This window comes from Opisthocomus hoazin, chromosome 9 (genome assembly GCF_030867145.1).
Source record: "Opisthocomus hoazin isolate bOpiHoa1 chromosome 9, bOpiHoa1.hap1, whole genome shotgun sequence".
NCBI classification, from domain to species: Eukaryota; Metazoa; Chordata; class Aves; order Opisthocomiformes; family Opisthocomidae; genus Opisthocomus; species Opisthocomus hoazin.
Genome location: NC_134422.1, coordinates 36207851 through 36352029, shown reverse-complemented (window position 1 = coordinate 36352029; position 144179 = coordinate 36207851). Strand labels below are relative to the sequence as shown.

Here is a 144179-nt window from a genome sequence, read left to right as displayed (position 1 = left end):
TAAACAAACAGAAGCCTTCCTATGCAGGATTCCTAATGAGAAGGAAATTACGGAGGCATCTTCTTCTGCCATCTGACTCCACTGAAGATCAAGTAGGGGCTCACTTTAATGCAGTAGCAGACCCCAAAACAGACCATGCTGGCCAGATGGGATCTGTATGACCTTTGGCATTCTCAGTTTACAGATACACTGTTATAGCCGCGTGTTAAACCCTCTCCGTTTCTACAGCCAGAACAAGTCACACTAAAATGACAAGGCATATTCACAAAGGTCTCTTAGGCTAACAGGGACAGGCTGACGACTCCTGTAGCTGCGCACAGGTTTGCAGGACTGCATGTCCAGCAGAGCCCTGCAGATGCACCTGCAAAGCCCCGCACCCAAAGTCACGCAGAACCACAAGCAGGTACAACTCCATTTTTTCCACATGCCCACAGTCACCAAGGACTTACTAGGAACCAGCTGCAGATGTCAGAGAAACAGGAAAGGAGTTCAGAGGGAAAACAAGTGCAAATACTTAAACCAAAACAAACTACATTATCTCATGCAAAGAATAGCTCCATTTGCTGACACAGGAATCCAGTTAAAAAAATCTCCCTGGAGAAAGCGTAAGACTAATTGCAGCCCAGTATTTCAGTCTCTTGAACGCAGCCCTGAGGCTGGACCTCGCCACGGAAGCATCAGCAAAAGATGATGCTTTAACAGTGTCTACCACAGGAAAAAAAAACCCAAACAAACAATAACGCAACAAACCCTCAGATCTTCAGCTAGAAACAGAATATTAGATGGCAACAGAGCTCTCTCATCTTCAGTCTCTGTAAAAATCAAAATGAGAAAGAATACATCCAACCTCATGGCAACCTGTAAAGTTGGATGCTCACGAACATGAAGCAAAAATTTAGAGCTAACTCAGAAGCTGAACCTCTAATTTTCCACAGTTTTAATTGGTTTCAGTGCTGAAAGAAATACTTCCGTAAACGTGAAGTGAACCCGGCAGCTGCAGAGGAATAGCAAAGAAGCACACAGAAATTCTAGAGAGAGGCCTTTAAACCACAAGATTAAGCTTTGGACACTTGAATTGGTTTCAGTGAAAAAACAGTAATGAAATTTTATGCCTCCTTTACAGCCACAATAGGACTGGTTGAATTTGAGCAACCTTCAGTGAAAAACATACATACACCAAATCTCTTTTTTTGCCTTTAAAAAGGAAAAAGCTTTCTACTTTAAAAATGAGGCAGGGAGAAGTTGAAGAGAAACTGTAAAAAAATGCCCCTTTTTTTCTTTTTTAAAATCAAAGGGGTTTTTCCTCCCTTGAGGCATCAGAAAGTAAAGATAATCCTGAAAAAGCTGAATGAAGCAAAAGTTTTGTGGAGGTTCACATGTGGATTTGACCTAGATACGGTTGAATTTCTTGTGATTAATTCATAGGATATAATTTTATACTGAGTGCTCAAACTCTAGCTCTAAAACAAACTGGACAGAGTCTTATCATGCTGTCATACTCCTTGATAGATCACTAAATACCTAAGTATTTTAATTATTTGAAACAGACCAGGATTCATTATTTTCCCTCTGAATCCTGCTAGGAAGCTGTGTTTTCTTTCACGCCCTGCAATCTGCATTAGACTGTAAAGGGACTGGGATACTAAAGGAATGTTAAACCCTTTGCCAATATGTGAAAATCTGTGGGAGGCAGCCAGGTGCTTATGCCTACACTGCATGTTCCACTCCACCTGAAAGATTGTTGAAAGCTCTTCTAGCTAAAAAAGCAGGTGAATAGGGATTTTTTTAATTTATTTATTTTTTAAAAAAGCACAGGTGAATAGTGGTATTGCTTCTTCAGTTTCAGACCTTTAGGTTTTGCTTGTCCCAAGGCAGGATGTCAAAGTCTTAAAAACTGCAAAAGATCACAGAGTCCTGAAGCAGTGTTATTCTTCCGCTTCTGCTCCCATCCACAGCTGGGTTTCTCATTCTCAACCGGCTTCTTCTAGTCTGTCACCCTTTTCCTATGCCACCTCAGATGCCCCACCGGACCTTCCACCCACGAGAAGGCAGCTCCTGGGTGTCCCTCTCCTGGCCTGATCCTACCTTGGCTCACTGGTAAATGGAAGTTACAGCATTTAAGTGACCATGTAATGTCAGGTACCCTATTAATGACATCTGTTGGCATGTGCACCCATACAGGACATGTCCCAGTACCTGAATTTGTTTGGCTCCTAAAGGGCCTACACAAAATTGCATAGCCAGCTTCTCTTCCAACAGGACCAGCAGCAGGCCAAAGATAAACATTTACAATAGATATAGTAGGAAAGAAGTGAAGTAGTTTTTCTTAGAAAAATTGAGCCTCCTTAGACATATTAATTTCCTACAAGACACAGTCTCCAAGATCTGAAAGTGGGGAAAATGCTCTGCCCTTCCCCATAGGTCCCTGGGTGCTATGTTCTCACCACACTTAAGGCAACAATCTCACTGAATTAGATGAAACATTATAAATTATAACATCTCTGCCAGGGAACAGCTAATCTGGAAAGCTGGTTTGAAGATTAAACCCCCTGCTCCAGCTTGACAGATGTGAGCATCGAATCACACTGATTCTCAACCCTACTTGAGCTGGCTGCTAAGGTTTCCTTCATCTTCACCAATTAAACTTTCCCAGCTCACCTTTTCTCTTTTGATTGTTTCATGAATATGCTCCTGGTTACCTGAGTAGCCAGGGCTAGTTTACAATGTTTTGCAGATTCCTGCAAGCAATTAATCCACTGATGCCAGCCTGAACAATCAGGAGAGCCAAAGCCTGGACAGCCCTGTGTTACAGACTCAGCCAGTTCCCTGCAGCAACTCACAGGCTCCACTGCTCGTCCTCCAAGCACGCTCGCTTACTCAGATCACTGAACCTGACAGCAAGGAAACAACCCTCTATCAAAGCACTGTCTGAAAGGGGATCTCCCCTGATGCATCGGTTCTTCTGGCAGCCTTTAGTTTGGTAAAGCTCAAAGTTTTCCTTGCTATCTCAGCCATTTCAGTGAGCTGGGCCACTTGCACTGGTCCTAGCAGAAGCAGAAAAAACCCAAACCAAACAAAAATGCCCAAAATGAGAGATGCTAGATTCATAAGCATCTCTTTCTTCTCCCCCCAGTGTCCCAAAACTCCCTTTCTGAATGCAGACTTTTTTTCTCCTGGTGGCCACAATGACACTACTTCGGTACAACGAGAAATAGGGCATGCAACTTCATCTTGCTGATACCACTTGACCGGTGAAGCTGTAGACAGAGCTCATCCCTAATCTTCGAGTGGGAGGCAGGAGGGGAAAAAGTCCCACAAAAATCGATTTTATGTTAATCACCGTTAGTCTCACCCTCTGAGTTTGCACATATCTGCCTGATCTCAGTGCAATCTCACATGGTCCTATCTGCTCTGCCAACATAGACCCCAAGTCTTCTCTGTTGCATTTCAAAGCCCAGAGATTATTTTATTCGCTCTATGAAGTGTGAGCCAAACAAGGGAAATCCAAACTTTTACATGTTGAAGCAGTAACCCCGAGCTCTCCACTGACCCACAAGCTTTCCACCAGTGTTTGAGTCTGCCTTTTGCAAGACGCTGCATGGGGATCTCCTCAGAAAACACAGTGTAAGGAGTTTAACAAAATTTCTGATGATTGTCTGCTGGCTTACAGAATGCCATTCCAGAATGTCAAGCTGCCTGTAGAAAGACTTGAACACCAGAACATTTGCAAATTTATTTCAAAATTCCTCTTTCCCAGCCCAACAGTTTTCTTATGGTCATCTCTGGGGTACAGATAAAGGTTGCTTTGGAGAGAATGTGGCATCATAGCAGCAGGCAAGGTACAAGGATACCTATGCAGATACTTATAATATCTCCCAGGTGCTTTGCAGAACCAACTAGTACTGCTTAACAGCAACACGACCACCACCTTTGGCCACTTCTTCAGCTGTTGTCACTGAAAAAACAAGACAGGACTCATTGCTACCACTGTCTAAAGGTTGCCAGTTTTCCTATAATATGGCCCATGTATTTGGTCAGCCTCAAGGAGAAGTTCCTGAGTAAGAAATGCCAAAAAAAGTCCATGAGACCAGGGAAGATTTTGTCCCACAGTTATTGGCTTCAAGTACCAAGGCACTCATTGCACGTCACAGCAGAAAGAGGTGGGGTGATGTTCTCCGCTGCTGACTCCAGCACAGGAGGTGGTATTTCCTCATATGTGCTGCCTTCTGCACTGCTTGGCTTTCCCTCTTCAGGTAAAGAGCCTGGTATCTCTGTGGCTATCTCCCCCAGGGCTCTAATGGTGAAGGTTCTTCAAAACTACTGTCGCCCTTTCCATGGGGAACTCAAAGGCTTTCTAATCCTCCTAGCCCACCACGTGCACTGCTATCTAGCTGGGAAAGTTATGTCTCCAGGCAAGCCACAGCAAAGGCCTATAGATATTTCTTCCAGGAGGGAGGAAAGCAATGCGAGTGGGACACTGATATCAAACAAGACAGCCAGCTCACATAGGCATCTGTATCCGTTTCTTGCTTTAGGTATTCACCTGATACAAATTTGTCTTGCCCTACAAACAGCATTTTAGATAGAATAGAGGATAAAGTTTTTCTTCTTACTACTTTGTACCCAGAAGGCCAAAATCAACATATCCCCAAAAACAGACTGGGATAGATACTAAACAGCTGAAGAATGTACTTGCCCCCTAGGCTATATATGTCTAAATGACATTTGATTTTACTAATGGCAGACTCATTAGTATTTAGAAAAGCCAGTGTGGAACATGAGCATATTTTGAACAGAATCAGCAGTGTGGTAGCCAAAGTTCATTAATTATGAATTTTATCAACTGCTTATTAAAATTTCTTCTGCTAGCACAGTGTAATTGCCTGAAAAAGTGATGCTTTTGACTGAAGAAATACCATGCTACAAAATAACCCATATCCTTCCTTTTCCATTAGATATCCCATATTTATTCCAGAAGAATTACGATACTGGGAGAATCCCTGAGGTTCTTTAAGCATCTTATCAGCATAATCTTTGCAACAAGAAGAACACGATTTGGCAAAAGATGAATGTGGAGCACCAGACTAAGCTTTTCTGGCAGCACAGTAACTGCAGCACAGACGTGCCGCATGCAGACACTGCAGAGAGCCGAGGCCTCAGCAGGCTGCTCGGCGTGGTGATGTAGCCCTGCTCTCCATCAAGAAACCTGTCACTGAGCCTTCTCAGATTTGAAGCAAGAGGGATATTTCCAATTATTCTGCCACAGATGGGCTTTGATACAAGGACTATACGGAATATCCCCCTATATTCCCCTGGGGTATGGACAGTGAGTTACCCACCACCAAAACATAACATTACACTCGCTCTTAAGACTCCTGTTTAAATGCTGAACTAACAGAAAACATCAACAGATAACTCTGCAGGGCACAGGCACCATTTAAAGTTAGAATTATTTATATACACTGATTTTAATCAGCCAGCAAACCCGCTCTGCTTAATTTCATTTTACATACACGTACAGAGGCATACATATACACCTAGGCTTACCTTTACAAAAGAAGGTCAGTGTTTTGGCAGAGATGAAGACAATCATCCTCAACAGAACAGCATTTCTACATTTTCGTACTTCGTGAACATGCAAGTACAGCACTTAAAAACACCTGTAGCCCTTGGATAATTTTATTTGAAGATGTTGCCATCCATTTTAACCAGCACCTAGAAATTCTGCACTAAAGCTATTTCATCATTAGCTTGTTCCTTACAAGTAGAGTGCTACAACTAGCACCTGTGGCTGATGAGCTCAGCTGTGCCCTGCAGTGGGTACACTGGAGACCACTGGGACTTTCACAGAGGCCGCCCTGCAGCCCCCGGGAGCCAGCACACCCGCACCCGGTACAAATCACTTATCACAAAGGGATCAATAAAGGATTCATCTGTATTCAAAGAGCAACTGTTAGGCTAAAACAAACTACTTCCACCTCGGAAGTAATATAAGCTATGAAGTGTTATCCCAACAGGTGCTAGTGAATTAAAGCTAACCTGAGAAACAACGATGTGGGAGTCCTGGAGGAGTGGGCTAAGATCTTCATTGTCCACTTATGGTTTTAACACCAGGAAAGCTCTAAGTGCCCAGCTGATGCGATAGCACTGTTTAGATTAGGCAACGGAGACGATGACCTTCACAGTTACATTTCTGTGAGACAGAGACACTGAAACTGTGCTGTGAGATCTGACTTGCCTCCTGTGTTACGTTGATGAAAGCACTAACACAGCTGATTATTAGTGAGACCTCAGTCAGGTATGTTAATGACTATGTAAAGGCTTTCTGTTAATCAGTTGTCAACGAACAATGATATTTCTAGTATCATTTCCAGATGCAAAGCTGTTAAAGAATATTTTCACGTATGATCTGCATTACATTTCCTCCTAATCAAGTTCCCAATGATATTTTGATTTGGATTAAAGGAGATACAGGAGCATTCCTCAAGCTGAAATACATCCATCGCTCTCCTTAAGTAGAGCCCCTTCAAATAAAAGACGTTTAAATGGCATGAGATTCTGGCCACGAGGACACACATCTTGCCCCTACATGGGAGAGAAGTGCGGTGGGGAGTCAAATTTGCGCTGCCTGTTCAGTGTCACTGTGGAGAGCTATGGTAGTCCTTGTCTGGTGAGAGCATAAGACATAAAATCTGCTAAGATGAGATAGATTCACGAAATACCACCAAGCTACAAATAATGGCAGGTTCATACTTGAAGAGAGCGACTGCAGAATGGGCAACCATCTGTGCTTGGCTACGAATACCCAGCCTGCCAAAGACTGTGATTAGTGCTGTCCGGACAGATCTTCTCTTGTCTGCTGTCAGCAGCACTGTCTGTTCCAGAGCCTGCCCATGGCATTAACAGATGTCCCTAGCAGTTCAAAAGCTTGCACGAAGCTCCATGTTTGCATTTCAATTTCCATGGTGTAGGCTGTATCACTGGAAGATGTAGGAAGGGTTCATTAAAAAAAAATATATTTAAAAATCGTCTTCCTAGTATTTTAATAAATAAGTTAAAAATGTCCACTTGGCAGCTTCTCTACACTGGGGGAAACCTCAGCAGAGTTACCACCAGGAGGGACACTGAAGAAAACAGCACTGAAAGACAGGCACGGCCAGAGCCGAGCTGTCAACTTGAAGCAAGGATCTGACATGCGTTGGATCCTCCCTCACAGATAGTTCTCAGCAGTGCTCCCTACTGCTCTTTTGGTAAGATTACAAGGGTTGTGCCTCTAATTTTCCATCTAGGAAAATTTTCCATCTGCACTTATTCCTATAAGGTACCGTACATCCCATTGGCATTGCTGTTAAAATATAGGAAGCATCCTGAAAAATCTCCCAGAATATATTTTTGTAATTACAGTGCTTTCAATCAGTGCTTTTCAATTTGTTGACACAGCACTGTATTTGTTGACACAGCTTCAAACCCAGCCAGGTTAGGTGGTTTGTTCAAGCCCATATATCAAACCAGTGATGGGCAGAAGTAAGGTTCAGCTATGCTCACCACTTGCACTTTTCCGGTGAGAATCTTGCAACCCCACAAATAAACAAAAAAGACAACAAAGAAAAAAATCCACCACCAAGCAAACAGTTGAGTAGGAAATAAATAGTCCAGAAGCACAGCAATAGCTTATACATATTTGAAATACCCTACAGTTAGAGGGTCTAAGCTGAATGAACAGGTCTGGGTAAGACCTTGGGGGAGCACTCTCAGCTGTGTTGGCTCAGAGGAGCAATCATCACAGAAGCGTGACATCAAACCTTCATATGAAAGCCTCTACAAAGCCACTGATAGCTGTCAAGTTTGAAAGAAAGCAGCAGGAAAACCAGGGGCAAGCTAGAGCTGACGTAAAAGTTGAGAGTTCCTGGAAAGTATTTTGTTAATGGGCAAAATAATTAACTTACAGTGCAATTGGTTGTTGCTGCTAATTAATAAGTAGTATACTTAATATAAAGCTCTAATCTGAGTAGCAAGTCAGAGAACTAAACAAGCATTTGGCAAGTAGAAAACCATCTCTAGCTACATGCACTACAGAGGGGTCATTCTCCAGGTACACAGGTAGGTGGCCACATTAATCTCATCTCACCCAGCTCCTCAGGAGATAATACCTTTTCGATGCTAAATTAGTTTGAAAGGGTACAAAGAGCGCCAGGGATGCTGAGTTTTGCTCCTTCTTAGCTATGTCTCTCAAAAACCTGCTGCAAACCATATCAAAGCCTTGGTTATTGTCTGCCAAAACACCCACAGGACGCACAAAATATCTTCCCACCATTTGCAAGATACCACACTAGAAGACAACTGTAGGAGGCAAAGGTCTCAATATTGAATGAAACGAAGGAAAGAACAAGGTCTCCAAAACTCTTACAGTAAACTGTGAGAAAGGCTGGAGTAGGCACATAGTCCAGAGGTGAGCGAGTGCTTTTCCTACATAGGAATGAAGGATTGTGCACCATGAGTTGACTTTGTTCAGTGCTCTTTGGGGATTCATGCCTTAAGCATGCAACTCCCACTGGTATTTATTACAGCCTACACAAGGTGACAAGAGCATATAGCATCCTTCCTGCTTGCAAGTTGCTCTTGGAAAAACCGCACTGCCTGCACGACCTTAAAGATAGGCACAGCAGCTTTGCAAAGCAAGCTTAATCTTAAAAAAAAATAAATCATAAAAACAGGTTGATGTCTCAGGCAGATTTTACAACCTGTCATGTAGAAGTAGCCCCAGCATGTCAAAGATGACTTCAAGGTTCCTTGCAGGGTGCTTGGCATTCAGGTCCTGCTGAATCCAAGTTCCCACAATTACTGCTGCAAGGAAAGCTTTTGAAATCCCTGGCCAAGCACGTTTTATCACCTTGGCTGAAAAGTGACAGGCAGCAAAGCTGACCCTGATTTCGGAATAACTATTCGAGTTTGAAGAGCAAAACTTTAGGGTAGCTTTTTTCCCACTTTACTGTGACTTACTGGAAAATCAGCATTCAGTCAACATAACCCAAAATATAGAGTTTACATGTGACACAAAGTGGTTTGCTTTCAGAAAGCCGAAGCAGAACAGGGACTGTAAGTGTAACAGGATATTTGACAGTCATTCCTCAACACCATTTGAAGATAAAAGTAATGATAGATATTACAGCTTGTTAGAGCTTGGCTTGTCTTGCCTTCACAGTCAGACATAAGCCAGGAATATCAGCACAAGGTGGTGCTGGGTTTGTCCGTGGGAATCAGCATCTCTTCCACCACAACAGCATTACTGACCTGCATTCAGAAGTCCTAGCATTTCTTGGTTTGTATACAGGAAAACAAGTTTGGTTTTGCAGAGGTGAATTTTAACTGGTACATAGCTGGGTGGTAAAAACACTTCCAGACACCAAGCTAATTAAAGGCTGAGGCAAGAATTACCTGAAACTTATGTAAGAATGTTCATTCTCCACGTAATCTCCACACTTTACAGAAAGGCTCCTGCCAGGTGGACAGGGAACTCTGGCTAAGTAGTTTCCCCTACCTCTCAACATAACTAAACTGAACAGAGGGGCTGTAAATGCAAGTGATATCTTGCCCCATTTAACAGCCACTCATGTTGGCCTTATCAGGAGATGACTGAAGGCAAAGAGCGATGACTCAGATTTTGTGGGTTTGCTTGCTTTTTTAAGGACACAACTGATTCATACTACAAGATAAAAATTTATCTTGGGGCAGAAAAATTCGGAAGGTTCCTGAAGACAGACAACATATAAACGTGATAGCTCTAGTTGTATTTTTGCATTGAGCCCAACTCTGTCCCAGCCATTTACTGATGTCACACCATTTACCGCGGCCTCTGTCATCCACCCTCAAAAGTTTGAGATATGACCACTACTTAAACAGACTGTTAATGATGTGAAGAGTTTGGAGAAAATTAACTACTGCGGGAAGTTGCAGGGGACCGTACTAGGTCAGACTGGAGACCCACCCATTGCTGTGCACATTTGGTGTGAAAAGACTAGAGACAGGAGAAGCTGTTACTGTGCAGTTGGAGACCAGCAACTGATGCTTACTGCCATCTGCCACTGACTCTCACCGAGATGGCGAGCAGCAGTTTTCCAAGCGCTGGGCTTCCACACCATCCCCAAACCCACATCCCACACCCACGTGCAACCAAGGTCAGTAGACACCCTACGCATAGCCCAGCTCCTCCTGTGAGCACAGCAAACCCTTTCTCAGCTCATAGCCTGGTAAGAAGCAAATGTTGGAGACACTGACTCCTAGCAGCCCTGGTTGGCAACGCAGCAGTAAATGCCGTCGTTCACACTGTTACAATTACCGTCTGTCATTGACAGTTAAAGGAAGGAGGAGGGGAAGAGGGGTTCTTTATCTGCTCTTCTGATTCAAGCAATCAACAAAATTTCCGCTTTCATGCAGAGACTGTTCAGCTTTCACATCTGATGAATGCAGGGAAAGATACAAATACACATTTAAGCTCATCCGCTTCTCAAGTTTCTGAGCGATGGGTCAAATGCTAGTGTCTGCTGAAGTCATTGTCAGGGTAAAGAAACAGGAACCATATCTGGATGGACAGGAGTGGCAACATGGCAGCAGCCATTGTTCCTGCTGTGGAAAGAGCATTGATTGCTCCAGGGGAGCAGCCTGGACCTTCACCTTTCCACCCCATGTCCTTGTATCAAGGTTAGGATCAAAGCCATTTTAAGGAGCCAACACAGCTCCACCTGTCCTCTCCCTCTGCCCCCTTCCAAGCACGGGTCTTGCTCTCTAACAGGCCTCCTGTTTAACAAGCTGCTCTTCCATTCAAGCTGAATAATTTAAAATTAGAGAACACAAACAGCAGCAAACACACATATGCGAGGTAGGATACTCACTTCAAGCCTTTCTAACTCAGCACAGGCTTTGCAAGCGTGCTCAAAAGAAAAGGTGAAACTATCACCTCACATCAACTTTCACCTGCTTCCCATACCCGCTCAGTGGGCGGCTCTGGATCAGTGGCATTCTTCATGCCGCATTAATTTCAGCATCTCATTAGCTTATTCGTTTCCGCTTTCTGCATTTTAGTTGAATGCCAGTGATATGGAGTGTTCACATTTACATTTGGCATGACTAAAGGGTATTCTCATTTTCATTCTCCACATTCCTCCAACTGCTGGCTTCACCTTCTCTCGTCTGACTCTGCCCCTACTGTCTGAACACCAGGAGCCCCCAGGGGAACCGCCAATTCACAGCAGCTGTTACCATCCTCCTAACACATTAGCAGGGAGCATTTTCCTACAGAAACCCTAAGAAATCTCCTTCATCACAGCTGGTGCAAAGTGGAAGTGTCAAGTTTCCACATGGAAAAGAAAAAAAAGAAAAGAACTTGAAGAGTATCGGATCTGATATTGGCTCAGTCAGATGTTTTGAGGTCAAGATTAAACTAAAGTGCCTCCAAAAATAGAAGGACTGGTTTTAAAAGAGCTCTCAGAAAGATTTTTCAAAGGTGGGAAAATTGTCAGAAAACAAGATTGCAAATGGGCACTATTGGTGGTGTTTTTCTCACTGGACACCTGCTGTTTCCTCGAAATAAGCTAGGAACCAGAAGAGTTTAAGGAATCTGCCTTACCGTAAGAAAAGTACCTATACATTCACATCGATAGACCAAATAAAAATGTTTACTGTGGATTGTAGAACAACCTAGATAAGGCTAGATACATCAATAGCAATGCAGCATAAGAGATAACAGGCACAAGTGGAAATTGTGTTATACACTTGCAAAGATTCCAGCCAGATAGTCAGGGGTTTGAGGAATTCTTCTCTGAGATTTAGAAACTAGCTCACAGAGGCGATCTCAGAACAATTACAGAAGAGAAAATCTGCATAAACAGGAGCTGAACATCCATTCCACAGCAAAGGTCCTTTTTCATTATCTTCTGGCAGGCAGAAAGCATCTCGAGCTCTGAGACAGAGGTACACTTGCATCACTGTTCAGAGTTCATCATCTTTTGTGCTCTGGCTATGAAAACTCCCAGCGGATTTTGCCTCCAGTACTTTCCTGGTATTCTACTCCCCGTTATTTCAGCAGTACTACTGTCAAATTGAGCACTCTACAGTCTCCTCCAAACACCATCAAGATGGAATTACAAATTGTTTTTTTCTCCTATCTAATGTGCTTTTGAAACATTTGTGCAATATGAGATGCTTGTATTGCATACGCCTGTTTTTTGTGCTATAGGTTTTCTGATTTTAAATCAGGGCACTGTGGTTATTTTAGATGTTTAGAAATCCTTTGGAAAAGGAACCTCAGCCAGTTCTGACTGCCATATCCAAAAAACTCCTTCCAAACAAAAAGCTAGGTCTGTATCCAAGATATTGCAGACTGTGTTCTTAAAACACAATTTCCTGAGAAAACGTGGCTGATGGCTCATCAGGGAAAACAAAACCAGGAGAAGAGTAAAAAGATTCTTTGCTCCAGATACCCAGCTGAAGCACTGGCAAGTTCCAGAGAGTTGGAGTTTTGCTCAATGAGCCATCCAGCTCAACTCGGTATGAAGTGACGTGGGGGCATTTATCACAAATGATGAAATGGGCCCAGATTTTTCTGTTCTGGAACAAGATCTCAGCTGCCTGGACTGAAGAAGCAGCTCTTACAGCTCAGGCCCGTAAGCAGCTGTTACTGCTGTAGTACCTGCCAGGAAAGAACAGAAGTGGGAGGACTGCAGACTTGAGTTTGCTTCAGCTACGCTAGCCTGACTGAGCTAAAAAAAGCCTATTTTTACGAGCATGGAGAACACTGCTGCCCACCCCACAGGAAAATCAACCCTTGCAGTCTACCCCCAGCCCTGCTTTTGGTTGCTGAGTGAGCCAAGAAGCTAGAACTTCTGCAGTGGCTTTAGGTTAAGTGCCAAAATCATGAATGCAGTTATGCAAATACTAAAATAACATAAACTTGAAGTGACAACCTATTAAACTGTCTTTAATTCTTGGTATTGTAAAGGATTTATTAAACACTACATTGCAAGGCCAGAGCAGGGAAATAAGAATTTTTAATAACTTGGCAATCTCACTACAGTTCAGTTAGGACAGTTGCCAGCTGAACCCCAAATAGTTCACAAGAGAAGGTCAATATTATTTCTTGCATGGGACTTGGAAAGTAAATCCCTGTCCTGGGTTTGGCCAGGACAGGGTTAATTTTCACCAGACTCCAGGGTGACGACCAGACTCCAGCCGGGGGGTGGGGGCTGACCCTACCTGGCCAAACAGAGCCTGGTATTCCATACCATGTGACGTCACGCTGGGTTCCGGTGGGGGGGCGGTGCAGTGGGAACGGACTTGCGGCTCGCGGTGGGGGGCGGGGCGCGGCGCCGGTCCTGTTCGGGAGAGCGGCTGTCTGGGTCGTGCGGTTCGTTGTTGTGTTTTCTCCTTATCTGTATCATTGTTGTTCCTGTTCCCTTTGTTTGCTGTTCTGTCAAACTGCCCTAATCCCGACCCACCAGTTTCTGCCTCTTTCTTTCCATTCTCCTCCGCACGCCGGCGGGGGGAGGGGCGGCCGCGTGGCGCTTTTGTTGCCGGCGGCAGCCGAAACCAAGACAATCCCTAAGGACAAATTCATTTGCCCACAGTCCAAATTTCTGAAGTCTCAGACTGTGTTCTCCGCTGTTGTATCTGCTCTATTGCCTCTGCCCAGTACCAAGGAGATGCTGGGCGCGGAGAGCGCAACGGTAAAAGCACATTGCCTGGATCAACAAAGCAACAGAGGCTGATGTGCAGAAACACTTCAGGAAGGCTGAGAGGCCACCACTGATGCAGGTGCATCTTGCACTGAAATGACTATTGCAGATACGGTGTTTGGGTGTGACAAGGCACTTTACCGACTGCCGGACACAACTGAACCATCGGCAAAGCTGTTGATGCCTCTGAGACAACATATTTAAGAAATGTCAGAGAGCAGTGAGGAAAAAAAGCATGTGAACACCAGGGCAATATATATGGATGGGAAAGAGGTGCAGCCTATGGAGACACCTCAGGGGAGCAAGTGTTTACCTGCAGACGGTGGAAAGGACCATGGTGGAGCGGATGTCCACACTGCAGCCCGTGGAGGACGCCCATGCCAGAGCAGCTGGATATTTTCTGAAGGAACTGAAGCCCATGGAGAGCCCATGCAGAGGCAAGCTTATCTGAAGGACAATAGTCTGTGGAAAGGACTGACTCAGGAGCAGGGGAAAAGTGTGAGAAGGAAGGAGAGACGGAGAAGCAGAGAGGATCTGTTACGGGCTGACCGCAACCATCCCCAACCCCTCAGGGGACAGGAGAGGTAGAGGACTTGAGAATGTAGGAGTGAAGTTGAGCTTGAAAAAAGAGGGTGGGGAGAAGGTATTGTTTTAATTTTTGTCTTTGTTTCTTGCAATTTAAATCTATTTTAATTGGCAATAAACTCTTTTCCCTCAAGGCGAGTCTGTTTTGCCCATGACAGTAACTGGTAAATGATCTCCCTGTCTTTATCTTGACCCATGAGCTTTTCCTTCTTATTCTCTCCCCCTGTCTTGCTGAGGAGGAGCACTGAAGACAGCACCCGGGAGGCCATCTGGCAGTTGGCCAAGGTCAACCCACCATGTGTGGAGAGAAAGGGACCTCTTGACCAAAATACTGCTTTCAGAGGTAGGCCTGCTTTTGGCTTGGAGTTCAGTTTTTGTCTGCCCTATCTTCTCCCCCACCCCTACATATTATTTCACGTAAGGTGAAAGCAATGATAGTTGATTTGTTAAGTCTTGAGATACTCTTCTGACATTTGCACATTGCCTTCTACCTGGGAATCTGCAGGCAGCAGAACTGGCTTGTTCGCTGCCACTTTCAGGGGAGCAGTCATCACTGTCTTTCACTTAAATGAAGAGAAGACAAGGTGCAGCATGCTGCATTGAAGATACTTTTCACTTGGAAAAGCTTTCTTTTTTTTTATAAGAAAGTATATGCTTATTGTGAGAGCAAGCAGCTGATGAAACCACCCTGTCAGTCTCTTGCAGTATGCCATTTCATTTTGCTCTGCACGATTTTCTTCTTCTAACTATATTTTTTAAAATTATAATTTTTTTTTCATCCTTCACTTTAGTCAAAGAAACATCAAATTGCAAGTACAGTCTGACTTCTGAAACCGAATTCAGCAACTGCCAGGATTCCCAGTGCCCTGAGACATGTGTGTCATATCCAGCAAAATGAAAGCACAGACAGGGAAAAGAGCATGAAGAACAGCTGAGCGTGACCCTCTGTATTTCCAGCATCCCAATGAGCCTGCAAGATGTGCCCTCACAGAAGCCGGGGAATGGTTGCAGATGAGTCTGAGAACAATAATTTGGGCTATTATTAAGGCTTCTCAGCTCTCAAGACCTGGAAGAAAAGCAGTCCTGGAGAAAGAAAGATGGCTTCCTTCTGCCACAAAACCTTTACTAGTACCGTCCGGGAAGACATCACTGCACTTGGCTTTTGTACAGCACTTTTTTCTCTCTCTGTCTCATGATGATGATATATCTTAGAGGTCTTTGGACTCAAGGGCTTTCCAGCCTAATCAGCAGGGCAAGACATCAATCCAACATTAGATGGCTGGTGTTGATGACATGGCATTTGGTAACTTTCCATGCCCTGGAGGTTTCAATTGAAGGCAATTACCTGGCTATTTCAGCAACGGACACCTTTGCAGGAGAGGAAAGACTGCAGGGTCTGGCTTTCCAGAGGACAGAAGGAAGTCACACAACCCCTCTACAGCATCAAGGACAGCACAGATTATTTGGAGTGATCACACAGAGATCTCATTTCTGCTTCCTTGTTATAATCCCTGCATTTAAAAAAGATTTAGATTGTGTATATGGAAAAAAACTTGACATTTGGATGTGTGCCTCTTGATGTTCAGCCAAAAAGAGGAATAGCTGCAGTGCCCCCCAGCATTTAACCATGCCGTAGCCCAAGTGCACAGCAGCAATCAGAGCAAATTTCCTCAGAGGCAAACCGCTGTGGGTAATTGTTCACAAAAGTCCCATGGAGTTTTGTAAAGGAGCCACCCAAACAGCCTTGTTGTCAGCAGGAGCAAGAGATGGGAAAGGCTCTTGTGTAAGACCTCAATGGTTTCATAAGAGGTCTTTATCTCCTGATGTCAGTGCCTTGGATAAGGTCAGCCAAATTCAATGGCTCATGACTTTGTGCTCACCAAATTAACCAGTACCTGAAACCCACCTCAGCATTTAAACAGTGATGTCACCCATCTAAGCCTTTGAAAGAGCACATGCTCTCCAAAACGCAGTCTTGCTGTTAAGAAGAAGAAAAGAATGAGCAAAGGACAGACATACAGAAACTGTTTTGGTTTCGATTTGTTGTTTGTTTGTTTTTTTCACTCTTTTCTCCAAGTCAGACGAGAGCTTACATCCAGCCTAGTGAGTAACCAACATTACAAGCTTTCCACCTGCATAGTTACGAAAGATTAAGCATACCCATACATTTCTGTAGCACAGCTACCCAGGACTAAATTCAGGACTGCTTAAAAATCTGACATGTAATCTTTGACAAGCCATTCCATGTAAGTTTATTGCCCTTGGGAAATAAACACCCTTCATACAGAGCTGTTTTTACCTGTGAAGCTCTTGGAGACAGTACAGGGCTACTGCCTCTTTATTTAGCAGCAAAAGCAGGAACAGAGCCCAGACCTGTGTTGCTCAGAACACCACGTCAGCTACCAGGCCACACTGAAGTCGTCACTCATGTCAGAAAGGAAAAAGTGAAGAAATCTGTCATTTCTGTACTGTATGGTTTCTATACAACAGTGTCCTCCTAATCAACGACAGCTGAAGAACTGCAGAGCAAAGAGGGAGAAGAAAATCTTGTAGATATTAAAGACAGCCACATTTCTATCTATAAACACATGTATGTGTATGTGTGTACGTGCACGAACATATTTAGTCTCCAGCCCTCCCAGTCAGTTGCCATTACATGGACTGAAGGGGCTGCAAATTCTGGGAGAAACGGCATCTTCCTGGTGCAGCTTTTGCTATAAGCTTGTGCAGCAGGAGGCAGCCACTTGTTAGGACATTTTAGCTGTGGAAAGCCAACACCTGTGTCTGCAGCTCTGGAAATACAGAAGTCATCCAATGGGCCCAAAGAGACTGGTTCTTCGAGCTACCTCCTAATGAGTAAGAGTTTGATTGGCAGTATTTTGCACTGTAAACATTTGGATTAGAGCAACAGTGTTGTATTTGTGTTTTTAACTGGCAAAAAAAATCCCTTGAGGGCATAGTTATGTGATTCCAAAGAATGAATCTATTAATCTAAAGGCAGATGCAATGAGTTCCCACAAGTCACTCTCCAAGATCTGAAATCTTCCCTCTCCAAGAAGGTGGCAGGGGGTGTAAACACAAATTGATCTCTTATTCAGACTACACTGACAGAGCTATCAGCATGACAGATTAGCTGTTATTTGAACAACTCATACCAACATAGTTCTTTCCTGAAATCAGTACCTGCCAGGAAAAAGCAGAATTAGACCTGAACCCCCAAGGCTGCTACAGCCCCTATCCAGGAAGCCCAGGAGACCCAACATACACAAAAATCTTGCTCTGCCCAGGTGTTCCGTGGATGACAGCAAAGGTAAGAGCAAATACCAACACATAAAATCAAATGTCTTCATTTTGAGCCACCTGATCAGAGAAAGGATAGCTGTGTAGATGGTTAATCCCATAACCAACTGATTAGTCAAGCCACAGAATAGAGTAGTAAGCAAGGGGCATATTTTAGACCCCGTGGGGTGCAATAAAACTACCGTGAGGTTTTCTTGAGGGATCTACTTGCCTTCTGGGAGACAGTGCTCTTGCACTCTTTCCTCTACACCATTCACACACACCTGGCTCCTCTCAGTTTCTGTCTTTGGGATCCAAACAGTAATGCAATCCCGTGATAGGCTAATCACACCGTTTCATTAATCATTTATTTCATCAATCATTTTGAGCTATTTCCCTAGGGCCACCCAGCCTTGCCTACAGCTGCCAAATTTCAGGCTCGTTTCATCTCTAACCTAGTTTCAGAGCTGCCTTGTCTCCCTGCCTTTCATGTTTTCAGCTCACATTTTACCTGCACATTTGAACTGGCTGTCCCTGATCACTGAAGAGCAGAATGAGGGGGGAGAAAAGAGTGGAGCCAGACTTTTATTACTGTTTTTGCTAAACCCGGTGTCTTGGAACCAGATGGTGGCTGACTTGTTTATTTCTACTCTAAAAGTGGAGTCAAAAGAGCAAGTAACCACAAACTGGGCAGTACTCCACGCTAGCAAGTATCTACCGGTCCGTAATAATTGCAAAGCATTTGTTCACTGTATCTTCATGCAGCAGCCTGTCCTGTGGTTGCGTTATATGGGATTAGTGCAAGGCAAACTGGCAAAGACTGTTGGCCCACGCTAGGCTCAGCCATTCAGAACATCATTTACCAGCCCTCTAATGAGTAGCTGCAATATTTTTTAACACATTAGGGACTGGGGAGGTGTATTTTCAGGACATCAGTGGCACAGAAGTCACATCATAGACTGCACTCGGGGACAGCAGGTAAGAGAAAAGACGTTTCGAGAAGCACAAGAGAAAGTGTTTACGAGGCTTTCAGCTTAGCCTTTACTAAACTCTGCTATATGTCATGGGCTGATAAAGTTTCCCGCTCTTGGCAAATCGCACACATGGGCAAAGAAAGCCTTCATGCCTCCTTTTAGTTGGGAACTGAAAAGCAGCTCTTCTGTGCAAACACAGATCCTTCTCTCGAGAAGGAAAGAGGAGGCACAAGCACAAGAAACCCCTTTTGCCAAGTAGACCCTTGGCTCCAACAGCTCCTAGCTGGAACAAGCCCACTCCCTTCCACCACTGCAAATACCAGGGCTGTATAAAGGGTGACCAATCTGACAGTGCTCAGGGTTGGAAGGAAAAACACTAACACCAGGTCTCACAGATGCCTTGTCCTTAGATTAATAGTCCTAGCATCAAGTACCAGAGACAAAGAGATATTTTTAAAACCCAGACCCGAATCTTGCAATTTCTCTGGTTGCTCAGAGGTGTGCGTGGCAGAGATCACACTCCACTTCTACAAGCCAGCCTTTCGGGCACATTGGCTTTTGAAGGCCCTGCAAGGCCAAGCCCAGAGCCCTGTGGTATTATCAGAGCATGGGTACAAACGCAAAACAGAAGGAGTCTCCTGCATCACCAGCAGCGCTTGCATTCAAACCGTGGCAGACTCCAGCCTACCAGCATGTCCCTGCAGAACTCCAGCCCTCTGCTCCAAGTTGCTCCTCTCCAGCGAGCCAACACCGCAAATGTCAGTCTATGGCAGGCATGGTCACCATGGTGGCTTTTGTTTCATCCTGTTCCAGCGAAAGAACTAAATCTGTGACCCTCTTTAAACCATGGGTGAACAGCAACACCACCCAACCATTTCCTTCTGCTCTTTCCCCAGACGCGCCCTCCTCAGCAGGTATATTTTCAAGCTTTGGCAGGTAAGCTTTCTGGAGAAAAGGCTGTGTTCTGGTTCACCAGACACATTGCAAATGCACAGAGCCTTTGAAACAGGCAGGCTTCAAATGCTGCTCCTGTTCTTCTGACAGTCTTTCGCAATGCAATAACCTCATTGATCTGAAACATTTTCTTTCTGCTAGGAAAGATGGTGCGGGGCCTGAGTTATATTTTGCTACTGCCTGTTCCAGAAAATTCAACATAAGGACCTGTGAATCCTTTAAAAGCATTTAGGAGCTCAAGAAGCTGATAACAATTCCATGGATGAGTGTTTATTTCAGCTCTTTCCAAGATGATAAAAAGTTTGCAATTAATAAAACAACAGTTTGTAACCAGCTTGGAAAACCAAACAAAGTCAAAGGCTCTTGGAATCAGTTCTAGCATTTCCCATGCTCAGTGCTTCTTCCCCTCAAAATACTCTGCAAGACCATTCCACTAAGCACAAGAAATACAAATTATTACCTAGTTGCCCCTGTGTCAGAGACCGTCTCAGGATTTTCTGGGACACGTACAGAAAAAATGATTGCACCTTCGCTGCCCCACCCCAGTAACCCCCAGGTGTCATGTAGCCCTCTTCTTGAAGCATGACGCTTGTAAGGGCATCACCAGAACTATTCACTGCAGTCTCAGAGGTTGTCTGCAACAATCAGCTCTGCTTCAGCTGCACTTGTCAAGTGCCCTCCACTCACTTTGTAATTTTGCCCATGCCATTTTTTGAGCTGTGACACTTCTTCACCTTGTATCATGCCTATTTCACTTCTCTAATATTCTCTTTAGGGAGGCCTGTCAGAAGGCTTTTGGGAAGTCTAGATCAGGCTTCTACTTTCCTGATGCATTCCAAACACTTCTGAGCTTTCCTCTGCAGAACAGCACTGGCAGACTTCACTACATTGCTATACTCCAGGTATACTTTCAAGATAATTTCAATTTATGTGCTTGGTGTCAACGTGAGGCTTACTGCTTTGATTTCCAGGTTTAAATGTTTCTGGGATCCATTCTTCTGCATAGTACCTCTTTTTGATGAGATTATGGGCTTTTTTTCATTTAAATCAACAGCCTTCAATTTGGGAGGCTGTTATTTTCTTTGCCAATATTCATTCCAGATTGGGAGGCTCAGCCAGCAACAGCACCTCCCCACTGCTCAGAAAAACACTGAGTCTCCAAAAGCACATATGATTATTTTGAAGTTGTCATTAATCATGGCCTGTAATCCCTGGGATCCTGCCAGGCTCTGTGGTTTTGCTGGTGGTCTCCCTCTTCAACTCCAAGTCTCACAGATTGCTAATGCTCTAAACCAGTTTGGAGGCCAAGAAGAAATCCCAGTTTCCTTCCTGGGCTCCTTTTCTTCCAGGTTAACCTCCCCCAACTTAATCTGCAATGAACATTTAGACCACTTCCAGGAGCCTGACGTCTTTGAAAGTGTTAAGACCCACGTTTTAAGCTTCACTTTCTAACACAGGTCTAACACTGGTTTTCTAGCACAGACTCCCTGCTTGTCACAGGGAAAAAGAAATACCCAGAGACACATCATCACCACCTTTTCAGAATCCTTCACCACATGGAGGATTGCCAAGCATGCTGTCGGCCATTGGATGTTACCTGGATTGAAGCTGTGGGAGAACGCTGCTGGTCTTTGCAACAAGTGCCACACATGTTAACAGTCGAGGCAGATATGCACGAATGGATCAGGCTTCAGTATCAGTCTGAGAAACAAACAGTACTTGGAAGATGGGGAGGGGCACATGCCTATGTACTCCATGGTCAATGAATTTGATAGGTCCCCAAGCATTTTAGTGCTCAAGGAGTTAAATAGGATTAGAGCAACAAACTGAGAAAAAAAGATATAAAAGTGTTCTCCTAAAGTCATGAGCACCACGGCCTCTCGGTGAAGGATTGACTTCCATTTTGCTGCTTCTTCATGCTAGGAAATGTATTTTCTTTGGCTGATGCTGCTAAAGATTCAGACTTAACAGCTCGGTCAGGAAGTAGTAACAAAGTCAGGACTGGACTCATGTCCTGCGAAGATCACTGATGGTAAGTTCTTGTTTCACCAAGAAAGTGACACACAGACAGTATGAAGAAAACCCAACGTAGGTGGGGAAGGAACATCCCATTCTGGGAAGAGAAGAACCAGCTAAGGCCAGGACAAGTCCATTCAACAAGTTACTCAACATAGTGCTTCCTTCCTGGAGACATGTTTTGAGCCACCCTTGACTGAGGCCATCAGCCAACAAGGCGTGCAAGAACATCGTAAAGGAGAATGGGATTTCTCTGCCAATGCTGCATGAAGAAAACTACATGAACACATCACCTTGGCCAAGAGCCAGCTGGGAGACCTTCTAGGGACATCCCATGGCAACTCTGACTACTGAACCACCAAACCCCACCAGCAATATGCACAGGTGCTCATTCAAGAAAACTGGATTGAGGTTCCAGTGATCTGCTGGTGCTCTGTTTTCTGTAGGGAGTCCTACTGCACCTTGAGACCGAGGCAACAATTTGTCCTGGGAAGAGGTGGGAAAAAAGAATATTTCAAAGTCAGCAGAAGATCTGAAAGGAGAAAACACAGTGGCAGCTGTGAAGTAAGTGTCAGACAGCAGCAAATTTCTTGCTGGTTGTGCGAGCATTAATTAGTGCACCTAATCTTTAAAGCCATTGTGATGCCCTTGCTAAGGTTAACCAGCTGCAGTGAATGTGCTGAGCTCCTGAAGAAGGGAGAGCTGGGAGCTAGAAGCAGGGGTGAAAGGAACAGGTAGAAAATTTCAGCTATACCTGGGCTAACAAGCCCTCTCTACAACCAGCATTTGTCTAGCTTTCCTTTTACCAAAGGCACCTTACAGCCTGTACTTCAAGGCAAGGGATGTCTAGTAAATTTGATTAAAAGCCATTTTATCAAGAAGACTAGGTTTGTCATGCAGAAGAGAGAAAACTCTACTGTCTCTAAGCATAAAAAGCAAAACCATCTTTGTGCCTAGAACAGAATTTAAGCTCTGGACTCCCACGTGCAAGACAAGCACTCTAACCTGGCCAGGATTTTTTTATCTAGTCATTTTTCCTCCTCATCCCTTGTTCTCTTCACCATTTAAACAAAGAGATCCTCCTTCCCCAAAGGTCATTTTATCACACAGCAGGGCAGAAATCAGAAGGAAAAAAAAAAAATCAGCATAATTGAAAAACTGGGATGGTGTCCCCCCTGTGCCAGCCTTGCATTTATTCAATTCTGACACCTAGTGGGCATCACCACCAGTGGGAAGTAGGAGCAGAAGTGGTGAGCCACGCTCACCAACAGCCCTAGCAGTCATGCTGATGCTCAGCGTTAGCTACTGACTAATTCTGCCATGAGGGATGTGCTCCGTCATTAGCACAGCTGTGTCTCCTTCAACCCTCCCAAGCCACCGTGTTGGGCTTACACATGCAGACATACTGACAACTGCACTTTCTACAGTAGAGTCAAGACTAGAAAATTCTCAGGTCCTGATCCCAACGTCTCACGACTCTGAATTAGGAGACGGGCTTGGCAATTAAGGCCTATCCTTCATTTCAGAGAGATCATCCAGGGGTCAGTCTGGTTTTGTCACCCACCTGAGATTAGGTTGCTGACAGGAGAGCGTATGCCAGGAAATCTCCACATTCCTTCAGGATGAGCAATAACCTTTTTTCTAACATGGGCTAGGCTCCATCCAGCTTTCAGTTGGAATAATCCCTGCCCCTTGAGAAAATTTTTAGACTATTTTCACGTAGCACTGAACCCCTTGTAGTTTCTGGTAATTTTACCCATTCCCAGTGGGAACAGAATCTCTCTGGGGCTACCAACGCAGCAGCACACTGCCCATAGTGGCACAAACCATACCAGTGTCAAGCACTATATGCAGCAATTATCACTGAGCATCTATGGCGCGATGGCAAAGAGAGGGTGTGGGAAACAAAATGCTGTGGCACCCTGATCCCAAATACTGCCGTCTTTCCCCAAGTGTTGACAGAATGGCAAGAGGGGAACTGAGCCCAGTTTTTCTCCAACACCACTGTAAAGTGTTGTCCTTGATTCATAGCACACCATGGGAATTCCTGCTCAGATACTGTCAGCACATAAAGTGTTGGGGTGTACCAAAAAAAAAAGAGAAAATTCCTATAAAAGGACTCATCCTGCCATGAATGCAGGTTTTACTACTTTGTCACTGAGAGTAAAAAGTCAGCAGTTTCTTTCCTTCCTCAGGGACAAACTCAGGTGCTGGAGGTCCGCGTAAGACACGCTTGCTGTGGGCAGGGACAGATCTCCTTACACTGCCCCAGCCACAGCAGGCAGTCGCGGTTGCTCCTACTCATTCCCCAAATTATTTTGTGAGTCCAAAATATCCTAAGTCCTCACTTCTTTCCTCATCCTACAACTGCTGCACATGCTCTGCATTGAAAGGGTGACTAAATTTTTGCCTTGTGGTGAGTCAAGGCTCAAAGGAACTGCCTCAAAGTCCCCATACGGAGCAAGCCCCCATGTAACACCTCATGGTTTTGCCGTCTCCTTTCAGACATAGCTCCCTTTTTTGCAGTCTCAGAGTTCCTGAACAACAAGTCTACAACAGGAGACTTTCTACTCTGCACCTTCCTTCCACTGCGAGTAGCGTAGTGATGAAAGCTCCCTCCCTGACCCTCTGCTGCTGCTTAAATCTTCACTCCCCAAGGAAAATCCAACAACAAAATTAGTGGTCTGCTTACATAGAGCCTGCCTCCTCCTTGGTCTACTTTGCTCTGCATCTTGCTCTTTGCAGCGTTCCCCCTTTCTGTGCTAAGCGCAGAATGCTGATGTCCCTTGTACAACACAGAAGAAAGGTGGTAGGTTACCTAATGAACTCCAGCGTAACACCCTGGTTATTGCTTAGCAAAGCTACTGTGAGTAATAGCTTGCAGAGGGTGGCCATGGAGCACACAGCATGCAAATGGAGCAGGCAAACTATTTCTTGGTGCAGAAGTGCAGAAAGGGCTTGATGATGAAGTTCTCCATTTGAGCGTGCTCCCTCCAAGGGAGGTGGTTTTGGAGCCTACCAGTAGTACTTTGAGGCTGGGAGTCCACAAGTGTGAGGACGTGGCTGAACACAAACAGAACCAGGACCCTGGTAGGAATTCAGGCTTCAGTCACAGCAAGGAGAGATTTGCTGTTGGATGTGGTTGTGATATTTCAGACCAAACTCGCAGACATGGGAGTTCCATCTGTAGCAACTATCATTGGTACGTTGGAGAAACAAACGCGTGAGTCAGCTATCTGAGACCACGAAAGAAGTGAGTAATGCAGACAAAGAAAATATTACTCCCTAGTGCCAGATAAACATCTGCACAGCAGATGCCACATCAGCTTCTAGATGCAAAGATATTTGCATACAGGCAGCAATGAGCTGAAAATACCTGTAATCCATCTTACTGGGGAAAATAAAAAATGTTTTCTTCGGGTTTTTTTAGAGAAGTGCACATATGATTAGCATACAGGTGTCCCATGTATACTGGAGTGGGCTGGTCGTCCATTGCTTTCCTTGCGTCTATCAAAAGGAGACGTCACAGCCCATGCATGCACTACAAGGGTGCTTGCCTGCAGACAAGCTCCCGCCCTCATTCCCAAGGACAGGACTGCAAAGTCCTGCCTTCTGAGAAGTTTTTGCTTGTGGGACACCTGTGTTAGCAATGCTAAGAGATCATAAGACCTTTTCTATACAAGGGTCACATCTGGAGGTCAGGGGCAACCTCAGTTTTCATTCTTTAACAGAAGTAAGATTTTTTAGCTCAGACAATAACTGTGTATATATAATAGTCAAAATATCCACATGTTGCTAGTGACAATGTACTGGCAGTGCATCCCATGAGTGGTAGAAATCACTGTGGGGACAGATCCCTGCCACTGAACTTCCGTCTGAAACGGGCAAATTAATGATGCTGAAAGTAGCTTCCTGAAGGAAAGGGTGCTCCACGCTTGTTTGCTTACAGATGGTTATTTCCCCAAACACACTGAACCTGAAAAAGCAAGGGACAGGCTCTGTTCATCCTTCCAGCATCAGCTCGCCAGCCCTTAGCTCAGACACAAGTTTTCTGCTCCAGGTCCTGTTAGACCCACTATCAAACTCAGTAGTCTCTTCTGTCTCTTTTCTCTGACGTACAGAGCCATGAGATAAGGATTTTGTAGCAAACATACTCCCCTCCTATTCCACTGATGCAGAGGCCTGCCACTACTCTCAGTCAGCAAAATATGACTGCTTTTAGGACAAGAGAACTGTCTGTTGGGAACTGGGAAAAGCAGGAGTGAAACAGGGAAGCGTACAAGCACAGCTGAAGCTGGCTCGTGTCCATCTGCTTCTTTCCTTCCAATAAAGTCAGGTCTTAGAAGAACAGCCCAGGAAGTTCTTCTGCTCACTCATGCCGTTGTCTAGGACAGGAAGACATACATGCCTACATGAGAAGACAAAGGCCACAATCACTTCAGCTCAGGAGTTTCAGAAAGCAGCTAAGTGGTTTCTTTCCACCAGCTTTTAAATGAAGAGTCATGGTTCTACCTAAAATCAGCATAAAGGTGGGAAGCCACCCCTACTAGGAAGAAGATTCTCAGCAAAAACAATTCAGCAGAGTCATTTCTCTGCTGCAGCAGAGAAATAGATTACACAAGGACTCTGGAGCTCTGTATTCACAACAAAGGAAGTGATGACGTTCCCTGTCCTGTTGACACAAGCAAAGCAAAACCACCACGAGAAAGAAAACCAGAAAGAAAACCAGCCCTTCCTCTGCTGGGCCTCTGCTCTACACCTTATCAGCACCTTCCACGCCCTTCTGATGCTGCAGGTAATCATTGAGGGCTCCTCTGTTGTCATTTTTATCAGACAGAAATCTCAACAATCAGGTTACCTTGCTGCAATCAGTAAGGAAAAGTAGCTGAGAGCCAAACAGGATGGGAGAGTTGCTTTAGAGAGAAAAATCAGTTGATTTTGAAAGGAAGAACAGTTGCAGAACTGATAAGGAGCCAAGGATCAATTCTGCAGCTCCCATGACTGCCACTTACGGAGTGATAATAAGTCAGTAAGAGCCAGCTGAGTACTAGGGAGTGCAACAGCAAAACTGCAAACCAAGCCAGTGGCGCTGTGCGATGGGAGTGAACGGGGATGGAAATAGATCTGAAAACTCAGCTGATACTTTTTCCTAAAGGAGACAGCTTTGTTATGTCCGCGTGTTTTAAAGATTTCTTCGGCACAAAATGGCACTGTTGCATTCCGCCAGATATCCAAGTAATTTTACCTTTTCTGTCTCAGAAAATTCACCTACTGTTTTGATCCAGTTTGGCACAGAGCCACCATGAACATGATAGAAAACACCTATCCGTCTCTCCAGTGCTCAGGCGACAGGCACCTCCCCCAGAGGCCTCTTCCCTCCTGTACCAGAAAAATGGACCTGGAAACAGAGAAGGAAAAACGTAGAGAAAGACAGGGAGAAAAGTACATGCGGTCCCATAACCGCAAACTCCTCACCTGGTTTATTTCCATTGCAGCCAGGAGCAGCGGAAAGCCATGCTTCACAGAGGGCTTGGCGAGAGGAAAACTGCTTCGCTGGGTTCTTGCCGTCAGGCAACACGCAGGGAATCAAACCGCCCAAGCAGGTCAGCTGCAACAAGAGTCTCTGCTGCGCACTTTGAAGCGGGGTCTGCAGCTCGGTGGGGAGAGAGTCCCCGCACCACGGGGCTGCTCAGTCCTTGCAATCCTGCTGGTCGAGGCGCCAGCTTGGCCACACATGGATGAGCTTTGCTGGTACCCCAGCTACATAGGAAACATTTCTTCAGTACCTTCACTAGGTCCAAAAGACGGCCCTACATGGTTGCTTCTGTAGGAGCATCTCCTGCTGCCTGTGTGCAGATGACTTGCATACATCCAGTGTGGTCGCATCAGCACTAGGTCAACAGGGTGTGCACAGCAGCACAGCCTTAATACCAGCCTACGCTGTAACTATAACCAAAGGGCAAACTTGGTGGTAAAGTCTTAAAAAATAAACAAAAAAACCCACCCTAGAACTGCACAGTAACCTTTCCTGTCCCAGAGGGCTGCAGGGGGGACTCTGTTGCACAAAGGGGAGAGAAAGGGACAAGACTAAAAAGACCCATTTCCCAGGAGAGGAACACTGTCTGTTCTAACCTGGCCTTGTTCCAAAATCCATTAGTACCTGACAATCACTGTCATTAGCTTCCCTCAGCCCCCCACATTCGTGGTCGAGGATGCGATAAAGTGGATTGCTAAAACTCACGCCTTTGGATCTGTAGCAAGACACCTTACCCACAGCTGCTGCACCCCAGAGAAAAAGGAATGAAGTGCCTTTATTACTCTGAATGAATCAATTATTAGCTACAAGCCTTACAGAAAATTACAAGCAACCAGAGAGTAACTGCAGAACAAACAGATGGTATAATGATCCTTTAATAGCACCGTTATGAGATGGTACAACACACACTGGATGCAGTTATGCTAGGTGTCCGAGACAGTCCTCCCAGCGAGGTGGCTGTGGACGGACAAGCGCAGGCGGTTAGCATCTGATGAACTCATCCAACAGTTATTCGACATGACAGCAGACAGTAAGTTTAGGCAAAGACTGTCATCACTTCATTACAGAATAGTTTTTCATGAAGAAGAAAAGGAAATGGCATCAGGTTCTTTCTTCGCACTCTGGATCTTTGAATCTTGGTTCTTCTCATTCTCCAAACAACTTTAAAAAAAGGGAGGGGGGAGAAATATCATAGCTCAAAATTTGTCTCATACTTTGCAGAACTAACTAAACATCCATGGCCACGGAAAAAATGTATTCAGCTTCACTGAGCTGCTTATTAATTTATTTAGCGCTAGAATCACACCATAAGGAATCTGTAAAAAGAAACCTGCATATGCAAAACACTTCACATGTGCCAAAATGTCATGTCAATTGCTAATTAGTTTAAAAAAAAAAAGAAAAAGAACAAGACTTCTAGCAAAATTAACAACAGTCAAATAAGTAACACAGGACACAAATCAACACATAAAGGCTCAGAAACGGAGATGGTTGAGGCTATAAGCTGGTACCTGGTCTTCTGAGAAACGTGTCTGAATTAGAGCTACAATATACACAAGAAATTTGAGATACGTTTTTCTAAGAGAACATGTGACTGCTTCTACAGCAGTCTGTTGCCCAGACTGTATCTCCAGCAAGTTTGTCACCATGGCAACCTGAAATTTTTCTGTAAGACAATTTTCTTAGTAAAATTTTAGGGATAGATTTGTGCCAGAAAGGAGTGTCCACACATGTGCTAGTGAGAGATACAGCGACCCTCCGAGAGTGGCTTGTTCAGGAGCACCTGGGTCCTGCCCAGCCCTGGAGATGGGGGATGCTGGCCAAAGAACCAGGACCAGCCGCTATGCCTGTCACTGGGGACCAAGTTACAAGAGAGGACACAGGAGCAAGAGGGAACAGAGGATATTCCAGCTCAGCTTAAGGGAAAAACTTCCTCCAGGAGTGCTCTGACACTGAACCTGGAGCCTGGAGAGGATGAGGGATCTATATCACAGGATATTCAAAGCTCAGCTACACTGCCTCATGAAACTGGTCCTGCTTTCAACTGGGGCTGAGCTTCAAGACATCATTCCCATCCTGCATGATGCTTTGACAAGCTCATTTCTAGTGCTTGCAAAATGCAACATGGAGCAGTAGGCTGGAAGACAGCCGAGAGCCCTTTCTGTTCCTCCAGAGAAGTCCTGTGGGGTTTTTTCCAGCAACTAGGTTAAGGGGCTTGCAATCAGGCCTTAAAGACATAATGAAGTCTAAGGAACTGCCCAAGCTCTGCGTCCTCCACAAGCAAGAACAATTTCCTCAGCACAGCTGTAGGTCTAATCCTTCAAAACAGATCTGGAAGAGGCAGACAAAGGGTAATGCAAAAATCGCTGCCGTTCAGAACACCAACAAGAGATTGTCACAGCGATTCTCCTCTCTGCTGTAAGACCTCTGCTTCACCCCTGCACTCTGATCTGACCTGAGCATCAGGAAAGGTCCTGCCTGGGTCTGATTCAATTTCAGCCCTTCACCTCTGAACAGATGAAAGCATGCTGTCTTCTCTGCTACAGCATATCACAGATGCCAGGTGACACCAAGGACTTCGCTATCACAGCCAGGCTCCAAGGCAGGAGGAATACAACGGTAGCCTGTCATTTCCTCCATGTTGCCTAAGCGATAAATTGCTCCGGCTCTCACTCTCAAAGCTGATCCGATATGGAGCTCATGCACTATGCAACAGATCCCATTCTGCAGGGATTTTCCTTCCCTCTGATGCTTCACTTTTTTTTTTTTCCCCCAGAAAGCAGTAAGCTGCTTTCTGAGAACCAGAGAAAGTGGGGTGGGTGAATGGAGAGGGGGGGGGGGAAGACAGAATGTATAGATTCATGAGAATACAAAACTGGAACTAAAATCAAGCAGCTTCTTAATGAGTACACTGGGGACAAAAGCTCTTCTTTCCATGCCCCAGGAGGGTTATGCGCCTTGCTCCATTATTATTTTTCTAGAAGACAGACAAATAAGCATCCATTTCACTCTGAAGGTTGGATCCTGAATTTCCTGGGTATGAGCAGAGGTCCAATGTTATCAGTTATTCTTCCATTGAAAAAAACTCCCAAATATTCAAGAATGCCAGTCTACTCACTTATGTGTGTGCAAGGCTGCTAATCAGTTTGTAACAACTGCCATCATCACATTCCTGCCAGCAGTGAGCTATGCCAGGTGAGAACTCAGCCAGAGAGTCAATTTAAGAAAATGTAGGAAACTCGAGGAGGAAAGCACAGCCCCTTGGCTTGATGAAAAAAGAATTTGATTGTTAAAAAAAAATTCTTTCCTTGTGTGATTAATGACAGTAAGAGAAAAATCGGCATTTACAGTGTATGTGTATATTGCGAGCAAAGGCAGAAGCTTTCTTCTTAATTTTCCTGTCCAAGGAAATGAAGCATTGCTGGTGAGACTCCAGACAGAAGTCCTAGGTCAGACACCACCCTGCACAGAAAATCCTGCATGAGGCAGCTGATTTTGGAAGAGCAGAGTGTTGGGGCCCTATTCTTTTGCTTTCTGGGTTTCAAGGTGTTAGGTGAGTCTGAGCCATTTTTTAGGCTCCTCTTTGCGATTCAGAGCCGCAAACATCATAAAGCAGATTCCAGCTTAACGGAACCCATAATTCTACATAGCTGTGCGCACCCAAAAACCTTTCATATTGTGCGTGTGCTAAACAGCATCATTTCAGAGCAGTAGTCCCTCCTCCCCAGGAGTTTCAACAGGGCATTGACTGCATCGCTGACATGGCCTTTGCTGACACTGTGGCAGCTGACACAGCTCCAACAAGCTCTGCACATACCTGGCAGGCCAAGCTAACTAATGACCTTAACGCTTGTTGCAGGGTTGTTAACTGGTGATCAGCTGTTGTACAGCAGCTGGCTCTCCTGCTGTCACGCCCTCCTGCATCTGAGCTATTTGTTGGAAAAACTGGTCCACAGCATGACATGTGAATTTTACAATCTCCCTAGTTCCGGAGATGAGTAGGAAATAAATCCAGAAAATCTGATTAGGGCTTGTCACTGGAGTAAGCTCATTAATCATTGATGTGGCTCTTTCATATGCAGTTTGCTAACTCCTGCAGGCATCAGCAGAAAGGGGTGGGGGCCTGAAGACTGCGGATTTGGAAAAGTTTTTCTTCATATAACAGTTGCACTGATTTTTCCTCTTGAATATTTAGCACATTCTAATAAAAAATAAAAAGAGCCACAAAGCACCAGTGAGATCATTCAGCCTAGCTTCTTGCATAGAGTCAGGCACAGGATTCCTCTGAAATAATTCCTGTAGCCAAAAAGATAAGAACATCTAGTTGATAAAATGTGAAATCCAGCATGAAAAACTCTGTCAGCCACTTGCCTTCATAATTTTTGCAGCAGTCAGTTATCCATACAGTTCCATAAAAAAAGGAATCATATTTCATTTCTTACCTGAACTTGTCTAGCTTTGCCTGTCAACAACAGGTTCTTTGAGTAAGAGATGAAAGTCTTCTATTATTGCTGTTTCCCCAGCCTCCCCAAAATATTCTCAGCTAAGCTAAGCCAGCTGAGCTACTGCCATCTCAAAAGACAGCACGTATTTCCCATGACCCACCAAACACTGCCATCACAGTACGGCTTGTAACAATGCCAGCCATGATCACAAAGGTGCCAAGACACAGGAAAGAAAGCCATGAATAACTTTCCCTGGCCTCAAACACATGAAATAATTTGGATACATGTGGCTCCAAATTAAACCCATGGATGAAACCCTCTAATACTGGATACAAGTGAAACTGAGAAGACGACTTCTCTCCGGACTTTGCAGCTAATAAGTCAAACCAATAAAACCAAGAAAAACAAGGAGTTTTGAGGGGTTTTGATAATCTCCTGATGTATCTGCCTCTGAGATGTCCAAGACCTAGGACACTCATAGGAAACACAGCTCCACAACCAACACTTCCAACCTATCTTCAAGAGCAAGAAGAAAGTATTGAAACTCAAACTACACAGGATTTCAAGAACCACAAATTTCTCCCCATCTGTTTCATATTCTCTTTCAAGAAGATTTTACAGCTTGCTTTGGTTTAGAGATTTGTTAGACACTGGATACAGGAACACAAAACATTTGTGATTACTGCTTATTGCGGTTAGCGCTTCTTGAGAGTCAAAGAATTAATTTAACATACCTGGCATTTTCTAAATGCAAAGAAATGGATGCCTGCCCATTTCAAGTTCATACAACTTCCCCACAACATCTCTGGAAGATTGGTTGAAGAAGGTTCAACCCAAATTCACCCAACCAGGTTAAGATGGTTTAGTTCTCCGAATCTAATAATGGTCCGGCATTTATAAAGTTTGTCCCTCTCTTCTCTGGAACAGAAAGTCAACCTCATGCTGCTCTTCAGTAAGCCTCAGTCTTTCCACACTGTCTACTTGGATTAAAGCTATCCAGCAGGACACAGAGTGCATACCAGAAAGCCACTGCAATATGCTCAAAGAAGTTCAAAGATACTTGGAAAAGTTACAGATTCCTGTAAGAGGAGAGCAGTGATTAAAACAGCATATCACCTTTACTGGCTCATGGGTAAACTAAAATAGCATATGGGTTTAATGAAATAATTTTAAGAAAGACCTGACCTAGCAGAATGACTGGGTTTTCCTTTCATATGTAGCTTCTAGCAGAGTAGGGGGCACGTCTCCTTCAGCACGTATAGGTTTACCACGGATATGCTTATAAGTAACATGTGTTAGTTTTTGGTGAGTCATTGGCGCTAAATTACATCTAAAACTGTCTTGTTTCCAATGCAGCAGATCTGAATCGAGCTCCACACACATGGAGCATTCAGTTCTGGCACTCTCTACAGGGACAGAGACCTGCTAATGATATGTACCCAAGTGAGTGTGCGAAACCTTTTTAATCACAAAGACATAGTGCTAAGTAATTTCCTCTTCCTTTCCCGACTACTTTAAAACTGTTTAGCATGCCAAAGAATGATCTCCATTCTGTGTTGCTAAAAATCTTTCAAAACCACTTCCCTTAAGATTAACTCCGTAAGATGGCAGGTAAAATATCAGCAGCAATTAGAGCTTCTCCCACAGAGTCTCAGAAGTAGGTCAGCAAAGGTGGTTTGTATAGGACAGGCCCTGCCAACTCCAATGAATAATGAGTGCCTTTCATTATCACTCCCATTATTTGGGCTCCAAACATCTCCTTCACAGCTTCTCTGCAACATACACTTGCCCTGGATACACTGCATCTTACTACCACGTTCATTTTTGGTCTGCCGAACTGTGCAGCCTCGGGGCCCTGTTGCATTGGATTCGGCACAAAGACACGGCCATTCCTCCAAGAGTCTGCAGTATAAATAGACACAACAAGCCGTGGGTGGGAGGAGAGCACCGGCACAAAGATGGCAGCTGACTTCCTGAAGGACTGGGGCACCCAACAACTCATGTGTGTCTTTGCCAGTACACAGCCAAGGCATGTTCCGGATCCCAGAGCCAAGTGATACACCCCTGCCCAGGGCTACCAGTTTGGATAAGGTCCAAAGTATCAACAAAACATTAGATAGAAACATGCCTTTGCCAGCCAAAAGAGATGGAGGCAAAAAGGCAGAACAGTAGCTCAAGGCTTGAGCCCTATGCTAAACTCAGGCCAGCAGCAACACCTGCAGACCTCTGGTGCACAAAAGCTACGCTTTGAATTGTACTCACCCAAACCATATTATTCAATCTTGTAGGAGCTGAAATAGCTGGGTCTATGCAAGCCTCCACGGCTGCTGCCTCTTCCCCTTGAAGGGAAGGCTTCAGGAGCAAATACATCTTTTAAAAAAAGAACATGGAGACATACATGAGTGTTGTATGCTTTCAAACACATGTCCATTCAGCATTCTGCACGGCATCAGGACAACCTCAAGGATGCACGCCAGTACAGGTTATGAGAGCACAAATCAGGCAATCCAGAAAATGTGTACACAGCACACACAAACCCCAACGTTGCCCTACTTTGCAGCCTAATGCCCTCGCTGCTTTCTCAATGAGACACCCCTCTGCAAAGGAAAAACCAGCTGGCCATGATCTGACCAAACTACTGGTCTTCTGTATTTTCTTCTCCCTGAGACAGATGACCTTCAGATGGTCCAAATAGACAATCCAAAAGGCAAACGTGCCAGGACAGTCCAGCATGGCAGAAATGGCTTACCTTCTCTGCGACTGCTGCCTCGCCTGTTGGGGTTCGTTATCGGCATGCGCATCATCTGTAAATTAAAGACATCTCATTAAAAAGCTCATCTGTCAAGAAGTCAGCCTCTTCATCATTTGCTCAGGTACTATGTGATCAGCAAAGTAATCCCAAACTTCATTATTAATTTCCCTGAAAATAAGATTACTGCTGATACTCTAGCAAAGCAGTGATGTAGGTAACGAGGTCCATAGTTGCAGGTAGGCTTTCAGGTCAACACCTTTCATACTTAATACCTTACCTGACATTACTGTGGTGCAGATACAGCCAGATGAGCAGAGCCTGGAAAGCAGAATTAGTCTATTGCAGCTACACGGGGCACTTCTTTGACTCATTTACACAGTGAGCCAGGCTGAGATCCCTTGAACAGAGTTACCACTCTAGAGCAAGAGTTGCAGTGCACTGCAGCCCTCTGCAGAAAGAAATACTTTCCTTTTCATGTGCAATAAGTCCCTTTGTCATATTTTCCTTATTCACATTGCAGGAAATATATTCCCTAGCAGGAATATTGGCAGCAGTACTGAATTTTAAGTGATGGTTAAAAACGACTTGCAGGAAGATCTCTGCTTGTAAAAGCAAGTGTTTATACTGAGTGCCCTATTAAACAAGAGTTATGCTTAACCCACAGAGGACAAGTTGAACATCCAAGACTACCTTACATATTTCAGTACCTCACATACAGTCTTTCTGCTCTGCAGATTAAGAATTCCTGTGGTGCATTCACTAGCTGGCTTTGAATAGAGATTCTGAACAACAACAACAACAAACTACTAAGCTAATTTGGCAATTCAAACCAAGAGAATGTGACACAGAATCCTGTTTGCTTCAAGTTATTCATTTAGTCGCTTGCACCTTCCAAAAATAAAAGCTGTCCATATTCTCTGGCAGCTTGCTGGTGAAACTGTCTTTGTTCCCTGAATGTGATCCTCAAGCACAACACCCACTGTAGATCTGTGTTGTAAGTGCAGGCACCCAGGTTCAAGCGTCAGTTAATGGAAAAAGTAGACACCAGCATGATTTGAAAATAGCTAGCAGGAATTCACAGGCTGGGTCAGCATTTAGTCACACATTAAAAAACAAATAAGAGCTCGAAAGGGGAACACAAATCTCAGTAGAACAAGTGTTCTTCAGCTATACTGCGATTACATGCTCAGCTGAGAGATGGGTTTGATAACAGAGCCAGAGCCACCAGTATTTGTTTCTGTCTCAGATACGCCAATCACTGTTCTCCAGGCACATACTCTGTATGTCAGTGAAGAAAGAGTGTCGGAGTTGGTGGATGTGCCAGACTGCCGCAGGGATTCACACTCTCCCCAGGCATCCATCAAGCAAGGTCAAACTTCTCAGCTGATGGAAAATGAAGCATTACAGGAGACAGCTGGATTTCAAACCACATTCAGTTTTCTGGTCAAAACCTCCAACTGCAACAGGAATTGCAGTTCACATATGTACACCTGACTTCTCCTTAAAAGAGGATGAGCAGAATTTTTGCTTCTCCAGTCAGCAGAAATCAGTTTTACCCTTCCTTACCTCCTCGCTGCTCATTGATTCGGAGCTGGATGTGTCACGATGGCACTGCACAATAACGTTCGAGATCAGCTCACCGGAGACATCCACAACACTTCTGCAGAAAGCAGTTAGCTGTAACAGAACGAAATAGAGCAAATCTCGTAGAGCAAAGCTACAGTACAAACCCTCTCATGGCAGTTTCATTGGGGGTGGGAACCTGTACAGGGATTTAAAAAACAAATCACATAAGGAAGAAACTCCAGCAGGATTATACACCTAACAAAATACTGGAGCAGATGGCGGCCAGACGAATGTATTCTGGCAGCATATGACTACCCACAAGTTACTGTTCCACAATTGCATATTTGCTGTATGAAGCCTTGAGCCTGCCTGAGGTAGAAGAAAAATCTCCAAATCCTTTTCATGGCTCTGGCATCACCAAGCACAAACAGAAGAGCTGTGCAGGGCTATGCTGATGGCAGCTCCAGCTCTAGAAGTTAAACTACCTTTAAAGAGGTTTTCTCTATGATTTGACAGAAGCTCCAGCAAAACCTGCACCCAGGTTTAGAAAACCAAGATCCTCACACTGCCTTTCATACCATATTGCCCCAAGAAGAAAAGAAGAGGGATGGTGTCTGCTTAGGATACAGTGATAACTTTGTAGCAGCCAGCCCTTGAGTAAAGCAAACCTAGCAACAACCACCAATTCCACGTTACCCCATCTACACGCACACACAAGAGCACACGCTTAGCTCAAGTGTAGCGATACTTGAAGAGACGTTTACCCCTTCTTCATGGGGTAAACTACCTCCTGAGGTAGGAGCATGGCTCATGAGCTGCGAGGAAAGCCTTTGCACCATCTGTTCAGCACCTTCACAAAATCCCTACTCTTCCCTACAGATTGTTCCCAGGAAGGACAGAAAAGTCTGGCAACCATTGTCAGAGCAAAAAGAGGCAAGAAGAGCTCAGCTTGCAGCAGCACAAAGCAGACATAATCTCTGTGGGATTCTGACACGCAGTAGGGTATCGTTGCATGCAGGGACTCAAGAGCTACTCCACATGCTTTGTAAGATTTGTGCAAGCAGTTAGGGCATAACCACTCAGAAAGTTGAAATGGGAGCCATGTTTTGGCAAAAATAACTGCACACAGAGAAGCCCAGATTCAAAGATGATGTATTTACACCAAAGCTGGTCATTTAAGCATCAGAGCGCAGCAAGAGCTGTATCGAGAGCCTGATCCATGTTTGCTTCAGGCTGAAAAGGGAGTTGAAAATTTGAAATATTAGCCCTGTCAGCACAGAGTGGGAATCTGCACTACACAGAAGGACAAGTCTTTATCTGTCACCTACATGCATGATAGACAAAAAGCTACAGCTTCCTTCCCGGGTTTGGTCCCAAAGCACGGACACTTTTGCTACATGCTGCTCCAAGACACGCATCTCCTTTTCCACTCACAGCAGCTCCTGCATTCCCCACTGACAGGCAGATGAGTTTCCCAGCACTGACCCTTCCCACCTAACACCCACGCCATGCTGTAGGTTGTACTTGTTTGGATTTGGTTTTGTTTTCAGAAGCGCCAATCATTCTTCAGCATCAGCAGTGTTTCAGCACGTCCTGAGAACATCCTGCACGGAGATGGGGGTTTACGTTCACACCAGAGGCACTTACCACGAAAGGCCCAAATTTGAAGTCACATGTGAACGGGTCTCTCCCTGAAGCTTTCGTGCACACAGTTTCACGGATGCTGAACTGCAGCTCTAGTCTATAGGCATCGCTGTTCCACATGTCAACCTGACAAAAGGAAGGTCAACACAGCGTATAATTAGCGCCTGTCATTCTTCTATGCCCACTACATGGCAACCTTGCTTCTTTGTCAAGCAGAAGCAAGACGTGAGGACATTATGGGTCAGTGCCCAATTTAAAGCAGATTACTGTGTGTGAGAAAGGCTGTTTTACTGTGCTCAGGAGTACTCTTAGGCAGATTTGGTAGCAGCAACATAGACCAGCTTTCCATGGGGGTTTCACTTGAAACTCCACAGCTGTTGCGGGATCCTCCTGCTGCTTGGGGTTAGCTGGATGGACTATAGCTGTCAAAGGTAGACAAGCATAGCATTAGCCCTGCACGCTACCTCCTCTTCTGTGGGAACCAGGGAGCTCTGCTTTGGATATCTAGATGGCTGGGAAGTCTATTGCAAATACATGACTTGGAAAGTAAATCACATGACTGCCAGCAATTGAATTAAAGCAGTTTATAGAGTCACTCCTTGTCAGCTAGGGTGCTTCAATGGACAGCATGCATGCAACACTGCAAGCTTTGAAGAGTTTGGTTCCTTTCGTTGACACATTAGAATTTTCTTTTCTCCTTCTCACAGTCTAATAACTTGAAACTCAAAAACCCCAAACAAAACAAAAAATCCCCATTGCTTTCATGTACTTTTTTTTCCCCACCAAACTAAATCAATCCAAAAGTCATCTCGTCATTCCTTCTTTCAGAAGACTTGATGCATGCCATCTATAGAAACAGAATGGTTCTGAGGATGTTTAGGCAGTTGTACATGCTAACTTTAAATTAGGAAGCTTTAACTCCTTAACTCTTGGTATCCAATAGCAACACAAATGAAAACAGATACGGGTTTCCTGTCTGCATTTAGACACTAGTAGATTTACACCAGAATTGGTGTGCAGAGACAGATGATGTAAACACAGATTGGAGAAAGAATCCTGAATGTGTTTGTGGTGGCATTAAACTAACAGTGCAGATATTTTGTTGAGATCTTCCAATGAACCAGGTTACTTTGTGCCCAAAGCAAAGCAGTTAGCTAGAGGTATTTAAAGACACCAGTTTTGAACAAAATCTTACAAGACATTCCTCAAAGATTTCTATTCTCATGGTGGAAAATTTAAACTTCTAAATTATTTTAATTATAAACCAGCGTACGAAGAATATTTAGGTTCCTAAAGCCATAGCTTCAGATGACACCCCAAACCCACCCTCTTCTAAGCACCATCAGAAAACTCCAACTAAATCTGGGTTTCCAGGATTGGGTGAAAAAGAGCTTTCCACCACAGCAAAGCATATTTCAGGTAAAGGATCTCCACTGTCTGTGCACTTACTCTTGTGACATGGCTCCTGACAACACCATACAGGTTTGTCCCCAATGACTGGGAATTGATCCTTGCAATGGAAGCATTGAGAGCCTCTTCTGTGACTGGGAGTTCATAGTCGTACACTGGAAACCCTGAGACAGACATATAGTTCCATTAAAAGTTCAGTGTGATCTTGTACTTTTCCTCCTGAAACCACCATAAAAAAGAAGACATGGTTCCATTCTGAGCCACTTACCTGAGCATGAGAAAACGCTCAGTGTGAGGACAAAAATTAAGATCCTCATAGCGTGACTTTCAAAATCCTCTGGTCTTTTCCTTTTCTAAAGAAGGGTTTCCAGTGCATATTCCTCTGTCTTTATATAAATGCAGCCTTGATCCTACACCTGACCTTCCAGTGTCCAAGCTCTGCTACAAACATTGCACTTTAAACAGAATTGATCCAAGAGTAAATATTTGCTGTCAGCTTTTCTCCATTTTGCAGTTGTTCTCTGATAAGAGATGGGCTGCAGTGCCTTCTTCCCAGCACTGCAACTAAAGGGAAGCACCAAATTCCTGATATCTCCATAGGCAAAGGCAAAACCTTACTATTTTGTTCATCGTTAGCCATTAGTTATCCATTTAAAGCTGGTAAGCCATCACTGTCCTTAGCACTGGACCCTTTGTGTCTCAGCAACACTTACAAGATGACATTCCCCAAGGGGGGGACGATTTCACAGAACAGGAATCCACCCACATGGACCTGTCTGACACCACTACCCTGCAGGCCAAAGCATCCAGGCAGAAGCCTCCCAGATACGAGACACAGAGCAGACCCTTGGGACACCCCAGGTCCGTTGGCCTTGCAAGCTCCTGCAACCTCTGCTATTTGATACATGCCAAAAGAGCTCCCACATTGCTCTGACTTTCACCAAGCCTAAGCCCAGCTAACCAAACAAGCAAGTCGCTGTGGACGTTTGGTTTCCCGCATCACATCCCCCTGATGTTCAGGCTTCAGTTTCAGCACAGAAATTAGTGGACTTTATGAAAATTTATGGCCTGACTTCAGTAGTGAAAACACCATAAGGAATTACAGGGATGAGCTGGACACACCACCTCAGCACTTAGCTAACTGGAGCCAGACTGCAACAGGGCAAGGTGTCCTCTATGCCCTCTTCAACACACAGCACTCGGCACTCGCTAGTCTTGGTTTCCAGATACAGGCAACGTATATTACCACTCTAGCACGACTACCCGACAACAGAGCCACTGAAACACTTCTAGCAAGGTTCAGAGAAGCACCTGGCTTTTAAGTGCTCAAAGGCTGTCCATGGGAGTTGGGAGATGCCTTCAGACAAGTTCACCCATTGTTCACAAGGCAAAGATGTGCCTAACTGTATTCATTTTGAAGATCCCATGTGTGAAATTCCTCCACTAACCTTCAAATCGCAGTTCCACTTGTATTAAATTGCACAGGGCAATTTTTAAAACTTTCCAAACAATGAGCACTCAAAGAAAGACAGGGGAGCATGCAAAATACCAGGGCTCAGATTTAGTAAGGAACAGGATGAAGTTGCTTCTAGTTGTTCGGTTGTCGGACTGCAGGATGGCAGCCGATCACAAGGCTGCACACAGCTGGGAATGAGGAGAGATGGAGTCAGATAAGCATCACTCACACTGAAAGCACTTTAGGGCAAAAACACTGTAAGGTAATGCACTTCCAAGACACCATAGAAACAACTGCCCAAGTGTGGGCCTTGATCCTTGGTCGCTGAATTAATTCCCTGTTGTTGCTGTGAGATCCTAGAAAAGGAACTTGTTGAGCCACGGTACATCCCGGGGAAGAGTTTGTGTTCCAGTTGGCAGAGCTGGACATGAGCACAAGGACTCTGCTAGGAACAAGCTGTGCCTGGGGGGACAAGCAGACACAGCGCCAAACAGGAACCTCGCTGGGGTCACGTTACTGGCTAGTGCCACACCACGTGTGCGCCATCACACCCAAGCACTGCTTGGAGACTGGTGGATGTGGGCGCATATTCCAAAAAAGGGGTGGGCACTTTTTACCAGCCAACTTGGATTTCAGCAATGGGAATGCAATCAAAAATGCCAATTGAAACTTTGCCCAGTCAAAAGCCAGAGCCTCTTCTGTACATCTGTTCTCCTCTTTCACTGCAGCTGAAGACGCTCTCTCCTGGCTTTTGGACGCACTCCTCTGCAGCAGAGTCTGCCCTTCCTGCTTCCCAGCTCTCCTTAAGTGCTGTCTGTGCCATGGAGAGGCCAGCACTATTCTGTGGCTGCAGCGCTGCCAGAGCACCACGATCCAGAGGATCTAAACTGGGCTGGAGATTCTTAAGAACAGCCAGTTGTGCTATGCCCAACTTCTCTGCAGCCAGAGCCAAGCCTACGCTCCCTCAGATCAAGGAGGAGGAAACCTGCTGATACACTGTTTGACCTGCTTCTACAGCGGTTTCTCTGCAATCAGTCATGCTGCTGCTGCGGTAATGAGACACAAGAAACGAGACTACTCAAACCATTTGAATGGAAAGAACTTGGCACTCAGAGCCCCGAGGTCCTGACTGTTTTCCAGCACGCTTCACCACCAACTTGCTGCAGTAGCCTGGATAACATTTAGCTTTCAGCTTCATTCCTAGCAAAGGAATCATCTGCCTCTTGTATGCTGGGACCGGTTAGTATTCCACCAGAACCTGAATATGTAAAATTGCTTACTACCTGCTGAGCCCCAGCATTGTAGCTGGTCCAACAGTAATTTTAACTGTTGAACCAACTGCAGGGTTTAAAGATTTTCAACTTAGACTAGCTACTAGGAAATTCTGCCAGCAGGACTGTAGTAATGCTGAACGGTACTTGAAAATAAAATTGTTTAATGAAATTAAAGTTCCTCTACAGATCTCTGGCTTTGCTTTGTGGCATTCAGAGAATGGAGATGTTTGCTATTCCACCTCTCTGAATCCTGGCTCATTAAGTCTGTAATGAACTTGGTAAATATTTCTCCTGTCTCTCCACAGATACATTATACACTCCACTAGATTCATGTTACAGCAAAATTGGTTTCACCCACAGTCCGTGTCAGCAGAACATTTGGGTTGAGGGTGCTCAATCCAAACAGAGACAGGAGCTGGGTAAGAGGCAGAAACTGGGGGTGGGCAGGATGGGATTGGGGAGAAGGGAGGCTCTGTGGAGAGAAAAGCCTTGGGCATGTGCTGGCAGGAGGAAATGGCAGTCTGAGGAGGGCGCAGCATTGTCCCCACCCACAGGTAATTCATGTCCACAGGTAGCACCTGCCCAGTGCTAACAGGACACATGCAACAAGGATAGGGTATTTTCCCTTTGAAGCAGGGGGTTGAGAAAAGAAATGCTGGGAAACCTCTGCTTTCAGGAGATTTAAGCAGTGGAACCAATTTTACATTTTCAGAGTTGAAGTGCCATGAGTTCTTGGTTTCTCAGGAGGTCTGTGGTTTTCACCACATTCTCTTTGCACTGGAGACTGTAACTGAAGCATCAGGTTAGGAAACACAACTGTATTTGTGAAGAGCAACTGCAATTCAGCCTGAACTTCAATATTTTGCAGAAGGCCTCCAAGGTCAAATTCCTAAACCCAAGAAACTCTTCAGTTATTAGCATATTCAAAAGAGAAAAGTTGTTTCATCTATGCTAAGGAAACAACAGGCATGGCCATGTAGATCGAGGACAACATGCTCTTGAAAGAGCAAAGCATCCTTCCCTTCTTCTAGAGACCAGTTGCTGGCCTTTGCCGATAAGGACCCTGCCATGAATTACTAGGTACTACAGGCCATCGTGGTGGGCAGTGCCTATGGCACATGGAGAAGTAACAAAAGGTGAAGCCTTGGCCTCAAACCAAAACCAGGGTAGAACAAAATAGAAAAATGGAGAAGGTGCAAAAAATGGGACAAAAAGTGCTTCTGACATGTTGCCTGCTGTCCTGCTGCTGCTGCCTTCCACATCCCTGGGAATTATACAGGCTTTCACCTGAAGACAACCCAGACACCACGCAGCACTGGGGAGAAGCCACAAATTTCACCTGCAGAGCAGCAGCAATGGAGCTCACAATGTCTTTGATCAGGATAACAATTTTTGTCCCCCAGTTAACCAGACTGAAGAAGTTTGAGAAGACTTTTAGAGGGAGCTTACAGAGCAGACTGAAAAAGCATATATGCACATACAAATACATCTTTTTAGAAAGGACAAATGTTATAGTTAAACCCCCAAGAAAACAAAACCTCTTGAAATTTGAGAGAGGGTGAGATGGCGAAAGACTCTTCACAATTTAAGGACTGAATATCAACTCTACTAACAGCAAGTTCCAGATGCCTTGGGGCAGAGGGAGGTGGTTGTATCCAATTTCATCTACACAGCAAACAGATACGCACTACTTGAGAAAAGAGGAAATTAAAGAGCTTCTGTTAGATGACTATTTTCAGACCACTTTTACTCCCAGCAATCAAGTCAGCTCTGTTCCCAGACAACTGGGAGAACAATAGTTTTTCTTTGTGAGTGAAATTTTGATAATTGCAAGATGCATTTTCATTTTAAATGTCAATCATCCAGCATCATCACACGTCTGTACTCTGAAAACAGTCTAAACAGCATCCTAGGCACCAAGGAGCTATTCCTGATCCCTTGTTTCCTGGACATGCAAATGACAGTTGTAAGTTAATGATGTCCTTTCAGATAAAAGAAAACCTGACTAAGTGCAAAACAACAAGTTGGTTTTTTTCCCCCTATAGCTCTCGCATCATGGCATTGGCAAAAACAAAAGGCTCCCTGAAAGTTCTTCTCCACAGGTAACTTCTTCCTCACACATGCAGAAGACTAACCGTTGTATTGACATCAGCTGATAGAGATAGGAGCAAGGCATCTAGATTTTACTCAGACTAACAGAGGCTTTGAGACCTGATCCATAGTTCATAGACACCAACAGAGACTTCGTTTTGATTCCCTTCAGATCTTGCCTGCATGTCCCTTGAGAAACCAGCAGACAGTCGTATAGCCGGTGCAGACACTGCTCGCGGGCTGCTGAACATTCCCCAGCCCTTGACCACCCAAGATGGACAATATGTGTTTGTTCTTCCAATTTCTCTAATTGCTCTCATGTTGTCATAAGATGGTACCCTCTGCCATGCTGGCTGCATTTCTCAACCCCACATAGAGCTTTCCACTGTAAAACACTTCAAGATTTGGTTGTTAAAAAGAGAGTAAAGTGAAGACAAGTGAATATAGTGAAACTTCAGCTTCCCTCACCTACAATATTAAGGATGAAACCAGATGCATTTCATAAACCTGGAGTTAATACCATGGAAGTTTCGTACTCTGCAATGTTTGCTGATGCTCTGGGAGAACTCGCTGAGTTGTTCCATGTCAACTGAAAACTGTTGGAACTGATGCCTGAGGAGTAAATACATAAAGATTAAAGGAAACATTTCAGCATGCATGCAGAGGCGGTACCTAACCCCTTCTGCTCTGCACTTCTGAGGTGCCCCATACTTGCTGGTCTAACGAAGGCAACATAAACCTATAGAGTTTCTACTGATGTTGCTGGAAGTGGACTTTGAGAGTGAAGCAATAGAAAGCACAGGTTACAGCAAACAAAACCTCCATAACACACACGGGATGACTGTTCTGAAACATCACAGGCTGTAACAGAATCTCAGAGGTCTCACTTCATTACTTTGAGCCTTTGAAACTTTAAATATTTATATTCCTTGTGTCTGCCAGGTCAGCAGTAATAGTACTTACAGGGTCACTGGCACACCTTTGTAGCTGATGCAAGGCAAACATTACCTCCAGACTGTTATGTGTATATCTGGTTTTAATTTTTTTTTTTTAACTTTTGCTGACCATACTGATAATTTTCAAAGGTTTCTCCCTATCCCTAGGGTACATTCCCAGATAGCTCAGCTCTTTACATCTTTTTGCATTCTTAGTGAAAGCTACTTCCAACCACTGGTCAAACCAAGCCCTGGTAAAACTTGAAATCCTGGATGAAACCAGGTAAAACACTCACTTCCAACTTCTGAAGCCATCAACCGCCAAGTGCAGCCACCAGTGTCATACCCCGTCCCTTGTGAGCCTCATGCTGCCATGTACTAAGTGGCTTGCACTGCTGAAGAAGGCTCAGCCTTTCTGGTATTCAGTCACATTACCAGCATTTCCTTTTAATGCTATTTCAACCTCGGCCCTCAGCATCAGTGTAGGGCTTAAGACACAAAGGGGGTTTCTCTGTCTGCAAGTCATGAGAAGGTGTTCTTCATTCAGAGTAACACAAGTCATGAATTTTTAGCACAAATCAATTTTTTTAAAAAGTTATTTCTTCAAGTTACAACCTTTCAATAAAAAAATAAGAATATTTCTGTAATTTCCCACAGGCTTTAAAGATTCATAATGAGAAAAATCAGAAGTTCAAAGGATTCTTAGATACCAAAGCTGCCATTTTCATCTCTGGTTGTCAGACCCTCTATTACACAAGGTTTTAAACATTAGATAAAAAGCCTCTGGTTGTGAGCTCAAGCTTTAGATCAGCATATATTTTAGATAATTACTTTAGGTATGAGTGGCAAAGGCAAAAATTAGCCAAACAGGCAATTCTAGGCACTGTTTTGTCTCATGTCCAGCACAGCAGCAGCCTGGCATTTAGCAAGAGCTTCAGAAGTCTCAGGATGCACAGGAAACCACAAAGACTTTCAGATGCCAAAAGGGACCAATCTGGTGCCTAAGACTGGACTGTACAGGGGTGAGCTCAATGCAACGAAGGAAAGAAAAACCCAAGAAATCACTTCTGGTCCTGGTTCAACAGATGGTGCATAGCCACAGTCACTGTAAAAAAAAACACCACCAAAACCAGGGATACAGGCAGCCCTTATGCTCATTGGAAACACTCCTAGAAACAGCTCAGTTGTGATCACACTAAAAGGCAGAGGCATGACTGCAGAAGTTGTCTGCCTGAGACCACAGAGAACAAATAAGTGCAAACAGTAGGACTGGAGAAAAATGTACAAGGACGGACCACCAGAGCATGCCAGTCCTTTGGTGAGTGTACCCCACACAATGGAGACCCTCTGCAAACCCACCTTCTGAGGGGAAACCCTCAAACACAAAAATCAGGTACCCAACCCTCCTCTCCTCCACAAGCGCACATACCTCCAGGCAACCACTGAGCACAACCACAGTTGGGAGAGGACATGAAACTGAGGAACAGCTTAGTTAGCTCCTTCTACGCTATCTGACCTGCTCTGGATCCCACCACCAAGCCTTGTCCTAACCATGCCTTTCCCCCAGCATTAAGAACAACACAGACCCTTCTCCCAGATTAGACATGGCATGAGCAACTGTGTCTACTCTGTTGAAAAGTCACAGCACAGTGGCGTGTTTTTTTAAAGTAAGTCTCATTTAATTACTTGGAGCAATCAGTTTAATGAATTCATTCAAGGGCTGTGCTTGGGCATCTGACAACTGCTTAAATGAAGTAGTCTAAAAGGGCCTTGTCTTGCACATCTGCTGACACTTTGTCTTATGAATCGCAGAGGGCCACGCAGGTGAATCAACTATGATTCCAAGCACACTGCTCTCAAAAGATGTATTATCAGCCCATTCTTGTTATTCAAGCCAGGCTACCTAAGCTCACACTTTACAACCAACAGAATTAAAGTCCAGAGTTAGGGTAAGGCCTCTCCTCTCTCAGACACACCCCAAAGCCAGACTCCTCAGGAGACAGTCCACAGCTGGTCATGTTCTCCTTACAAAGGTGAATTCCAAGCAGCCAAAAATTTACTTCTCATTTTGCATCACATTTTCTCCACCAGGAGCATGCCTCAGCTCTGGGAAGATTTGTTCATTGAGGGATTCCCTACTGGCCTCAATACACTCCAGTCCTCGCGACCATCTCCTACCTGTGGTACGGCCTCCTCCTGCCTACCCATCACCAAGATAGCCACACTGGGGAGCAAGGATCCTCGCTGCTGGTCCTTTGGCAGCCAGAGCCTAGAGCACTAATTCTGTTCACTACCTGTGCAAAAGCAACAAGCTACAGAGCACTGTATGATGCAAACAGACCACAGTGCTGGCCAGCTGCTCCCCACATCTCATATCCTCCTTTTTGATAGAATCCCTGGACCACCTGGCCCCAGTGGGTGTTGGTCCTTTCTGCAACAAGGATAACAGCACTTCTCATTTACAGGTACATGAGGAACCTCAGCTACTCAGCAAGTACAGCAAAGGAAAGCAAGACAAGATATTCTGGAGTCCAAACAACGAGTAGTGATCACCAGCACCCACACAGAAGAAAGAAATGGTATGAAGATGATCTGTTGAATCTCTTAATGTGCCTCCCAATGCATATTTAAAGAGCAGACCAGCTCAAAGAGTGAACCACAGCAGAAAAGGCCTGAGCAGGAATGCCACGGGGTACCTGCTGCAGCCCTCTATGCTACCAGTCTGACCTAACTCTGTCTGTATCACACGAGTGAAAACCGTCCAAACTGGACACAGCCTGATGGCCTGCAGAGCAGGGGACACAGATCAGGCTCTCTGGGAGCCCAGGCAGCAGGTTCACCACAACTGGGACCAGTCCTGATAAACAACTTTACCCTGTGGCCCACCTGGGGACCCAGAGTAGATCCTGGCTGATCACAGGCAGGAGGCACTTCGTTCAATCACCTCTCTTCTGAGACACAGACTTTGCAGCTCTATCTTAACTTCTTACAGTTCTACTGTTTTCAGCAACCCCCCTTGTACATGCATGTACACAAAGCTTAAAACCCCAGCTCCTACAGCAGCACCACAGGAAAAGGAACTGAATCTGGGTTCCCTATCATGAAACACAGCTTTCGCACCCCGTCTGCAAAAGTTAACTGATCCTCCCTCGTTCACAGTTACTGCAACGCTTCTTCCTCCATTTATGCTTGGAGGAAACCCTTGAAATTTTTTGGTTTGATATCAGAATAAACTCACAAAAGTTTATCTGCAAGCATCTGGCAGCGTCTTCAAGCATCATTCACCACCCTCTTCAACTCTGCTTCCAGCAGAACTGAGCAACCATTTCCGAGTGAATTCTCCATTTCATCACTTGCAATCTCTTCCTAGGTATATAACTGTTTTGTCAAGTTTATTTAAAGGTGCAGCTTGCTGTTCTAAGTCATAACTTGCTGTACTGGCTTCGGCTGGGATGGAATTAGTATTGTCCACAGCAGCCGGCATAGTGCTAAGTTTCAGATTAGCAACCAAAAGAGCGTAGGGAACCCATGGATGTTTCAGCTATTACTGAGCAGTGCTTGCACAGCATCAAGGAACTCTCTGCTTTTCATGCTGCCCCCTCAGCAAGTGAGCTGGGGGTGGGCAAGAGACTGGGAAGGGACATCGCCAGGACAGATTACCAAAGGGATGTTCCATGCCATAGGATACCACCCTCAGCAATAAAATAGGGGGGAGTTTATCCAAAGTAGCAATTGCTCGGGGACTGGCTGGGCTGGTGGTAGGTGATTGCTTTCGCGTCATTATTTTTCTTTCTTTCTATATCTTTTTTTTTTCTCCCTTCACTTATTAAACTGTCTTTATCTCAATCCAGAAGGCTTTTTTCTGGCTTTGCCCTTCCCATGCTCTCCCCCATCCCACTGAGGGCAGGGGGTGGGCAAATGACCAGGTGGGGGGCTTGGCTGCTAGCTAGGGTCAACCTGCCACACTCGCATTCACTGCAATCCATCACCAACTGTGTGATGAGGGGGCTCTGAGCAACCTGATCTAGTTGAAGATGTCCCTGCTCGCTGAAGGGGTGTTGGACTAGATGACCTTTAAAGGTCCCTTCCAACCCAAACTATTCTGTGGTTCTATGATACTGCCTCTGTCTCCTGAGTGGTTGCATTTAGCAGACAAACCCGATTGCAATGGCCAGCTCCAAGAAAAAAATACAATTACATTTCCTGATATACTGAGCACACGAACAAATATCCTAAGGGCATTCACACTAGCAAAATGCAATCACATGGCACTGGCAGAAAGCACAAAGATATACATTAACATGAATCAGCCAACTCAAAAGGTGACACAGGCAGTGCTCCTGAAGCATTTTCTGCAGTATTAAGTACTCCCTGATTTAACAGTCTAAGAGCATTGGAGTTCCTCTGCCTCTTCAGTGTTCAGTGCCTAGAACAGCATCAAAGTCATCACCAACACCAGTGATTCTTGGCATTCAAGTATTTGTGCATCAAACCCCAGAAAGCCAAAAGATTGTAGAAAATCATAGAATGTGTAAAGATTGTTGTCTTTGGATTTGTGGATTTCATAGTTCAAGTTTGTGTCTCGCTGACTGTTTTAAGGGCTTGCAGCAAGCTTTGCGGTTTTTTCTGAAATGGCGATTCCCACACTGCAAGGTAGGAACACTTCGTGTGCTCAGGTTTCCCTGAAGAAGACATTTGTGGGAGTCGGCTATCAAGTGGTCCCAATCTAAACCCATCAGCAAGCATTTACAGAGATTCAGTTTTACAGGTACACTCCAGCATAAGCAGTAGACGTGAGCAGCACACGTATACAAGCCAACTACAAAACACTGCACAAACATCCTGAACAGTTCATAGTTCAAATCCTACACTAGTACCAGTCACAAAACAAACAAAAATTCTAATATTCAGACAAAACCTCTTAGAAATAATGTCTATTTGCTTACTGTTTTCTGAGCAGGGAAGGAAAGAATGATGAAGTTTGTGAATCACAGAACATTAGGGGTTGGAAGGGACCTCTGTGGGTCATCGAGTCCAACCCTCCTGCCGAAGCAGGGTCACCTACAGCAGGCTGCACAGGACTGCGTCCAGGTGGCTCTTGAATATCTCCAGAGAAGGAGACTCCACCACCTCCCTGGGCAGCCTGTTCCAGGGCTCCGTCACCCTCAGAGGGAAGAAGTTCTTCCTCATGTTCAGATGGAACTTCCTCTGCTTCAGTTTCTGCCTGTTGCCCCTTGTCCTGTCACTGGGCACCACTGAATAGAGTCTGGCCCCATCCTCCTGACACCCACCCTTGAGATATTTATAAGCATTTATAAGGTCCCCTGAATAAATTACTCGTCACAAATTAGCCCTTTTTTTTAGCAACTGTGTGCACTTCAGTCAAGAGGGGGCAAAAGGGCTGCTTGTAGAAACCAAGAAACACTTCACCTCTAGCAGTTCTTCTGCAGTGAATACAGCCACGTGGTTACAACCTCATTCTGCTGAACAATCCTGTATTTAAGAATCTGAGATTTCACAAAAAATAAATTTTTTGCAATCAAGGTTTAATTACAGCCTGTGATTAATTTCTAAATTGCATAAATCCTTTTTCACAATACCTGCATACCAGCCACCAACTTAGGCAAACAGAATGCTTTCAACCTTCACTTGCTCATATATCCTTGTTTGAGCCAATATTTTTAATTGTACATCATTTTAGTGTCCCAGACCAAGCCCACACTGCAGATAAAACATGTTTTTCAGCCATTTACCATGAAGAGCAAATCTACATCTCTTAAGCAAATACCTCTTTGGAAAAAAAGGCATTTTATATGATCTCGTTAATATTCCTTTTCACAAGAAAGATTTCCTGATAGCAGAAAGCTCATATCATAAATTAACAGGGAGATTATTAGATTTACACATTTCTTAGATGACAGTTTTACAATGTTGTTATTGGAAACACATTAATGTCCTACCCCCCCAAAAAAATAATAGGAAGGGCATAAAGCACGAGCTACTACCCACTTATACTGGGGATGCAGGAAAATAACTCAACAAAGTTGCCTTGAGACAGTATCATATCAATATTTTAAATCAAATTAATAATGGAAAAGCAGGAGACAGCCAGGGGCAAAAACATGTAAGCCGCTGCCTCGTCTGGAAGGAAACACAGACTGGCGTACGTAAAACACCCAGGCACTGCTCTCGCGCTGAGATTTCGCTGGCTGGCTCCGGCAGAACAGGCGTCCCTCCTGACCAAGGGACACAGCCTCGAGCCTCACCCGCTCCCCCAGGAGCCTCAGATATCAGCAGTGGGCCATGATGTATCCTCCTGTCCCTGTGGTTCTCCGTCCCGTGCCAGGGCCCCCACACCTGGAAACAGACGCAGGACGTTTCCACAGGAAAGCAACTTGTACCACAAGATGTCGAAGGCAGGTCAGGGGAGACCTGGCAACACAGGTATATCCTGAAGGACATCTAAAGGAACGTCACTGTGCTTGATGTGTAAGTACCCATGCAAGCTTAAAATCAGCTGCCTCTATTTCCAGGACAGCCCAGCCTTGACCAGCCGCCCACACGTGGACAGAGGACTGCTGGGAGGTTTTGCTGGGAGCCAGGGTGACAAGACTGGCTGTCTAAAGGCCAGCCTGTGTACATGAAGTACCTCCTCACATAGCCGCAGCAGTCTAGTGTCATCCTGAAACCAGTCAAACCCTCGCATGTCAACAGAGAAGAACAAAGAACATTCAGCTCCTTTTGGGATGTCTAAGCTGCGCTTGTTCAGGAACACGCCTGGATTTCAAGGTCTGCTGATGCCCAGCAGCAACGGCTGCCAAAAATGCCTGCCTCGTTCTCTCCAAGATGTACAGAAATGGATGATTAACGGGAGGCTTTGGGAGTCAAACCTTCCAAGCCTTTCCTGAGGCCAGGGACACATCAAGATCAGCTGGTGCCATACAGAGAAAGACTCTCCAAGGCACATGGCCCGTGAATCTCAGCTCTGCGCTGGCTCTGGGCCAGAGCAGCTTTCTCCAAGGAAAGGCTGTGACTAACTCTCCATCTGTCTGCAAACATCTCCATTTCCACAGAAGAGGCAGCACAGGCCTAGAGAGATCAGGCGCAAGAATATCATAGTCTTACATATACGCATCCCCAGCTTAGATAAGTGCATAAAGGAAGTAAAAAGCAGGACAGATCCATCACCTCTTGGGGCACAGCAGCAAAAGCCAGGCAAACGCGTATTGCCATGGATTAAAAAAGCCTAGATAGAGAAGATGTGCGTAATCAGGTGGGTAAAGGCCTTTTAATTCACAGCTCTCCCAGCTGTATTGAACTGACCGTGTCCCAGGAGCTAGCCAGCCACCCTTACAGCGTATTTAATGTCAAATAATTCACTGACAACAAAGCAGTCATTTCACCTGGCAGGATTTCTTTTGTTGTGAGTGGGTTTCTGTGTCCCCTTGCTTTGGGGCTCTCAGCTGGACAGACATGCTCCCACTCAGACCTCGGCTGAACGGTGGGTAACAGACCCTGCTGGCAGGGCCTTGGGATGGACCCTGCTCACCGTCGGTCTCTGCAGCTGCAGGGAGAACCCAAGCCTGCTTTTCACGGCAGCAGCTGTGAAAAGCCTTCTCCCTTCCCCTCTCTGAAGTACAACAGGCCAGGAGGAGCAGAAGGACCACAGTAAGATACAAGAGACAGTTGCACCTAACTCACCATGAACATTTTGGGAAGCACTTTCCACTGGAAACAAACCCCTTTCCTCTAAAGAGAATTACCCAAATTAGTAGTTTTCTTGGGGGAAAAAAATACACACTGCAACCCTGGCAAGACTGAATTACTTACAGTCCTTTCAGAACAGGCACTCTAGCTCTTACTTCTCCAAGTGTGTTTGCAGGTGTAGGTTCAGCCTTAAAGCCCCAGGCCCCCTGCAAACACAATCTGGCTGCTTCACATCTCTGAACTCCTGCGTCCAGTCATGAGAGCAAAACCATCCCACTCTCAGTAAGAGACCAGATCCCTGTTCCCACAGGATGCTCTTTTAAGCAACATTCAGGACTCTCTGCTCCCCTTATAGCATTTTTCATGCTTGCTCTGAACAGCCTTTGGACAATGGAGCACAATACGGCCCAGTTCCAGTGTCAGCAGACCCCAAATACTGGCGAAGGAAGAAGCAGGAGCTGCACCTTCAGCTGTTTTGCAGTAATATCCAAGACAGACTTGAAGGGTCCCCTGCCTCTGGTCTCATTTTGCTTGATTTCTGACTGGTTTACACAGGCCTGAGACTCTTGAATTGTGAGGACCAGAATGGGACACAGTACTCCAGGTGCTGCCTGACAGGCACTGAGTAGAGCGGGATGATCACATATCTGTCTCGGCTAGCAACACCCCTGCAGATGCAGCCCAGGATCTGATTTGCCTGTTGCTGCAGCAGCACACTGCTGACTCACGTTGAGCTGGTTGCTCACGAGGACCACCAGGTCCCTTCCAGCAAGGCTTCTCCCTAGCATAACAGAGCCTAGGCTGTGCTGGACTTGCTGGTTATTCTGTCCCAGGTGCTGGACTTCACACTTGGCTTTGTTCAGCTTCACACTGTTCTTGCTAGCCCATTCTTCCAGCCTGCCCAGCTCTCTGTAAGATGGCTCTCCCTTCTGATATGTTCACCTCACAACTCAGTTTGTTGGCATGACCAGACTTGGCGAGGGTGCTTTCGGTCCCATCATCCATGATGTTGAACAGCATGGGGCCACTACTGATCCCTGTCAACCCCACTTGTGACAGGCTACCAGCCCAAGTAAAAAACATATACCACTCTCTGAGTGTGACCTGCTTGCCTACCTATCTTGCAGGCCACCTTCCCAATCTGTTTCTTGCCAGTTTGTCCAGGAGAAGGCTGTGGAAAACAGTGTTCAACACTTTGCTGAAGTCCAGGTAAACAATGTCATAGAAGCATAGACTGGTTTGGGTTGGAAGGGACCTTACAGACCATCTCATTCCAACCCCCCTACCATGAGCAGGGACATCTTCCACTAGACCAGGTTGCTCAGAGCTCCATCCAACCTGGCCTTGAACACTTCCAGGGAGTGGGCATCCACAGCTTCTCTGGGAAACCTGTGCCAGTGCCTCACAAGCCCGCATGGTGAAGAATTTCTTTCTTGGATCTAAAGTAAATCTACCCTCTTTCAGTTTAAAGCCATTATTCCTTGGCCATCACTACATGCCTTTGTAAACAGTCCCTCTCCAGCTTTCTAGCAGGCCCCTTCAGTTACTGGAAGGCTGCAATACGGTCTCCCCGGAGCCTGCTCTTCTGGCTGAACAGTCCCAACTCTCTCAGCCTTTCCTCACAGAAGAGGTGCTCCAGCCCTCGGATTATCTTTGTGGTCTCCTCTGGACCTGCTCCCACAGGTTCACATCTGTCCTGTACTGAGGGCTCCAGAGATGGATGCAGGACTCCCAGGTAGGGTCTCAGCAGAGCAGAGGGGCAGAGTCATGTCCCTTGACCTGCTGACCACACTGCTTTTCATGCAGATCAGGGTACAGTTTGCCTTCTGGGCTGTGAGAGCACACTGCTGGATCACATTGAGCTTCTCCTCAACCAGCACCCCCAAGTTCTTCTCCTTAGGGCTGCTCTCAACCCGTTCTCCACCCAGCCTGTATTTGTGCTTGGGATTGCCCCAACCCAGGTGCAGGACATTGCACTTGGCCTTATTGAACTTCATGAGGTCTACACAGGCCCACCTCTCAAGCTCATCAAGGTCCCTCTGGATGGCGTTCCCTTCCTTCCTATGTGTTGACTGCACCATACAGCTTGGTGTCACTGGCAAACATCCTGAGGGTGCACTTAGTCTCCCTGTCCATGTTGCCAGATGTTGAACTGTGCCGGTCCCAGTACTGGCCCCTGAGGAACGCCACTCATCACTAGTCTCCACTTCTCTCCCAATGTCAACAGATGTTATTTTGTTGTAGAAGGTGATCAGGTTTGTCTGGCATGATTTGTCCTTGGTCAACCCATGCTGGGTTTTCCCAGTCACCTGCTTCATTTAATTAGTAACAATTTCTAGGAGGACTTGTTCCATTGCTTTCCGCAGGACTGCAGTTAAGACTAATGGGCCCTTCTGTAGATGGGTATGACATTTGCCCTCTTCCAGACACCAGGGACAGTCCCTGATCTCAGCAACTTTTCAGATATTATAGTGGCCTTGCAACAATATCAGCCACTTCTCTTAACACCCTCAGGTGGATCCCATCCAGGCCCACACATTTATGTGGGCAGAGCACTTGCAAGAACCTTCAGACCAGCCCTTCCTCCATTACTGGTGGATCCACTCGTGCATTCTCATAGCTACTTGATGTTATGATCTGGGATACAGCTACACCTGTAAAGACAGAGGCAAAGGCGGTACTGAGAATGTCTGCCTTGTCAGCATTATTAGTGACTAGCTCCCTTGCCATGTTTCTGCTCACCATTCACGTATCTGCAGAACAGCCTCTTGTACTTGACATATTTTGGCCAATTTTCTAGCTGAGCCTTAGCCTTCCTGACTGCATCTCTGCATGCCCTAGCAAGGTTCTTATAGTCCTCAATGGCTATCTGGGTGCCTTTGCACAGCCAGTATGCATCTTTTTTTGCTTTTAAGCAAACCTAAAACTTCTTGTTAAGCCAGGGTGGTCTCTTGTTCTGCCTTCTTCCTTTCCCTTTGTAGGGGATGGACTGTTCCTGTACTTTCAGGAGGCTGTTCTTGAATAACTCCCAGCATTCATAAGCTCCTTCACCCTTCCATGGATGCTTCCCATGGAATCCCTTGCAGCTGGGCTCAAAGTATATTGAAGTTGACTCTTCAGCCTACTACTGGTCTCCAGTGTGCTCAGCAACATCTTAAACTCCACAATGTTGTGGTTGCTGTATCTAAGGATAATGTTGGCAATTATGTTGTTAAGTAATTCCTGGTTTGTGAGCTCTAAATCTAGCAATGCACTGTTCCTAGTCTTCATGTCCAGCATCTGTAGCAGGACACAGTCCTCAATGCATTCCAGGAACCTGATGGATGGCTTGTACACAGCTGTATTGTTTTCCCAACAAATGTCTGAGTTACTGAAATCACCTGTGAAGACCAGGTTCTGCTGGCCTACATGGAAAAAGAAGTATGGAGCAGTAGTCTGTGCTTTTTTACCAGTTATGGCAGTCTCTCTGTGACATCCCAGATCTCAGCTCCTGGCAAGCAGCAAGCTTCCCTTGATTGTATATGAGGCCAGCAGATGGGCACATCAGTGCCTCTCACAGAGTCACCCACTACTAGGCACTCGATGCTTCTTTTTACAGCTTTTAGTATGCACGGTTGGTGCTGTTTCTCTGTCCACTGCCAAGGCTTCCTATCAGTTGCTGGCTGGTACATATGAGAAAGGAGAGTGAAGTGATATCCTGGTTGAACAGGTCACCAGAAACCATGGCATCTCCTTCTCCAACATGCTGTCTGTTCACTGTTGAAGCTCTTCATCTGGTGGTCCTTGGATGTTGGTGCCAAAGGGCCCTAGTATGTCTTCTTGCAAAGCCTTAAATAGTACTTTATTTGTTGTTCACCCTCTCTAATACAGCATAGCCTGCTAATTTCCTCCTGCAGCTCCTCGAGTGACTCCACCAGAGCACACCTTGCACAGGTAGATCTTCCACCCTCCTTCACCCAGGAGGCAGGGTGCAGTCTCTGCAGCCCTCCACCCGGACAGCAGCTTCCCTGGAAGAAAGCTCCATCTGGGTGGCCACCTCCACTCACCTCCAGCTATCTGTCTCAACCAGGTAATTTATTCCTGTCTGCTGCAGAGCGCAGCCCTCACCTGGTCTCTACCACCATGCTTCCAACAACCTTAAAACACTGCCTAATTAGCCTTTCTAATTCCCCAGAGACCTTAAGCTTCTGACTAGGCTTGTACAGCCACCAGCTATCTGGGGTGCCCATCGGCACCCGCAGAAGAACCTGCCCCATGAGGAAAAACCAAAGGAGGTAGGTCTCTTCTCCCTGGAGACCAGAAGGCTCAGGGGGAACATCTCATCACAGTACTTAAAGGATAGCTGCAAAGAGCACACAGACCCTTCTTCACAAGGAGACACACAGACAAGAGGCAATGGGTTCAAATTGCACTGGGAGAGGTTTCATCTCTGTGGTGCTGCCCTGAGGGGGAAGGGCTGGGGTTGCCATTGCTAAGGAAAAACCCAGTTTGCTAAGAATTGTCCTTGCTCACCCTTTGGTGAGACTGTCCTGCCCTCTGCCAATCCCTGCAGCAGCACAGCAAGAGCTGAGGAGCAGGCCAGGAGCCAGCAGCCTAGCTGAGCTCCCAGGCAACAAATGCTCCCTGTAGCTTCAGCTGCCATCTGAGATGGTGGCCCCAAATGGCCAGTGGAAAGGTGAGCAGCAGATGAAATTGCAGTAATTCTCAGCAATGGATACCTAAGAAATATGCAGTGAGTATCAGGAATAAAGCTCCAGGACTTCCTTCTCCAAGGCCAGCATCCCTTTGCTCTGCACCCCAGCCTACCTGCCTCTAGGTGGAGAAGGCCATTCTCCTAAAAACCGTTGCCAGCTTTCCCCTCTGCAGTGTTGAGATCCAGGCCAGACAGAGAAAGATCCTCTTGAATCTGTGAAGGTGACACGACCTTCAGAACAGAGACTGACCCTGCTTGGAGGACCCTTCCACCGTGAACTGCCCTTGTTCATCTCTGCACACAGCACATGGGGTACAAGAAAGGGACTGTGTGCTTCAGGGCCCAAGTTTTCTTTGTGTAAACGAAACAAAGACGACGTGCAGCTAAGGTGAAGAAGCAGGGCTGTTTATTCGTGGAAGGCCAAGTAGAGGGATGAGCTGGGAGCAGGGACCAACAGCATCAGCGGGAAGGTGCTGGCCACCAATACCCCATGTGGCCCTGCAATCCCTCTCTGCTCTGCCCGTGCTGCCCCTCATCCGCGCAGGGAGCAGAGCCCTCCCCAGCCGGGGCAGGGGGTGCAGCTCCATGCCCAGGGCTCCCTCCTCCTCCCCACCAGTCCCCGCTGACACCCCGCTGCCGTCCCTCACCCTCGCAGATGATCTGGAGCCTCTCCTCCTGCTGACCCCTCACGCGCTGCCCAGCGACCAGAATGGAGAGGAGCCTGGAGAAGAGCCCACGGGGCTGCACGCCCGAGGGAAGGGAGCATGTGTGGGATGTCAGCTGGCGGCGATGGGCAGGGACAGACTCTAAGGTTTTGAGTTTTCAGAAGATGGTTCAAAGTTACATTCACCATTTTACAAGAGAACAGATCACTAGCGCTGCTGGCGTGTACGCACTCTGCTTTATACGTGAAAGGAATGAACGAAAAGCACAATTTTCACATTGAAGGCATACAGGTGACATAGGAAAAAATTTCTGGAAAGGAAACTTATCTTAATAATTTAGGATGCAAGCTAACTGCCATGAAGTCAATGAAAGCCTGAGTCCTTTATAGACTTTTAAACAGGAAAACACAAATATTTCCAACATGTAAACAAGTAGCACTGCTATTGGTAGTGCTATGTCCCCCAGGATCCTGTAATACACAGCATACAGTAAAGTTAGGTCATGTGAAGCAGGAAGAAAAGAGCAGTAACCTCTCTGATAGCACCTAATCAGAGTTTTCCCTGTAAAACTATTCCCTTTTCAGCTACAAAGACAAGATGAGCAGCAGCTCCAGTGAACAACGCGTGCATGTGCTGGCCTCCTCAGTCAGCAAGCTGCACCTCAATCGGCTGCATCTCGAAGTAGAAACATTCCCCACGTACAAAAGCGCTTCATATTCGTGTACTGAACCAAACACGAAAACACACGCAACGGTCTTGTCTTCACCATCTTGGATCAACACGTTTTCATAACACACAAGGACTGGAGCAAGCTCTTGCGCACAGAGGCAGGCCTGCACACAGCCTTTGCTTTCTACCCAGGCAGCAGGTGGCTGTATTTGCACTGGGGTCAAGGTGACTCAGCTGGAGAGTGTTCTACATCAGCAGAAATTCCCTCTCCACCTACCTAACTACTCATCTGGAGACCTCATGTGGCACCCATATATTCTGCCTGACAGCCCGCAGACTAGCTGCAAGTCATGGTAGAGCATATGGACTATGATAGCTATTGCCAGGCGAAGGAAAAACACCTAAACCTTCAAAATCAAACATCCTAGGAGATCATTCCTAGACACTGGGGGTGAAGACGGATACAATGCTTTACAAGGTAAATCAATGCCATTTGTAGTGGTTTCCCTGCAGCTGGTAGTGCACCCAGTTGTGCCACACAAAACGCCACAAAATTCAGCTGCTATTTTAGGCAGAAAGCAAAAAGAGCAACCTCAACACAGCAAGCATCACAACGTTCAAAGCTGGCCAACAATCTCTTCTCCATTTCAAAATGCAAACGTTTGCAAACAGATGTTTGAAAAAGTGGAATGAATTGCAGTGCTCCCAGTGTACAAGTTAGCACTAAGGAAACCAGCAAGGACTGCAAGCAAGGCCTTTGGAAACACTTTCTAGATGAATTAAGTCTCTCCCATGCAGGGCTGTAACAGCTGAGTTTCTGCACTGCTGCACAGTTCCAGGTAGAGCAGGAAGAAGTCCACACTGTTCACGCAGCGTCTGAGATGCGAGTGCAGGGCTGGACCAAAGGCTGTCTTTCCTCCGGGGGCTGATGCTGAAGTACATTGTATTCTGGCATGCCAGCATTAGAGACTTCAGCAGGGCTGACAGACAGGCTGTGCAAGTAACAAGCTAGATCTGGCTGCTACATGAAGGAGAGGGAAGGGAGATTGATTCATTAAGACAAGCAATTAGTGGCTAAAGGAAACCCATGAACAGGCCCCTTTGAGTGAAATTGAAAAGCAAAGTGATTCTGGCAGCAGCAGCAGAACTCTCCGAATTAGGAGTGCTTTTTAACCGCAGCTGACAAGGACTAATTGCTGCCATTGAACATCAGGGGAGATGAGGAAAAAGGAGAGCCTGGGTAACACAGGAGTCCTGCCAGGAGACAAACAGTCATCTTAATGTTTTACCATCATCTCACAACAAGCAGAAAAGGCCGTTTTATCAAAAAAATAAAAATTCCTAGTAACTCCTGCTGAGATGCTGACACTCTGGTGGATCAGTTACCATTTGCTTGGTGGTTATTCCAGCTCTGAGAAATTATTCTTGATGAATTGGTACCTGTGTAAGCAAAAGAAAAAAATTTTAGAATAGAGGTCCCAGCCCACCTCAACATTTTGCTTTCATCCTCGTGACATCAGCTCGGAAAATTGGATGTCTTTTGCAACACTTGGGGTCAAGGAGCTCTTTGCGGCACCCGTCCAGAACATGGTGTCTTCACAGAGTAGCAGAGATACTGGTTGCCAGGAAGTGAAAGAAAAAGAAACACCTGCATGCAAAGTACCTGGAACAGCCAGTCCAGCGTCTCGTATTGAAGATGGTCAGCGCAGACACAAGTACTCCCTTTCAGACGCGATAGCATAATACACACATCTGCTTCCTGCGAGACACTAACCTCTCTGTTCACGCCGCGACGTTACTGCAGTGGACTGCCAAGGCTCAGCTTCAGAGTCAGGACAGCTCACGCACAAAACAGTTTGATCACAACCACCTAGATAGTTTACCAGGCATAAACTGGAGAGGGACTTCATCTTTTCAAGGCACTGATTATCTCTAATGAGAGGTCATTTCCACAAACTCCATCATGAACACGTATCTTCTTTCCCAGGCTGGCTAACTGTAATTCATTCACTCCTTTCTGTGGATTATTTGTTAAGACATCCAGTTCCTCTGTCACTGCTCTGAATGCTCTCCAGCCGGTCCGTCACCTTCCTTGCAGGTTAATGCTAACACTGGATGCTATACCCAGCAGAGGATTCACTGCACTATAAGCAATAGGAGGATTATTTCATACACCTCACAGACAACAAAACACCAGCTATTCAATGTTCCATTTCAGACACTTTTCTGCAGAACTGCTGCCTCTTCAGATTTTCCCGCATTTTGTGCCTGTGTAGCCAGCAATTCCCAGGTAACTATAAAATTTGCATTTGTTCTTACGGAATTGCAACCTATTTTTCAGCCAAACTGCAGCTACCTTTGATCTGAGCTGGCATTGTTTTGAGCAGGGTTTGACTAGATGGCCTCCAGAGTTCCACTGTTCTACAGCCTACTCTCTAGGTAACTTGGAGTTTACTGCATCCAAGAAAACGCCCAGGAACTGGTGATCTTTGCAGATTTATTAGGTGGTTGAAAGTCATTCATAACTAAACTGAACTTCAGGTCAAGTGAATATGAAGTTATCCCTGAAAAATGGTGAGACACCTGATTCAGGAACATTTGGCACAAGTATAAACTATCTTGCAGAAAAACTCTCTATGGGAGAAGGAGCCAAGCTCTAATGTTCAGGCTGATCACGTCATTCCAGTTTATCCTTGGCAACAGCTACACTTCTTAACCTGCTATCTTTAAAGCAGACAGTTCTCTGAGTCCATCAGTAGTCTGCCTGGCTTTCACATCCCACCGTTACCCGTGGCTCCAACCCAGTTCTTCCAAAGAACTTGATGAAAAAGGACAGAAGGCTCATGACCAGACACTGAACTGCAGCTCTGGAGACTTTGGGTCAACTCTTCACTCTGCAGTTTATCATATAGGACACAGAAAGGCTATAGTGATCGGCCGTAATGCCCTGCTTCGACAGTGGGAAAATAAACCATATTCCTACCCACAATTCCGTCTTTTCTATTTGGCTTTTATGTTTTTCAGAGTTGAAATGAACCAACCGTAAAGGATCCAGCACAGCAGCTCCTGGTTTTCCAGAGTGTCTCCAGCACAAATACAACTAAAATAACCTTGGGTTATTCAAGTTTTTCAAACACAAGGGAGCAAACCAAGATATTTTAAACCATGCCAAAAATTGTTAGAAACACCAGACAGAAAACTACATTTTTCAGAAAAATAACACAAGGAAAAGAATTTAGGTCTTATTTCTTTTCCAGTATTAGATAACATCAATAATTCATCCTAACTCTTCTTCCAGAGACATACCGATTGAACATCACAAATGCTGATAACTTATTTAAGTCAGAGAATGGATTTAAAGAGGGCTTACCCTGCTCAGGCAGCTGCTCTTGGATTTCAGCTGCATTCATTTGATTTTGCTGGAAATCTCTTTCAAAAGGCCTTTCAAATCAGAGAGCTTAAAAATTAAAAAGAAAAAAAAAAAGAAGCTTTGTTTATGTAAAGTCAATCTAACTCATTCCAGCAGATGATCACAGCTTGGGATGAAGGGAAGGGAAAAGTACAAAAAAGTAAGCAGCAGCAAGTACCTTAAAATATCCTAGAACATACATGACCTAGAAAATACCATACAACATAAGCTACAGCAGGCATAAAACCCTGTAGCTGAACTCCTGCCTCCCTGGCTGCCCTGTGGACACCAGCCACTTCAAAAGCAATAACTGACTGCATTTTGTATTCAGTAGTCACACTGTGGTGTCAAATAAAGCAGTGTTAATGTTGCTTTTCACAGGAAAGCAATGCTAAAAAGTAGCATGAGTACCAAGTAATTGCCTCTCCAAATATTATACCAAATGCAACAGTGCTTGAAAGGACACTCCTAGTTACAGTTTTCATCAATGCAATTAATGCAGTGGTCCCTAATGCATATGTGTTTCACCTAGTTAACAAGCAGACATCACGACAGCTACAAGCTCCCTTCTATACTCCATCTCCTTGTGCTCCGCTCCTTCAAAGCGGAGGCTGCAGATCAGTGGAGTTTTGTGGCACATTCATTCTGACACACGGAGGTGCCTCCAAACCCTCCCCATGCCATAAATGAAGACCATTATTCCTCCAGACATCCGCATCAAGTTTAAAGAACAGTTTACCCCATGATCAAGGCTCCTGCCTAGGACTCAGTTACATCCTCAGACTTGTTTTTAGAACATCATCTCAAGTGAAAGCCAGTAACACATCCCTGGAGTGCCTTGCTCTCAAGGGCACTACTCCCAAGCACTGGCCCCACTACATCTCTGTCGCTAAAGCTGAAGGTAAGAACAGACAAAGCAGCTTGCTGCAAGGTATTCCCTCACAGAATAAGAGGCACAATGTGGGTATTACTTTTCAGCAGAGAATTAAGGGGATCATGTTTCCTTTCAGTTTCAAGAGGAGCATCGCTAGACACATACTTGATCCCTCACCCTTTCCATTTCAGTCTTGAAAGCAAGCTATTATTTTGCAATCTAAATTATTTGCCAGCAATCAAAAGAAGTATTTTGACCTATATGTGCAACTTTTAACCCTTAGACTTCCAAATAGTCTGTTCTTCATACCAAAGCAACTCCCCACTTCAGAGGCAAAATACATAATTCAATCAAGTCTGAAAAAATACCCATTGTGTCGTCTTATCACTATCACAGTCATAAAAAGTATACTTGTATGACAATTCTGATAATGATGTGCTCTCCAGTAGATTTGTAGCTTTATATTATTTCAACACAGGATGTTTCTGTGAATTGGATGAGAATTGGTCATTTTAATCATAATTAAAGGTCTTCCTACCCTACCACATATAGCAGGTGCTGCCTGTGCTATCTGAAGCACCTCCAGCCTTGCCATAATATATCTGAACTGCCACTTCATTTTATAAGCAGAGGTTAAACAAGAACAAAGTAGGATTAATTACCTCTTACCTTCAGCAGTAGAAGCTAAACTTGACAGAACGTGTGTTTGAGAAGAGTATGCTCTAAGTGTATAATGCCCCTTCTTCCCATCGGTGTTTCATGGGCCTGTTACCCCGCAGAATATTGCGGTTTTATAAGATAAAAGTTATTTTTATTTCTACTCCATCCAACAAGCAATACTGAGAAACACTTCTTCAACACTAATGAAGTATCGTGCTGCTTCATTTTCCAGTATCATATGAAGCTACAGATGGAATCAAAGGTTCAAAAGAGCATATTAAAAAAGCCCCATTAAAATGGGGTCCTGGCGATAGTAACAAAGACTGCACATGACTCTCAGTGACACTCATTTTCCTTGTAGACCACTACCTGCTTCACCTGACAGAAGCACATCCCCCAGAGCAGTCTGAAACACAAGTACCTTTGCGTCCAGTTGTCTAAATCGATGGACCATCCTGAAAAAAGAGAGAGGACACAGAAGAGACAACTGAGTCCAGGTATTAGAGAAGCTTTGGCTAACCACCCCCTCTTTGCAAACCTGTGCAGCAGAAGTCTATCTGGAGTCAAGAGATCTAGTCCTCACATCTGTGGCCAAGGAGTGGAGCTAAGGCAACTAGGATCTGAAGTTGTCAGAAGACTTCCTTCTTTGCATATAGTCAGAGGTCAGCTACAAAACAGATTGTTTGCAGATTCCTCTACTTGGGAACACCAGTGTTTCATCCTCCCAAGAAGGCAGGGCTGTTAGTGTCTTGGCATTGTTTTTATTACAAATATATTAACTAATATATGAATTACTTTATGAATGTTAGTGCTGCTCTATTGCATTTTCCTTGTCCAGACACTTCTGCTTCCAGTATAAAAAGCTATTTTTTTTCTGGGTTTTTTTGGCTTCTTATCCAATGCTGAGTGCCTCTGGGTAGTCTTAACATAGATGCTTACTTGTGGACAGCAGTGTCCACAGCAGGGGCAGAGGAGCATGGAAGAGTCTGGTCTTTCCTACTTATTCTTATCAGGTCTTCCCTTACATTTGATTTCGGGGAAATACTCAAACTGCTGGAAGCTAGCTACAAAATTGCACTGTCATACACAGCAGGTTACTCTTGCTGTTTTCTACCTTTCTCTATATTTCTCTTTCCTCTTCTACTATTGCTCTGAAAACACTGAGGCAGATCCCAAAGAAAGTGTCGTCATCTGGCAGTCCAGACAACTAGTCCAAGACACCAAACTTCAAATACCATCAGTCCAAATAGCATCTTCCCCTCTCCAGAGATCTTTCCTGCTCATGCTGTTAAATACAGACCTCCATACAGATAGATGCCATGGAAATGCTTGATACGTCAGGTCTAGTGCTAAATATTCTCTGCTAACTGCGTAACGCTACAAAACCAGTCAGCTATAGCACTGCTTTCCACAATGAGACCTCAAAACACTGCAGGAAGACAACATTTTCTCCTCTGGTGGTAAAATAGAAACACTCAAGTACAGAAAGGTGAAATCATTTGAAAAATACTCTGACAGACATTTGGAACAAGTATGTTTAATACATCTACCCAGCTACTGTGTGCATAATACACCATTATAACCCTTGCAATATTGCCATTAGCATTTTACAAGCCCAATCGATTATTTCTGAAGACAGTCTCCAGCAGCTGACAAAAAAAGTCATCATTTTACTTAAAAAGAAAAGGCACATTTAGGCTGAGTTTATTTATCTACTCATTGGTTGTAAACATTTAGAAATGCTGAAAACTTGCATTCACTAAAAATACTCAACAGAAAGTTAAGAGAATGAAAACAAGAAGGCCAGACGTACTCTTCTGATGAATCATTTGCTTTGGTATTGATTTTGACAAGGTAATTTTCCTTCATGACAGCTTCCCATGCCAGAATTTCATTGTCCTCATTTTTCAAGCCTGGAAAAATGTATGTGAAGAAAAACAACAACACTAGATTAAGTTAATTTGTCTTTCCAATGCTAAAATGCAAAAAGGCTGGGTTAGTGCTTGCATTCAGAGGCTAGTTATTCCCTTCTCTGCATCCAGGGCATTCACAGCCCCACTTCCCACCTGTGACACAGCTCTGATAAACATGACATAAATGCATTTTTCTGTATGATTCTGGCAACTAGAGTCGGTTAAAAAAAAGGAAATATGAGAGAAAAACCCAACAAGCTCCGAAAGTCTTTCTGCAATTTTTTGAGTCTCGTTTAACGCCAGTGCTTTGTGAAATGGCAGCTGCTTGAACAGGCATAGGACATTTCCAGAAAGTTCCTATCCGGATCTAAGTTTTCAATTTGTTTTTACGTTATCCTATATTGGATCATTAAAAGTAACACGTGTTAGGAATCAAGTTTATGACTTCTCATTGAACTAAAACATCTAAAAATGATTAAGCATTGTCTTCTCCGAAAAGCATCTCCTGTTGATGCTGTAAATTAAAGAGTGACACAGAATGCACCACTTCGAGGCACTGAAGTCCTCCAGGATAATACTTCTGGTACTTCATCCTGTTCCAACAGGACACCAGAGACCACATGGGTTTTAATAAAAAAAAAAAGTTAGCCAAGACAAAAGCAGCCCACAGCTGGCAAAAGACTGAAGTCACATTTCCTCCACTCCGTGCTCCTCTGACCACACGCAGCCTCAGTTGTTCTCCCAGATACCAACAGGCATTTAAGCACCTGAATCCCAGCCATTTCCATAAGAGTTAAGTGGGGAAGCCAGGATTTTGCAATAGTCAATGCATTCGTGTGCTTTCTCCACACAGATCTCAGTTCGTGTCACCAGCTCAACCACAACGATATTCTGGCTCTAATTCTTTCATTTGCTTTTAGAACTGGAATGGCAGCTGTGCTTCACTTGGGCAGAAGTATCTGCAGTTCAATAACCTCCTCAGCAAGGAAACCAAACAGTGATTTGGACAGAAACATTTTAGTCAGCACTGAGGAATTATACCCCAAAGCAGGCATCTTTCTCCTAAACCAATAACAAATCCAGCCTGTGCTGCAGGGCAACCATGAAGTTGCTGATGAATGGGAATAAGTCTGTCAACTAACTCAATTTATCCTCTCTCATCTGCTTCTGAATGACACTTAAAAAAGAAGAGAAAACACTCAATTTGATGGGAGTAAAAAACCTTGTTAAAACAATATATATCTGTGCCGTCTGACAGAGTAAATAAGGGGGAAAATGGCTGGAGGACCGCCTCAGCCACTTCTGCATTTTTGAGGTGGTTTGCCCATTTGTCCATGCCCAGAGGGCCAATAGACTCTCTTCCTTCTCTTTCCAATCACTCACCAGCAGGCAGAACAGCCTCTGAAGAAGAGTGGGCTCTACTAGGCTGCCCTACCAGCTACTAGCTGTCTTAGCTGGGAGACTGCAATAGAAGGACAAAAAGAAATGCTATTCTAGAAGGTAGAGTGGCAAGCAGAGGCTAAGACCACCTGTTGTACAAGTTACCTAAACATTCAGAGCAAGCAAGATTAGTGATCTCTAACACTGGGTAACGGTGCAGGAAGGATGCACTACCAGACGATAATGACAAATGGGACAGGGTACATTTTTCATGCAGACTATGAAGATGACACCCAGCTGCTGCAGGCTCTGGATGAATTTATTCAGAGCTCGAATACAATAAAACCTAACATTTCAAAGTTAGGAAGCAACACAACCAGGCCCAAACTGATAGGATTGTTTTGAAGACTTAATTGATTTGCATACATGAGGTTATTCCAGTCTGATATAGCTTGGACAAGAAAGCACTGGATAACTCTGCACAGTACTCAAGTGAAGCAGGTCTCACGGTAGAACACAGAAGCTCCCTAACCAGACCCAAAGCAGAGCTATTGGAGGGTGGAGATCACAACAATTCTCAATTGGAATTTTAGCATAAGGAGTTAGGAGTATGATTCCTCATATCCCAGAGAAAGCGCACTGTGAGTACTGAGGGAAGATTATGGCTGAGAAGCAGCCAGGAGCTTTGATTTAAATCTCCTCAAAGAGATTTCCAGCAACACAGTGGTTTTGCATTTGAGGGATAACATGAATGAGCTGCTCCTCATTTCCAGTCAACCAGCTCCTCCAAGGTCCACATTTGCCTTGAAAATTTCACAACATGTTGGCTGCCTGATTTAAACACATCATGCCATGGAAGAGTTGCAATGCACCTGCCACAGAGCTGACTTGAAGGCAGCAAGGAATAATCCTACTCACAACAAATAGATGGCTCTCTGCTTTCTTTCTTACAACAGCATTTGAAACATGTCCTCATCACCATGAATATGTAGGCAAAGATGACAAAAGGGAAGGGGATAGTCAAGCGACTGCAGTATTCTTGGACCAAGAAGAAACGCTGGAATTTCCACACCTGGTCATTGTTCTCTTGTACTGATCCAACTGTGTAACTAACAGGCAAAGAAAGAGAAAATACATACAGCGTTAGTTATTTACCAAAGAATTCGGAGCCAAGGAACACAGCATTTCTCTTTATTATACCAGGGCATGTTTTCATAAGGTCATCCTGGAGCTGGTAATTTTTACTGATCAGGAGTTTATTAAATTAGCGTTCCTTTTTAGAGATAAATTTGAAAATTGGAGTAACTAAGACAGTAGGAAAAAACCCTGAATTTACAAGTAAACTGGAACAAACAGGAACAGGGAGAAAATACACCACATGCTTTCCCTACCTTAGCTCTAGGCAATTTTCTTCTAGCCTAGACACATGAGAACAGGATGCTTCTTTGCAAGACACCGTGTCTCATAAATTCATCAGCTAAGTTCTTTCTAAGCAAAAAAACTCCTCTAAAAATAGAACATTTACAAAAAATGAAAAGCTCCTGAGATTTTCAGTGGAGGCATTAAGAATGCTGCAGGCATGGATCAAACCTACTGTACTAAGCACTGCACGAAACCAGCAAAGAAACAGCTGTGAGAGCAAACAGCTCACAGACTGCCTGACCTTTCATTGCTGACATAAACGGCAGATGGATGTTTCCAAAATGTCTGTCTTGAGGTCCTAATGGACCCTTACACAAAACAAGCTGAAACCTTCACCTGGTGGAAACTATCTTTTGTTTTAGAAGATAAATACAATCTTGAATTTCAGAAGTATCTAAAATTTAATATTCACCCTTTTCAGCTAATGCATACTCTACACAAAGAAAACGTGTATTCTCTGTTGTTAAAGTTAATATAGTAATTAATATTGTGATTACAACATATAGAGACACTGAATGGACTTGTGTCTAATAGATATCAGCATTATTCAAGATTGACAAGTACTATGTACACACTGGTTTTAGGAGGAGCCATCACAGATTCACACGTTCCTAACTGCGTCAAAAGAAAAACATCTAGGATTACTGTTTGCCCACCGGACTTCCTGAGTCCAGTACAATACAGCGCTCCTGCTTGATTAAGTAGTTCAGTCTACTGTTAAAATGAACTATGCAATGCTCTGAGAGTGTAATTGGAGAATTCATGCTGGGTCCCTTCCACAAAATAAGCTGAACAGGTAAAAACTAGGTTTTTACTGGCATAACGGCATAAACCAGTGCATTTAACATTAGCTGCCGTTAAAATGGGTGTCCTAAGAAATATCAAAGTCTTCTAGGGTAGAGCTGGCTTACTGCTATACACTTTCTTTTATTAACATGGATTGCTTTCACCCTTTCTAGAGAGTATAAACATTGTCTTCTGTCCACAGGTCCTGTGCAGGTTAGGAAAACACATGTACAATAAGTAGATATGCTGCACCAGTCCTAGCTTCCTTGCTAAAAATCACATTTCTGACTGTCTTTGGAGCCTAGGTCAGCATGGGAAGAAAGAGCCCAAGCAGATGAGAGAGGACATCCCAAAGCTGAGTGGTTCTCAGCTCATCACACTAATATATCTCATCTCAGGGCAGGAAAATTTGGCACTGTCATTTGGGACGCAGATCCTCGAGGCAAACCAAGGGTCCTTCGCAGTTCCTGTAAATATTCTCATTGCCACAGCAAGTTCCTGCTAAGCCTGCCGCTGCCAAGACACCATCAAAACACACAACAATAAACACAGCAGACCTCAAGAACAATACCCAGGCACTGTAAGTAAAGGAGTAGGGCTGGGAAAGAAAAGGGAACCACAGCACTAATCCAACTGTATTCACAAATCAGAAGTGAGACAGGAGGGTCTCACATTCCAGAAGTCTGGTATGAAGGACTTCCCATTATTAACTCAGCTCTGTGTTAGAGGTTACAGTGTAAGAAACAAAGACTTCTGGAAGAAGTTGAGGAACCTTTTCCCTGCTGTTGCTGGTCCCAATGTAGTCAATATGTTTTTAATAATGTGTACAACAGCCACCATATTTATTTGGCAATTCAGTGCTGGCTTTGTGATAAGGTCAGCAGTTACCCAGCACCACATTTCAGGTGTCTGATCCATCTGCACAGTGTAACACCTCACAAGGTGCCAGAATAGGCCTCCTAACCAGTAGACCCACAGACAGATAAGTTACCCTACAAAAACACAGGTGATGGCATTTTTCAAGACAAAGTCCTTTGGTATGTCCCAAGGAGATGCAGCCCATTGCCTGTGGTGTAAGTCAGAACAACAAATAGCACATCCACCAGACCAGTAACACACCCATCATCACCACACAGCAGTTCTTGTTAATAAAATGAAAGTGCAATAACTGCAATAACAACTCATTTATTTAGTCTAGCAAGGTCAATTGTGCAGCAACTCATACTTGGTAAAGCACCGACCCAGCTATCACACCCTGTGTGAACCACACGGGTTTGTGCTAAGCCCATTGTGCAAAGGACGCTTACAGAAGCAGCAAAAGGACAAGCAGCAATCCATCCTCAGGACGTTGTACGAGTTTCAGTCACACTGTCATGAGAAATGCTGAATAACCTTGCCTTTGTCCACCTTCCCGGACAGCACCCTTGAGAGGTCTGTTCCAAGCTGGGAACCCTGTCCAGACTACTCCCAGAAATTCCTCTGCAAAAGATGTAGGCAGAGTCCAAGGGCGGGCTTCATGCTGCTTGCCAGGACTTCATTCCCTTTCTTAGAAGGATATTGATACAGAGACCACAAGCAAGTGATCGCTCCTTTATTACGTACCCAAACATGGCCACGAGCAGGTTCACAAGGAGGATGTTAGTTGAGAGCATGTAAATGCAGACAAGGGGAATGGTAATCCACTCTGGGAAGCGGGGTTGGTTGTTGGCATCCAGCTCCACACACAAGGGCTTGGACTCATTCCCAGAAAAGGTGCAGCGGTCAAAGTTGTAGGTGGTACCTCAAAGGGTGAGAGTGGAGAGCAAACAATGAGCCTTCTCCCCCTCTTTCTGTTGGGTCGAGCCCTGTGTACTGCCACTGACCACAATACATGTGGCCTCCTCCTTCCCCACCTCCCCATCAGACGTAAAGCCTTGTCTTGCTGCTTGGAGGAAAAGGGCCAACACAGGACTGAACCACCACTGAAAGAACAGAGCCCTCCACCTGCCCAAGAGAGATTCCAACAAAAGACAGCTACCATCAACATCATCAGGGTAGTGGCCAAACATAGCCAGGTACGGCTCATAGATGACGGATCGAAATATCCACTCCCAGCGGTGCTCATTCTTTCTCAGGATGCCTTGTCTGGCCACACCAAAGGCCACCATCCACACAGCAAAGAGAAAAAGGAAGAAGAAGACATCTATCATCTGAAAAAGGACAACAAGCAAACACATCAGTGCCCTACTGAATGCATGTTGCAAGCCACACATGGCCTTTTTTCTCTGATTTGATATTTGGGTGGAGAACAAATATTAGAAAGGCCTACACAAGTCAACAGCATTTTAATGCAAGTTTTCAGATCACTGCTCCATAAACTTACAGTCACCAACACACATACGCAAATAATTGACTGTTCCCACTCGGAGAACTTAAAAAATGATTATGCAACCTTAAAACCAAAGCACGTTTCAGAATATAGGATATCCCACTGGCATCAGACAGTCTCCATCCACGAAAGCCAGATCCACATAGAAAGACTATTTATGCAACAACTGTAGCTGCAGACCTTGTAGCCGAGTGTCAGGTGAAAGCAGCCACCACTTCTGAAAATGCCACTCTGGATGGCTTCAAACTAGCATTTAGAGTCCAGACAATCTGGGTAACAGCTTTATGAATTTCTAGCTCTCAACAACATACAGATAATTGAAGACCGGTAATATCCCAGCTGAACTTTGCCATTTGCTGCAGACCTGCCTCCACCAAGATCTACCCTTCCACTAGACCTACGCATCTTTATGGTTAGACTTGCTCAAAAACTCATCCCTTTTGAAGAAGGCCAAACATGAGAAAGATGTACAGGAAACAATCCTGTGTTGTTGCTTCCATATCATAAGGCACTCTAGGACCACGTAATCTCTAGACTTCAGCTTTGCAGCAGTAGTACAAGGCAAAATAAAGGCTTTCTGGGTAGGCTGCAGACCATGCTAGGAGTCGTCTTCTGTTGTCACCACACAGCTGGTTTTTAAATTCCGTATATGCCAGTCCCTTGCTACGGCACAAGACAACCCAGCCACTGCAGAAATTCAGAAAGACAGGGAAAACCTCTCCTAAGGACATCCAGCAATACTCACTTCACATGCCGCTTGAGTGCCATTCCTCAAACACTCCCTGTGTTGAGTGCACTTCAGATCTCTTCTTTGGAGTGTGTGTGGACGTGCAGAGATATCACTGGAGGGAAGATCACCTCCAGGTGACATGCACAGATTCAAGCAGACATACTCCAGCTCTCCAGTGCTCCTCACTTCCACGCCTACAGTAAGCCACATCTGTATTATATGAAACCCTGCTCTCTTCCTATTACCTTTCCCGTCTGCTAGCAAACATCCCCTCCAGCTACAAAGGACAGAATTAGCCCGGCCATACCATGAGCCCGGCCTCACCACCTACTCCTCCAGTTACGCGTGTGATGGATGCAGTGGAAGACAGAAATCCTCCTTCTATACCATTTATCATCATTGTCTTGTTTGGGGAATGTTCATGTGAGCAACAAGAGTGATGGAACATACCACTGAAACACATGAGACATGCAAGACAAAAGCTACCAGGAAACAAATTTCCTCTACTGTTCTTCAGCCTGGTCTTTATTCTCTCCCTACGCAGAGGGAGGTAAAAAGGCCCTGCTCTTAATTAGGTCTTATTGAAATCTTAATTAATCCTGTTTAGCAGATTTAAGAGGATGACAGAACTTGCTGCCATCATCAGAACAGTGGAAATTTTTTCCCCCATGAAAAGTGAAAAAGTGTCACATCATTTATTTAGACTCTCTTGAATAGCTGCCAGAATCTTACCATCCTCTGCAGCATAATAATTTTGGGTCCTAGATTCCTGCTAACTGTGAAAATATGGATCAGCCTCAGAGTAAAAACTATGTAGTCCAAACAGAAAATGACTCTCCCAGCATACCAAGAGCTTTCATCAGATGAGTGAAGCCTGATGGAGACAGTAAAAGAAAATGAAGACAAGCGTTGGGTAAAGCGTGCAGAAGTCAGACAAAAACACACAGAAACAGGGAATGGAAATTGAGTAACTGGGAAAGAGAGCACAGCTGTCCAGGGCCCCATGCCCTCTCCCACCCATTCCCACCTGTTGACAGGTGGTAGAACTGGTTAATGCACACCATGTTTACACCCTTCTTATCTTAGCTACATCATTTCTGTGTTTCCTCTTCCCCTCCAAAGCTATTAATGGCAAGGAAATTTTGTACCTTTAGCTATTCCCACAGCCCTCCAAAAATATCAGTGCAATGACTGCTCTGCTGCACTGAGGCAACAAGAAGCAAGTTACAGTTGACTGAACAACTACACTGTAAAGTGTGTTTCCATCATTTCTTTGTCATGGTTGCTAACTCACCCATTCATGTAAAACAGCTTCTATGAGCTAATGACATTCTGTTAGACTACTGTACCTACAATTACAGTCCCTTTAAATACAACACACTAAAAGCTCAAAGAGTCCAGATTACTATACTAAATAGTCAATGACAGCAGCCAGTGAAAATCCCAAAGAACTTCAGACTGAGATATTACCCACCCTACCCTGCAACTTTGTCTGATTTGCTCCATTATAGCCAGTCTTGAAGGCATTGTCATGAAACGTAAGACCATTTCAAACATCTTCTAAACACACTTGCGCCAACCTAAGCATTAAGAAGGGCTGTCCTGCTGGCCCAGAAAGATCTGAGTTTAGGAAAGCCACCTTTGACTCCAGAGATAAGCTCAACTTCTGCTAAACAAAACAGAGAAAATATTGGGTGCAGATATTCCCTAATCACTTTATTTTATTTCTTTATTTGCTTATACAGATTTAGAGTCAAGACTTGGCAGTATTCAGGGCCTTCATAAAGAGCAAGGAGTTTCACAAATACATTGTTTCCCAAAAGCTCGTTACAGGTTGTAGTCAAAACCTAGAAAGGAAGCAAAGCCATAACATGGCCACAAGAACGGATACTACTCACCTGAACACAATCCCTGCTATGAAGTAGAAAATTGCTAGCGTATCCATAACATTCCACAGATCTGAGAAGTACTTACTGCCATTCATGTACCACTGGAAAGGAAAAAGAGCAGAAAGTAACCACCACACCATCTTCCCCTCATCTCTCCCCACTGATGTCCTAATGGGTAAATACTCCACCCACTGCAATAGTAAGGAATGTTTTCTTGCCCAATCGATTTATGTCACACATAATAGGTACAACAGTTCAGATTGCTTTAATTTCCCCAAAAAGAGCGTTCTTAATATATCCAGCAATACCAGAGATTACTGGCAATGTGTTTTTTGCCACTAACTTTGAACAGGACTATGGGTCTACATTTAAAGTTCCTCAACACATTTTCTCCTGCAGTCCAGATGTTCTAGCCTAATGCTCTCGCACTGGGACCAGTTAAGCACATTGGTTACACAAACATTGCACCACAGTGTGGGTTACTGCGCTCAGAGAACATAACCTGATCACACAGGTGCTTGTGCAAGGGGAGAGGAGGGAGCACCCCTGACAAAGAGCAGAGATTGAGGTACTTAGTGCTCACAAGCTGCCAGGGAATGTCAGGGTAGATCACTGTATGCTCCAGCAGAACTGCTGCCAGACGGGTCAAAGGAGTCTTGGCTTGACCCACTATGGGCAGATGAAACACTGCAGGAGGGCAGGAGCATCACTGTTTCAGGGCAGTTGAAGTATTCTGACTTCTCTTTCTTCACAGAGCTCATTCAGTAATCTGTCCCTGGCTATATGCACATGCTTCTCATCAAAGATGCAGATTTAATTTATTCTTTTAATTACCTGGTTCTATTCCTGAATTGCAAGCCTAGGGAGAATCTCTGCCCATTCTCAGACTGACTGGTACTGCACACCCTGGATCCAAAGTTTGTGCAAGAACTAACTTCCGGATCCAATCTGGAGGTGACTCATTAGGACAAGTAGTTTAACCAGGAGAAACCTCCACCAGGCCTGAAGAAATAGACTGAGTCCCTGATCATAATTCTTTTTCATTTTTCATTAAAATAATCAAAGCTTAGTAGAGTACTAATCAATGAATCTCTCTATAACTGGCATATCCGAGAAAGGCAATTGTGCTCAGTACTTCTAGAGGAAACAAAGGTCAAGGGAAGTTTTCTTCTGAATGTAAAAGAAGCTACAAGTAGAAAGTCTCACTTTGCTCTTCCAGTTGCACAATTGTTGCATTTTCTTGGGATGCATTGCTAAAGATGGACAGTTGTGGTTGTGGCAGCTACAAGGGTGTCAGGCTCAAGATACTACCAGATGCTGTGGCAGCACACACCTTTGTCACTACTTAAGCTACCAAAGGTTAAGCATTGAGTGGGGACAGCATGTCTGGCACCCCTGACATTAAGTTGTCTCTGTCTAGTACCTCCCTAAATCAAACACAAGTTGAGTTGCCTCACTATACATGGCAGTGAAGTGGTGCTTTATGTGAACAGCTAGATGCATATGGTCCAAATGTCTTTCACAAAGCAACAAGCATAGCCCTGCACTACAGCTGTATTAAATGCAGCAGGTTAAAGCCTGATGCCTCTTCTAGTAAGGGCACAATTACGGATGGAGGAAAGGAAACAGGTTTTGATCTAACACAGAAACAGCGAAAACAGAGGCATATTTGTGTAAACAAGTCAGAACAACTGAGACTGCAGTGCAGTTCAGTCCTTCAAGCATCAAGCAGTTCGCACTGCTAAGACTCAACGTACATGGAGCTTCTGTCCAGATTCCTTCTCCATTTGAGAAAATGGGGCTTTCCTGCACACCCCACAGGTCTACGCACTCACCTGGCTGGAGGCTATGTCCATGTGGCTAAGAAGATAGCAGGAAAAAGGCATCTCCGATTTCACTATTGCCATGACAGCTCTAAACGGGATATGAGAAAGTAGCTCCGGCTAGTTAAAAATCCCTAGGATCACCAGAAGTGAAAACAGGGCTGAGCCAGTGGCTTACAGTTCAGATACAGTTCAGTTCTCCTGAATGGTGAAACAATCTGCTTTAAATTTTGAGCAATGTCTATTTGCTGTCACTTCCACAGACACACCACTCTAATCAGAGGGTTGATTTTTCCCCAAAATGAGCTAAGTGACTGCAGCAACTACAGTGGGACCCCAGGCAACGTTACTCTTACTTTTCCTTTGATGTGAAAACATAATCTGAGACATGCCTTTTTTTTTTTTTTAAATTATTAAGGACACATATATTATTTTGATGCAGAGTTAGACAGTGGCACACACAGTCTATCTCATAGGAAGCCAGCAAGAAAGCTTCCTGAGAAGCTTACAGGACTGGGATGCTGTTCTGCATTCTGCTTCTTAGCAAAATAGATTTGAAGCCAAGACACTGGCTTAAGACAACTTTAAATCTTCAACAGAGTTTCCATTTTAGCTGCTTCCACTCCCACAATCTAATCGGTACAGTCTGGCCACCAGCTGTTAACGCTATTACTGGAATGTGAAGCTGTTCTACCTGCTCAGGGTACTGAGAAATAGTGACATTGGTGGGAAAAGAGATTTCTATCCCTAGGGCTTTCCCCAGGACTTTTGCTGGGTACACACGGGAAGTGCAAGGACAGGTCCAGAGACACGAGAACCTAAATCAGCAGAAACAAACACTCCATTAGTGTTTTCAATGCAGCAGTCTCTTTACTTTTCCCCCATTTTCCTTAGCAAGTAAAGTTGCCTTAAACAGGGTACCACCTTGACTATTAAAAAGGAAAAAGACCACACAACAAGTTAAGTACAGTAACATCTCAACACTCACCCAGGTCATTTGAGCTCACGTAAGAAAATGTTATTGCAGGGTGGTCTGATCCAGCAGATCACCCACAAATACTCACGTGGAGACTGATACCTTACAGGACAATTAGCAAGCAGCACTGCACTGAAACCACACACCCATTTCTCTCCCGGCTTCCCCAGCAACTTCCCACTATTCTGAACGCTGACCGGTAGAGACCAGCTTGCCTGAAAACCAGTAGATTTCATATGTCTCTTTACAAATGAACTGAGAAGAATATTGACTATGCAGCTGGCTATAAAGGCAGTCCCACACATTGCTCCCACACTACACCAGCACAAGCAATGCAGGCTGTCCAAATCTGGTCCTTGGGACTATGCGAATCTAGCAAAAACTGCATTTATGATTAAAAGATAAACAGAAATTCATAATGATATGTTGCTCATTGGACAAAAAAAGAAAAAAAGGGATGGGATGTAGAGAAGATAGGCAAGAATCACTATGTCTAGAGGTATGCACCCAGATAAATGTGTTAAATGTAACTTCCTATTCTCAACTGCTTTGGCAATCCAAGCCAAGCATTCCTGAGAAATATCTCCGTTGGCATCAGCTTATCAACACAGCCTCAAAGCCAATACACACTCCTCTTGGTGCATGCACGCTGCAGCTACTGTGGCACAAGCAGGAATTAAACATTGGGGCGGGGGGAATATTCATTGTGCCTTGAGTCACCAGAACATCTGTCCCAAGAACTGGTTTCCCTGTAACTTAGAAGCAGCCTGCACTGCCTTACGCTACTAGGAGGAGAAAAACCACAAGGCTTTTAATCTAGCACTAAGCATTTTTGGTTTGCAAGCGCTGCCTACTTGTCTCACTTCATCACAAAGTAGAATGAAGACCAGCACATAAAGGATTATCTCCAGGACAGTAGGTTCCTTCTGGAAATCCATAAGCAACACGTAGGCGAAGAGCAACAGGAAAGCGATGTAGAAGATGACATTCCAGGAGAAGACCACGAAGGGGGAGGTGAAGAAAGATACATAATACAAGAAGAGTTTCTTACTCTTCTCCACAGGTTTTTTCCTGAGGAATTAAAAGAAGGAAAAGGTCTCAAAGCATAGTTTTTATGCCTGGAAACATTTGTGCTCTTCATCAAAGTGAAAATGAGAAAGGTGCAAAGTCTATCACAGGACATTACTTTAAAGGTAATGCCATTCTGCATCTACTGACTTCAGGAGTGTAAGTAAATTGGCACATCTTAGCTTCAGATCAGAGTGAGGACACGATCTGTCAAAAGCCCATTCAGCCATTAAATATCTTTATCTGAGAGTGATTGATCACTGGAACAGGTTCCTCAGCATGGCTGTGGAGTCTCCATCCCTAGAGATGCTCAAAACCCAACCGGACAGAGTCCTGGGCAACCTGCTCTATCTGACCCCACTTACAGCAGGGGGTTGGACTGGATGATCTCCTGAAGTCCCTTCCAGCCTGAAATGCCTTATGATTCTAGAATTAATTGACTTGCTCTACTTCTACTAATGAAAAGCCAGCTGATTACCTGAAGGAGATGAAACCACACCCTATTAAAGGGAAAAAGAACAGACACAGTATAATCTTCCAGTTCTTAGTATCCCTTGATATCTGTCCATACCACTGCTTGGAAAGGAAATTCTGCAGGGAAGAAGAAAATATCCTCGTTTGTTCTAACAGCAACAAAATAACCTAGCAATGTTATCAGAGGACATTTGATTCAGTAAAAAAAAAACCAAAACTTGGAGATTTCAATAAAAATCACTGTGATTCCTGTTTCAACAATACAAAAAGATTTCTGCATCAGTTACTGTGTGCTGGTTCATTAGTCCAGCCTCCCTCCAGTCTACATGACGAGGAGTTCAAAATGGGTCTGAGCAGAACTTGACCTGATCTACAAGGCACTTTACACCGGGCAGTACATCCACACTGTGCATACACCGGAGCTGTGCCAAGGGAGAAGTCACTTCAGGCAGTCTTTACCATCCGGCTCATTACGATTTACAGCTCAAATCAAGTCTTCCCCTCCTGACTTCACATTTGTGGGCAAATCAGTCACCTCCTATCTCAAGAAGGGGAGCCACACACCCTGTCCCCCACCAACCACAGCCAGTGCTCTCTGGGATGCATTTCACAGCACTGCAGGCACTGATGATGCGAGCATGCTGCAGGACACAGCTACACTCCGGCTGTGCAAAGCTCAGTGTTCACAAGGCTGGGAAACCTTGCCCGGAGGCTCTCACTTTCACGAGCACAGCAGCTGAGCATTGGCCTTTCACAGACTGTTCACGTGGATGCAGCATTTCCACAGCAAGAATATTCACTTTTTTTAAAGCTACCCAGATCACAAGAGTTACAGAAATCTGTGCATCTTCTTTTCACTGACATTACCTGCACCCCTGGCTGTGCAATGAACTGCTGGTCCTTAGCTTCCACTGCTAGCTCCAGACAATTGCTCCCTCCCCAGGCTTCACAGGAATAAGTCAGCAGCTCCTCAGCTAGATCTTCATCACTGCTGTAGCACTCGGTGAACAGCTCTGGAAGAAACAAGCAGCCTCACACTGAGCTCCAAATTCAGCCTCAATTTCCCACCAGCTTGGGTACAATTGTCTTCCGTGACTTCCAAAGCATAATATTTGTCATATTAAAGCATGCAGATACAAGGACTCTTCCACATTTTCAGCATGAAAAAACGTGTACGTCGCTTTACAACCCCACTTGCACGTATTAAGCTTTCACACAGAATTCATTCTGGATTGAAAACTGTAGATCAGCTCAGAGACAGCATTAAGGTGAGTTCTGCACTAAAAAATTGAGGAAAAATATTAACTTCTACTCAAATGACTCAGTACATCCACTTGTTACATTTTTTTTCATTCATTTAGCGCTTTCTGAATGACTTACAGTCAGTCTCAATTGTCCCAAGTTCACAGTAGGGTTAAACAAGTGCAGAATATGATGCTTTTTCACTAGGAAACAAATTGCAGGCTTAGTTGTTCTAGCAGGGCTGTGAGCATCTTATTCTGCCCACAGACTTTTGCCACTAACAACCACGTAGAGCAAAACATTATTTCTCCTTCCAGCTCTGGACGTTTCCCACTCGAAGGTAGTTCTGTTGGTGTACCTGTGAGAGTGCAACAAGGCAATGTCCCGAAGAGCAATCCAGCCTCCTATGAAACACACCAGCCTTCACTAGAAGCTCTTCTCTTCAACAGCACATTCTCCCAGGCATTTCATAAACTGCTGTTACCATAACTGCGAGGACACACATGTACAGCAATACTTTCGGCTGGTATTGCCACATACACTGCAACATGCAGATAGATCTCGATAGACAGGCTTCAGTGAGACCTGTTCACTTCTCAGTGTCTGGCTAAAAAATCAGGCCTGAGGGATGTAGATACCTTGAAGAAAGTCTATTTAAACAGTTTTCACCCTGTGAAGTAGGAGATACTTTCTGGTAACAAATAAGATATTTTCAATGTGGCCTTGTGCCACTCCTTAGTGGATAGTGAAATAGCTTTGTAGTCATTCTGACACCAAGACAAATAAAAACAAAGCTAGAAGACCAACAGGTCAGTCTAGTTTCCGTTAGCCCCAGAAAAAGAACAAACATGGTCTGGTTTTAGGAGCAATAAAACAATACCCATCTGTAGAGATTTTCAAGATATGGCTAAATGAAGCCACGACTAAATTGATTTAGTCATGGTGGTAACACCACTTCAATGAGAAGATCAGACTAGAGGCCTCCTGAACCCCTTCCCAGCAATATTTCTATGGGTTCGCTGTTCAGCGTGCAGTGCCATTACACCTTAACTGTCACCTCATTGGATTTATGGAGATGACAGCAGACTGCTAGGCAGCAATGCAGTTAGAGATCCACTGTTTTCTGCGTCGGGCAACAGAACAACGCTATAGCCTGTAACAAAGGCCCAGAGGCAACAGAGTAATGTGTTTCCCTCCAAGTTATGGAACCAAGGTCCTGCTCCACAGGGTGCACCACAGGTAAGCGTGAATTTTAAGTTGTGTGTGCTACAAATTAATCCCTGCCCTGGTATCTGCCAGCTGTGCTGGCTTTCCTTTGCATGTTTCTCTGAATAATTTTCAGGACAACAAGACATGGAGGAAACAGCAGCACTATTGCTCAGGAAACGGAAGTCCTAAAAAAACCAAAAAAGTACATCCCTCTGCTCTCCTGTCACCCGTTAACCCTCTAAATACGAAACTATTGGTCACTCCAGCCCATGAGATGCAGGGCTTAATTCTGAATTATTGACAGTCCTTGCAACAGGAGAAACTGAAGGTCATACAAAGGAAAAAAAATAACTGAGCTAGATCTGCATTCTCAATAAGCAACAGCATTGCTTGTCATCTTAGAATCCAGAAGGTATGTGATTTTGCAGTTCAGAATACAGTAATTCAATCCACTTGTTACCTGGAATTTATTCTCACTCCCCAAAAGTAGCAGCAAATTTGAAGGCTGGCATTTCTCAAGCTGAATATTACCAGCACTCACACAGAAAGCTTCCCTTATTTTACATTCTCCTGCCTGTTTCTGGGCACCCTTTTTCAGCCTTGCCATTAGAGCTAGGTAGCTTCTCTTCCCAATAAAAGATATACTCTACTCAAAAAAAAAACCCCACAACACCCACTTTTGGAGGCAAGCTGTTCAGACAGGACATACAGTTTCTCCTGAGAACAGATGGTATGGAAGAGATTTCCAAGCAGTAAGAACACATTTCGACATTAAATGGAAGCATTTAATGTTGGATATCTAGTTTTCTAAATAAAGCTTTCTTTCTGCTTCCTTTTGAGATGTCATTTCTTTTCTTTACAAATCAGGCTGGGTTTCTGGGCAACATTTCAGGCAAATTAAATGAATTACCTTGCCTTGTATTCCGGTGAACAAAACCAGCAGTTAACAGTTTTGCTTTGCACAAAGTAAAAACACCCCTATGCAACCACTGCTACACATCAGACCTAAAGATCATTAAAAAAAGTAATGTTCCAAGAAAGGAAACAATTTCCTGATCTCTGACCCTTTCTATTAGATTTCTCAAGGGCTTGAAGGCACTCACCTACTGCTCTTGTCTCATACTCATTAGCGAGTTCTTCAGACTCACCAGCAGCATTTATATCATTCTTCACCTTCGCCATGCTTTTCAGGAGCTTACTGGCCCCGAGGGCTGCCAAAGTGCAACCTCTGGTCTATGGAGAGAGAGTTTAGTCTTAGAAAGACCTCTGCAAAGGGAGTGTGATATATTCATTAAAACTTACCACCTTATTTTGCAGTTGCTCAGTTCCCAGTCAAGACTGGCAAATGAAGATCCAGTTACACAAAACACGCAGCAATCTGGTGTGATAACTTTTGTGACTGGTCTGAAAAGTTATTGTGTTTAATAGCTATATATCAGCTTTGCATGTGTGGCTGAAGATTCACAAAAGAGGGTCTGCTTTGTCATGAGCTACAAGCATTTCCACTGTCCACCAGCAGTCTGGACCAGCTGGGTGTATCCCATAAAAAACATCCACATGTACAGGGAAGGAGGACTCTGTTTCAGACACAAAGGCCAACGTGAGCAGGAGCATCCACTGCTTTTTCTCGCATTAGCCTCACATTTACAGCTTGTGAATTATGTATTTGATACAATCATCATTAAATGTACTTTATGATCAAAATTAGAAATGGATTTCAATCAAATACCTGGGTAAGAACACATCCATATTGTGGAACAGGTGGGAGTTCAGCATCACATGAGAACATACAACTATAGGTAAATGCTAGCTGGACTGCAGACTCACACATGACATTAGGAAAGGAAAGTATGAAATCCACACCCAAACACAAAATGGGTACTATTAAACCTACTTACAGAGTCATCTAGCAATTACCTCTTGTGATTTTGAGTTTGAAGATGGACCAAGAGCCTTCAAAGGCCAACAAACCAAAGACAAGGAACACCACTGTGCTGTTTGCAAAGAGGATAAAGGAGAAATCAACTTACTTGCTCCCAGATGACTTTAGACAACTCTTTCTTGTTCTGAAGAACTGACCAAATAAACAGAGCTTGCAATGGATGCCTTGTGATAGGGCACTCTTCCTGAAAGAAAGAGCAGCAACAACTCAGATATAAGCCCACTAAACTGTTTTCAACCGGAACAAATCCTAGCCTGCCACACTCCTGGTTTTGTATTTTCTTCCTTATACAGCCAGCCCAATGATCCCCTCTCTTGACTATCTGGCACTTGTCACACAGTAATGCAATTTAGTTCATATTTATATTAAAGCCTTTTATTTCCCTATTTTGTGTGGAAGAATCAGCCTCCCTGTTTTTCCTAAAGTGGGCATTTAAAGGACATTTAGGTCAAAGTCACATTCTGCTTTAACCTGTGCAGTTCAGATAGTCTCATTCACAGCTTGACTTTGTGTTTAGAAAACACAGATCAACATCTTCTAAAAGGACACTAACTTATACCAATATTCCTTTTGTGTTTAAGCAAGACCCCAAGCTTCACAAAAACTTAAACAGAAAGGAATTTCTATACCACCAACCTCTTTGCATTAGAGTAGTTAGCACCTAAGCATGGCAAAGCCATCACAAAATGACTCCTGAAAAACAAAAGTTTTAAGAACCACAAGCTTCAGTGGAAACTCTCAAAGCTAACCAGCATTTTCAAACCACGCTTGCCCTGAATGCCCCATGTGTTGCATTGCACCTCTGAAGTCACTAACTGATTTCAAAAAAGTTTCCTATCTGATGCCTGAGCTCCAGTTTTGAAACTCAGATCTGGATCTAATGTTTGGACCTACTATGCTGTGATAAATAAGAAGTCTGGTTCTACCTGGCAATGAAATAAAGTCTAGAAGGTGCTTGACACCCACGCAGCAATCAAGGTTTAAGATACAAGACGCTGTACCAAGACATAAAAGTCCAAATTTCTCATGATCAGTTAGCATCTCTGTGCTGGACTCTGATCTTATATTGGTATAAATTACAGGCATAACTATAGGATTGATTGCTCTAACAGAAAATATTTTAACTCAATGTTCAAACTGACCCATTTTTCTCATAGTTAAATGAACCTTACATGCATTTGCAAAATAGAACAGTATGTTAAATGTAAAATAAGGTTGAGACTGTCAAAGCAAATCCTGCTACACCAGAAACAAAACAAAAATTTTTTTTTTCCTTTCAGGGGATGCACAGTGGAATCAAGGTTTTCACCACTTACTGAAAGATGTATCTCCATCTCATCTTTGCTATTTTTCTCTTCTTTTTTGAGACCCCTTCGGAAGTCTTCAACCATCTTCCACACAAATGTGAGGAGTGCATCATTATAGGAGTTCTTTGCGATCTGCAGGTTCTTGAACACCAGGCTGCTGAAGTTGTTGGTGTACAGTTCTCTAAGGACCTCTGTGGTAAGGAACTTCCTCAGATTCAAGCCATTTTCCAGGAAGAGACGGACAAATTTGGGCCTGTCTTTTACTAGAGCTGTGAACATGACATCCTGCAGGTCAGCAGACTAGGAAGAAATGGAAAATCAAATGTCAGGGAGCACATGAGACATTACCTAAGGGCCTGACACACGTGGCTAACAGCCACATTTTCCTTCATGTTGCCACATTTTTATCAGAAGCAGTTTCTTCTGTATGCAGTTGCCTTTGTTGCATGGCCTAGAGTACTTCTGGCACAGACAGATAACCTGTGGAATCAGTGATGACAGTGCAAGCAGGAATAGACACTCCTACTTATCACAGAGGTTGGGGTGCTGAGACAGTGGCTGCTGTTAAGATGTCTCTTTTCCTACTGCTCCCCTGACCGATGTCACTGTACTCAGATAGAAGTGATCTGTACCTCCCAGTTTCGATCGTTGGTGAAGATCTCGTCACTGGCCAGGTCCAACTGGTTCCACTCCAGCAAGAGCTTCAGCTGCCCATTCCAGTTATCTCTGTCATGCTCATTAGTGCTGAAAGCTGCAGAAGAGGAACAATCTTCTAGGTAAAAGACCAGAGACAGAATAGCTTCTTGGCATACTTATTCATCTCCACTTTTCACACTCTACCTGACAAGACTCCTATCAAGTGTCTTTCCCCAGACTCATGCGCATCTTCCTGACTGGGTTTCAGAGGATGCTGGAGGCATAGAGACATATGTATGGTCCAACACAGCCCACAAGTGAGCTGCTAGGAGCACCTCATCAACCAAAATCAGCACAGCACTTCCTTCAGGCTCCTCAGTGTCCTGCATCCTCTACACAAAATAAATTCTGCAGGATTATGAATGGGGTCTTACACAAGAAATGTCATGAGAAGCTGCAACGTTCAGGGGCTTTGTCCATGCACAGACAGGAAGATGAGGTCTGCCAAACCACTTCCACTAGGTACAAGCTCTGCTATGCTGGAGCAGTAGAGCACCCATGTCTGAATTACAGCAGAGAGTCACTAGGGTTGCTTGGCCTCTTGACTGACTCCCTGTCGTGTTGCATACTTGTGTGCTACACTCAGAGATGCTATCCCTAGCATCCCCAAAGCTCTGCTGATTATCCGGGCTGAGTTTCAATTTCACTCACTCTAACAGATTCCATAATTCTGCTGTAGTTTGTCCACATCACTGCAGATGAAGACAAGCTCCACACTGTGGCAGGAGCTTAAACTCTAGAGAGCTGGCACTACTGTCAGGAAGGATGTTCTAGAAAATGAATAGCCATCTTTTTCCACCTATTAAAAAAACCCCAACAATAAACAATTACTTGCCTTTGTACAGAGCAAAAGAAATGGCATTGCTCACAATTTCATCTCCAGCTTCTTCTATTTTGATAACTGTCAGTAAATGAGGGTTCTCAAGGACTTCTTTGATCTACAAAAAGGAAAAGTTCCATTTCAAAGCAATCTAGGCTGTTTAGTAGCTGATCTCCCACCGCATGTTTAAAATAAATTTCTCAACACTTCACAGCTAAGCTGCTTCTCAGTCTTATTTCCACATACAGTTAAAATGTAATCAAGTCCAGACAGAAGTAGATAATTATTTATTTTAAAGTCACAAAAGTACAAGATTAATTATCCTCTGAACACAGAGCATATAACTGTGAGTCCCCCTATGCAGAGCATCATAACCAAAAAGATATAATCTCAGTAATTAGAAATTACTCATAAAGTAAAAACAGATTATGACAGTGCAAGTTTCAACAAATGACTAGCAGCTTATTAGAGAACACTGTTTCCACCTCCTTGTGCTTTGTCAGAAACAGAGAGCATTTCTCACATAGCCGAGCCTTATAGAGTTACTTTCTTTCTAGCACATAGGAAACAAATAATCGCATCCATTCTTGACTGAAGGATGAGGTACCCTCCAAGGCAGCTCAGTCTGTGTGTGCGAAGCTGTGAAGAGTGGAGCCAAGCGACCAAACAGGGAAAACTACCTTCAGAAGTCCAACACTGCCAAGTGCAGAGCTCCTTCTGGAATCCAAAGGCTTATGGTCTGCTCAGAGAGCAATTCTTCCTCTTCAGGTTTGGACACCACAGACCCCAGGATCAACGTGCAAGTTCAGACTCAGTTTCTATAGGACTGTCTCTGCAAAAGGCCATGCCCTATTCCTGCCCTTTTTCCTGTAAACTGCTTATTACAGAAGTAGAAAATTGTTGAGGCTGGAGGATAGCTCTGGAGATCTAGTCCAAGCCTGCTGCTCAATATAGGACCAAGTGGAGCGGGTTGCCCAGTGGAACTTGCAGGTTGCCCCATGGACTAGTTCTGCCAAGCTCTGAGCAAGAGTTTTGACCCAGGCCTTACCAGGAACAACGGCTCCTTAAATTTCAATAGCAGAAGCTTTGTTTAGTTTATAACAAAGAAAATACACACAGAAGGTCAAGTGTTTGAATTGCTTTCCAGGGCCTGCAAACAACTTGCAGTGGTACATTCATAAGAAGAAAAAAAAAAAAAAAAAAGTTGAAGGGGAGGGAGTGGAAAGCTGAGAGAAGGGGCCTTAAATGAACAGGAAACAATCTAACATTTTCCATTCCCCATTACGAACATCAACTGAGATTTGAATATGCAATCACTACCTGCTCCCCACTGTGAGCCTGGGCCCGAGATAATTAACCAAGAGAGGAGAAAAGAATCAGACCCCAGTATAAAGCATTGGGCAGTTAATTGAGAAAATCAAGTTAATGGATTGTTCACTGTGCTGAAGTGCTGTTGGAAGTAAGATTTCTGAAAAGTAACAGCACATTAACATTTTTATGGAGCTCCACTTTCTTCTGTCCCTATGAAGAACAGAGGTATATCTAAAACAGGGTCCATCCAAAGGTCAGATAATCAGAGAGCTACAAGAGTTTCCAGAGATTGTCCCAAGCAGCACAAGATAGCAGATGCTCTCCTTACTTCTGCAGTTTTCCCAATCTCCAAAACACACTCTTGTAATAAACAGTTACACATGGGATGACAACAGTGACTACATCCTGAAGGCTCTACCTCTGGTCAAAGAAGCAAAGAAAAACAAAAGATTCATTTGCTGGTGTATGTACAGTGCTGAACCTTCAGCTGCATCCCATGAAGACGGTACTAGTAAGTCAACACTAACAGAGTCCCAGTGCAGACGGTGCAGGGATGCTGCTGTGGTGAAATACTGACCGAGCAGGCCTCTAGTCCTAAACGTCCCACTCCTAGTCTGTAAGGGAAATCTGCCCTGCCCAATATCTTAAGGGATGCAGAAGTAAAGACAATAAATTTTGGAACAAATAAGAGAATCCTGAAGTAGAATCACTACGATTTAAAAGTCCATGGGGTAGCAGCGATAACCCTTTTGTCTCTGAGCAATCCAGCAGGATTTAGCTGCGTGAAGCCTGATTTGTCAAATGTCCAACTTCTCCACCTTCACAAAGCACACAAGGGAATTGCAACCCCAAACAGCACATCAGCTAAGAGACATCCAGCAGCCAGTGCTCCAGAGGAATCACAAGCATCCAGAGAGCATACAGTTAGAAAACATCAGGCCTTAGCTATCCTGTGTCTAGTCATGCCCCCTTTCCAAAAAGATTGCAGTCCCCCACTGCTTTTGTTCCAATTCCTATAAGCTATAAGAGTGTGGAATTTTTCTTTTTTAAATCCTCATGGATACATCATGGCAAGGAACCCTGTACATCCTACAGGTATCATGAGACAGCAACATCCCTGGTTTGGAAGTCACTAGCTGCTCCTGATCTCGTTTCCTCTACACCCTTCTCCAATTTTCAGCCTCACTAGCTCCCTGCAGTAGCACACACTTACCCATTTGATCCAGCTTTCAGTCTCCTCTTCTGAGAGCCGTGAAATGGTGCGAGGCAGATACCTGAGCAAGCTCTCCTTGACACATGAAGAAGCAAGAGTGCCTTCTGCCTCCATCAGACTGGCAATAACATCAGCAATACGGCCAGAGCCTTCCACCACAACACAGGGAATCTTACTCTTGATGGCCACATTGATAGACTAGGGATCCAAAGAGCGAGAGGTGATCAATTCAAGCATGACTCTGTTATTAGAGACCACTGTTCGTTCAGAAAGCCTAAAGGTTTTAGGTTTGACTTGAGTAAAACAGAAGCCCATGGCTCAGAGCAGTATTTTCTTTACTACCCACTGATACCTTACCAATGCCAACTCTTTAAAACAGCATTCATCTAATGACAGAGAGCTGTGAAGAGCCCCATAGAAACTGAGGGACAGACACCACCATCTGCTAAATTTTAGAGTTGATTAGGAATCACGAAAATTGCCAAGTGGAAATGGCATTAAGGACACATTACAACACTGCCTAGCTACAGTCACTGCTGTTTTATGGCACAGCATTCCTCAAGCAACATCACAGCTGGATACAAGGGCTCTGGTTTTATTTGCTGGAGATGCAAGCAGCAGTTTTTTACACAGAGATCACTTCTGTAGCATCATGAGAATATTGAACTCTGATGATACTGAACGTCTCCAAATAGGTACTTATGTGAATTTTCACATAGCAATGTTGTACATGGCTTATCAGCAAGAAAAAAGAAAAAAGGTGTTGAAATAATGATGGAAGGACCATTAGGCCTCCTGTTGCAAAGACCACAACAGGACACAATTATTTAATTTGCATCACTACCATTGAGAACACAGTCACCAGAATAGAAGCTGCCTGCCAGAAATTTGTGCAAAAGGAGTCACTGCGAGTTATGCTTAACCACTGCAAAGACAGAACATCTACTAACTATGCGAAGATACTGTTTCATGAGAACAAAAAAATCAACTTGGAGTTATCAAAACTGAGCACGTTACTCCTGTCAGTCAGACAATGGGACTATGACAAAAGCAAGACATTTTTTTCTTGGCAACTAGATCAAAGTGGTTTCCTTAAAAAGGCCCCAGATAAAGTGAATGTTTTACATTACAGGGAGTTCAGAACAAAAGCTTGAAACAGTTTTATTTCTCCTCTGGTAAAGCTTATTCCCATCATCATGCATGAGTCACAAAAGCCGAGAAAAAGGGAGTCTTTCCTCACCAACACCACTAAGATCAAGGCATGGCAAGGACATACGTCCACAGCATGGAACCTGCTGCGTCACTTTGGGCTGATCAAAGACTATTTCCTCCTTAAGAAGATGACTTCACCTACAAATGATCAAGAAGGCAGACACAAATGTGTCTGTGTACTAGTAACACCAATAAATAGCCAAGAGACTGGCATGAACCCTTAACTGAGCTATCATCCAGTTACTTTTCAGAGGAACTTCTTGTCAGGAATTACACATTTGATTTAACAAGGTTTTTATTCATTCTGATTAGACAGCTAGCAAGTCTGTTACATATTATTTCTTAACAGTGGCTTTGAGCACTCCATAATACATCTGTAATCACAAGGCTGCACAAGCAACTACACTGCATGGCATAAAGAAACAGCTCCTTCAGTGAGGGACAAATCCTCTCTTAAATATTGTTAATTTGGAACTAAAAAAGGAGAGATGGACTTATTAATGGACATATTAAACACATCACTTTCAGCAAAGCTTTGCTCTAAAACCTGAATGGATGCTTTAGCTTCATCTTAGGACCTCTGATTAAGACATTGAGCTCTGCATCTGTATTCATTTACAATCTACCTGCGGACAAAGCTAAAATTAATCATGTGAATGGAACCAAAACAACCAGGAAACATACAGGAAGGCTGGGGTACCGATCTGAAATTTCACAGAGCGGCTCAAACTAATTGATTAATGTCAGCAATGAAGTGGTAACAGAGACTGTGCTTTGAATTCACATTGTTTGTCATTCTGATGGGCAAACTAGTTTGATTAGCCTCATTATTAAAAGCATAGCTCTGGTCAGAACAGGTAGTACCAAGATCATCTCTTCAAAAGAGGTAATTGTAAATACCACCCTACTTCAATTTTACCAACTCAAACACTGATGTACTCCATTCATTGTATGCCACCATTTTGAAAACCCAGCCATTTTCCCAGCTTCTTCTCAAGACCCTTCAAGCCCATGCTACGTCAGCTCTTCTTGCTGTTAGTCAGACCCATCTCATCCTCGCTGTTACTGTTCCCTTCCCACACAGCCTGACTGCACATCCCTTCACTTTGAATTCCTTGATGCCGGGTCCCTTTGCTCCCTCAGTCCCAGCCTCCCTGCTCAGGCCACTCATCATCATTCATGCAAGGTGAAGGGGGAAGTAACAATTCTGTCATTTAACACTGAGAGATCTAGAAATCATCTCTTTCTCCGTTCCTGAAGTGTTACTTAGGCATCCTGTTTCAAGAAATTTCTTTCTTCTTCCTCAGCTCTACGTTCCTTTCATCCTCTTCCTACCTATCATCTTTTGAAGATGATGCCTACTTCCTCCCCTTCTAGGGGCCAGAGTCAGCAGAGCCCTCCTGCCTTGCTCAGCTGTGTAGATTTAGATTAGGTGAAGCCCACAGTTCTCGCAGGCAGCCATCACATGTCAGTTCAAGCAAGCTCCGAGCTGGAGTATCTCCAGCACAAGCCGATCTCCCCTGTATATTACAAGTAAGCACTGATCTCCACTGAGCATGGGCAAGCCAAGTTTTCCCAAACCAAAGCTTCGGCAAATTTGTACAAAAAGGATCAAGAGCTACATGGCTGACAAAGGCTCTTCTGATTGCTATTCAAACGAACACAAGAAACCAACGTTTTTGTGCTGGATTTGTTATGGAAGAACTGAGACAACTGAACTGTCCCAGCCAAAAGTTATCCAGGATGCCAGCCTGTGGTAGAAATTCTGCACAGAAAATTTTAACTGAAGCAAAATTCATAAACTTAAATGCCATTGCAAGCAAGATTTTTCTACAGCAAGTCCTGGGCAAGCTTCAGCAAATAATAGGGCTGTCTACTTTATTATGTTGCTTGTGGAGTAATTTGTCTTAAATATTACAGCAATGTCCTCACCGTCACTCCTGGAAATAAGTAAAAGAAACTTACTTTCAAAGTCTCTTTCCCTCCACCTTGGGCAAAACACACAATTGGAATCTTCCCACCATAATTAGATTCTGTGAAATGTGCCAAAAGAAAAAGGGAAAAAGATTCAACCCGTCAATGCACTTCGAACAACTTATTTCTCCTGAGTACAATGCAGAATTTCCAAGTAGTTCATGCAGACACTCTGATACTCACTTACTGCTGATTTTGCCAAATCTATTAACAGCTTTTCCTGTTTTTAATGAAAAGTCAGTTTTGGCTAACATTCTGCATAGCTGGCTTCAGACACTCTTCTCCAGCAGATGCTTTATTCCTCCTAACAGTCATAATTTTTACTACCTCTGAAGCCCCAAAAACATGTGATTTTATTGTATTTACCTACTGCTTTGACCATTTTGAGTCTAGGTACAAGGTTCCTATCACAAGTTGAAGATTCAGAACCTCTCACTTCACATTTTCAATTGTAAAGGAAAACTAAGAATGCAGTAACTCTAGGAGCTAGTGTTTAAGAGACATACCAGATTCCACAAATATTCTGGGAGCTTCATCACATCTAAAGGCAAGTATGCTTCAGCTGAGGTACACAGTAAGAAAACCACCAAACAAAAAAATCCAGACAAAAACCTTTCACTTTGCTGACAAAGCTTTTGTTTTTTTTGGTTTTTTTTTTTCCATTTTGACAAAGAAGGGGCTGGAAGAAATTATTTAGGAGCAGGTTGCAGATGGATCAATCACCCTCACAAATGAATATTTTGGGAAAAGCCTAATTTCAGCTCCTGTGTAGTTGTGCTTCAGTTACCCGGAATTCAGTGCCAGGTGGGCAATACGTAGAAGGGTCAGCTTCCAACAGATAGCCCAGCAGGAAAAGAGGGAAGGGCTGCATGACTGAAACAGATCATTTGCTGTGTCCTGCAAAGGACTATTGTCACATACAGAAAGGAAGATGAGGGGAGGGATATTGCTCTGAGAACCCTGGTTATTCCTGAAAGTGCTTAAGATGCAATGCAGTTATCACATCCCTTCCAGCTCAGCATCAAAGGGGTGCTACCACTACTCTTGTTCCCACAAAAGTCACTGTGCCTCAGCCCCAAAGCACGCAAGGACTACAGAGAAGGAGGTCTGCAACCTGATGCCAACACCTACCTGGGATAACCTGCTCTGAAATGTACTTTTCCAGCTGCATTCGTACTTTTGCCTCTATTGTTGGGTGCCCATGGGTGCCATTATCAACCAGTAAGAGATGAGTGTGATTATTATCCAGGCAATAGAGGGGGTCTCTCTTGAGATCATCCATTATGTAGTGGGCCAAGTAGCACCCCTAGAAGCACAAGCACACTGTTTTACAGATAGATCCAAGAGCAGAGCACACACAAGCCCTTAAGGATACGCCAGTGACAGCTGAACCCTTAGCCACCAGCTATTCCTCATTAGTTCGGAATCTGAATTTCCCAACTCAGGACAGCACTCATGGCAGTCCCAAAGCAGCAAAAGACAGCGAGAGAAACCCCATACAAGAGCACAGCATAAATATTTGCAGAGAAACTTTTTCTTTACAAGCGCAGCTTGATTTGAAGTGATCCTCTCTTAACCTTACCTCAGCCAATGGAACAGTGCAAGTTATTTGCAACGGCGTAGTCCTTTCAGAAATCCTGTTAGGCCATGTATGCTTCCTTCAGGCACCAGAAACATTACATCTGTGGCAAACTTGCTTTCAACCCCTCACAGAGCCACAGAAATTTTTAGGTTGGAAGGAACGTCTTGAGATGATCTAGCTCAACCCTCAAACCTCCTTAGAGCCCTCAGTAAGCTAAACTGTTTTTCTTTATCTAGCAGGATGTTTTATAGACAAATTCTATAACATCTAGTGGACAAAAGACAAAGGTATCTGACAGATAGGACAATAGTATTGATAAGCAAGATCCGTAACAGCAGTAGCAGCTATGATTTGTCTTATCTCAAGGGAATCCCCACTACAGCCTGCTGTGAAGGGATTTCACAGCAGCTAGAATAGCCATGGAAGAGATTATTCCCTAACACTCTGCCATATATGAAACTAGCACAGCTGAACTTCCACACAGACATGCTAAGCCCCCCACCAAAATTGTCCCCATCAGGCCTGATACACACAACCATCCTGAACATGAAAACACTGCGGTTCTCTCCTGTTCTGGGAAGCACACCTGCTGTTTTGTCTCACTGCTACATGCACTGAGGAAAAGCTGGTCCCAGGTTGAATTATTTAAGACACAGTAGACCAGGCTAAGTAGACATACGTGCTTCTACACAAGCATTGCACTGGAGAGCATTCTGCTGAGCTCTACTTCAGCAGAACACACATGCAGAGCTTGACTGGCCACTCAAATCAGTCATCACATGGCTGATAGCATCAGCCTAGCACAGATGCTGTTACTGCTGAGACCAGTGGTCTGTCAGGGATGTAATCTGTATGATTGACAGCTGACCCTCCTCTTTGTTTCCCCACTAGCCCGTACACATTTCTTACGTTATCATCACCGCTGCGAATCAGACTTTCTCGGTTGGAGATCATGCCCCAGGCTGCTATGCCAATAGCCACCACGTTCTCCTCTGAGCTCCGACTGATGGTGTTGTCTCTGACCACTTCCCCGATGTACTTCATCAGACCATAATGTGTGCCTCCGGTGAAAATCCAGGCCCCTGGGAACAACATGCAATAACCTGGGAGGATGTTGTGGAATAGCCGTCCTTCTAATGCACTACATTTAAGATACAACAACCCAGTCCCCTCTCACAACCTTTCTTCATAAGAGGCACTTGTTCGTCAGTTAAACACAGATGATATGCCAGACAACTTACATTATCATGGGCATCCTGATGACTAGCTCTCAACCCTCTTACTTCCAAACTGTTAGGTCATATTTGCCCCAAGTGCATCAGTCAATCATAAACAAACTGAATGCTCTGCTTCCTTGACGACTCTTCGAGCTGCCACTTCTCCAAAAGTACTATGCAGCAGTAAAATAATACAGACATATATGCGGGTCTTTACCTTTGGACTGGGCAATGTAGATCAGCCTGCTGAATATCTTGCGCATCCGGGGCTTGAGTGCAAAGTTCTTTGCACCCCCAGTGACAGAGATGACAAGGTTAGGGGTTTTCAAGTGCCAGTGCTGTGTCATGAGATCATAGAGTGTTTCGGAGTCTGTGTCGCATGACAAACGGATGTACTTGGGTGAGAGAAAAACAAGAGAAACAAATATAGCAAGACATAAATAGTGATAGCTGGGAACAGACCAGGAATTGCATTTTCTTCTCCAATATAGACTCTCATTCCAACAGCCAGTAGACAAAGTGTGAAGTTATGAAGAAGTGGAGCTTAAGTCTTTATTACTTCCTCTAAACATCCTCCTTCTAGAAACAGGCACCCATTACTGGGACTGGCAAGGTCCTCTCCTCCCTTGATATGTCAGTGCTCAAGTCTGGAAATAAGGCACAGTCCTACTGCAAGCAGAACACAAGTGCTCGTGTCAGACCAGTGCATAGTGAAAAACAGAGCTGCTGGCCGTATGATCTCCCAGCTCCACCATTTCCAGGTTCAGCCCTGAAACTGCAACCTGCATCTCCAGCACGCTCATCAGGCGGGTCAGGAAGCAGTGCAGTGCCCAGGTTGCACTACCACGTTCTGCCACGCACATCTTAAATTTGGAAGAAGCTAAATTGCGTAGCCCCAGAAATATGATTTTTGCCATTACTACTAAACGTCCACAGGCTTTGTACTGAACTGAGAGTGCAGATTCTCAGGATCTCCTTGGTCTGAGTCAAGTATAGCTGCGATAGCAGTCGTCTAGCAGTGTAATAACTATTGTCTACATTCGATTAGCTTTAGGATGTAACAGTAACAAATACTTATTCTGTGGAGATTGAACAATTTATGACCAGAATAAAAGGTGGCATGGAAGAATGCAGACACCAAATGACAGAGGTCCCAGTCTGTAAAAACAAATCACAATAGCCAATAATGGTCACTATTTGAGTGCAACCCTGTGAATCGGGTAGAACTGTTTTTAGAAATAACAAATACAACCAGAAGAACTGTATCATTCAGAACAACTAAAAAGAAAAAGCATAAGCAGACTGTCTTGAGAGAAATCTATAGAAAGAACTCCAAGCACACCGGGACCAAAGAGGATGGAATTCACATGATCAGTACTGAAACTGTACCTTCAAAGACCTCAGGAGTCGGCATAAAGCCTCCAAACACTCCTTCCACTAGAGGAAGGCAAGAGCACTGACCTTGGGATTCAGAGGAACATTGGAAGGATGAACAAAGCACCAAGCAAGTTTACAGTACAACAATATGAACTGTAACAAAGCTGCTTGCAGCTTGGATTACAGATTAGTGGTAGCATTGTTGGAAGTGGACTACTTATAATTACAGTCTTATTTGATTACACTAATTAAAGCCTTCATTTGACTAGCTACAAATTCCAGGATCCATGAGCATGGTGTCCCTATCATAACTTAAAATGCTGTTACAGGTGTATGTTAACACGTAACAGCTTTATCAAACTTGTAGTAAAGCTTGAACACTGTACAAGGATGACAAAGCACACTAGAAAAACTGGCTTCAGATGGACCTACCATCTCTCCTTTTATATAAAAAGCTCTCTGGCTTTTTTGGTATGTTATTTAAGAGCCCCTGTGCAATTTTATCACTGTTAGTAGTTTAGCATGATGGTACTTTTGGAAGACACTCATAGCTATATAATCCATACCAGGGGATGAAACAGAGTAACTTGGACCTGAATCATAGTGGATTTTGTACAGATTGCCCAGTATTCACAGGAAAGAAAAAACAAGGAATTAGTTTGAGGAAGAAATGTCCTATCTTGAGAGAAAGAACATATTCATCTGTTCCAGGATGGGTTCCCAGTAGTGGTTATTGTGTCTGGCTCAGAACAGCACATCACAGAGGAAGGCTAGCAGGCTCCAACAGCTACGCGGGAGAGCTAAGGGACTCTGACAGCTTCTGCTCTCAGAAGCACCAGCCACATGAAGCCTTGGGTGTTTTTCAGAAGGTAACCCGTAGGAGAAGGAAGTCTGCCAGAAACATTAACTGCTCCACTGAGCAGGTAAGCCGTCCCCATAGCAAATCTTGTTAGCTCTGGAGTTAGAAGGCATTTCTCCTAAACCCTACTGAAAACACAAAGTACCTTGTGTCTGTATGACGACCTTTGTTCTATTGACAGTTAAGGTTTCCACAGTTCAGTGACTTGTTTTCATCTACACCACTCGTTTTCACCTATACAGAGCAAATACCAAACGAAAGATGCTGAAGCTGACTTGCCCGTACAGCTTACCTCATTCTCTCATACATCATCATGGTGTATAATTGTAAGCACACTTCCGTTACACCTAAGTTTCATTCAATGTACCACCTGGCACTTGGCACCTCTAGAGTCCTTTTGAGGCTCTACTCAAGCCGGTGAACCCCTCGGTTCAGCCACTTATTTTCTCCGAGGTACAACGGTGCCATCTCCTGGTACAAATGGCTGGTGCACCCCAACCATCACTGAGCCAACCCTCCAACACAGGCGGTGGCAAGTGTTTTGGTAGCTGAACTCAGAAAGGTACTCGAGAAAAGCATTTTTTCAGATTGAGGGCTACCAGAATATAAAATACAGCAACTGCAATGTCCTTGGATGTTACAGGACCTGAGCGACACTGCAAAATAAGACAGTGCAAACAGGACTTATTAAATGTAGATATTTTATTGGTCTGTTCACATCTAATATTTCTGCTCAGGAGTTTTTAGGGCTCGCCCATCCTACGAAGTACAACGTAGGGTATAAAAATTCCCATCCCTCATTGATAATAGTCTGCAACTTGTAAGTTACCTTGGGTCTGAAGTTCTCCCCACTGTGCACAAGACCAAGAGAAAACAGTGTGCAAAGTTGAAGACCAGCATGTGCCTTGCAATACAGAGAACCACAGAATGTTCGGGGTTGGAAGGGACCTCTGTGGGTCATCTAGTCCAACCCTCCTGCCAAAGCAGGGTCACCTACAGCAGACTGCACAGGACCTTGTTCAGGCGGGTCCTGAATATCTCCAGAGAAGAAGACTCCACAACCTCCCTGGGCAGCCTGTTCCAGTGCTCCGTCACCCTTAGAGTGAAGAAGTTCTTCCTCATGTTCAGACGGAACTTCCTGTGCTTCAGTTTGTGCCCATTGCCCCTTGTCCTGTCGCTGGGCACCACTGAAAAGAGTCTGGCCCCATCCTCCTGACACCCACCCTTGAGATGTTTATAAGCATTTATTAGGTCCCCTCGCAGCCTTCTCTTCTTCAGGCTGAACAAGCCCAGCTCCCTCAGCCTCTCCTCATAGGAGAGATGCTCCAGTCCCCTCATCATCCTCGTAGCCCTCTGCTGGACTCTCTCCAGTAGCTCCTCATCTTTCTTGAAGTGGGGAGCCCAGAACTGGACACAGTACTCCAGATGAGGCCTCACCAGGGCAGTGTACAGGGGAAGGAGAACCTCCCTCGACCTGCTGGCCACACTCTTCCTAATGCACCCCAGGATCCCATTAGCCTTAATGTGGAATAGAGAAGTAACTGCAGCCAACGTACTGATAGGATGGACTAGCAGATTTGCACACAGCATTTGAACAAAGTGTGCTCTGAAACATGCACGGTGGCCTTGAGCACTCATGAAATAACAATGGGCACACAAACCAATTTCCAGTGTGGGAAGGGGGCCACAATGTGAGAAAAGAACATTTAAGCTTTGAGAAATTTTGCAATAGAGCAAATAATTTTTTCTTTCAGTAAAGGTACACAGCAGCTTACAACACAGCAGTATGAAGCTAAAAATACGTGTATCAACAAATAGGTTAAATACTTGGATCTGTTTCAGTGTGATTCAAAACTTTCAGTGTTACTACCCACCCAAATGCCTCATTTCTACTACTTTGCATAAAATTAACCAGATTAAATTACATAGCATGCTCTGATTTTCCTCATATATTTTGATTGTCTCAAGCTAGCTGCACTGGCAGTAAATATCAGTAATATCAGTCATTTAGAAGAGGCAGATGAGCTCAGCCACATGTGACTCCTCACACAGTATCAGCATAAATCATCAGAAACAGCAACACCAGTTATTTTCTTCTTTCCACCCCTCCACTGTGCCCACACCAAGTAAAAACACAGGGAAAATAAAAATCAAAACAACCCAGAATAAAACCTCTAAAGTTATACTGGTATCTAACGTCCCATTCGATTGACCTGCATTGTAGGACCTACACCCTGGGAAATACTCAGTATTTAATTGGTCATGGGCCTGAGCAAGCTGGTCTATGTGGATATGCTTTAAGCAAGAGTTTTGGCTGGAATACGCTCTGTAGAGCCCTTCCAAACAAAATTACTCTATGAGGATGTGGGGCACACAAGACCCATTCCAACATCCCACAATGTCCTTCAGAGTGTCCAGTCCAAGGCATAAGATATGACTGTATGGAAAGCAGCACTGTACATCTGCAGGCTACGAAGATCTGCACATAGAACAGCTGGGGAGGAAGGGAACATCGGTCAGCAAGCTCTGCAGGCAGGCACTGGATAACATGCCATGCAATATTAAAGACATTACAAAGCACAAATGATGATTTTATGGAATAGCAAGCAGGTACGTGCAGCTTCTGCATGAAGAGTACAGATCCTCTGAAGAAAGGTCCGACATCCCTACAGATATGAAATCGCTATGGTTATCACCTCATGGATCCTGCTGCACCTCCAAAGGCAAAGCACATTACACATGCTCCCATCCCAAGAGTTGCACTGGTGTGCACTGTCACACCAGTACTAAGCTGCTCCTCAGGACCATGACATTTCAGCATAGACAGGGACTATAAAATGGCCACTGTAACTGTACACTGACACAGTCAGGGCACAGAGTCCCAGTGAGAGACATCACAGATTTAGTTTAGAATTATTTCCTCCTAGCCCAAGACCTTCAGAATTGTATTACAGGACAATTATAATAAAACTAGTACATGAAAAAAGAGAAGTAATAATTGAGCATCACCCTCATTCACCCATTCTTCTGCCATGCCTGGAAACAGATAACCTCCTTCCACTCCCATCATTGGCCTATGAAACAAATAACAGAAGAAATTATTCTTTGTCACCTATTACCAGGGCTTAAGAAATCAACTTGTCTCCTTTGCAGCCCAACTCCTTCTATTCCTATTAGAATAAAATCGACTTTAGCTTCACCTTCCCTGCTTTTCAGGGACTTTTCACTGGTGTTGGATTCAAGACACTGAATATGGATCATCCAACAGAGGCCTAATGCATATCCTTAATACAATCACTTACCTTTCCTTTTTTTCCCAAGTTTTCAAACTGAATGTCCCCAAAGGCATCAGTAGGAAGTTCCTTAGTGTGCTTCTTGTAATTCCATTTTTCACTGGTATTAATCCGAGTGCCCTCTATGTGTTGATTTTCAGGGTATCCACATTTGCATAAATTGCCTCTGAAAGAAGAGTGAATAGACACAAAACCCCATGGTTATCATCCTGAGCACAGAAAGGTAAGCTCCGATACGTTTATTAACAAGAGACAGAAATTTTTCACAGCTGAAACCACCTTTAACAGTTCTGCCTAATCAGGACATTTCCAAGAAGTGTCATTCGGCAGCAAAGCTGGAGCCAGTAGGACACAGGGTGCCTATGGTAGGCGTCAGGTCCAGTGCGAAGTCTGCGAGCAGGGTTGTACCAACACGACCCAGCAAGCCAAGCAGCAGGTGGAGCTACGGAACCAGTTGTGCAGAGGACTCTGCTTGGATTTCCTATGCTTCAAATGCACAGCCAAGAGGAACCAGCTCTTAGCTGAGAGCAGCATCTAACCATGTTCCTCCCACTACAACCTGCCTCTGTGTAGCACTGGGCAACGGAGTGGAGTGAGTCTCAGGAACCAGTCTGTGCTGAGGGATGAGCTGGATGGGCCTTCCCTGTTTGACCTCTTTCATTATCACGTACCAGCAGCTTAAATTTGACACCCCACAACCGTGCACAGAAATGAAAAAAACATAACCCAGCATCAGACACCACCAGAAATGACCTCATCAACTGCTAACCTGATGGGTACAAATTATTTCTTTCCCTTTTCATGCTCTCAACCAGATATGAAGAGCTCCCTAAGGTGACTACTAAGTGTAAACCCTTTCCATCCAAACCCAGGACCTGGCTGGTGTCTAAGCATGCCTAAGACACATTCACACCAAGAGAGAACGGACATCTGGTCTCTGAGTAGATTTTGCAGACAGGTTGCTGTGTTCCTAGCACGGTTCCCCCATCATCACCCCTGTCCACTGCACAGCATGGTGTGCAGTCACTACCAATGCCCTCCTCACCAGTGGTAAAATGGCATTAATGGGAGGAAGAATCTGCACTTCGGCTGTGCAGGACTAGTCGGGAAAGCTTAGAGAACCCTTTTCCTAGGAAAAGCTGCAGCACAGACCATGAAATCTTCTGCATAGCCTATATCCCTGCTTCCTCAGAGGCCATGAAGAAAGGGTCCTTGCTTACGAAAAGACAGAGTTGACTGACAACTGTAGCCAACCAAGTACAGTAAGCACTGTCAACAGCAATGAGAGGGAGCAAGAGTGGCCCCTACACTCTAGGTTAACAAACAACAAGCTAAACATTTGTACAATGTTGATTTTGCTAAGAGCACAACAAAGTAGCTGGATAGACAAAGCAAGAGGAACAACGCTAGTAACAGCACTGTGCAATCTGGCAACATACAGAACCAAAAATGCATCAGCCCAAAAGAATTAAGATGAGGGCATTAATTTGTGTGCTTACAGTGACCTTTATACCTAACTTGCAGATTGCAAAGGTGAGATAGAGTCATGCTCTCCTGTGAAGGCTGTAAAGGTAAGTCACAGTGTGCTTGTCTGAAGGAGAGAAAACATAGGTGGTTTCTTTTACTCCGCTGTAGCTTGCGAATAAAACAACTTACCTTAAAAAGAGACAAAAAACCCTGCAAGTTATAAAGTATGACTTGTGATCCTTTCCCAGTGGGATTGTAGGAGGAGAAGGTAAGAACCAGCTCACCATCCTTTGGTGGTCCTTTGCCAGACACCCCATTTCAGGTAGCAGAAGAGGACGCTGAGTAAGACTTTCTGAAATGAGACTGATTTCCCTACTCCTCTCTCTCAAAGGCATCTCTCCTCCCAGCTTCAGAGGAAAGTGGAGTTACTGAGAGCTCTCAGGGCTCTGTATTAGGAACTCTGCAGCTGCATTAGTTTGATCACTTTTCTCCCGAGATTACAAAAGAAACCCGAAAAAAACAAAAGCAATATTATAGTCCTCAAACTTTGCATAAGCACTCGTGCCTGGACAAGGAGCAGGTATAAACATCCCATCTTAAGAGAACATCAGCCTGAGCAAAACCTAGCAGCTGCATCTCTCTGCTGTAAAGCCTTGTGCATGAATTGATTTGGGTTTAAAAGGAAAATTTAAATTACGCAAAGCTCTCATGCATACATACTTTGTTATCCACCAATACTAATACTGGCACTGCATCCCTAAAAGCACCTATATATTGCCACGATTATGCTTCAGACAGGGAATTTGATACTAAAGCCCTTGAACAGAGCTGCTGGGAGGCATGCTGACAGAGTGAGCATGAAGGTCAGGTTCCTAGTTTTGCATCAAGTTAGTTGTGGAGCACCTCAGACTGATGTATTTCCAGTTTTTACACAAACCCCTGATAGTCTACAGCAGTGGTCTCCAGAGTGGGGGGTGCATTAAATAAGCTTTAAAAAAATTAATAATAGTGTTTGTTTCATCTTTTATCTCACCCTTTTCTAATTGCTATTTTCTGTGTATATTTTATAACGTACATAATATCAGCACAGTAGTAGATGTATATCGTTTATAAACAAACATATTGGGGGCATGCTCAAAATTTTTTTACTGATGGGGTGCACAATCAAAATAGTTTGGAGAGCACTGATCTAGACCTGGGGGAATCACTCCCGGGGGCCTGTTTGACCACCAGACTTCCAGGTTTTTTGACCATGACTGCAGAATACCCCGGGCATATGCAAAGGTGCCAAACAAGCAGTGACAATGAACTAAGTTGTACAAAGGAGACGGCGGTGAGGTTGTGCTGCTACATTCAGACTCTTAACAAAAAAACCAAAGTTTGCTCCCTGCCCAACCCCTGCCACTTGGCAGAAATACCTTCAGCTCCCAGCCCTCCACGCCTGTAAAACAAGAGAAAAATGTCTGCTTACGTTGACTTGGTGTCTTTTGTAAAAAAGACACATTCTCTCTTCTTAAAGTTTTCTTGGATGAAGTTGACCAAATCCTTGAAAATAATTTAAAAACAAAAATAATTACTTCCGATAACTCATGAAGAGAAGAAACCTCAGTAACCACATAGTCAGTTGAAACACAAAGAAATTTGGTGCAAATTCGTAAGTCTCCTTTCTCAAAGTGGATGATGGGAGGAAGTATGGATGGGAGTTGACAGGACACAGAAGACTACTAAAAAGCACAAACAGGAATTCCAAAAACCATGCAATATCAATATTTTCATAACTATCAAGCACAATATATACTAAAGAGGCAAAAGGTATGACTTCCCCCTCCAAAAAAAGAAATCTTGAACAGAAAAACAGATTTGATGTCCTAAGAGTTGCTGGAGACCCTATTTTAATTTCAGCTTTTAACACAAAAGACCCACACAGAAAACGTTTCGCTTGAGCGGAGTGGCACAGTTAGCTGTAGGCTACAGAGTATTTCTATTTGCGTGCGTTGTCATTCTTCCAAATAACTTGCAGCACTGACAATATTTTTCAAACAGTGGTTGACTCTGGTCTAGATCCTGCTTAGCAGACTGATCTTCCCAAAGAAGAAAAAAAAAAAAAAAAAAAATTACATTAACGTCCTCTTGGGTAGGGGCTATTTTAATTCAACACAAAAAGACCCCAGCAAGAGACCCGAACAACTGAAGTCATGCTTTATGTGAGCTCAGTGGAACGCAAAGCCTCTCCAGCTTGTTTAACCATTAACTTATATATTAACCTTGAAACTCCACAAGTGTGCAGGGGAAGCTTTCAAACCTGAGAAATGCAAATTCATTCCTAATCTGCCTCTGCAAGCTAGGAAAGCAGGGGAAAAAAGTTACTTGCTGATAAAAGTTTGCGAGCTTTGTTTTTAAGCACAGCTTGGATTTGCAAGATTTAGCTTGGGATGGAAAGGGGAGGCATACAGCTACAGATTAGTTTACCATTTTGGCAGAACACTTGTAGTTAAACAGCAGTTAGAGGAAGCCATTCCAATTAGAAAAGCATTCTTTGAAAAGGACTATAATGCCCATAACAAAGAAAATGCAGGAGAATACAGTTAGCCGGTATAACCCAAAATGATACAAGACCAAAAAAAACTAGGAATGGGGGGGGAGTGTGAGTGGGAACGACTTGCTAAAGCCTTAAGAGCTAGTCATTAGGCATCTTGCAAGCCCATCAGAAGCAAGAAATCTGGCAGACAATCGCTGTGATCAGCAAACGACTGAGGCTTTTCAAGGGGTGTTTAACATAATTCTATGTTGTCTGCCTTTGCCATGAAGTTGCACGAAGAGGTTGGGATTCCTCTTTATAGAGACAGAGGATTTGTCTCTAACTGAAAAGTGAAAAAGGATTTAAAATCATAAGTGACTAAGGATGTACAATAAAGAATTATAGGGATCAAAAGGAATGCAGTACATCCTCGGACTTTCAGCATGTCAGCAAAGCACCACTATTGCTTGAGGAGTCACAGGCTGGGAAAGCTTCTCCATCAAGGGAAAACTCACAGATCAATCATCTTTCTCCTGACACAACCTATTTCATAACCCCTGTGGCCCACTACCCAAGACAACACCCCAGCATATCAAGGGTGTACCAGATACTCACGGCGTCGCTGCAGGACACGTCTATGCTGCGAGACATGCTGGAATAGAGGAGTCTGGAATTCTCAAAATTGCCATTTCTTCGGTGTCTCATGGTGCTCATAGCAACCTGAAAGAACATGGCAGAGGGGGAGGTGAAGGAGCAATGATCATTTCCTTCACCAGATAAAAACCAGCAAGAACACTTCGTGCCCTAGGAAGGCAAGGGAGAGAATTAGGAAGTGTACCGATTCCCAAAATGTGAAACTAACATTCAGAGAAAAGTTTGTCTCTGATTTTATACCACAAAGAGACTTTCCGCTTTCTTTCCCACTCTAAAAAGAACTCCAAGTCAACATGCTTTAAGAAAGGAGTACACCTTCTACGCCATCCTATTCAATTCACTGCCATATCTCAACTCTTTCCCTTCCCATTGCTGATGGGCAGGCTAAGGAACTTGTGCTATTCAGTGTTTCTATACAGTGTTTCAGCAGTCCCTAATCCAGTCTATATACAAATTAAGTGGGATATTAAGAAGAAACATTTCAATTACAGAGAAAATAAACTACAGTGTAAGAAGTAGTTGGTCTGGCAGAACACCAGAAGTTTAGAGTAGATGCAGCACCTGAACATGTAACCCTCCGTCTCTGTCCACCCCTGTAACAAGGATAGTCAACATGTCTGATCTGAAGAATAAGTGGATTTAAGTTTATTGTATCCAAAAGTTAACAAGTCACCCTTGGAAGTAAACACACTTCAGTTGCCCTCTAGAGCAGATTCACCTCGCTGGCTTTGAAGGAGCATCACTTCATTTGCACCAAGCACAAAACAAAATTTTATTTATGCTAACAGCAAATACTTCAATTCCCTTTATGTTACTTTGCAAAATAGTATTGAAAAAGCTCTTTTCCTGAAAGGAAGGCTGGCAGCCAGCTAATGTGGCAAGGTCAAATTCTGCTTTGCCTTCCAACGCTGTTTTCTCTCCTGCCTCTTCCTCTCGCTGGGTACACTGGGCTTGCCTCTCAGGTGATAGTGCCGCTGTATGGTGAAACGCATCCCTGCCAGACACAGGCACACGCATTCTCCAGCTCTGATGAAGCATCCCTGTGTAAATACATCATTTCTAAGACCCCAAAAAACGAGCAAGTGTGAAACAATTTACTTGGGGCCCTCAACACAGCAGGAATGGCAGAGGCGGTGGGAAGCTGTAGTCATAAATAGAACAATGGAACATGATGTGAGCAATTCCCAAAGCAGGAAAGAAGAGGTAAGTTTCCGCAAAAACATGTGTATTTATACTTCACAGCTATTTTAAAAATGCTTCAAAAAATGTTTCATGTTGAGGGGGAGTACGATTGACTCAGTGTTGTTTACTGTGCATGGTAGAAGTCCACAGCTACTTCCCTCAAGTTCTTTGGCATGCCTGGGATCTCCATCACTCTGTAGGTGACAGCAGGGTGCAGAAAAAGCCTCCTGTCTCCATCCCACCTTCTGCATGTAATAGGAATGGTTTAAAGACAAGAAAAGGCAAAAGGCTAGAAAGTGCATTTCAGCATATTGCAACCCAAGAAACTGGCACAGTGCAGTTGTCCCCAGCTTTTGCAGTTGTTTAAGTCTCATTTATTCTGCACTGATTTAGTGTATGAAAGTAGGATGCCCAAAAGGTTACCTGCACTCAATTCAGGCACAGGTTTTAATTTGACCACATAGAACCAGTACCTACAGAAAGCCAGTGATCACCAAAACCCTGGAGGAACAAACAGTTGTAATGAGGAAAAAGCAACGCCCGCCCCTCCAAGAACGGCCAAGAGCCCACTGTTTCAAACAGGGCTGGTATTATTGTTGCAGAGAGAAGACCCTATTGCAAAGGCATGGATCCCTCCAGAAAAAGAAGAAAGGAAGGCTGTATACCCTCTGCAAAACAAAAACAGCTAAAAATCTCATCTCAGGCCTCCCAAGACAACACTGAGCTAACTTGCATGCCATGAGAGGATCATGTAATACCACGATTCAGACACAAACCTGAAAACCCAGTACACAGCCTGGCCATTTGGTTACATTTCAGGCACCTGAGCTTCTAAGCACCATACCACCTTCCACAGACCCCCACCAGGAGGATTCAAGATTCTCAGCTCAGAGGAGTAACAACATAAAACCCACCCTTTCTGTTGAAACCCAACAGTGTATCATCTCTTCACATCTCTTTGGAACTCGTTAGAGAGAAAATGCTGTATGGAGAAGTCCTCCATCTCCTGTCATCATCTTTCCTTGACTTTTTACTTCGAAATACTGATCCAAAAGTGACTTCTCAAAATACACACCATTGAGAGCTACAGTTGTGCTAGCCTAAGCCTTCCACTCGGGAACTCTTTTCAGCTGCTGATAAACGTCAGGCTACACTCAAGGTTTCAGGCAGTGGGTCTGCCTCAAACCAGTTTATTTCCTTTCAGCGCTGCAGAAAGGTGTTTGGCTGTTTCTCAGGTAGAAGCTGCAGAAGCAAACAGAGCACACTTCTGCTGTGAAGTTCTTCATCTCCTTAGTGTTAATAATTCTAGGACTTCTCATCTTCCGAGCAAGGATAGAAATCTGGCAACCTCTGTGCCAGATACAGGAAAAGATTTCGTAGCAAACTTACTGAAACAGCTCATAACAACAAAACATTAGAAGAAACTGACCCCCAAAGAGGCCACCAGTGTGGTCATGCCAAGAAGCATGGCTTTATTTGCCCAGGAACTTGCAAGGGTCTGTGGCAGGAGAGAGCATCTGTTCCTTTCAGAGTATCTGCTCAAGGGCCTTTTCCATGCAAAAATGGATAAGAAAAGGAGGAAGCCATAAACAAGAACAAATAGAGAGGAAAACCTGAAAGGCAGTAAGGGAGGGGGTGGTGAGACCCAAGCCTCATCAACCACACTAATTGGTAAGGGTATGTGGAATGTGGGAATGTTTATTCCAGCAGGGTTATCTGATGGGGTGGGCTTATCAAATGGGACACTAAGGAAAAAGGGGAAGCCATACACAAAATATAAAGAGGCTCAAACCTGGCAAGCAAACATCACGGAGACAAAGACAAGAAAAAACACCTTGCGAGTCACAGTAATTGGTGGGTTAGCAAGAAGCTTCATGCAAACTGGGACTTTGCAGCTGGTAATGATGCAAACCTGGGGTTCAAGCATGTTGGAAAGGGGCCAGTGGAACCCTGCCAGCTGAGGAGGGGAAAGCAGATGGGGAGGAACAAAGGAGCAATAGGCAGAAAGGGGTACAAAAGGGGCCCTTTGCATGTGAAATAGAGCCAGTTGTTGCACTTGTCTGGCTGAGCCCTCCACCTGATCACTGCAGTCCCTCGTAGCTTCTCAACAAATTAATTCTTACCTATCCGGGCAGGGGTGCTGGGCAGAGGGGCCATGCCAGTTCCAAAGGGATCTGCAAATGTACATGGACTTGTGAACCCCATGAGTGCCATGTGTGTGCCTGCACTAGTGACTTCCCATCTCCGCCGGCCATATGGGAGAGGCTGTCAAAGCAGCACCTGATTACCATAGCTCAGAGCTCCATTAAAGGAGCATGAAGCACTAGAAGCTTGCCAAAAGCAGTCAAACGACCATTTCTGCTCATTACTTTCCCAAGTAATTACCTTTTCAGCTCCCATTTCAGGGCCAATGGAGCCTTGTGCTGGGCATCCATGAAGTGAGATCCAGGGAACCACATGTGAATCATTTAGCGACTTGGCTAGCATCACTCATGCACTGACATGCAAGACCAAACACAGTGGGTCTGGCTATACAGCCTGGCTTTACCTTTCCTAAGTATGCGACCACCCGTTGTCTGCCTATAGGCCTGCCTGGCTTTTCACCAGCCCTTCAAACACCACACAAGTCCAGGATCCTGCAGGTAACAGCCCCCTTCCCTGCATGACCCTAGCTTCAGAGCAGATCAAGAAGGACCTAGGTAAACAAGACGTCTAACAAAAGACTGGTAGCTCTCATGTTGTGTTTCCAAACAGGGCGGGCTACAAGACGACAGGTAAGACTGGTGTTGGGATTATGACAGGTTTCACTCAGCACCCTGAACATTTTAGAAATCCTCCTTCCCTCCCCAAGCAGCACATGAGCTTTGCACATTTTACCTAGTGCAAGGATGGTTTCCACGCGTGAGCTAGAAGCAGAGAAGCAACTGTCACAGCCCTAGCAGTTCCTCTTCTAGAAAGACAGACTGCCGGAGGAATTTAGATGGCTGCAGCCACAAAGCAATCATCCTGCTCTTATCGAGTGTTAACTTTGGTAACAGTCAAGACAATGATGACAGAGTGTTGTCCCTAAAAACACCAGATTGTTTAAAATAAAGCGAAAACACCCGCCCCCCCCCCCCCCCATCACTTATTTAACTAAGACTGGTAACTGTGCATTGGGAGACATATTTCCTAACAACTCAGTAAGCAATTCTTACCATTTCATACAATCGATGTTAGGTGTAAAGATGTTTTTAAAGCAGTAATTCAAGATAAGAGTTCCACAGGGGGGAATACATTTTGGTCTCAATCTATGCAACATATTTATTAGCAGTTTCACTTGTTGATTTGTTTAATAAGTTAACATCAGAAAAGTGACTATGGACATAACTGTACAGAGAGAAGATTAAAAGGAAATGAGGGCATTAAATTATTCATTCAACACACTAAAGATTTTCAAGTTTGTCTCCCTGCATTTGTAAATAATTGATCAGAATGAACGTGCTACAAACAAACTGGAAAAAGTTAGTGAGAATGCAAAGGAACCCTGAAAACCTGGGACTTGTTTTTAAGTCTAAGTTTTGAAGTGCTGCATTGATACCTCAGTGTTTAGCTGATATTTCTGGGTGAAGCTCATTAGCTCCACGTGTGTTAAAGTATGAACAATTGCTGTGTTATTTCTAAAAGACGTGACACAGCTGTAGTCTATGTAATAGGCAAATACAGTTCATTTTCCATCACATTTCCAATCCATTAAATATACAGAAAGACATTTTTAAAGCACAGACTAGTGCTTTAAAGCATAACCTAACACATTTTGAGAGTAATAAACATTAGATAAACACCAGAGTAATCCTTTCAGTATAAGTCTATTACTATGACTTCCACAGCACTTGAAGGAGCATATTCCAAGGAAATCTTCAGCCTGGAAGTGACTACTGAGAAAAAAAAGTGACAAAAAATAACTAGCTCTAAAGAGGCTTTAATAAATAGGCTTTTAAAAGCTTGTCTGCAACTGAAAAATCAAGACTAGCTTCCATTCTCGGAAAGGTTTCAGATAAATCTAACCACTACTGCTATTAACATAATTCTATCAACTGGCTTTATGTGAAAGCTTCCAAAAAGAAAACAGTGTTGCCAAACATCAGACACACAGCTCTTCAATTTCAGCATATTAAAAGTACACACTCTTAAGCACAGAAAAAACAATGCCTAATCACTTACCACTGCAGAGCACTTAGCAAAGTCTCCAGGATATGCCCCAGCAATCCTACTAAAATCATTACTGAAAGAGGAAGGTTTTGATATACTTCAGCTTGCAAAGCCCCACCTTTCTGTGTCATGCTTTCCTGTTAAGGGAGGGCACAGAGGAAGAGAGAATGCACAGGAGCAAGCAACAGCAGGGTTATTCACCAATAATGAAGGCAGGCATAACTGCAGAAGGACCCAGGGAAGTAAGAGCTGCAAGTCATTTGTAAGAGAACAGCAATGCTTCTGTCCCACGTGCTGCCAATGTACTGTCAAAACTGACAACAATCCTGCAACTAAATTTATGCAATCAACAGCACTATTAATAAAACAGAAGTATAAGAAAATGCTTGTGAGAATAAATAATTAAATTTTAATGCATCAAAAGATAATGAATCAGTTCTAAAATATACACTTGTTAATCTAACTTACTATGAAATTGTTGAAACCCTGGTGACTACAACAGAGGATTTTACAAGAACCAATATTTTTGATCCAACAAAGATCTTACTCTTGATTCCTTAATTTTTTGTCTGACCCTCATCAGTATAAAGTAATCTGGTTACCTTCTGCCTTTAACTTGAAGCAATTGACTTTGATAAGAGTGATTTCTACTGCTGTGACATTGACAGCGACTCCTTGGCAATCCAGATTGATCCCAGTCAACTCTCCTTGCAGAAACCAGAGCTATCTGGTGTGCTGCTGGAGAACCTTCTACATCCTTCTAATCACCCACTTTGGACAGATGTCACCACCCCATACAACCCTCCCACAGTCTTACTTCACTTTGCACTGCAGTTCATGTGCATGCAAGGAGGAAATGCATCCACCTCTAGATCCATAAGCAATCCCGGAGCAGCAGAGGGAAAGAACAAAGGCCACACCACTCAAAAGGCCCAGAACAAAGCAAGTATGTGTTGTAGTTGAAGATCTGTTGTTGAAAACACCACCATTAAAAACAAGCTGAAGTGTTTTGAGTTTCTGTTGACCGTCAAAAGCTCACAGCATTATAGCCTGGTAATCAGGGACGCCTTTAAACTGTGGAAGTGCATTCTGAAGCATGATCCCAGAGCATCCAGACCAGAGGACCTACTGCTGTGCACTGGGCTCCCTCTGCTCACACAGCTCCAGGCTTTTCTCCCCTTGGAAATCAAATGAAGGGAATAATGATGCACAGAGGAATCTGTTCCCAGCATGCCTTCAGTGAGCTACGACATGTAACTGGATAACCACTGAAAAAAGTCAGCAAAAGTACTTTTGTAGCTTTTGCACAAGCAGTAATGAGAAGTTTCAGCTGCACTTTTCTATCCAGTTACGGTGAGGCAGGTAAAGCTACTCTGCGAGGACCTGCAGTGGACAAGTAATTCTGCCAAGAGGCACTGGCAGAAGCTGGGTTTTTCCAGCCTGCAGCCTGACCTCAGAGCAATCTTTGCTTCTGTGATGGAGACAGCTTTATTCACCTTAAATCTCACATTACTTTGGCACTTAAGCATCTGCATTTGCATGAGTTTTCACTTAGGGGCTTAACTTTACACTGCAACATCTAAGGGCTCTGTCTGCCCTGCAATACACACTGCAGACCAGCAGTTAACGACTTAAGAACAGTCAGCTGCCACGCACTTCATTGCTCCATTTTCCTCTTGGCTTGGTTATCCAATTGGTTCCACTATGAAATACGGTAGCAAATAGACTGAACTTAAATGTCACTAGGATCACAAAATGGTAACCACACAAAACAAAGCCTTAACTAAAGCCATAAGGCCTGTAATGTCATACACGTCTCTGCACTTGCCTGTCATGTCAGAGCTATTATCACAAAGCCTGCCTTAAGCTGGTTTTAAAAAGAGGTTAAGAGTTTAAACTATTGGAGGCTACTGCAGTTTGCATTTTATTTGCTGTGTGCTGTCAAACTGATGCAAAAATTTCTATTTCATTTCCTTACTCAACCCAGACCCAGCAGTGTAGGATGCAGGTTCACCTCCATGCGAGAAATTTTTCCTAGAACAGCATGTTCCAGAGACCTTTTAAGTCAGGAGGGACCACCATCCTGCCCACCTGTATCACTTGTGTGTTCAGCCCAAAGATAGAACTCATCCAATCAATCCACTGCTCCTAAGAAACATACAGAAACACAAAGACTTGCAGCTAAGCCTGAGAGGGAGCTAAATTGCTTCTGTACATTTTCTGTCGTCGTATTTCACAAGCACAGAGTTTTCAGGGCCAGACAGCAGCGATGTGGCCGTGCATCAATATTGCTGAGGTGCTGAACATGAATCTTTGTTGTGGTCTATATTTGCAGTAAGTCCCTTAGTCACTGCCCTGTGAAACCAGTCTAGCTGATAACTCTCTCGAGAAGAAAAAGTAATGAGGACATAAATGGGGAGCTCATTCATCCCTTTAAAAAAAGTAGCTGCAGGGTTGAGGAACAAACCCTTCTGCCTGGTCCTATTACACACAGCAAACTTGGAGAGCAGACAGATGTTGGGGGCCACTTTGTGGTTCTCAAGTGTAGCAAATCCCCCCCCTGCCGTGAGCACCCCAAGGATAAGTCAAAGATTTTCTCTGAATGCAGCAAGAAGTTTTTACTCTACCCGGGCAAAGGTGATCAGTATTTCTCACAGCCAAGAGCTCCTCCATTGGCAGGAATTCACACTTCCCAGCATTTCTGCATTCTTGGTCTGAGAATACGCATGTAAGTATTCCAAACCTACAGTAATTAAACCAAGTGATACCAAATACACTGATATTTACTGTATTCCAGCAAAATCAGGTCTGTGTCCACCAAAGATTTCAGGGAGAATTTGTCAAACTACACAGAATTTGCTGTCTTTCCTAATTCAAAGAAAGTACACAACTCCAGTTTTGGACTAAACAGAGGTGAATATTTGTGAACAATAGAAAGGGTATTACCATGGATCCTGGCCAAACCATGTTTCTATGATTGACGAAGCAAGAGCCCTCATCCTCAGGATCAGCATTCAGACCACCAGTGCTATTATCTATGCAGCAATCGAAATACAGCAAGCACTTGTATTACTAAGAAACAGAAATTCACATAAATGTAAAAACATTTTCCATTGGACTGAGAGCAAAGACTGTAAAGAAGAAAGATGCTTCTGCACACGAATAAACCTTACGATCCTTTAAAAAAAAAAAAAGCAAGAGAGCAGATTTAAGGCAAATGGTGCCAGAAGAGCTACAGGGATTTCTGAACCCTGCAGCCTCCACTGCACAGAATGCCAGCAACTACGGGATTCATTTCAGTGGTTGGCAATAAATAACTTTCTATCCCAGGACCTATGAGAGCTTAAGAGGGGCTTTTTATTGGCGAAGGCAGAATTGACAAGCACACCTGTGAAGTTAACCAATATATTTATTCTCTGTAAAGTTTGTTTTGTGGATTTGTTTCTTGTTTGGTTGGTTTTTTAACTAAGTTAGTCTCACTTCACCACTCCAAGCAAAATTTTTAATGCCAAGGAGACTGTCATGGGCTGACAGCATTAAAGTCACCACTACTGGCCATGAAATCCTTTTTTGGGGAACAGGTTGGTTGGCTAAGCTTTGAGCCACATGTTATTAGCACACTGTTTAAAGACAATGACTTACTGCAGGTCTGTGTACGTGGTTTCACAGCATAACCGCTGCAAAATTCAATGGCTGAAAGTATTCTTGGGTCACCTCTTCCCACCTGAAACTCAGAGAAGAGCCCATGCAAAAATACAGATGGGTTTTGCAGCTCTATGGAAGCATGATGGATCAAATGGGCAAAAAGGTGAAATGCTTATTCTGTTGATGCTAATCACCACCATTCCCTAGTCTAAACTCTCTCCATGGATCACCAGAGCAAACAAAATGCCAAATGCTGTCGTAGAATAGCCAGGGCACTTACTAATTACAGAAGCTAAAACAAAGTGTTACATGAAGATTCACAAAGAACATTTCTATCACAGAAATCCCTGCGGATTTATCTTGCTTTGGCTACAAGCTGTTGACACTGCTCCTGTTTCTGAGCAGGAAACAGACATTGATGCCGTTGCACACTGAAGCTTATTTACAGTATATGACCTGCCTTCTGCTTATTATGACAACCTACTTTTTCCCTTTTTATCCGAACTGCAGAAACTCAACTTGAGCAGGGGTTACAGCTTGCCCTTTTTGTGTTGTGATTTTGGATGCATAACCACTGGGGAGAACAAAACTGTTTCATCATGTTTCCAGCTCAGATGCTGCGTTTCTCAACAGCCTTAGAAGAGGAGGGAGAGAAAGCAATTAAAATTATTAAACATGAACTATGAGATAATACTTTCGCATTTCTCGCCCTCGAAAGCAGCTTGAATGTAATTAGCATGAGAACAACAAACCTGGGGAGAAATAAAGATAATTAACTGCCATTTCAACTCCATGCACTTTGTCTCTCTACCTCACCTGGCTCCTTACATGCCCAGCTGTTCTCACCAAAGGTGAGAAGTTCCCTGTGTGTCTTTTACCATTTCCCAGCTCTGGCTAAGGAAAACCTCTAAAGTTATTACATGGATGGCAGGTCAACACTCTAGCAACAAGCACCCCACAAAAGCATTGAGATAAAGCAGAGGAAACTCTCCAAATCGAGCAAAAGGACAAGAATACATTTCTCCCCCACTTTTTTTTTAGCAAAGAGAGATATGACTCCTATTTCTGTGCGCAGAACACTGACATGCACCTATCAGCCACTACAATAAGTCTCTTTCCTTTCAGAAAATACAGGCAATTTGTTGGCTTGAGTTCTGTGTTCTGTTAAAGCTCAGTAACATGAGGATCTGCAAAAGGTATTTTCATTCCAAGAAAGGTCAATGAAACTGTTCAAATTATACCAGAGCCCTACCTGAAGTATAGGTGTGATAAGTCCCATTACAGTACAACTTTGGCAACAAAAACACAGATAGCAGAGCTTCTTTGGGGGCTGGGTCTTTGACGATCTTGGAAAAGCCTACAGAGCACTTCTCTGGGGAGTCAACTGCTCAAGAGACACGGTTCTGTGAACAGGCAACACTTGCTGGTTACTCATTTCTTCCTAATATTCAGGAAGGCAGGTGCACTGCTGGAGATAAATGAAGTTTTATGAAAGATACCCAGCTCCAGCGATTCTTCCTCATTTTGAATGGAAAACCTTCTAGCATGGCATATTTCCATCTGGCTGCTCAAGTCACAAGAATTTAGTATTAATTATCAAAAGCAATTTTGGGTTTTCTAGCTATTTGCCTTTCTGAGGTATGTAACAGAATATTCTATCAAGTCGACAAGGACATACTAAAGGGAACATAACCCAGTGCAAAATGGCAATATATTGGCAATTAAAGATATCTGAACTGTTCAAAAAGGCATTATTGACAGTGTCCGAACCTATCAGAAATACCTTTAGTAGCCTGAGTGTCCGGCTAGTCTCACTTAAAGAAGACAATCTCCTAGACGAATGTAAGCGTGAGCTTGCAAGGATAGAGACCTAGTGTTACAGGACCTTGATAGCTGGGTTATGACAGAGCAGAATGCTGTGGTCCTTAGCCTCTCACCACCTATTCTGCTGTTTCACAAGCATTTAAAATCCTTTTTAACAATTTAGATTGCTAAATGCAGACACTTGTATGTACTTTGAGTATGAGTGCATTGCATCTGGAGAACAATGGGTGAAATAATTTTGATGTGCATGTTAGCCCCAAAAAGCTTTAAAAATGCATTTTGGTGTGAAATATTAATAGGTATGAACAGAACACTGTCAGACTCTTTCTGTAAAAGCCTTAAAAATAAAATAAATCCACCAAAAATAATTATGTAATTTTCAGTTTATGAATGTTCAGACTGACTAGCAACTGGGCACCTGAGGCTTTTATGCACTTAATTTGATGGATATGTTCTGAGAAAGTTCTCATCAAGCTTCAAAAATGAGGAGAGAAGAGAGAAGAGGTGAAAAGCCTGCAACACTGTAGATCAGCTAAACAAAAAAAAAAAAGCAGCAAAAAAAAGAAACAAGCAAGCCCCTAGCCTCAAACACACTTGTCAGCTGAAGGCTCACTCCCACCACTTTCAACACAGTAAGATTACTAGCTTAGCTTTGCTACAGCTACATGGATTTCTCTGAATTTAACTAGCATCAAAAATAAAGATGTGCTTTAACCCAGAATAGTTCAGTTGATGACTATCACAGGGAAATCTACTGCATTTATACAGGTGTTCTTTAAGATATGGACTCAGCAACCAAAGCCTTCAAAATTAAAAAAATAAAAAGTAAAAGAGTAGTAATAAATTCTCTTCACATTTGCATCAAAACTAAACTTCAACAAAACCATCTTCATCAAAAGGAAGCACACATACTTCAGTAACAACTATATTTGAAAACACCCAGAATGTTTACGAAAAAATATCGAGTTTATTAATTTTTCAAAGGCTCTTTATAACATTGTTGAAAGATGCAGAAAATTATCCTTAGTAATATCTGGTATCACTCACTCTTTTAAAGTTCATAACTTAAGATATGCTAAACAATATAGTTTTCTATTTTGAGGGGTTTTATGCATAATATTCATAAGCCTATTTTGCATGCACTGAGATCATATGTATAAATCAAAGCTATCTGGCACAAAAGCAAGTGGTAACACCAACGAAAAAGCTTTCACAAATTTTAATTTAATCAAAAGAAACCGCTCCAGTGAAGAACTACATCTGTCTTTACAGAGACATATTACTCAAATATGCTGTCAAATTCATATAATCATATTCAGTCAAAAAAACATATGCTTGTCACTATTTCAGTCTCCATTCTCTGGAAACTGGATGTTACGTGCAAACCTTGTACATTTGTTCAAATTTCACACCACTATGTGGATAACTGTGTGAGAGCAGTAGGCATTTGATTATCCCTCCCATAAAAGGTACACTTCATCAGATATCCAAATACATTATCTCAGGTAAAATGTGTTTAACCCATGGAAAACACAGAATCAGAGTCCTGTAAGTGGGAAGGTACCTCTAGAGGTCTCTGGTTCAATCCCACATTCAAAACAGGTGAGTCCATTTTCTCTACACTCACTCGCATTAAGCAGTTGCAGATACCATTAAGGTCCTCCAACATCTCCTCTTCTCCAGGCTGGATGGATCCAGTACTCAACCTCTCCTCATGTATTACGTGCTTCAGCCCCCAGCCACTTTGCTGGCCTCTGCTTTGACTCACTTCAGTAGGTCCAGGTCTTCTTTGTACTGATGAACCTCATACCAGACCCAGCACTCCAGATGTGATCTCAGAACTGCGAAATAAAGAGGAAGGAAGGATCACTTTGCTGGAGCTGCTGGCCATACTGTTGCCAATACAGCCCAGGATGTTGTTAGCCTCTTTTGCTGCCAGGGAATGCTGCTGACTCATATTCAGCTTTTTGTCCCCCAGATCCTTTCACCCTCAGATGCAGCTAATGATATTTTTATTAACATAGGACAGGATTTACCAGGAAGGGAACAAAAGCATGCAGTCAGGCATACCCCTAGCTAACCTACGTACAAACTTGACAGCTTTCAGGCTACGCTGCCTGTCCCCAACCCTTGACCAGATGACAGGTCCATCAGACATAATTTGTCCTAGTCCTGTTGCTTTCTATTTCCCTGCCGCCAAAGAACGGAAAGGGACAGCAACTGTCAGTCCCATGCAGGCAATACGAAAAGAACGCCAGGAGAATTGTTCAGCTGGAAAGTGTGGTTGGAAATGCAGGTCATCCAGAGTGATAAACTGAGGGGCCTTCAACTTTGTGAAAACAGCACTTCTGGCAGCAGATACTGGACTATTGCTGCAACAGCACAAAACAGATGTGGCCACAGGCAAAATTCAGTTACCAGTCTGCTGTGCCTGCTGGCAATAGCCCAGGTGCAAATGCAGTGGTTGTAAAAGAGTAGGACTGCCAAAGGCACGGATATTTCTTATTAATTTTTCCTCAATCCAGCCGTTGCCTGGAGGAACCCTAACTTGCATCCTTCCCAAACACTTCTGTACAATAATGCAATTCCATGGCACATTTTGTGAGCAGCTGAAACCTGCCCCAAGTTTCTCTAGGATATGATAATCGGAGACAACACAAGCAAGAAGCTGGATTTATAGTCAATATGAGGCTGATATGCATAGGAGAAAAAGAACAACATCAGGCTATCTGAGGCAGAGAAATGGATTTGTTAGATGCTAAGAAACAACTGTTAAGGCTGTCCATGGAACCACAGAATCACAGAATTACAGAATGGTAGGGGTTGGAAGGGACCTCTGTGGGTCATCTAGTCCAACCCTCCTGCCGAAACAGGGTCACCTACAGCAGGCTGCACAGGACCTTGTCCAGGCGGGTCTTGAATATCTCCAGAGAAGGAGACTCCTCAACCTCCCTGGGCAGCCTGTTCCAGTGCTCCGTCACCCTCAGAGTGAAGAAGTTCTTCCTCATGTTCAGACGGAACTTCCTGTGCTTCAGTTTGTGCCCATTGCCCCTTGTCCTGTTGCTGGGCACCACTGAAAAGAGCTTGGCCCCATCCTCCTGACACCCACCCTTCAGGTATTTCTAAGCATTTATTAGGTCCCCTCGCAGCCTTCTCTTCTTCAGGCTGAACAAGCCCAGCTCTCTCAGCCTCTCCTCATAGGAGAGATGCTCCAGTCCCCTCAACATCCTCGTAGCCCTCTGCTGGACTCTCTGCAGTAGCTCCTCATCTTTCTTGAACTGGGGAGCCCAGAACTGGACACAGTACTCCAGATGAGGCATCATCAGGGCAGTGTACAGGGGAAGGAGAACCTCCCTCGACCTGCTGGCCACACTCCTTTCGATGCATCCCAGAATGCCATTGGCCTTCTTGGCAGCCAGGGCACACTGCTGGCTCATGATTAACCTGTCATCCACTAGGACACCCAGGTCCCTCTCCACAGAGCTGCTCTCCAGAAGGTCCACCCCAAGCCTGTACTGGTGCATGGGGTTGTTCCTCCCCATGTGCAGGACCCTGCATTTGCCTTTGTTGAACCTCATCAAGTTCCTCTCTGCCCGACTTTCCAGCCTGTTGAGGTCACGCTGAATGGCAGCACAGCCTGCTGGTGTATCTACCACACCTCCCAGTTTGGTGTCATCAGCAAACTTGCTGAGGGTACACTCTAACTCTTCATCCAGGTCGTTGATGAAGAAGTTAAACAAGACTGGGCCCAGTACTGACCGCTGGCGGACACCACTAGTTACCGGCCTCCAACTAGACTCAGCGCCGCTGATGACAACACTCTGAGTTCTGCCATTCAGCCAGTTCTCAATCCACCCCACCAACCACTCATCCAGCCCCTACTCCCTGAGCTTCCCTAGGAGGATATCATGGGAGACTGTGTCGAAAGCCTTGCTGAAGTCGAGGTAGACAACATCCACAGCTCTCCCTTCATCTACCCAGCCAGTCATGTCATCATAAAAAGCTATCAGATTGGTCAGGCATGATTTCCCCTTGGTGAATCCATGCTGACTACTCCCAATAACCTTCTTTTCTTCCACTTGCTTGTTGATGACCTCCAGGATAAGCTGCTCCATCACCTTTCCTGGGATGGAGGTGAGGCTGACCGGCCTGTAGTTCCCTGGGTCCTCCTTCTTGCCCTTTTTGAAGATTGGCGTGACATTGGCCATTCTCCAGTCCTCGGGCACCTCTCCTGTCCTCCAGGACCTCTCAAAGATGATGGAGAGTGGCTCAGCAATGACATCCGCCAGCTCCCTCAGCACTCGTGGGTGCATTCTATCGGGGCCCATGGATTTGTGGACGTCTAGATCGCTTAAGCGATCCCTCACACAGTCCTCCTCAACCAAGGGAAAGTCATCCTCTCTGTAGGCTTCCTCTCTTACCTCCGGGGCCTGAGATTCCTGAGGGCCAGTCTTAGCACTGAAGACTGAAGCAAAGAAGGCATTCAGTAGCTCTGCCTTCTCCGCATCCTCCGTCACCAGGACACCCGCCTCATTCAGCAGCGGCCCCACGTTGTCCCTAGCCTTCCGTTTGCTGCTGATGTAGTTGAAGAAGCCCTTCTTGTTGTTTTTGACATCCCTTGCCAGCTTCAATTCCAGGTGGGCCCTGGCCTTCCTCATCGCATCCCTGTATGCTCTGACCACATTCCTGTATTCTTCCCAAGTGGCCTGTCCCTCCTTCCACATTCCATGGACCTTTCTCTTCCACCTGATCTCCGCTAGAAGCTCCTTGTTCAACCATGCAGGTCTCCTGCCTCCTTTGCTCGATTTCTTTCTCAGGGGGATGCACCGCTCCTCAGCATGGAGGAAGTGACATTTAAAGAGTGACCAGCACTCTTGGACTCCCCTGCCTTCGAAAGCCCTGGCCCACGGGATTTCTGCCAGTAGCTCCTTGAAGAGGCCAAAGTCAGCCCTCCTGAGGTCCAAGGTTTTGATCCTGCTTATCGCCCTGCTTCCTCCACGCAGGATCCTGAACTCGACCATTTCATGGTCACTGCAGCCGAGTCTACCTCCGACCTTCACATCCTCCACCAGTCCCTCCTTGTTTGTTAACACAAGGTCCAGCAGAGCGCCTTTCCTTGTTGGTTCCTCCACCACTTGCATCAGAAAGTTATCATCAATGCTCTGTAGCAACCTCCTGGATTGCGCCTGCCTAGCTGTATGGTCTTCCCAGCTGATGTTAGGGTGGTTGAAGTCCCCCATGAGAACCAGGGCCTGTGACTGTGAGGCTGCTTGCAGCTGCCTGTAGAAGGCCTCATCAACCTCCTCCTCCTGGTCAGGTGGCCTGTAGTACACACCCACCGTAATGTCACTCATGTGAGCCTGTTCCTTAATTTTAACCCACAAGCTTTCAACTTGTTCCTCATTTGCCCCCAGGCCAAGCTCAATGCATTCCAGTTGCTCCCTCACATACAGAGCAACTCCACCACCTCTCCTTGTTGGCCTGTCTTTCCTAAAGAGTCTGTAGCCATCCATGACAGCTTGCCAGTCATGCGAGTTGTCCCACCACGTTTCTGTGATGGCGACCAAGTCGTAGCCGTCCTGCTGTATAATGGCTTCCAGCTCCTCCTGTTTATTGCCCATGCTACGTGCGTTGGTATAGACACACTTGAGCTGGGCTGTCAATCTCACCCCTGGCCTTGGCACGCCAAGCCTAGGCTCATCCCTAGCGAGCTGGGCGATGTCCCCTTCCCCCTTCGAACCTAGTTTAAAGCCCTCTCAATGAGCCCCACCAGCTCGTGGCCAAGAATCCTTTTTCCCCTTTGACATAGCTGCGATGAACCTGTTGCCAGCAGGCCCCGTGCTGTGTACACCTCCCTGTGATCAAAGAAGCCAAAATTTGACCGATGGCACCAGTCCCTGAGCCACCTGTTAACCAGGTGAGTTTTCCTGCCCCTTTCAGTGCTGTTCCCTGCCACTGAAGGGATGGAGGAAAACACCACCTGTGCCCCTGATCCCTCAACCAGTCGCCCCAGTGCCCTGAAGTCCCTTTTGATGGCCCTGGGACTTCTCTCTGCTATTTTGTCCCTGCCAACCTGCATTACCAAGAGGGGGTAATAATCAGAAGGCTGCACCAGATCAGGGAGTTTCTTGGCAACATCCCTAACCTGGGCCCCAGACAGCAGTCACCTCTGCATTGCAACAGCCTGAGCATCACACACTCTGCCTGTCCCATCTCCTTACAGACTCCCTGTGATGCTTCCCAGTACGCAGTCCAAGCACACCAGATAAAAGCACATCTTAAGGCACAAGAGCACATTGCGTGTTGACACCTCACTTGCCAGTGGCTCCGTTTGAGATGTGGTGACTCCTGAGCAGATCTGATAGATGAAAAAAAAAATAAAAAAATCAGAGGAACTCCCTGCTCATCAGCCTGCTGAGCCCTGCATGTTTCACAAATAAACCAGGAAAGGGATGACCTGACAAACCACCCCGCACATTTTCTTTGGGATAGTGAGCTCCTATTTTAGCAAGTACTGTACCTTGTATGGACAGTGGCCTTTTGCTTAAAGAAATTTGACTTCAGAGCTACAAGCATCTCAAATCAGTGGTGCCATTCACCCCAGATCACCCTGAACTTGTTTTCTAAAAACAACGTAGTGAGGAGAGGCCAAAGACGCCTTCCTATTTTTCAACAGAAAAGCTGGATTCAACAGACTTGCTGAAATAGGAAGTAACAAAAAAGTAGGTGGCAGGGAATACAGAGGAGACAAGCAGGATACAGGAACCCTTGCCAGGTCCACAGAAAACAAAACAAAAAAAATAACAGACACTCCAGGCTTGTGGTGGGAAAACCTAAGTTATCCAGTTTGAGTGGTCTTCACACAGAAGACCTGACTCCTCGAGTCTTCTAAAGTGCTCTGCTTTACTTAGTATTTTGTTTTCAGCACAGCTGCTGCTGGAAAGTCAGTTTGAGAAAAGTAGGAGGATGGGAGGAAACTGCTTACAAGAAAACTTAGCTCAGGTCAAAGTCAGCAAGAACTGTCCAAGACGGGAATGTTCAGAAAGGTATTGAGCTAAAAAGAGTCTTCAAATAAGAAGCACTAAAGGCAACATTAATAGAGAGAGCTAGCAGCTCTGACAAGAATTTCAGCACACAGGGAGAGGCGAGGAGGAAGAGATACAGTCAGTGGAAAAAAATCCCTTGGAGGCTGAGGTCAAACTGATTAAGATGCTGTTTCAGCCAATATCCGCTGAAAACCATAGTTGAAAGCAAACAAACACTACATATACTTTTTCAGAGCCTTACAACGAAAAGACTCTCATGGAAAATGTATGAAGAAGCTTCCAAGTAATTATAGATTAGCAAAGGTATATTTCTATCACTGACCATTATTTTAATTATTAATCAGCTGCCTCTGTCAAGCCCATGCGCTTAAAAACACTAAGTAGTCTGTTCTTTATAGGGATAGTTTATAAATTTGATTTTATGTCCATCATGCAATACTATAATGAAAGATAAGTGATTTAGAGTAAACCATTAATTTCATCCACTTACTTATACATTTTGCTGTTTTCCAAAGACCAGAAGGAGCTTGGTGTCTGGGGAGGTGGGCGGCTTTAACAGACTTGAAGGGGAAGAACAGTGCAAGTCAAAGTTCAGGCACAAAGGTGAAGTGCACAACTTGTCTGTAGTTACACTTCTGCAGAGCTTCTGCTTCTGAGACATCCCCTGGGCTTCACACGCAGGAGTGAAGAACACAAAGCATCACTTTCACCAAAACCAGAGTCTCTAGCTGTAGTCACAACCAGCAGAAAAAAGGGGACCAGAAGCATCCCTCTTACTCTGCCTCGTCTGAACAGATACCGTCGATTCCGACAACAAATCACTGTCTAGAACACACTGGTATTGCATGCAGAGTACACGTTTCTGTTAGGGTTTGTAATTTCTCCAAGTCTGGTCATTGCCTGAATTTCAGTACGTCTTTAGCAAGTCAGCAGTACAAAGCATTCACTCTTTCTTTCTCCAGTACGCTATACGCCCAGGCTTAGAGGTGACTCAGTCCCAGGACAGGAAGTTTCCTACTAAGGACGGCAAGTAGGTTTAAGCGTGCTATAGTCTGGTGCTATATTTATTCACTGCTATGTCTATCCTGGTCCATCAGTAACCTGCAGTGAAGCTAGGAACATCTTCTGGCTTCTGTGCTCTCATCAACCTAGGTCCCAGCTAGAAGCATTCCCTGAAGAAAGTAGTTTTCACAATACAGCCACGATACTGAGGAAGCCATCATCTTATGGCAAACAACAGGGCTGAAAAAAGGCAAGTGTCTTCACTTCATCCCCACAGTTCAAAAAAGAAACAGTGACTTTTGTGAGCTATATTCTCAGGGGCAATGCAGTTCCTTTCATTGCTCTCCTGAGGATTCTTGTCATTGTAGTGACTTCTACATCTTGAACAGACTTTACCAGAAAAGGTTCACCACACTCCAAGCTGAAGAGGAGCCAAATGTACCTTCAAGCCACTGATCTGAGCCAGCTGACTGACTGACTACAGAGCTCTGGGGGCAGCAGTCAAGGGCTTGGGGACCCAGGTGTTCTACTCAGTCCTGCTGGTGAGGAGAAATGGCATGAGGAAGCAAGCACTGATGTGCAGGTCAACAGCTGGTTATGGAGCTGGAGTTGGCTGGTGTTGGTCTTGGAGCAAACCTGGTTAGTCACACCAATTGATGAAGGTGAGTGAGAGGGTAAGAATGTTTACTTCAGGAAGGCTGTCTGACTGGGGACCCTGTCAACTGGGAAAGCAAGGGAAAAAGGGGGAAACCAGAAACAAAGTATACAGACTCAGACCTGACAAAACTATGGAGACAATGACAAGAAACCTCACCAGTCCCACTAATTGATGGGCTGACCAGAAACCACAGGCACCACTTCCAGCAAGCTCAGCAACAGGCAGGAATGGTGTGTGTGTGTCCCAAAAGCCAGCTACTGGGGTGAACCTGCGTGACTGAGTCAGAAAACCGGTGGAGAGGAACAGGCTGTAAAATAAAAACACAAAACAAGGGAGAAAGAAGTTTGCTGGGATTAATTTCCATGCTTGTGATACCAAGCATTAAGGCCTTCACGCTTGGTCTTGGTCTGCCTGAGGACAGACTTGGCCTACAGGTAAATAAGCCATTTGATTTATCTACCTTCCGGGCCATTAAACCCTACAGTAAGTCTGTGAACTCAAAAATGTTTTCACATGTAGACAGGACAAGGCTGAAGTTCTCTGGGCTCTTTAGGCCAGAGAGAGATTTTAAATGGGTGTTTACCAAATTCTGCAGAAATTGCTGTGATCTTAATACATAGCAAATACCAAGAACTGTGGTATTACATAATACCGGTTCTGGACTAATTTTAGACCACTATTTCTGAATAAGAATAGGGGTATTACAACGGGCCCTTCTTTACAACTGCAAATCCTTCACAGATTGCCAAATTTTCCAAGGCTCAACAGCTTCCTGCTGTTACACCAAGGTCTCTCACCCTCAATGCCCTGTAGACACCGAGGGTCAAATCTCTTCTTTGGCTGATTCACTGCAATTACCACCAAACACCCCAGCTTTGTAATTCTCCCTGCCACTACACAAAGTTTGAATGTGCAGTTCTACATTGCAAAAACTTAGAGGACCTCAGAGTTATTGGAGAATCTTTAGGTGGTTCATGCTGAGATTTGCGTGCTGTAAAGACTTGAAGATAAAAGCATATAACTGGGCATTATAGATTATTTGGGAAATCCTAAATCAAGTAGCCATTCCACACATTCCTATGGCAAACAGAACTTTATAGCAACTTTCCACGAAACGCTGAATATTAAGGACAAAACATCTTGATGTGCTGCATAGATTAAAATAATCTGAGCACATAAACCAGCAGGATGGCTCCATTTATTCAACCTCCAAAGGTAACAGAGACCATCACAATATCTACTAGCTGTACCAAAGTGCAGCAACCATCCAGTCTTTCACTAGAGCATCCTGATCCACCAAGGCACCAACAAGCCTGGCAGTCCCTAGGGAAATTTATTTATACCTGTTAGAGGACACAGGTAATCACAAACAAGCTAAACCTTCTGGGCAGTCTCATGACAGAGAATCTCCAAAGGAGTGAAGAACCACCCAGCTGCAGCAGTGAGTGTCTACTACCTTTTTTACCTCCTTACCTTCATTTATCTACTTGCTTGCCACTGATGATGTGGGCTGTAAGGGGAAGGGAGTAACTGTGCTAGTTCCTCGATCCTCCCTGTTTGCAAACTTGGAACTGAAGCAGATGTTCAGATGGAGTCAAGTCAAACACACCCCTGAATAAAATCCTTGCACGTACAAACTCTTGCACTTCTCTGGGTAGTCCTAAGTACTGGAGTGAGCAACAATAGCAGTAATTCTTCAAAGATTTGCAAGCTATTAGCACTAGTAACATTTTTTGGTCTCAGACTGTCACCAGAACATATATACCCCAAAGACATGGCCCTGAATTTGATGAACAGCAGCAATTATTGGTAATTTATAGACCTTTAGGAATGACAGAAAAAGGCAGGCTGCAAGCACACTGACAGACACGGATCATTGAGACACTCCACACAGAGCTGTGAAAGGAAATGAGAAGGGCAAGAAGTATTGTTACAATACAAAAAGTACATTAAAGATTACTTCAAATACCTAGATTATAAATGCATACAACATCTGCTAGTAATTTTTTGCATCTCAATCAAGTCAGCATCATTCAGCTCTTCACACTGCAAGTGCCAGTATCAGAAAGACGTGTTCTTAACTTTCACATCATCTTCAACTCCCCAACTTCTCCAGTCTACCAGATGGCTGAAACCACAAAAATGAAGTATGTGTTTGAAGATGCCGCTCCCTAATTTCTGAGAGAATACATTCTTGATCAATTGAAAAAATAATTAAAACATTTATGATCTCCAGCTTTTCCAAAATTGCAGAGAAAGGTTTTCATTCTAACAACTTGTATTAGCTAGCCTGGAATCTGCAACCAGCAACATTTAAAAAGTAATTTGAAACTGAAAGAGTACTTTTGGGGAAAGTGTCTCAAATGTCAGACAGACCTATTAAAACAGCTCTTGACAGACTAATCTATACGCCCTTCTTTTTTAGTGTGATATTTGTATTGATTTTGAAAATAGCAATCCCATTACAACACATTAACAGCATGGATCTCTCAGAGTATTTGGTATTACAACAGGATAAAGAGAGAACACGAGGGCAGTAATTTTCCATCACACAGAAGGTGAGGTTAAATGGTGAAAGGACCAGCTTGACACTTGGATCTGAAAATCAAGTCCATCTCTAGAGCAAGTTTTCAGCACAGCAGCAGCTGCTACCCAAATCCACTCCATACACGCTACCCTGCTCCCGTCCCAGCAGTCAGCTCCAATGTCCCTCTCGCCGGCTGTGCTGCCTCTCCTGCTGTCAGTCATGGACAGTCCTTTTCTAATGCGTCCAGTTGTCACAATTTTAGGGGCAATGGAGGAAAACAGGGAGCAGGCATACATATACACAGGCTGAGTCAGCATGAATGCAGGAAGAGACACACTCTGGCAGAAGAGAAATGGGAGAGGCATGCATTTTTCTTCATAGGAATTTGGATTTTCAGGGCCAGGTTCCTCTTCTCACAGAGCTCATAAGCTGCTCTACAGACCTGTCCCCGTCATCAGAACAGTAAGGCTGACCAGACTCCCAACAGCACCATTGTTACAGCCAAAATAAATGTACACTATTGCATTAAATCTTGCCACTGTCTACCCCAGAGATTTCTTGAGCTCAGCAAGCATTAGCATCACAGTAGATATACACTTGTCTCCACTAGTTGCCAGAGTTGTGTAAAGGCAAGTTACCTTTGTTATCCTGGATTCCAGATACTTGTGTGATACAAATAACTGGCAAAACCAGTCCAGTTAATATGACAAAATTGAAGAGCCCAACCTTTGAAGCGCTAGTTCAGAAACATTTGTCTAAGTCTTGCAACAAGATCAAACCTATCACTAAAAATCATTTGCGTCAGCTCAGCTACCACTCTCACCCTAGGAAGTCACTTCAGTTATTAACCACTCCTCTCTAACCAAGTAACAAAGCACCCACCGAGTCCACTGAAGCCTCTGTCTCAGTGCCTGCTCCTCCCCAGACCTTTACAGTCTTGTACAAACATGAGACACAAGCAAGGGAGCTGCATAAGTGACAGTGACACATTAGCAACATTGGGAAAGTGCTTGAGGTTTCACAGGACTAGACTCCACTTTTGAAGAAGATACAGTAGACGAAACAAGAGCTGCTAGTCAGAACCACGCTTCGAATACAACTTCTGTCGGCATGCCATCAGATGGCAAGGAGAAGATGCTGCTAACAGAAATATACATGACTAGTACGGATAAGCTTTGAAAACATCAAGGTTTCCCCCTCAAAAACCAGTGCTCGCGTTCTTCTGGCACTCATACAAGCTTTCCCCAGTACACACACATCTAGAGCTCATTTTCAAACAAGGCTTCATAACTATAGTTTGGATGATCTTAAAATACAACTTGCAGACTTACAGATGTTCCTGGATATCAGCACGTTAGACAACAGGAGGATGTTCAGAAGGACACAACACATCTTAAACTCCTTCAGGTATTTGGTCTTTCAACTACCAGAAATGTGCCATACCAGAATCACATGCAGAACCTGACCCTGCCATCCACTGCCACCATTTACTGTGCACCATCTTAACTGGGAGGTGCAGTCATGGGCTATTCTCCATTCAATCTCATAAACTATTAGATAGAAGGGATTATCTAAGCACAAAAAAACAGAGAGAGCTGACAACAGTTCAAATTCAGTTACCTTGAATGCTCATGGTCTCACAAACAGCATACTACAACTATAAAAAGAATCTGAAAGGCACCAAGCAGTAGTTCAATGAAGCCTTGTGACTGACTTTTCAAAAAAACAAAGAACAGCCTATAGCAAGTGTAAGGACCAGGCCTGAAAGAACAGGGGGGAAAAAAAAATGCAATCTGCCAGACTGCAAGGGATTTCCTCTATAGAATCACAACCTGGCAGGGGTTGGAAAGAACCTCTGGAGATCATCTAGTCCAACACCCTTGCCCAAGCAGGTTCACTTAGATCAGGCTGCACAGGACATCGTCCAGGCAGTTTTTGTATATCTCCAGAGAAGGAGACTCCACGAACCCTCCGGGCAGCCTGTTCCAGTGCTCTGTCACCCTCAGAGGGAAGAATTTCCTCGTGTTCAGCTGGAACCTCCTATGCTTCAGTTTGTGCCCATTGCCCCTTGTCCTGTCGCTGGGCACCACTGAAAAGAGTCTGACCCCATCCTCCTGACACCCATCCTTAAAATATTTAGCAGCATTTATAAGGTCCCCTCGCAGCCTTCTCTTCTTCAGGCTAAACAAGCCCAGCTCCCTCAGCCTTTCCTCATAGGAGAGATGCTCCAGTCCCCTCATCATCCTCGTAGCCCTCTGCTGGACTCTCTCCAGTAGCTCCTCATCTTTCTTGAACTGGGGAACCCAGAACTGGACAGAGTACTCTAGATGGGGCCTCGCTAGGGCAGAGTAGAGGGGGAGGAGAACCTCCCTCGACCTGCTGGCCACACTCTTCTTGATGCACCCCAGGGTATCATTGGCCTTCTTGGCAACAGTGACACACTGCTGGCTCATGAGTAACTTGTTTCCCACCAGGACACCCAGGTCCCTCTCCACAGAGCCGCTCTCCAGCAGGTCCGCCCCAAGCCTGTACTGATGCATGGAGTTGATCCTCCCCAGCTGCAGAACCCTGCACTTGCCCTTGTTGAATATCATCAGGTTCCTCCCCACCCAACTCTCCAGCTTGTCCAGGTCTCACTGGATGGCAGCACAGCCTTCTGGTGTATCAACCACTCCGCCCAGTTTTGTGTCACCATCAAACTTGCTGAGAATACGCTCTGCCCCTTCATCCAGAACATCGATCAATAAGCTGAACAAGACTGGCCCCCATACTGAGCCCTGGGCCTTCCCGCCCCACGGGAAGGAAGGCTCGTGTCCGCTCCCTCTGTAACTTTAGGAGCTCCTCTCCCCCAGGTGCTCCATAACTCCGACAGCCAAGTCACCTCTCCAGGGGCCTGAGACAGGACAGCCTTTGTCCCTGGTGTCCAAACGAAAACAGTAAATGGTACAACAGAGCCACAAAACATGCAGACAGACTGAAAGGTGGGAATACACCTTGGTGGCCTGCATGAGCACAGCAGAAGATGGGTCAAGAAATGCCAGCTCCCAGACACACACAAGCTACATGCAACTGCATCAAGGAGAGGGTTGCCCGACTCAGTGTACTACCTAAAACGCAGGATACCATGAAAGCCTAGAGCTGCTAAATCAGAAGATTCCTGTTAGTAGGAAAGATATCTTGGCTCCACTTTCACAGGACAAACTTAAATTCAAGTCCAGCTGTCCTGATATGAGACTGTAAAGGTTTAGAACAACACACAGAAAAATCTCCTGCTCCCTTGGCTCTGAAGTATGGTCTGTAGGACTTCACACCACCTGGAAATCGCAGCAGATGATTCGCAGGGTGCGCCACAGCTGTGCAATTTGGAGCTCACATGTCACAAGAGAGGGCACACAAGCCTGCCAGCCAGGCAAGGAGCAGACTAGCTGTGCAGGGCTGGGTCACCCAGAGGCAGTGTGCTGCACACACTCCGTCCCACCACCACCAATTACACTGACTGCAAGCTAAAATTTTATCACCAGGACAAAAAAAGCTGCCATTCCCTACGTACTTTCCCAGATGAGAATGAAGCACCAAACTGTGCAAAAAACAGGAAGACATCTAGGGAGGTAGCATCGCCCACTGGGCCTGAGCTGCTGCTGCTCCTCAAGCCTGCTGTCTCCCAGGCACGCCTCTTTCCTACGTGCTGTTCCCTCTCTTTTCCCTCAGACAACCTCTGCTTGTGTCTTGCGATTGCTTTTTCGAAGTCCACTCTTACAGAACTGGAAAAGAGCAAGAAGAACGGACATAACTGTTGCTCCATCTTCTCTTGGGTGGCAAATACCCTTGAATATCAAGCTGGAGACAGACAGCTTCACACATGGACGTCCTGCCTTGCACAGTTCCATAACCTCCCACCTTGCTCCTGCAGTTTAGCAAGCAGTGATACTAGCTCTGCTGAATGCAGCTGGAGAGGCTGGATCTCCTCAGAGCCTGCACTGGGTCTGACTGGAATGGAGTTAGTTTCCTGCGTAGCAGTCTGTATGTTGCTGTCCTTTGAATTTGTGACTATAAAAGTGTTGACAACACACCAGTGTTTCGGTTATTGCTAAGCAGGCTTTCTGTTTTTCCAGCTCTGCCCCCTCGATGGGTAGTTTGGACATGCACAAGAAATTGGGAGGAGACACAACCACTACAACAGGACTGAACTGACCAAAGGGATACTCCATGCTACATAGCATCATGCTTAGTCAAGAAAAAAGGGAATCTTTTGCTCTTCCTATTTTATTCCCCATCCTACTGGGGGGAGAGGGAGCGAGTGTGTGTCTGTGTGGTGCTTAGATGCCTACCAGGGTTAAGTCACCAGAGAGCCTCACTGGGCTCCCAGGTCTTCCATCCTCTGAAGATGCTGCCTAGCATCTAAGTGCACATCAGCCCACACTGAGTGGTGTTAGATGGCAAATGCTGGTTGCAAGGGGAAGAAGAGCCATGACCTTCTTCAGAATTTGAAGTGCAGAGACTGACTGACAGAGCTCAGAATTTTCAGCTAATCTTTCCATTAGGGCCCTATTACATAAAGCCCCAAAACTTTGGGTCAGAGGAATACCAATTTGCTTTCTAAATGGATTCTGTGCCCTTAAGGCTACAGAACATAATGGAGAAGAAAAAACCTCAAACAGGTTATGTACTAGAAAGGTGATGAAAACCACACCATTAAAGCAGAGATTTAAAGGCAGTTACATTATTCTACAGATCTGATTATGCTATGAAATATGAGAGGCTTTTACGGAAGTTCAGATTAGCCCTTCCAGCTCCATCAAAGAAGATGATTTGCATGGGGTTTGCCAAGAAGGGTAAAGAATTTTAAAAAAGAAAAAAAAAAAAAAAAGAAAAATAGAAGAACATTCCAGCATTTCCACAATTGTTCTAACAGAGCCATAGGAAATATGAACAGTGCCCAGGAAACTTCTTGCTGTGCAAGCTCACTACCATGCAGAATCCAGGGCTGCTGTCTTTTAGAAGACACCGCTTGTGCCCATTATTTGGACTGCAGTACACCTCTCCCAGGCTTGCAGAGAGGAAAACAAAATAAAAAAAGGAGCTGTCCCATCCCCTATCCCCCTATCACCACTGTTTAAAGCCTGAGCCTCTTTCTACAAATATTTCCAGCAAAGGCTATCCAGCAATACACTGAATATCCTGCAGGTATAGCAAGACTTGTGAACAGAAGAACTCTTCTGCCCCCCCGGCCTCGCTACTCGCCTGTATTCCCACAATGCTTACAGCCAGGCTGAAGTCTGCTCCAGGTGCTGATGAGCCCCACATCTGCTTTTAGACCCTTACAGGCAACAGTAAGATATACCGTAAAGAGAAACACCGCCAATGTAAAATAAAAAGTATAAATGGTTTCTGGCAGGAGCAGCTGGGTGTCATAAATGAGATAGAGATAAGCTAGACCAAAGAGCAGTCTTACTCAGGTAAAACTGTTTCAACAAAGCCTGAAGCTATTTCTCAATAGAGCAGCGCTAACAAAAGCAAGTTGCAGTTTGTCCTTGCTGCCTCCTTGCAATTACAAGCCAAAACTGTTTTCAAATATCAAGGTTTCAAATATGAAGGTTTCAGCGCCCTTTTTTTAAACAGGAATCACTTTTTCAAATGCCATTTTGAGTTCCAAGCTCCAGCCTCCTTACTACCACTAGATGTCCCACAAGGAAGAGGAGAACCCAGAGAGGGAGCACTGAGCACGGATACTCAGCGAACGCTACCTACAGCAATAGCCACCATGCAGGGAAACGTGCTGCTGTGTTTACATTACCCGACTCATTAGAGGCTCCGACACTGCAGTCACAGCGTAGATACAGAACATATGATGTGAAATTCTTGCTGTGGAAATCCTGGCATACATACCTTCAGAGACTGTCAAACTGATCTTTGCAAACAAACTACAATAAGCAGCATTGCTTAGAAACATAGCCTGTTGTGGGGTTTGTTTGTTGGTTTTGATTTTTTGTGTATTTTTTTCTTTTTCTTTTTGTTTGTGTTTTGGTGGGGTTTGTTTGTTTGGGGTTGTTTTTTAAAGCCTTGTATCTGTACTGAATGTCATGCATATATACATTTAAGGAACCATTCTACAGGAACATCAGAATGGCTGAGCAGTAAGCTCATTGTAAATTTGCTCTTTGGTCAAGCTGTACTGTAAATTAAAAAACAAAACAAAAAAATGAAGTGGGGGCACAGTCTCTGGCACAGATGTCTACAAGTACCTCTGGCACAGCTGAGATCTGGGCCCAGGCAGAGCTCTAGGGAATGAGGACGATGCTGCCCAGGACTGCAGATTGGGCAGTCCTAATGGGGCAAGCTGGAAACTTGTGACTTCTGGCAAGAGGTTCCCACCCTACCTGCAGATCTGTGACTGCGAAATAGGCACAGTGCCCTGGGGACTGGTAAGGATCAGTAAGACATGTCCACACTGCTGCTGGGGAACTGCTGGTTTGCTCTGAAGGCAAGAAGTGGCCCCTCTGCTGGTGGCTTGATCCTGTCCCATTGCCAGGGTTAGTGGTTGTGACTTAGTAAGGCCAACAGCCAGGGTTAGTGGAAGGTTTGCAGAGAGACACAAGTGGTTAACACAGTCCTTCCTGTTCATTTTGTTACCCCTCAGAGCCCCTGTTTTACAGCCTTAGCCACAGTGACCGGTTCCTTTCTCTCACACCCCAAGTCCCTCTGTAGCAATCCTTTTGCCCTTGGGCTCCCTCAGTGCCTCCCCAGTTTTGGTGTAAAGCATAGAGGGTTTGGGTTGCTTCGAAGGGCTTTGCAGTCACAGGCAGGAGAGGGAGCCCCTGCTTTGCCCCATCTGAGCCCCTTCCCTGACTTTCAGGCTGGCAGCACCAACATCAGCATCACTTTCTTGTGAGTCAGGAGCAGCTCATTGTGTCTGCCCTGGATCCAGCCCTCTTCTGCAACCCCTGGAGCCCCCCCCATCCTGCCCCACACAGCCCTGCCCCTGCCAGCTGAGCCCAGGGACAGAGCTCAGCAACATCAGGAGCAGCCAGCTCAATCCTGCTTTCACTGCAGACCCCCAGAAGAGAAGGATCACCTTCCTCGACCTGCTGGCAACACTCCTCAGGCAGCCCCAGAGGTCTGTTAGCTTTCTTTGCTGCAAGGGCACACCCCTGGCTCCTAGTCAGCTTGTTGTCCAGCAGGACCCCAGGTCCTTCTCTGCAAAGCTGTACTCCAGTCAGCCAGCCCCCAGCGAGTACTGCATTATTCCTCCCCAGGGGCAGGACTTGGCACTTCCCTTTGCTGAACCTCCAAGACTCATTTCTGCCAAATTCTCCAGCCTGTCAAGCTCCCTCCGAATGGCAGCAAACCTGTCTAGTATACCAGTCATTCCTGCCAGGTTATTTTACTGTCAGTGAATGTGCTGAAGAAACACTGTGTCCCATGATCTAGGTAATCAGTGACTAGTATACTACTTCCCCCATCACTTTCTTGTCCTTTATGTGCCTGGAAATGGATTCCAGAGTTAGTTCCATCCCCTTCCCAGGGCTTGAGGTGAAGCAGATCAGCCTACAGTTCCGCAGATCCCCCTTCCTGAAGATGGGAGTGATGATTAATCTCCTACAGTCCTCAGGAAACTCTCCCAGTCACCAAGACTGGGCAACCAAGAGTGGCCTCACCACATCAGCCAGCTCCCTCAGCACTCATGGAGTTATGTATGTCCACTCTGTAAGTGCTCCCTAACCCAATCCTCCTCCAGTGAGGGTGTTTTCCTTGGTGGGGAATGGCAGTGCCCCTGTCCAGGCAAGAAGCTTCTCACCTCCGCCTGGCTAACATCCATGTGTGTCTTCAGTGGACCCCATGGGCCACATGCAAGGGAAAGGATAGAAAAGACAGCAGAAGGCTCAACCCCAACTCATTTCACAGAAGACCAGAAACAGCTGAAGCTTGACTTGAACTGGTCAGCCTGACATAAGGCAACAGCACTACACCCCACTGCTTGCACAGCCCTGCATGCAACAGATTTTCTGCTACAAAGAGTGTATAATTTCAGCCCAGTGTGCACACCAAACATTTGACAGCCATAGAAATAAAATCTATTTTTATTTCAGTCTCCTGATTTTGCCTCTGTTACAATTCATGTCCCAGCACACAAAATGCGTAAATAAAACAAGGAAGGAAATATTTTATTCATGAACATAAAGCCCAGCTGAGTTCTGAGAAAGCTCACTGTTGCTTTTAAGGTGTCTCATCTCAGGGCATCGAGCTGTGCAGTACATCACATGGAAAGCATCAGAAGTCCTCACCACTTCTTGACAGAAGAAAAAACAATGGCAGTTGGCTGTATGAGTAGAGGCTTCTGTGATCTGTTGTCCAGCTGGAATTTTGTCTCAACTCTAATGTATTCTAGCTGTTTGATCCAATTTTAAGAGATGGCCAGCTAAGGACTAGATGAGAAGGTAGCCAAGGAAGTGAGCTTTGGGCCAGGACTCAGCTGACATGCCAAATTACATAGCACAATTTACTCGGTAAACCTGGATTTATTTCTGCAACAATTATCTTCAGCTGAGAGTCCTAGCCAGAGCAGATAAACAACAGAACAGCATCTTCAGCTGAGCTTTGCCCTCAAAAGACTATCTACTGTCAAAACACAGTTAAGCCCATAGAAATCTCAGATTTCATTAAATGGAGTGCAACAGAAAAGGCTGCCAGTTATATTTCGCCCTTGATTTTCCAAGTGTTAATGAGAACCTCGCTTGAATGTGGAAAGTCAAAAACCAGGACTTCATTGCCTAATCAATATTTATCTATGAAAACACTGCTCATTCTTACAAGCGTGGGGAGCAGCAAGCTTTACAGGTAGGGGAAAAAAAAATAAAAATCAATGCAGATACCCCTGGGAGGAAGAAGTTGGCTGAGTACAGCACCACAGAGATGAGCACCCTACAAACCAGCAGAACCCTGATGGTACCAACAGGCCCTGAGCATCCTGATCAGGGGCCTCTGTCTGCAGTCCTACCCATGGCCCAGGGGCTCCCTTTCAGCTCAGCACTGGGCACCCAGTCCTGGCCTGAGCTATATGGTAGGTGGGCCTGTCTCCAGGCTTGCCTCTGGCCCCATCTCTCAGCTGACCCCTTGGACTCCATGCAACCATGCCTACAGCCCCAGCTCCTGCTGCTCCTGTCTGGACCACCAGATGGTCCATCCCCTGGGACCACAGCCATCACCTCTCTTTGTCTGGGGTTTCCATAGACCCTGTTACCTGCGTCCCCATGGGCCTGCTCACAGACTATCACAGCCCGTAGAGGGAAGGCACAGCAGGATGCTGTTCCAAAGCCGATGCTTCTGTGACAGCCAGACAAACATAGAATCCAAGCAGCCTGTCAATCCAAATTTCCCCCAGGCCCAAGTAAGAGCATGTAACATGGGACTGGCCAACAGTCGGAGCTTCACTGTCCTTGAGTACAGTTTCTTATTTGCCACAAGAAAACTGGCTGGGTCTGTTTGTACTCACCTATACTACCACGTGCAGTGCTAGATCAATGCCTAACAGACAGAATAAAAACACTGTATTTGGTAAAAAGAGCAGACTGAACACATTTCAGTCTCTTGCCCCAATAGATGCCAGCTCTACAAGCTGAAAGGAGAAGTAGCCAATGAACATTTCTAAATGTAAAATGTATTTTCTAAAGGCTGTACTAATACAACCTGATGGAACATATTTAAATAGCAAAAATAAGTATTTTGCATTATTGCTTCCTTATGAATTACTACAGTAAGAGGACCACAGATTTGCTAGTTGCACTATTTTTGAACAGTGTTAATTTAAGTGCTTTAGTTACAGTTCCAAAAGCTTGGTAGTCTTATATACATTTAGCTCTCCCCCTACATGCATACAATTTGTATTATAACAAACTAATTCCTTGCCTGGATTATTTTACCTTAAAACATAGCACTGTACTTCAGGGAAGGTCACTGGTTTGGCAGTTCTTAAGCTTAATTCAGTTTCACCCCCAAGCCCCAAACCTTATTTTTCCGATTTGTTCAGCCTCCGATTTGGCTGAAGCTGCAGCTGTTTGGGTCCATGTGTTAACTCGCCTGTGAAGCAGATGGCATTCTTCTTCCCCAGCTGAGACAAAAGGCATTCCCTTTCCCAGAAAGGTAAATAGAAAACCTTTCACACTGCCACCCTCTGGCAAAAAATGCATTTGCAATATTGATGATAGCTATTTTTGTTCCGTGGCACAGTCAGTCCTAGAAGAACAGTGTCAATCTTTTCCTAGTTATTGAAAAATCTTCTCAAAAGATGTGCTGTACGCTAAGGAAAAGATCCAGCAAGTTTGACTAAAATAAAAAGATGGTTGTTCCTCCTCACCCAAGGTGCGTGTCTCCATTACTTTTCCAAAGATCAACTTATAGCTATCTATACAGAGGTAACACATTTATAACAGGATATCTAAGCCAAACACTATTAGAATGTGTGTTTTACAAGCTCAGAAGTTAGAGGGGGAAAAAAAATGGTCAAGGCAGAAAGTTCATACAGTAAGGAGTTTGCTTCAGAGATGTCTGACCAGAGCCAGATACAGCACGTACACACGTGACTGAGCTGTCTGGGGGTCTCTGTCCTGCACAAGAATGAGAAGCAGCTCAGTCAGGACCTGCTTGAATTTGCTATAAACTTTGGCACTTGCATGGTTACCTAAACTAACTGGACTAAAACAAGATCCTGTGGCTAGATGGCATTGCTGGCTGAAGTTAGAGCTTTAATCCAGGTTGCCAGCAGAAACACTAGCAGGTCTCGCCTGTGATAAAGAGGAAAAGCATTTCCTCAACCACAGACAACTAAGCAACAAGGTTTTCTGTAAAGCCAGCTACAGCAAACACATTAAGCAACACTACACCACTCTCAACAGCTCCACTTGCTTGCAAGAAACCAAAACACGAGCTTAAATCTATGACCCAGCAGTGGAGCAAACAGCTGACAAGCATGACACCACACAGACATTATGTCAGCAGAAAACCAGTCTTTTCCTCGCAGCTGAAGAGCCACTCAGGAAAAATAAGAGCTTCATATGAAACCAATTAAAATGAGCCCCTCCAGCTGAGAGCTCCCATGTTCAGTCCTGGGCAATCACCAGCCCTACAGTGCTAGGTCATGTCTCACACTGTGGCATGCCCATATTTCAGAGCTATAAGCTCAGCTGCCCAGCCTAGAAGCACTTCTCAGGAAGCTGTCTGGGAGTAAGCAAAGCAGAAGAGAAGGAAACAAGCTAAATGAAGAGCAATTTATTTGCAGGGAAATGAGGAGGTCCACAGCTTTGCCAAATAGCTCCACACAAACTGCAGGAGAGAACACTTCAGCAAGCTCTGGTTTCCATCCTGACATTTCCTGCCATTTCTATGAGGGCAGATACCTCACTGGATCTCCCCATTGGCCACAAAAACCTTATAGCCACTTCAGCCTCCTCCCTCCTGAACTTGTTATCCACCACGGAAAACACAAAGCTTGCAGCAACTGCTAGAAGTCCACCTCTTTCAGCTCAGAAGCTATTCCAGAGACTTTTTGGGAAGCCTGCCCAGTGGGTCAGGTAAGGAAAGCAGTTAGGTTTCACAGCTGGCTTCATCTCCTAGATATTAGCAGCTTGCACACTCGCAAGGGCATGGGAGATTGGTATTTCTTAACACTATGTGGTCTTCCTGAAGAGCAGCGCAAAACAGTTCGTGCTGAACTAGGGGTGGCAATGACAAACACACCCTCCTCGTGGGGAAAAAACATGACAAAACAGACATACAGCTGCCAAAAAAACATGGGGTTTTTTTCCTGTAGGAAACTCAGGCCAAAGCAAGGTTTAGTTTTGTCCCACAGGCAGTTGTGGCTTGACCTATAAATGCTCTGTGTCCCTACAGAGCTATTATGTAGTCCCTTTAATTCTCCCAGTTTACCCCACAAGAAAGTGCTTCTTGAAATACCAGGCCTTATGGTCATATATCAGGCTTTGAAAACACAAGGTCCTTTTGGAGCTCGTCTAACAAGTGCCTTGATACAGCTGCTTTTCCAAAGCACAAAAAGCAGTTTGACAACTGCCTCCCATCCGCACTTCTTTAATGAGGGAATTGCCATGCACATAGAACAGTGAACGCAGTAAGTAAGCAAGCAAAAAACACATGGAAAGAATCTTAATAAAAATAATGTCTTTGTTTAGTGCTCTCCCCTCAAATCTAAAACTAGATACTTTCCAGTCCACTTCCACTTCTGACAGGCAAAAGGGATTTCTGCAGAGCTTTCTTGTTCCACAAGGTGAGGGATTTTGAGCCTTTTTTTATTCCCTCTGCCCAGAAGAACAAAGAAAACTGAAGTATACACAGTCATATTTTCTTAGGAGTATTTTAAAAATCCAGCGGTAATATGGTATTATCAGAGGACAAAATAGAAACCAGTGCCAATTGCACCTACGTTCTTTGAAACCAATGTTACAGCTGCTCACATTAGGAGCCTGAGATAAAAATGAAACAGACCTCAGAGCCAGAATCTTACACCCAATGTTAGGGGCTTCTTCAGTTACATGAGGTCAGTTTATCCTACTCCGTGTGACCAGAGGCAAACTTTCATCCACCCATCATGAGGTACCACTGTACTGGGTGTTTCCAAATCAGCATTTCCTGGCCAGTTTGGGAGGAGCTAAGCTGGTGTGTAGTTATCTTCAGGCATCTCAAAGACAGACCATATTCCAGCCACTATTGTTTCAGATTCTAAAAACAAGGCTTTCTGTGCAGAGGGAATCCTCTCTTCCATACCTGGGCACAGAGCTCCTCTCTGACAAAGGAAACCTTGAACAACCTGAAGCCCGAATCAGCTGAGCTAGTAATTACACACAAAATGCATGCCATTCAATACCAGAGCCAGCAAAAAAAATTCATCTCAGCTATATCAACCTGCACGCAGCTTCCCTGACAGCAGCCAGAGATAAACTTGCAAATAATTCCTGGAACTGTGAAGACTAGACAAGCAGTAAAGTTAGCTGTCGTCGCTAGCCTGCTTTATTGCATTCTTTCCACTGCTTTTTTTATTCTTTTTCATAGATAACCCAGAAAGGTATAGATGTATATTCTGACAACTAAAACGTGAGCCAGCTGTATCTGCCTTTTCACTTGCATTAGAGACCAATCTCATTTTCCAGGATTTGAGCTACCACCTGATGCCAGCTTCCATTCCCCTGGATTAGATGAGCTGCAACCAAAGCCCTCAAGGGTCTGTAGCAATACATGTACCCTGGTACCTACAGGAGAGCAATCTGGGCATTCAGGATTATCAGTTAATGTCTTCAAAGTAGAACAAGTTGCTTTGTGTTTCCCATTCAAAGTCTTGGTGCCTGTGCCCAGCTGCATGCTAGAGACACATGCACCTCAATTCTAATCATGTTCTCCCATTAGCTTGCCATGAGACATTTGAGCAATTAAAGTCCTATTTCATTCATACTTAAAGTCTTATTAGTTACGTAATACAGAAAATACATTCCACTGTGGAGCCCTCATGTTAAGAAATCCTGGCAGGCACAGCTGTAATTAAAATAAATTTACTCCAGGACTACGTCCAGGCAATACTCTTTGCTATAGACCTCAGCCACAAAATGAAAATTGAGCCTACATCAGCAAATGAGAAAATTGAGCAGTGCCTTGATTGTGCAGTGAGAATTGTAAAAGTGGCTACCTTCGTGCCACAGGCCAAATAATTCTCAACAGACAATAGCAAGTACACTGACACCGCATTAAACGCTCCAACATCTGCTAGGCTTTAAGTAACATGTAGTAAGTAATAACCCAGGTGTTACAAGAACAAACATACACAAATGAAAGGTGATGTGGTCCCAATGGCTTATACAAAGGTATCACGTAGTGATTGCTTTCTCTTTACCTCTTGGGTCTCACACTCTGCCAAAACTCAGCAGCAGTCTGTTAGCACTCCCCTCCTGACATCTCAAGGCAGTGAACCTTGGTAAGCAGTGTGAATAGGCTGACAAAGAGCAACTCCAGGAGCCTGGACCAATTTAAAGCCACAAGACACATGATTTACAAAACCAGAGTCAAGACTGTGACAGCAATGTGTGCATCCACTTCTGCGCAGGCAATGCATATTCTCCTTGGGAGAGAACAGAAATCCAGAAGCGTGCCACCAAATCTCAGTGCAGAGTCTAATTATTCCCCTGGCTTCTAGCTCCTACATGAACTCACTTGCAAATATGATTTTCATCCTAGGATTGCATGCATTAGATAAAGCTAGCAGATTATTCAGGGAAGCGTGGACCCCCACGCTTACCATGTACAGTATCAACTTACAAATTTAGTTACATTCAAGAGCTGAGACCTTAATTTGGCATTTCAGTCTGCTGCATTTGCTTTGGTAGTTTTCCTGTTACTGTTGTGAATAGCGTCTGTGCTCCTACATAATTAAGAGCAGCATAATGCCTACTGAGGGTTTCTAATTTGCTAGGCTGCTTTTTCATGCAAGTGAAAAAAATGTAACCAGACATTAGTAAGCAAGAGGCAGAACACCACACACTGCTGGTGCTAGCAATCTTTAGTTTCTGCTTTGAGCAGAGACCTGAAATGATTAGAAAACTGCTTCACTGTTCAGCTGTGAAGTACCTTCAGTAATCTCAACTGAAATTACACTGTCTTACACATTTTCAGTGCAGTATCAAGAAAAGACCAACTAGCTGGTTCAACACACAGTTTCAACACACACATCCTCCTCTCCACCAAAATAGTCTATGAAGCAAGAACCAACTGATATCAAGTTCAGAAAAACATGCACGTGAATGTGTATATTTTTTCCCTATATTTTTGAGGAAAATTGTTTAAATCAAGGTATTTCTTTGCACCAGAAGATGAGTCCATCCTCCTGTGGTAAGAGACCATGAGCGTGGTCTACCCTTCAATTTTGAGACCGAGTAAACACATTATTTGTGTTCTAAGAAATACGTAGGACAGAGCTATCATTTATAATGATGTGAGCTACAACCCCATGTCCCATGCTTTTGCCCCACAAAGGTCTCCCCATCACTGTCCAGTGTCCGATGCTGGTCCAGCCACCACAGCAATTCCTGCCTCTCCAAATGAAAAAAACCAAGCAGGTTCAACCTCCCAGTCCTGGGGCTGCTCCTTCCTTTGAAGTGACAATGCCAGCCCCCAAGTACTCCCCTCCTTATATAAATTCTTCCTTGAGACGATCTCTCCTTACTCTCCTTCCTGCTTGAACCTCTTTAACCAGCAACTCATTTTATGAGAATCCTTTCTTTCTTTTTTCACTCCTGTCATAGAAGCCTAGAATGGTTTGGGTTGGAAGGGACCTGAAAGATCATCTCATTCCAACCCCCCTGCCATGAGCAGGGACACCTTCCACCAGCCCAGGGGGCTCAAAGCCCCATCCAACCTGGCCTTGAACACTGCCAGGGAGGGAGCAGCCACAGCTTCTCTGGGCAACCTGTGCCAGGGCCTCACCATCCTTTCTTTTTGTCCACCTCTTCTCTGTTGCCCTTTTTTGTTTCACTGTCAGAAAAAAGTTTTCACCTGAAGTTAAATGCAGCTGCACTAGAGAAGCTTTAACTAAGGACTTTGAATTCTACAAGACCCTCCGGGTTGCTGTGGACAGCATACCAAACTAAGCCTTAAAAAAGTCTAGTAGCAGGATGCTGATCATACTATAAATTCAGAACCACACACACAGACCCTACAGTACACACTGCCTCAAATAATAATTCAAATGTACTAGGTAATATAGATGATGTTTTGATGCAGCAGTGAAATTTTCTTAGTCTAGGATCGGAAAGCAGCTACTGCTGCTTATTTATCTTTTGGCAAATGTTCATTCCCTTCAGTATCAAGCATGCCTGTTTTTAACTTCATTTTTAACAAGTACATTGCTTACAACAAACATTTGCACAGAGGAATTTAGCTTGCATCTGAGGTCAGACTCTGGTAGATGTTTATTAGCACAACTGAAGAGATGTGCAGCAGGTAATTCTGGCTCTATTTTTCTCCAGTGTAAAGCAAGCAGTACAGAACTCTCTAGATCCTTAGATGCAAGGTTTCAGGTTGTTTCATATGAAAGTGAGTTCTATCCGAAAAAAATAAGGCAAAAAATTAAGCTCAAATGCTTCCAGCTTCATCTGTTTTACCAAGGAAACAGATCTTCCAAGAAATGAAAGAACCCTTGCACCAGTCATCTAATTAGCGCAGCTGTTTGGGGAAAACCCAGCTCTCATGGCCATGCACAGCAGCCTGACAAGCAGCTCCTCTGAGATGGAAACCCAGAGTTCACCAATAGAGGAACCCCGGGGAGGCTGAGCAAGATGACTTCCAGAGGTCCCTTCCAACCTCAACCAGCCTGTGAGGGCTCATGGATGGGGTTAAAGTCACTTTAATAGGTGAAGCAAGCACCACATGCTCGAGGAAAGTAAAATACGGAATTTATTCACTGCTCCCTGTCAGCAGGCAGATGTTTATCCACTTCCCGGGAAACAAGGGCTCAGCGCATGTAACTTATGTGTAAGGCAAACACCATAACCACGAATATCCCCTTTCCTCCTACTTTCCTTTAGCTATTATTGCTCAGCACATCACCATACAGCACAGACTATCCCTTTGTTGATTCAGGTCAGATGTCCTGGCTGTGCCTCTCCCAGTTTCTCACCCACCCCCAGCCTACTCCTGGCAAGGGTAGGGTGAGAAAAATAAATCTTCGATACTGTGCAAGCATAGCTTTGCAATGGCCAAAACGCTGCTGTCTTATCAATGCTGTGTTAGTCACAAATCCAAAACACAGCACCACACAGGCTGAGGTGAAGAACATTAACTCCATCCCATCCAGACCCAACACAGCAAGACAGGCATCATTACTTTCCTTCATCCTCTACACTTTTTTAAAATAAAGACAGTCTAGTCCTGCCTTTATTTTTAAATTTAATCTGAGATTTCCAAACAAATATTGCTACCACAGGTTCTGAAAAAAAATCTAGCCCAGAAAAAAAATTTTTTTAAAAGTCACTAAACGTATGTAGCATTGATTTTTCAAGATTACTGCAGTTGCAGGAGGGATTCTCCTGCATGCCAAAGCTTTTGTGCCGCACCTTATGCAATTAGCCTGTTCCTAAAGAATTAACACATCAGTAAGAAGCACCAACAGCCACCTTCCTCACTTGGTGGAGGTCCATTAACCTCAGAAGGATGAGCACTTAGTTCCGTGTCAGTCCTTGATTGCCCTGAGCAGCCCCACCTGGGCCCTCCACCCACAGCCCCTCTGTCCAGAGACCAGGATCTCCACTCAGACCAGGGCACGTAGTCCTGGCCTGAGTTCTAGCACAGGCATGTGTCTGTCCCCAGCGCATCTCTTGGGTGAACCTCTTGAACCCACACTGTCTGTCTCCAGCCTTATTTCAGACCCCATCTTCTGCTGCTCATGGCTTGACCCATCACCTTGCCTGAGGCTGTCAATGGACCCTATTTTAGCAGGTAGCACCCTGCCATGTTCAGAGGCTGCAGGACCACAGCCTGGGGGGGAGGGCACTGCCTCACTGGGGTCAGCCTTGGCTCCAGTTGCAGTTTCTTATAGAAGAACTGCCTCAGACCACCCCTGAGTTAAACTCTACTATTTGCCAAACAAAGGCCAAGTCATGCTTGGACTAAAGTATTCATCTCAAACCCCAGCCCCTGCTGCCGACATCTGCACAAGCGTTGTTCATAGACTGATGGGGCCAAAAGCTCAGCACTGCTTCTTAAGAAACTCTTCCCAGGAAGGGCTTTAGCTCCTGAAAGGAGCACAGAGTGAGGCTGCCTTAGCATGCCATCGTGGGATGATCTTACAGGATGAACTGCTGAACTCTAGCTCACAGTGATCGATCTCGCCTGACAGCCACTCTGGTGCAAGAAGCCAATTAAATCCCCAGGGCAGTGCTCCTTCTGGCTAGGGTCAGCTGTCAGGCAACCTGCCAGCCTAGCAGGGATTTGCCGTAACATCTTCCCATCCCACTAATGTAATGGTTGTGAAGCAAGAGGGGATGTGCCAGGGATGGCTCCAACAGATTCAGTG

General features: G+C 44.5%; 2 protein-coding genes across 3 annotated transcripts; both read right to left on the bottom strand.

Annotated features, from left to right (window-relative positions):
* Positions 1-27928: 27928 nt before the first annotated feature.
* SPP2 (secreted phosphoprotein 2) lies at positions 27929-39311 on the bottom strand. Its single transcript, XM_009932450.2, has 7 exons — positions 39157-39311; positions 38928-39052; positions 37482-37604; positions 35835-35945; positions 34266-34320; positions 33779-33886; positions 27929-28232 (listed from the first exon to the last, which is right to left on the bottom strand). Exons 1-6 carry the CDS (start codon positions 39203-39205, stop codon positions 33789-33791), a joined length of 561 nt encoding a protein of 186 aa, XP_009930752.1. The 5' UTR covers positions 39206-39311; the 3' UTR covers positions 27929-28232; positions 33779-33788.
* Positions 39312-57722: 18411 nt separating this feature from the next.
* TRPM8 (transient receptor potential cation channel subfamily M member 8) lies at positions 57723-109461 on the bottom strand. 2 transcript variants are annotated; one of them, XM_009932448.2, is made up of 26 exons: positions 109429-109461; positions 104005-104109; positions 102343-102416; positions 99414-99570; positions 94093-94270; positions 93568-93740; positions 92208-92382; positions 91068-91135; positions 87891-88088; positions 85382-85484; positions 84483-84601; positions 83860-84150; positions 82632-82727; positions 81705-81834; positions 79018-79163; positions 78155-78267; positions 77463-77679; positions 73819-73910; positions 72653-72794; positions 70840-71011; positions 70425-70602; positions 67533-67723; positions 65135-65234; positions 63743-63776; positions 61749-61835; positions 57723-59818 (listed from the first exon to the last, which is right to left on the bottom strand). In XM_009932448.2, exons 2-25 carry the CDS (start codon positions 104101-104103, stop codon positions 61785-61787), a joined length of 3297 nt encoding a protein of 1098 aa, XP_009930750.2. In that variant the 5' UTR covers positions 104104-104109; positions 109429-109461; the 3' UTR covers positions 57723-59818; positions 61749-61784. The 2 variants fall into 2 exon arrangements, with proteins under 2 accessions (XP_009930750.2, XP_075286844.1); XM_075430729.1 differs by lacking the exons at positions 77463-77679; positions 78155-78267; positions 79018-79163; ... (12 more) ...; positions 104005-104109; positions 109429-109461 and adding an exon at positions 75645-75743.
* Between the last annotated feature and the right edge of the window lie 34718 nt (positions 109462-144179).

Excerpts from the sequence above, each read along its gene's own strand:
- SPP2 (XM_009932450.2), bottom strand. The coding sequence starts at position 39,205 with ATGAGGATCTTAATTTTTGTCCTCACACTGAGCGTTTTCTCATGCTCA. Across the intron at positions 39,053-39,156 it reads GAGCGTTTTCTCATGCTCAG|GGTTTCCAGTGTACGACTAT; the intron begins GTAAGTGGCTCA and ends TGTCTGTCTCAG. Across the intron at positions 35,946-37,481 it reads TCAAATTTGGGCCTTTCGTG|CTAACTGCTTTCTGCAGAAG; the intron begins GTAAGTGCCTCT and ends GTTCTGTTACAG.
- TRPM8 (XM_009932448.2), bottom strand. The coding sequence starts at position 104,103 with ATGAGCACCATGAGACACCGAAGAAATGGCAATTTTGAGAATTCCAGA. Across the intron at positions 93,741-94,092 it reads CTACATTGCCCAGTCCAAAG|GGGCCTGGATTTTCACCGGA; the intron begins GTAAAGACCCGC and ends TGTTGTTCCCAG. Across the intron at positions 88,089-91,067 it reads GAGGGAAAGAGACTTTGAAA|TCTATCAATGTGGCCATCAA; the intron begins GTAAGTTTCTTT and ends TTGGATCCCTAG.